General features: G+C 40.9%; 4 protein-coding genes across 10 annotated transcripts; 2 read left to right on the forward strand and 2 right to left on the reverse strand.

Moving 5' to 3' along the window:
* The first annotated feature begins 49,221 nt into the window (after nucleotides 1-49,221).
* Nucleotides 49,222-89,250, forward strand: myt1b (myelin transcription factor 1b). Of its 5 annotated transcripts, none has more exons than XM_057363322.1 (23): nucleotides 49,222-49,481; nucleotides 55,834-55,934; nucleotides 62,177-62,231; nucleotides 63,078-63,108; nucleotides 64,136-64,198; nucleotides 65,170-65,444; nucleotides 65,672-66,574; nucleotides 67,946-68,080; nucleotides 68,274-68,364; nucleotides 69,056-69,178; nucleotides 70,533-70,747; nucleotides 71,102-71,292; nucleotides 73,820-74,074; nucleotides 74,180-74,334; nucleotides 74,436-74,498; nucleotides 74,683-74,751; nucleotides 81,420-81,482; nucleotides 82,126-82,209; nucleotides 83,032-83,253; nucleotides 83,488-83,579; nucleotides 83,658-83,761; nucleotides 84,299-84,442; nucleotides 84,585-89,250. In XM_057363322.1, the coding sequence occupies exons 3-23, from the start codon at nucleotides 62,177-62,179 to the stop codon at nucleotides 84,726-84,728; spliced, it is 3,477 nt and encodes a 1,158-aa protein (XP_057219305.1). In that variant the 5' UTR covers nucleotides 49,222-49,481; nucleotides 55,834-55,934; the 3' UTR covers nucleotides 84,729-89,250. The 5 variants fall into 5 exon arrangements, with proteins under 5 accessions (XP_057219305.1, XP_057219306.1, XP_057219308.1 ...); XM_057363323.1 differs by having other exon boundaries at nucleotides 84,588-89,250; XM_057363325.1 differs by lacking the exon at nucleotides 82,126-82,209.
* A 741-nt stretch (nucleotides 89,251-89,991) lies between these two features.
* Nucleotides 89,992-101,658, forward strand: LOC130572093 (protein-L-isoaspartate O-methyltransferase domain-containing protein 2). Of its 2 annotated transcripts, XM_057363542.1 has the most exons (7): nucleotides 89,992-90,158; nucleotides 93,169-93,367; nucleotides 95,213-95,567; nucleotides 97,557-97,659; nucleotides 97,751-97,922; nucleotides 98,117-98,240; nucleotides 99,779-101,658. In XM_057363542.1, exons 3-7 carry the CDS (start codon nucleotides 95,261-95,263, stop codon nucleotides 100,264-100,266), a joined length of 1,194 nt encoding a protein of 397 aa, XP_057219525.1. In that variant the 5' UTR covers nucleotides 89,992-90,158; nucleotides 93,169-93,367; nucleotides 95,213-95,260; the 3' UTR covers nucleotides 100,267-101,658. The 2 variants fall into 2 exon arrangements, with proteins under 2 accessions (XP_057219525.1, XP_057219524.1); XM_057363541.1 differs by lacking the exon at nucleotides 93,169-93,367 and having other exon boundaries at nucleotides 99,779-101,657.
* Nucleotides 101,659-102,164: 506 nt separating this feature from the next.
* kif3b (kinesin family member 3B) lies at nucleotides 102,165-111,557 on the reverse strand. 2 transcript variants are annotated; one of them, XM_057363540.1, is made up of 9 exons: nucleotides 111,326-111,557; nucleotides 108,585-110,091; nucleotides 107,742-107,843; nucleotides 107,251-107,373; nucleotides 106,855-106,973; nucleotides 105,487-105,603; nucleotides 104,841-104,946; nucleotides 104,005-104,222; nucleotides 102,165-103,884 (listed from the first exon to the last, which is right to left on the reverse strand). In XM_057363540.1, the coding sequence occupies exons 2-9, from the start codon at nucleotides 110,013-110,015 to the stop codon at nucleotides 103,776-103,778; spliced, it is 2,325 nt and encodes a 774-aa protein (XP_057219523.1). In that variant the 5' UTR covers nucleotides 110,016-110,091; nucleotides 111,326-111,557; the 3' UTR covers nucleotides 102,165-103,775. The 2 variants fall into 2 exon arrangements, with proteins under 2 accessions (XP_057219523.1, XP_057219522.1); XM_057363539.1 differs by having other exon boundaries at nucleotides 102,170-103,884; nucleotides 111,312-111,557.
* Nucleotides 111,558-112,243: 686 nt separating this feature from the next.
* On the reverse strand, nucleotides 112,244-115,295 carry pofut1 (protein O-fucosyltransferase 1). Its single transcript, XM_057319457.1, has 7 exons — nucleotides 115,140-115,295; nucleotides 114,857-114,978; nucleotides 114,537-114,719; nucleotides 113,932-114,044; nucleotides 113,600-113,792; nucleotides 113,267-113,509; nucleotides 112,244-113,183 (listed from the first exon to the last, which is right to left on the reverse strand). The coding sequence occupies exons 1-7, from the start codon at nucleotides 115,276-115,278 to the stop codon at nucleotides 112,992-112,994; spliced, it is 1,185 nt and encodes a 394-aa protein (XP_057175440.1). The 5' UTR covers nucleotides 115,279-115,295; the 3' UTR covers nucleotides 112,244-112,991.
* Nucleotides 115,296-122,014: the final 6,719 nt, after the last annotated feature.

Below are 122,014 nucleotides of genomic sequence, written 5' to 3' on the forward strand. Positions count from 1 at the left end.
CGAATATATTAAAAATATAGATTATAATGAATTCAGGAAACTCCAAATAATACTGTACCTCAGCTGCTCTAAAATATCTCCTGCTTGTTTACATCTTTGTTTTCCGCCGGCTCTTGGCTTGGCAGCTAACCAGCTCTACACCATTTCTACTGTGCGGAGCGTCTTGTATTCGAAGTGGTTCTGTGTGATTTTGGCTGATTTTGGGACACTGCGGCTTTAAGGGCTGATGGTTCAATGTTTAAGGTTTAAAGAGATAAATTGGACACAGAAAGGTGTGTAAGATTTAGTTCCCTGCATCTATGGATGCACATAATAGACTGAAAGGCTGAATACAAGAGGTGAATCAGAAAAGATAGACTTTCTTAGCAAAAAAATGGTTAGGGTTTGCATACTAGCCCACCCCCTCAACATTTTATGATTACCTTCCAGTCTGATTTCATTATTTTTCTCAGAAAATAACTATCGGACGAGTTGGAAAAAAAGGTTATTTTTATCAAACGTAATTCAAGTGCATTCTGAAGACGGAAAAACGGTGATGGCAGAAAATAAAAAGAAATAATAAACCCCGGTGGTCTCCAAGCGCTCATACGGTGACCCTCATACGTTGACCGGTCACTGAATGTATAAGCTTGTCAGGTTGGCCGCATCAAAATGCCCTCATTGTACCACTCGTTTTCACAGCGGCCTTCTCTCGCAAACTCATTCTTGACATTTCGGTCCTGGCTCTTGATAGAGGCCAGATTGGCCCTTGCCAAGGGGTCCGGCACTAAGATTATCTCTCCATAATTACCTTGCAAAGATGAAAGCAAAGAACATGCTGTTTTGCCTGCCTGCCGACCAGCATCTTCCACCAAACGCTTAAAGGGGCGGGGTTTGCATGTATGTGTTAATGGTATCTTACTTGTGTATGTCTTTTCCTCTACCATGGTAAACTAAGACTGATACGCTAAAAGCCCCCTAGAGCCTCACGATGATCAGGAAGTACACTAACAAGCCATTCAAGAGCTCATCCTCCACACACGCCTCCCCCATCACACATGTGTGCCATGTAAACGGAACATGGGCCATTACGTTGATAGAACATGCATTATGTAGTTATACGGCGTGTGGATGCTGTGATTTGCAGAGCGTTTTGTGCTGCTTCGAATGGGCTGTAGAGAGTAAATAGAAGAGTTTCATTTCACCTTTCATAAGTGCAATTAAACTCCACTTCACCGTGTACCTGGTTTTTATTTTGCTCAAGGAACATTTTTATATATGTAATGTATGGATCGCGTCATTCTGCTAGCATTTGCTGTACATATAGGAGTGGGCATGTAATTTTCCATAGCATTCAAATAATGGATTCTCATCCCATTGAGTATGTTGAAAGGATTCTTTCGGGGTCTAAGAGCTCAGAAGAGACTGTAACATCTATCTACAGCGTTTATAGCTTCATGCAGTTGCTCCTCAAGGAAAGATTTTTCTCTACAACAGCTGTCTTCATTGTGTTTTTCATGTCGGTATGCCTTGTATATGTGTGCGTGAGCACAAGAACACTTGCGCACCTGCTCTGGAATGAAACAAATGTCCCATGTTTGCAATTTGCATGCAAATCAAAACACGTTCACTTTCCTGAGCTGCAGTGCATTCTGGGATTGTCGGTTTTTTCTTAGGTACAGTACAGGTCAAGCTGAAACTACCGTGATTCTTTGTTATGTTAAAGGGACCCTCCACCGAAAATGATGTCATGAATTACTCACAGTCAAGTCGTTCGTCAACCCTTGGACCTCCGTTTATCCTCAGAACGCAATTGGGGTATATGCACACGGGACGATGACGGACTTCCGCTAAAATCGTTGCCTGCTAGGTCACTTCCGCACTCATAGCACTAAGGGGATTTTTCACCAAGTGATAACGATGTGTTTAGTAAGAAAACTTTCACCATTCGGCGAACCGACAGCACTATGGGTGATCATGCCGGTAGTAAGTGCAAAAGTTCACTTTGCTTTTTTTCCATATTTGTTGATGTACCTTGAAACGGATAGCCTGAAGTGATTCTCCTTTTTGGTTATCGACGTATGACGAAGTGTTCGAATAATTAGACTCACGTTGTTGATCGTAATCTTATGTGCATCCTGAAGCGAAACGCCATTGTTCCCCACTCTGCCAGATGTAACAGAGATTTTAGCGGAAGTACGTCATCGACCCGTATGCATATACCCCATTAAGATAGTTTTCGGGGGAGGGTCCCTTTAAAGTAAACTTTCTTTCTTCCGCAGAACACAAAAGAAGATATATTGAAGAATGTTATTAACGGGCCCCCATTCACTTGCATTGATTTTGTGTCCATACAATAGAAGTGAATGGGGGCCAGTGCTGTTCGGTTACCAACTTTCTTCAAAATATCTTCTTTTGTGTTCTGCAGAAGAAAGAAAGTCATACAAGTTTGAAATGACAAGAGGGTGAGTAAATGATGACAGAATATTTATTTTTGGATGAACTATCACTTTAATATTAGCTGTTTAGTTGCGATTATTCTTATGCAAGTATGCATTCCTTTTTAAGGAAAGAAAAATAAATCACATGTGACTCGCTCCATCATGTTTAAACGCTTTGACCCAGAAACGCATTTTGATTTTCACGCACCCAAGTAAAAACGAAAAGTCTCTCAGCCGACATCTAAAGGATTATGTCTCAACTGAAGAAGCATTAGAATAGCATTGCTAGAAAGCTGAGGTGTTCCTTTTTACATAAAAGTCAAAGTTTCGGTGTCAAAGTGACTCAAAATGAATTAGGACGTCACACGTAAGTGATGAGTTTGGTCAGGCAGTGGTAGGCGTTCTCTAAAATGTATAGGATAAATCATTTAGTGTATATACACCAAGCCCAATGTAAAAGCTGTATGCTAGATGACCTTAGTAGCACCCACTCAGCGTTCCAGATTGTTCCACCTCCCTTTTCCTATTTAACCTGTATTGCTTTATTTATATATCTGTTTAACTCGCGGCCCGCTGTAATGATTTGATGGTTTTTGTGCACCCCCAGGCTCCAAATTACAGAATATCATTGAAAAAAACTAGTCTTTCATCTTTGTTGTGAGGCGATATTCTTTCCTCCTACAGTTCCACATCACTGCCTTTGATTGAACCAAAGAGAAGCATACTGTCAAACTATCATGGATCTCTCGCTCTTTATTTCCATTTTTTCCCTTTTAGTCGCTCGCTTTAATATAGTGTCTCTCTCATCCCTGTGCCCTCTCATTGCGCTTCTGTCGATTTCCCCAGTGTGCTCTTAAACTGCTAGTGTAATTTAAATACGGAGCTCTGTGTTAGCGGGAGGCACTCTCTGATGGGGGAGAGGACGGCAGAACAATAAGCAGGAGCGAGATATGGAGGGCGGAATGGGAATTGACTTACATTATCACACAGCATCTAAAACCAGAGAGCAGAGGGCTTCAAACACAATGCCCACTAACAGCCCTGCCCTAAAATGCTAAACAGACCTATATAAAGAGGCACAATGTGAGCAATTTGCGTCCTGTTTTGTTTAGCAGCAGTGTTTTTCTTTTAATTTCGCAAGTTTATTGTGGAACGAAAAAGAGATTTGAGAGCATGCGAGACAGAACACAGACAGTTCAGAGCAGAGATTGGCTGGGAGATGAGTAGCGGTCCGGCTCTCATGGGCCCTTAGTGGCACCTGTATGTGGAACGCACAAAAGCCGAAATGTTTTTTAGTGGAGTGCTGCGCTAGAAAGGTAACTGAAGTGTCGTCCCCGAGGATCTCAGCGATGAAGCCGCTCTTTTGGTTTTGTCTCCATGTGTGTTGTTGGACAGTTAAAGACTTTGACAGTACGTTTACACAACAACAGTGGAATAGAAAACAGACACGTTTTTCCTTTCTGTTTTTAAAAAGTTGTACATGCACATGACAATGGTGTCAAAATGATCTGCGTTTAGACGGATCGGCAAAAATGCTGTATTATGCATGCCAGGCCACTAGTTGGCGATGTCACTTTTAACACAAAAGTCCTTTTTAATACCCTTTGTTGGCGTATATGTGGGTTTAGAGTCTGGCAAATGTAAATAATGTGTCTCCTCTGGTTGTAGTGGTGCAGTAAATCTACTTTTTGCTGGAGAAACCTTAATAAGTAAGTATTTGGGTTGGGTATCGTTTGAATTTTATCAATTCCAAATTTGCTCGTCGATTTCGATTGTTATCAATTTCTAGTCTTCCAAAAGTTGTAAAAAATGAAGTAAAATATTTAAATATTAATCAATTTGGTAATTTAGCAGGCTTATTGACTGGTTTGCAAACAATATATGTATTTATGAGCACCGTTTTGTGTGTGTGTATATGGTTGTTAGTACACTTAGGGGCTGTCTCCACCGAGACGTTTCTGCCGGCATACGGTGTGTTTTTTTCAATTGTTTCCAAAGGAAACGCCGTGTTTTTTTGAATATGGCAGCAGCTGGCGTTCTTCTCCGCAGGCTCAGCGCCGGCGTTTAGCGTTTTTTTCATGCTCCGCATATCGTAGTAGACAACGCGCCTCTGCTTGAAAAAAAAAACACTGTTCAATTTTATTTATTTAGTGCTTTTCACAATGTGCATTGTTCCAAAGCAGCACAGCACAGTGCGCAGGATCATTCTAATAAATAATATCTAATATCAGCAATCTTCCGGTGAGCAAGCCAACACGGCCCTGTGACGAGGAACCCGAACTCCAATGTTAAATAAATGGGGAAAAAAACCTAGGGAGTACCAGTCTCAGTCGGGAGGGCCAGGTTTCCTCTGACGTGTCACAGCTGCACTCAGTGACTTTGATTAAAAGTAAATGTTTATGAATAATAGGGTGAGCTTATTAGTTGTGATTTAGGAAATACGTTCAAATCCCCGCAACCGGCGTTTTCAGCCAGCGCCTGGCATTTTCAGCCGCATAAAAGCACCTCAGTGGATCTGGAGCCTTATATATATACAGTATATGTATAACGTCGCTGTCGGGCAGAAACCTCCTATGTCCAAATTTGGTCAATTTCATATTTTTTCACAAATCGATGCTATTGGTCAGTCCCCATGTGGGTCTGTTATTTTTACAAATTATTAACCAATCTAAAGTGTTGAAAATAGCTTGAAAGCAAATTTCTTAACTCCATTGGACACTTCAACTGTCTGAGATGTCTCGTAACTCCACCTCTTCTTCACTCCGCGGAGCTTCTCGGCATTACGTCTCCTGATTGAAAGTTTTTTAGACAATAACGAGTGAAAATAGTTAGGTTAGATACATTTGAGTAGGTCTGTTTTGTTAAAAATCGATAGCTGTAATGCTTCGGTGCAGAAGGAAGCCCGTGAGCCACGAAGGTAAATTTGCGAGCAGATTCGGCTAATTTCCGCCTATTAGACAGCCTAGTCAGCTCATCGTTTTTTGTATTACGTCACTTATAGTTCTTAAACCTTTAAAATAGAGTTTAGGAAGATGTATGTAACCATAGTCGTTAGCTTTGGTTAACTATTGAAGCCTTTTCTCTTGTCAAGAGGCTCAACGCGACCGCCGACTTTATTTCCGTGCAGATTAATTTCCGCCTATATTAGACAGCCTGTTTAACGTTTTATTTTGGTATTGCATCACTCATAGCTCTATCGTTTAAAATAGAGTTTAGGAAGATGTATGTAACCACAATCATTAGCTTTCATTAGCTCTTAAAGCCTCGTCTCTTGTCAAAAGGCTCAACGCGACCGCAGACTTTGATGAACACTACTGGCAGCAGCGATGTCTGTGTCAATGACAGCGTAATCTCGTATCTCCCTGCTCCCAAGTTATAAACCTTGTATCTCTGATTAAACATGGTTTTGGGGAAATGTTGTGTTAATGTTGGTACACAACAGTATATGATAGCAATATAAGGTATAATACCAACTTTAACGATGCAATGTTTAATAATAACTTAACTTCCTGAAAAATAATGGTTTTGGAGATACGAGGATTTCGCCCGACAGCGACGATATATAGTAAGTGTTGCAACCATTTTATCCAATTTATTACCGTTTGTATTACATAAACATACAGTTTAACTACAAATATAATGGGTAAACTGTAGTTACTATAATGAAACTATGGTAAATTTGTGGTTACTGTTCTTTTCTACAAATATCATTGGTTACTATAGTAAAAATACGATGAATTTTTAAAGGACTTTTACTGAGATATCAACAGATCACAAGTTAACAAATAATTTTATAGACCATATATTACCTATATTATATATTTTATATAATTTTATATCAAGTATCTGATTCCTAACCTTTCGAGTCCGATTCCAGAATTGGAATTGATTTTCAATTCCCAATCCTGATAAGTATGTCACGTAGCACAAACACACACTCCTGTATGCTGCCATTATTTTGGGGGGGAATACTCGCACATGCCTACAGTCTGAACACTGTGCACTTAACATCAGCAGTGTTTATAATTTTGCGTTTTTACAGTTTAAACGAACAGCCAAGACGATTTTAGTTAAATACGTTGTCATATAAATGGCCCCTGAGAAAGACTTTGCTGTCACTCGTTTACATGACAACGATGTAAAAAATATAACATTTTTCCTTTGTGTTTTTGAAAAGTTTCATGTACTCGCATTGTCTGAATTCACACGGACCAGTGAAAGCACAAAACCGATAACAATATTGTTTTCACAAACATACATGTTGAAACTTGTTTTCAAAACAGACAAAACACATAAAAACTGCATTTTTAGTTGACATCATTCTCGTGTAAACTCAAACACTATTTCGGGCCATTAATAGTTGTGTCCCCTAGTACGGCTTATGATATCAAATTAAACAGTAATACCATCAACACTATTACCTTTCTGAAGTTATAATTATACCCTAAATTATGTATTATATATTTCAAATAAGACATCGATTTCACAGAGAACCTTACAAACATGAAAACTGTCTCTGATCCATGTCTCTTCTTCTGCTGTGGTCTTCCTTATCTTTCCTTCTGTCATTTTCTTCTTTTTTCTCTTCCTCCCCTCCCCCCGCTCTTCTGTGACTAGTATGGCATTATGACTAAGAGTCACTTTGAGATGCTGAGCTGCTCTGTATTGATTGGGGTTGAGCTGGCTGTATCTCTTTCCCAGTACCACTCAACCAGACTTCATCAATAAACACATCCTCAAAATGATGAAGACAGGGCATAGTTAGAGAGGTATTAGCATCTCCTCACCGTCATCTCCGTCACTGCATGGACATTGTTGTGGAATTCTTGGGATTATTTTCGTTCATTTCAAGGGTGTTTCTCGTGGCCCTCATAATTATTGATCTGGGAAATGTATTCTCTTCTGTCAAGCTTCCTGCTTGTTTTATCATTCTAGAGCTTCATGCAAGTCTATATGTCCCTTCTGTCTTAGTGATACTAATACTTCCTCTGAACGATCCAAAAGCTAAGATTCACTGTGAGGAAGAAATATAGTGTTACTAAGCACTCCGGTGTACTTTCAACCTCTTAACCTCTGTTATATACTCTATTCTTTTAAAGATAAGGTTCTGTTGTGTCGAAAACAGGGCATGGTACTCACCAAATGGTTTAATAATGGAAAAAGTGAATGTTTGAGTAATGTAAGAACGTTAAGATTGGTTTTTGTTGCTGTGGCACTTGAAACTATTTTTTCTGATTATTTTTAAAGTAGTTATAGTTGTTGTGTTATTTCAGTCTACTTTTTCATCATATGAATTAAAGGGTTAATTCATAAAAAAATTGTTTACCCTCATGCCATCCAAATCTGTATGACTTTCTTTCTTCTGCAGAACTCAAAAGAATATTTTGAAGAACATTGGTAACCAAACAACATTGGCACCCGTTGACTTCCATAATGAAACAAAAACACTGAGCCATTTCTCAAAATATCTTCTTTTGTGTTTCACAGAAGAAAGAGACATATACAGGTTTTGAACAACACGAGAATGAATAAATGAAAACACAATAATTATTTTTGGGTGAACTATCCTTGCAATATAAGTCTGTTTCACTCTGACTGAAATGGCTACTAATTTTAGTCGACAATAATGTGGGAAATGCTAAAAACTTTGACCAACCAAATTTAACAAGTGATTATTTTAAACAATGTTAATTTTCTAAACACTGAGATTTTTATAATACACGAAAGAAAGCCAGGGGTCCTAAAAGCCCATGAGCTTCTCCCCAGTCTCTGCTTTTAAGTAAAGCGTTTAATATATGGACACTCTCAGTGGTTTATTTGCATTCGATCTCTGAACAGGATGTGGACTGGATAAGGTCACTTCCCACACTTTTCAATCTGTGCATGATTACATTTCTCTGTATATGATATAAGGCATATGATCTCACTGACTCACCATATGGTGGGGAAGTAATAACTCTTTCTCCCTGCTGACTGACGAGAGGGAGACTTCTGTAATTAGATCAGATTAGAAGAGAGATGGGTGCTGTGTGTCTGCTGGTGTTCTTTTGATTTTTAACTAAAAGGTTTATTTGTGATATAGTATATAGCTTCTTCAGATGAGTAATAGATTAAAGTACAGTTATACCATGGTCTGTTTGAATACTTGATTCTGATTGGCTGGAAGGTTAGGTTAGCATTAAAGGGGTCATATGGCGCGAATACGTGTTTTTCTGTGTCTTTGGTGTGTTATAATTTTCCCATGCGTGTATTAGACACGTAAAATTGTAAAAATAAAGTGTTGGAACAAAAGATGCATTCTATCTAAAAGCGAATGCTCTCCCAGACCTGCCTGAAACACCTCGTGTAACCACACCCCCACAAATCTACGTCAGTTCATTGTATGATTTGACTAAGACCGCCCAAATGTATATGCAAGTAAGGTGGGCGTACCTGTCAGTGCAATTGCTTTGGAACCTGATGGTCCAAATATGGTAAGAGGCGTTACATTTCCATCACACGCTTGTAGTATTTTACCAATCACTACGCACTGGTTAACTGGCCAATCATAGCATATCTCGCTTTTCAGAGCCATGAGCTTTGTAAAAAATCTGCGTGTTTCAGAGAGGCGGGGCAAAGAGGAGATACAAACATGCACGGTATGTGGAAAATACAGCGTTTTTTAATCTTAAATCATGTATACACTAGGGCTGCAGCTATCGATTATTTTAGTAATCGAGTATTCTGTAATTAGATCATATGCTGATTTTCCATCGATTAATCGGGTATTCGGATAATAAGTACTTTTTCTTTATTAAAGAGCAATACTAAATATACAAGAGAAAATAAGACAGGTCTCTTAAAATGAACAACTAATTTGTTTCCTTTTTAGAAAAATTAACATATTTATTGCTGAAATTGCATACAATAATATCTGTGAAAACTAAACCCATTTAGTACATTCCATTGCCATATTACATTCAAAATGCAACATAGGCCTAATACAAATGAGAAACATTAATAAAAATAGAAAGAATAATTTCAAAGGTAAACAACTAACTTCAGCTTATGCATGATGCATTTAGTTTATCTAAATTAGTTTGTTTATTTGTTACTATTAAATAGTAATATATTTGTCCACATAAAAATACCACGTTAACCGGACTTTTATTTTGGCAGGTCGTCGGAAGACGCTTATTTTTTAGTGTGTTAGCTTCACTCAGTAAATTGTTCTGAAATCAACTCTCAGAGCAACTCTGGAGATGAAGTTCATGTGTTCATGTCCTCATAAAGTGCAGTTCATTCACTCAGACACGCAGAACAGTCAGATGACATGTGTAAATAACAGGATTCGGCATCCACTAACGTTAGTCCGAATCTAGTTTGATGGACTCAATGCAGCCGGAAAACAAGTTTCACTCGAAAAATAGACTAAAACTAAGTAAAATAGCAGTTCACCATTTCAATAAGCCATCAGTTAATTATCAGCATGATTAAAGTGCGTGTGTCTCACGGTGAATGCGGGAGACTTGAGAGCCCTGTAACATGAATAGAGTTTAGCGGGCTGTGCATCAGTAATAACGGTCCGTGGGGAAACGCAGTGCTCCGTGTGTACTGTAGTTAAATGGATTATACGAGGCTTCGAGGCAACAAAAATTGCCTCAATGATTTTTTGTATTCGAATTACTCGAGTTACTCGAGGAATCGTTTCAGGCCTAGTATACACATTGCATTACATCTAAAACAAACGATAATATTCGTTTCAGCTGTGTCATATCACACCTTTAAAACCAATTATACAAGAGTTCTTTCTGGTTCTCGAATCTGATTTGGCTGAGAGCCATGCGATATTCCACCAGGATCACCAGGGGAACTGACTGTTGAACCGCTTCACTGACTGTTTGTATCACTCCGCCACTAAACTAACTCGGACTATGCTGTCCTTCCACTCTTCTGTGATGCTTTCTAAACAAGATATGAAATTACAAACTGCACATTAATTCATTTGGTGTAAACGTGAGCACTGCAATCTGCAAATGCTGTACATGTGATGCAATAGGACTTTCTTTCATTATCATATTACTGTATATCGATCACAGTTTTACTTCCAAGAATCAATATTATGTTAACACAAAATAGGAATGCTTACAGATAGTAAAGAAACTTACAGGCATGTAATGGCCACTAGGTGGTAACTCCGGCCAAAAATGAAAATTCTGCAATTAATTACTCACCCTCAAGTAGTTTAACGTCTGTATGACCTCCATTTTCCCAAAAACACAAATTAAGGTAGTTTTGGAAGCTTTCTGACTCCTCAGATTGCAGAGCAACCAAACACACAAGCCACATGACAGTGCATCCGGTGTCAGCATCGCTCGACGCATGCGCGTTCTGACCACACAGGCTCTACATCAGAACACGCATGCGTCGAGCGATGCTGACACCGGATGCGGATCTTGTGACTCTCAAGAACGTGTGCTGGAAACTAACACTCAAATCAGGGAGTTTTTGAATATAGTTGTTAGTTTTGTTTGTTTGCGCACAAAAAGTATCATCATCGCATTATATTAATTTATACTGAACCACCAGAGTCACGTGGACAATTTTACGATGTCTTTAGGCACTTTCAGCGCTTTTCCTTAGATTGCAACGCAACCAATCTTCAGAGTGAGAAAGCTTCCAAAACTACCTTAATTTGTGTTTTTGGGGAAAATGGAGGTCATACAGATGTTAAACTACTTGAGGGTGAGTAATTAATGGCATTTTTTGCCGGAATTACCCTTTAAGTGAAACAAAACGTTGTCAGTGTCTCTAAGCTATTTATTCACAGCGCTCTGTGCTCATGTTTTTTTAAAAATTACAGCGCGGGATGCAAGGCTCTGGATCACGCGCTTAAAATAATAGAATTGGGATTAACACATTCTCGGTGAGTTTAAAGGTCTCTCTCTTTCATTCACACGCACATCCTGCCTCGTTATTTCTCACTAATAACTTCACTGAAGCAGCACACCGCACATTTAAAAGGAGTGACGGTTTGGAATTAGTAGCGGAGGTTTGTTTAACTGTTATGCTGGGCTGGAATTCGTGGCGGAAGAAAGTAGTTCCCAAGGCGGGCATTACATGGAGTGACGCAAATCCGACCCGGAACTGAAATTAGAATGACAGACGACTCGTTCGCGTGATTCAGAGTCTATTCATTTTTTCCCAAGCCAATAACTTTGTTATTCGTTCACTTTCGGCTTTACAACTAGGCAGACTGCTTACATTCACAGCAACGTTACACTCTGCCTGAAATGTAATTTTAAGGACATTGTAATATTTACTCTAACGCACTTCGCAGAGGTTTTTTGCCTCCAAGTCGTGCTTTAAAATCCTTTAATGCAGGGCTAGCCGTAGACTGTCCCTTACTTTATACAAAAACATTGTCTGTCCATACTAATGCAAGTGCTGTGCAGAACGATAACAGGCAAATATTGGTTATTTAATGTTTAGTGTATCGTTTTGACCCATGAGATTTCTGGGCTGGTCATGGCGAGGACTTTGATTTGCATAAGGAGAGTGGGGTGGTTGACAGGTTGCTATGCAGTTGCTAAGTTGTTCTGGGTGGTTTCTAAGGTACCGTATCGCTACAGTAAGTTCCCTACAGGTCAAGTCCCAGGTTGTCTCACATAGCCATACTTTAGACTGACGATAGAAGGTCTAGACTCCGTTGCAGTTTTCATTGGCCGAGGGAGTCCCAAGAGGCTGTCTGACTGTAAAGCAACCAATCACACGTTAGCTTTGTTTTCATGCATACTGTTAAAGAATGAGATGCACTCATCTACTAGAAATCCTGTTAAAGTCAACCAATCAGAGGGAATTTGGAAATTATTTACTGCTTCAAAAAGTAACAGCACAACTTTCATAATGAAGTTGCATGACTCATAGCACAAATGGAGAGGGAGGAGTTACACAAAAAAGTTTAACAAAGGGTTTAAAACAAGTATGGTTTAACAAAGGGTCAAAGAGTTTAAAAGAAGTATGGTTAGTAATAATGATGATGATGCTAACATGTACTGTACTGGCAGATGAAGTTTGAGTTATTTATTGAAATTCCAGGTGTTTGTTTCGTTTTTCGATTGTGAGAGTAAATAAATTTGTTGCATGGAGCTTAGAGTACTGCTTTCTTATTGGTAACTTTTAAAATGAGTAAACATATTTAATAAAAAACACAAACCCAAGACAGGGATGTGAAGATTTTGAGTTTTCCAAATCTATAAAGCTTTCTGTTAAATTTCTGATAAAAATATGTGTGATGTCTGGTTGTTTACTAATGTAATTTTTGTGCAAATTAAGCAAATGTACTGTGAAGTCTTGACAGCAGTTAATAATTCTCAATTATTCTTTTTATTTACTTTTTTATGCTCTGTGACTTGCATTTCTGTGTGTCTGTAGCATATGTCAGGGGATCTGGGGGTAATTAGGGACTTGTATTGTATTAGTCTTCCACTGCTGTTCAGCCTGACTGGGGGTTCTGTTGTCTCCAGCAGGACGTCTTTATTGCCTTCAACAGGGTTTATCCCAGTATTTCTCTCTGTCCATTCATCAAATATACTGTTCTACCCCCACCTCACGTCTCATTTCTCCTTTCATAAATTCCCTTCAAAATCAAAACATTCGTTTGTAGTATTTCTATACAAATAAATCACATTGCAATCACTTTTCCTTGCTATAAAAAGAGTTAAATGCACTGTGAAAACATACTGTAACTTTAAAAACTCAAAATGTCAAAAAGGCAGTTGAACATGTTTGTTTGAACATGTTTGTTCTGAAATATTTGGCTGTTAAACACGGAATAACCTGAAACTATTGCTGCACCACATTTACCTTAGTGAGACCTAATTATTCATATCATATATATAACTTGTCATATATTGTCATATTTGCTGTTATTGAACGCCAGATTCCTAAAGATAAAAGTAAAAATTCTTGCCAAAGTTAATGCTTTGCAGATACTTCCATGGACCCCACTTTCAGGAACACATGGCTAAAATTGATTTGCCTGACTGTTTCTGTTGTCTAATCTTGTTTCTGTGACATTTTGGTGCAAATGTGATTAACATGGCATTATATTTTACAGTTAAAAAATGTACACGTGTACACATTTGCATTATATAGCAAAATATCAAACTAAAATCTTAATTTTCAACTATTTATCTTGTTTTAGCTCTTTGGTTTTTAAAATTAGCTAAACATTTTTATAGTTACAAAATCATGTGAACTTTGACTAACAATGACAAAGAGTGCAGTGTTAAAGAAAAGTATTTTTGTACGTACCATGTTAAGTATTTTGTCTATTTGAAGAGTTTGGTTCCAAAATGAGATAACTCTGTTTTTAAAATTTTTCAAAAATCATGTTTTTTTTATGTTATCATGTTTCTATTGTGTTTTATTGTGTTAGGGTGTGTTCATATATGCCATGTTTGGTTCGATTAAAACGAACTCTGGTGCGATTGCTTTGTTTGTGCGGTTTATTTGTGTAAGTGTGAAAACTGCCACCCAAATCCTGGTGCGCACCAAACAAGCGGACCGAGATGGCTGAAAAGATGGGTCTCGGTCCACTTTCAAACGTACTCTGGCGCGGTTCAATTGAAATATGAACGCAACACGGACCAAAGGCATCGAACCGAACCAAAAACAGGAAGTGATAACAATATACGACCCGAAAATCAAGTGATTTGGTAATATAAAAGGAGTATTTATTAGATCTGTGCTTGCGCATGTTCGCAGGTTCGATATCTTTAGGTTCGCTGTTAAAATGCCAGTCTGAACACTAAGCGAACCAGGACTAAATTATTTTGTTTATTTTTGGTCCGGACCAAAATAACCAAAACAACCGAACTAGAAATATGAACGCACCCTTAGTTAGCTGTATTTTTTTTTAGTTATTATGGCTTAAATCAAAACAAACCAACTGCAGTTTGATTTATATTAATTGAAATGCACAATAAAAAAAACGTGATTTTTGAAAAAATTAAAAAATGCAGTTATCTCATTTTTGATCCAAACTCCTCATTTAGTCTTTTTAAATGGAATCCTATTTGAAGTGTATTTTAATTGTCAAACATTTCTTAATTTTTTGAGAGCATCACTGTATAAGCCTCAGTTGAACGGGTTGTTTTTTGCTGTTTTGCTTTAATGTCATTTTCTGCGTTACCTTAAGCTATTAAAATTAACAAAAAAAAAACATTTATAAGTGGATCCCGGTGGAATCTTTTTTTTTAAGGGTTTTACAGAAAACATTATTTTTATAAAGGGGCACTCCTCAGGTTTGACTCTGTGGAAGAGAGAGAGATAGAGGTGTGTCACTTCTGTCCCCACTGATTTAAACTCTGAGTCCGAGGGAAGATATGTGAGCACTCGTGTCAAAAGTCATCTCACCCAAGGGGCCTCACTTCTCCATGCCAAGCTGTGTGTCTCCTTTGACAATGGAGATGACTTTTGTCTTTTCAGTGTTGCATTAATTGCATTCCATCTTCACCCCACACACATACAAAGAGACAAAAGCACAAGCTTCTATCTTCGCCTCAATCTGTTAAGTCTCGCTGAAGCGCCACTATGTTTTTTTTCCATCTCATTTCTCATCTCGGTACATTTATATCCTCTTCTTAATGCGGGTCTGATCACCACCACAGCTGAACTATGACCTGCCTCCACACGCACGAGATCATCCTGTTTTTTATTTTCATCTCTGTGACCTCACATGACCCAAACCGTCTCATTTTCTCCTGCCGTATTGAGATACGTTGCAAATGTTCTTCACTCAGTAGAAATGTGCTTAAAGTATCCTGCATTTACTTGACAAGACAAATTGTGCGAGATAGCATGACTTTCTTACAGAACATATTCAGAATTACATTTATTGTTCTTACTCTGCTGGCAAATTGTTTTATTATTCTAGATTTATGCCTAACGATTTTTTTTACTTGTATGCACCAAAATACACAAGAAAGTCTCAGCTTTTTGTTATTAGATGTTATTATGCTTGTACTGCTACCCGTTGCCAAGAGATAATTGTTTAACTTTTATCATTTTAGTGTGTAAAACCCAGTATGTGTTTCTGGATCAAAGTGACTCAAATGATAAAGCAGGTCACATTTATTTAAAATTAGTTTTGAGAACATTCCCTGAAAGCATAATATTTCATGCAATTTTGCTTCTGAAGTAAATCCGTCTGTTGTAAGGATACTTTAATCTGTCTTGTTTTAAGGTATTTTGTGTGAGGAAGTGTTGTGCATGTAAGTGTGCTTGATCCACTTGATAAATGGCAACCAGATTAATTTTTTCATAGGCTGGTGAAGGCCAAATGTGTATCGATATTGATTTGGTTTGCTCAGCTGAAGACATATTTCAGTCCTTCCTCATCACAGATGAAATATAAGTAGTCCGTGCGTGGCTTTTAATGTGGGCCGCCAATCGAAGGCCCTAATATAGTATTCAACTTTAATCTTTATGAATTATGAATTTTGCTCTGTGGTCGAGAAACCCGAATTTACATAACCCGCTGACCGGCTCATGTTTTTTTTAAAAGATCAGGCTTTATTTTCTCCTTTTCTTTCTCTTCTGCTTTGACAATCAAAACCGTCGTTATAATATTAAACAAGGTCATTTACATTTCACTGCTGAATTTAATGGTGTTGTATTGATCTGCGGGTGACACACTATGCTCATTAAATCACAGAAGGGGATGAGGGGCTCTCACACACACACGTGTGGCTCTTCTGACTCCTTGATCCGGGCTGTATTTATGATGCGCTTGTAAGGGTATTTACAGATTCCTGGAAAGATGCATTTTAAAATTGAAATGAGACACACTCCTGAAGGAGGGAAAGCAGTGATGCAGCGCTCACACATAGGTGCTATCATGTCAACCTTTTCAAATAACAACTGACTCTCTTTGCGACTTGGTAGGCATGTTGTCATGTTGCTACGCTACCTGAATGTCAATATGCAGCCGGAGCGGAAGACTGATGGACGTCTGAGGGTGTGGGAATGCCAGTATTCCCCTTTTCCATTCAGCCTATACTCCGTACCTAAAGAAACAGTTCAAAAGAAAAGACTACAAATATTCAAGAAAAACTGTTATTTCATGCTAAATTACTAAATGTAATGTAAATGTACTTACGGATTATTTCTGGCGCCCCAGCTGCCAGAAAATTGTAGTTTTTATTCAGGATTTTTTTACAGTGTACAGTGTTTGCCAGTAATTTACTGTAGATTTGTTTTACAATTTTTTTTTAAACATAAACTTACCTAGTTCTTGTATTTTCTTTCATTGAACAAGACTAAATATCTTGGGTTACTTTTCTTGTTATGTAAATGTATCGTAATTTATGACTTTTTAAATATTTTACTAGAAGACAAAACAAAAATGCTCAGGAATAATGTAATTTATTGCAGTGTATTGCCAGTAAGAGACCAGATTGATAGTATTACTGGAGATTATAGCCTGGTTATTGGACTGTCAATATAGACCTATAACACATAAATCATATAAATACATAAATAAATATTATGTATGCATGAATTAAAAAAGATCTGCACAGAAAAATAAGGCATTATTAAAACGGCAATATTCCATTAAAATCAAAGGTTTTTATTTCACTTCAACAGGAAACATGGAGTTATCTTTGGAGGTCTCGGTTTTGTTTAGTTACCAACTTTGTCGAAGATATTTTTTCTTGAATTTCTTACAGTTGATTAAAGACACAGACACATTGTTGACATACAGTAAGAATACAAAGCTATAAAGTTAACTTAATTTGGTTTTAGAGGAATTTGTGAGAATTCACATTTTGAGACTTTGGTGTCTTGGCACAGCTTGAGACATTGTTCACATCTCACCTGAAACAATGAGCTAACACTCAGATTACTTATATTATGACACTACATGGTTATAAATAAAAAGGTTGTCATATTGACACTGTTAATGACTATTAATGCTATTGGCAGTAAATGTTGTGGGTACTTTAATCAAGATGATGATGTTGGCCCGGTCATGATCTACAGTATGACATTCTTGGTTAAACATATCCTAATGATGGACCATGGCGTGTTTCTGCACTTAACCAGGTCCCCTGTCATATCCACTTCTTTGGATTAATTAAAAAAATTACCATAAGCGGAATGTCATTAAAGTCATTACAGTTTGATGGGATGTAAACGGATTAACACCATTATAGGACATGAAGGAGGCATCTCAAGGTGAACAGAAGAACTTTTTCCACAACCCAGTGATAAACTGAAACATATGAATCAACATTCAATTAAAGAAAGCCAATTTATAGTGTGATCAATATCTTTTTTTGTCTAGATATCATAGTGTAAATATCATTGTTAAGTTCACAAAGCTTTGGTCAAATAACTGTAGCTGTCTTTCGTTTGTTTTGCTTGTTTTTTCTTGGCACAAAAATTCTAAAAAAATTGACAAGATAAATCCTCAGAACACACCAGTGTGTTCCTCACGTCTCTCTTTAGTCATCCCCTAGCTTTCGGAGTTGTTTTGCATCATGAATTCAATCTCATGTTATGCTCTAAATTATCAGTTAATGAATTTATGGCTTGGTTTTTGAGAACATTGGCTTCCTAATAAGATTGTTAGTCTGTCGAAAAGCATGCCACGCTCATTATGTTTCCCAATGCCGTGATTAAGTTGATTTGCAGGTTAAATCCATCAAAAGGGACGGCCGCATATACAAACCAATACACATAACATGCTATAACACGATTATATGATTTAATAAGTTATTAATGTAGTACACCGCCAAAGTAAAGTCACAAAGCTGAGCAGAAGAAACGCTAATGCAGGAGAGGCGATCGGCGAGCAGCCATGTAGAATGCATTTTATCATTTAGATATTTGCTTAATTCAGTTCATAAGCCTTTTGTGGGTTAATATGAACAAAATAAGCAAGTAATTGAAAAGTGAAATTGTTCAGTGGTGCTGCACCTAAACATAAAGTAACTCAAGGATGTGGAAACAGATCAGTCAGTAGTGCGTCTCCTATTAACCACAGATTGCCATTTGTTGTTCTGATAATGAATGCAGATTTCTTTCTATTGTTTATTTTTTTAATCTAAAGCACTTTTTATTTTTGGATGCATGCATTGTAAAGTTTTACACATTTTACACTTTAAACTACAGGCCTATTATTTATGGATGTCTTTGTTCTTTTCAAAGTTTGTTTGGATGCAAAACGAATTATTGTGCTAAGCCTTTGGCCTTCTGATTTTATGTTTGTGATCATCACATAACGGAGCCAAATACTCCGTCTATCTGCCCATAAATAATTCATGGCCCTCGTGGAGAAAGGTTCGATGGATGGCGTGTTGTTTACTGTCACCCATCCAGAAGTTAACTAAATTGACAGCTTAAAAGAATAATGAAAAGAAATGTCATTTCGAGCCAAAATGCCTTTCATTCTCTTTTTCTCTCTTTCTTTCTTTCTCTCTCGATATATGTCACTGGAAACAGCCCAAACGACATCTTAATGGTGTCAGTTCTGCCGTTATTGACCACTGCCACCTCCTCTTAGCGTCGAGTCTGTCACAAAAAATGTCACTGGCTTCCTTTGTCACGGTTGATTGTAAATAAAATAACGAAAACTCACATCTGCGAAGGATTAGGGGGGTCTGTAATGTCACACACTCATGCTTTAATCCACAGCTGTGTGATACTCAAATAAATTACCTTAAAGAGGACTCGAATTTTTGTGAAAGCAATGTTTACTAAACAGCTGCGTAGACCCTTTTAAATGTTCACAAGACCTTTTATAGACCTTTTAAACGCATTATAGTTCGATCAATGATTTTGAATTTTGCAAATTGCCTTTTGTAAAGATTCCTTAAATATTGGGTATGTAAAGTAGTTGATGTATTAAGAAATACCGGGGCTAGTTGTCACACAATTAACTCCAGTGAATATTTCTGAGAAGTTTATTTTCTGTGTAAACACAAGTTTACATTTTTTTTTTATCCTGAATTCATAACGCAGTTACCTTTTCCGACATGCATGTTGTGTTGTGACCTTCCACAGGATTATTATTTTAACATGTAAAAAGCTTATCAGAAATTGCGATTAATATATTGTATATAATTGCAACATGTAATAACTTACCCCATCTTGATATTTTTGAAAAACACCCTTGAGTTTACTGGTTTGATGTTTTATTATGGTGCATTCACAAAATCAAAACAAAATACATTTCATACAGTTATAAATTATGGACATACAAAACCTTCTAAAGAAAACTTCCTGTTTCAGTTTTTTAACACTACACAAGCGTAAAGATGTAAAACTAATATCTTTATAATTATGTATGTAAGATTAAAAAATACTACTAATAAATCAATAAAAATCTGAAAACCGGTGTGACCGAGTGCTTCTGGACCAGTGTTTACATCTTGCAAAGTGGTCTATAGTGTAATATAGGGACTAGTTTCTTTCTTTAAATCAACACTTTGTAGTTTTTCGACCTTAAAATAATGTCTCTAAAATTATTTCAGTGGTAGAACAACTCTTAACCGGATGAATTCTACTGCTGCTGCTACCTGAGCAACCTCATAGCGGCTACAACCACACTCTGTAAGTTCTGTGTTCGGGTTGGTACACACAGCCCCGCCCATCTGCCAAAGAGTGCTACATGGTTTCAAAACATTGTTTCTGCGTTCGCGGGTTCCATCAGCTTAGTAAACTAATTTGCGTGTATTGCGCTGCCCACCACGGGGAAGCTTATACAGCACCATTATTTACAACACTGGTAACAGATGATTGCGCTTATCAACCACATGGGGGAACCGTGAGCAAAAGTTCTATAGTGATGCTTTAAATATGTAACATTATTAAATTAATCTAAATATTAAACCTGGGTTGAGGTTCAGGAAAAACATGTATAATGCTTAGGCGCATGTGTTGCATTGATTCAGTAACAGTGAGGTAATAAGACATTTGTATTTTAAATTATTAGTTATTTGGCTTCTGATGTGTTTCACCTGTCATACTTACTAACAGATCAGTATTTGAATGCACAAGTCAGTTAAACAGTCAACTCGTATGTATCTGAATAAATATTATGCTAATATCATAAACTGCCCATTAAACTGTCATAAAACACAAGAAATGACCCTAACTGCTGTTAAAAGTTCTTTCTTTGTGTAAACAAAAGATTCATTTTTACATTCGTTTTTAATTACATTTCTCCTCTCCTCCAGTGTTCCCTATTAAAAGTGAAGGTCAGAATTGTGTATGAGACAGAGTGTTTAGGAGGAAAGTCTCTCTCTCTCTCTTTCTCTCTCTCTGCCTCCTTCACACACACACACACACACACACACACACACACACACACACAATAACACACAAATGAAAGTTAAATCTACGTGGTATGCTGTAGCTCTTTTCACCTGTCATCTCCCATTAAAGTGTGCAGCGAGTGACCTTGGGCCGTCTCCCGCCGCATTAGGACCGTAAGGGAGTGAACATTGTCTCAGTGTTGAGTTAACGTAATGATAACTCTGTGAAATCAGGCCCGCGCCCTGCACCGGCTTCTATTACGCCTCCCCAAATTAATTTGCAAGGTTGATTCTGCCTCGCTAATGCATATGGCGCATGCTAACCTGCCCACTTGCCGCGCCCGGCGCGCCGTCTTACGTCCACACAGGCATTCAAGGTTGGAGATATGCAGCGAATTTAAAGATACAGTGATTTAAAACCACATTTTTAACCCGAGCTTTTGTTATATAAGAGGGAATCATATTCACGCTAACATCATGTAAGTGTCAGAACTGAAAACGCCCTTGTTACTGAGATTACAACTGTTATTGACACCAGGCCCAGCGAACGCCAGGTTCTGGAATGCACCTATCTTTGACATCATTGATACGTTGAACACCGCCTCCACACAGAAAGAATATCAACGACTACTTCTCTAGCCCTGCCCACTGGTTCGCGCATTACAGAACTGAAGTAACACAATAGAGCTAGCAAGCAATAAACAAACATGCCGTTAAAGATAGCTAAATATTGTGCCATCCCTGGTTGTGGAAGAACACAGTCGCTGCATAACCTTCCTTCGGCTTCCTATATTAGGAATGCGTGGTTAAAGTTTATTTTTACTCATGTGGGAAAAACATGGAGCCTTTGATCGTTTCATTTCTCCGAGGATTCCTTCGTGAACAAGGCACAGGTCGACACTGGATTTGTGTAGAGACTAAAATTAAAAAGCAGTGCTGTGCCGTCAATATTGAATCCAATAGCAATGGCGCAGCAATCTATGTAAGTCATTTAAAAAATTAACATTTTTGTACTATGCGTCACTATTGCTTTATTAGAGATCGCTTGATATGCCCTGAGCACTATTCGCACAAGATTAGTATTACCTGGGGACCTCTAACATTAGTAATTTGTATTAATTGCAGAGGTTGTCTGTGATCTTAAGCCCGTGCGAATCGGGATCTCTGGGATTTGGCGGGCTCATATATAATTTTTCAAGGTTTTATCCACCGTTTGCGAATAATGGAGGCTGTTTTGGTATTATTTCGGGTGCTGGGTCATATCCATAAGTTACCGGGAGTCTCCCGTTTGTTTATTTATCATGGAAACTTTCGTAACATGTGAGACCCGCAATCGCGGTGATCTTCTGTCTGGTTCAAATGCTAACATGTACGGTCATATATCATTAAACGCAATGCAACTATAGGTTATACAAACTATACGCAAAGCCTTGCCATCACATCCGGGAAATAAGTCAGTAAATTTGAGTAAAATCATCCCGTGCGAATGCATCACATGAAATACTGATTTGGGGAGGTAATTTATAAATCACACGAGGTCCCCAAATAATGCTAATCTCGTGCGAATGGTGCTAATGTGTAACCTAACGTTACGTGTCTAACCAAATTCTCAGAAGGCTCCAACTAAGTTTACTACGCAAACTGCTATCCAATCATAGCAGTGGGTGTTTACTTCCAAGTCTTCATGGCGGAAGGCCCATTCAAACCGATCGTTTGTCAAGTCGGCCTCAAAACCCGGGTAGAAAATAGCCTATTACTTATTGATTTTGATGTTTTTAAATGTAAAAACCACGCAAACGTCATAAGTAGACCTCATACAACAGTATAAAACAATAAACAAGCCCAGTTCATCACACCTGTAATGTCAGTCACTGTCAGTCATGAGTCACGTCAATCAATATAAAAGAAAATGTTTACTTTTATAGAAAAAGAAAATACAGTTTCTCCAGGGGCAGACTGTCACGATCAAAGCGTACAGAAAGAGAACCCAATTGCAGGCAGCGGGGATTAAGGGGTTAACAGAGATTTTATTAAACAAAGAAACAAAACACAAAACAAAAACCCACGCGGGGGTAAAACACAGGAACAAGAAAACAATATACAAGAACAGAATGAGGACTCACTAAACACTAAACTGGACTAAACAACACTTGGCAAAAACTAGACTAAACACTTACTACAGGACTGGGGATACATAGCAAACAGGAACATGGAGTACATGGACCGCAATGCAGATATTAATACAGATAAGCACAACAAACGTAATCCAAGAGCACAAGACAAAGAAACATGAGGGCATTAAATAGGGAAGACAAATGAAGGATAACGACACAGGGCAGGTGAGGGTAATCAAACACGGCCGGGAAACAATACAGGAAACGAGAGGGGCGGGGCCAATGACGAGACACTGGAGAAAACACATATTATTGTCAAAAGGACAATAATATGTTTCTCTCCACACATAACCAAAGACTTTGTCATGGCTCTGCCTCAGGACCAGGAAATCCAAGACTAGGTGAGGCACAACCATGACACAGACTGGTCATCTGGCGTACCGGGCATTTTCCCGGTGGGCCGCTAACATACGGGGCCGTAACAGACGTGTTTGCGGCTAACGTATGGGGCCGTAACAGATGCTTTGGCCGCTTAGACGGACGTATGATAAATGCGAATGCACGCAACGTGAATGCAAAAGACACGTATGCATGCCCCCCCACCCCCGTCGACAGATTCAGTGGAGGGCCGATGCGGGCCTAAAAATGCCAGGGCCGATTTTTCTTCCCAGTCCAGCCCTGAGTGTCTCTAATAATAAATGCAAAACGCACCAGGGCTATCACAATCCAAAGCGACAGAACATCATAAAACTTATCATACTACTTTTTATTTGTTACATTCTAAGTCGTGTAAAAGCGTTATTTAAAAAAACAGACTTATATTTAACTAAATATGAAAAATGTTCAAGTCAGTGAGTAAACGATGAAAGAACTTTTATTTTATTTTTTGGGGTGTACTGTCTCTTTAAAAAAAAAAGTGGTAACAGAAGAAAGCGCAGAAGCATAGAGATTTGTTTCACTGTTAATGCAAGCTGACAGCTATAGTAGCTCTTTCCTCTGTGTGCGCGTTCTCTTCTTTCATACTAATCCAAATAAGTCACCAATCAGCACGTATTAGACTAGTTTAGCGTTACGTGCCTCTCTGACGGCCGGGCCAGTCAGCTTAATGATTGATTCGGTGGTTACGGGAGAAATGAGAATGAGAGATATGTTCGGGTGAGGGGGGAGGAAAGAGCGAGGGAGGGAACGGTCACATTAAAAGGCTTATTTACTCAGTCTTTTTTGGCTAAGAGGCTGATGGGATGTGACACGGTGATGTGAGTGTTTCGAGGGTGTTTGCGTCTTGGCCGTGGGACTGAATCTTTTATTCTGTAAACTTCTGTGAAGAACTAAGATGTTTTTTTTTTCTTTCGGAAATGCCCTTGCTGACTTTGTCTTGCAGTTTTAAGACATTTGACAATTGGCATAAAGTGTGATGGAAATTGTAGCTTATTTTAGGCCAAGAACTGCCCATTAGGACAGGAAAGGGGGTGTTTGTTTAGCGTGTCAAAGCACAAGCTATGCTAGGTTATGTTGTTATGTGTGGACTGGTAAATTGAAAATGAAGGCTATTCATGCTCGTTCTAGTATTAAATCAAAGTTCCCTTTCTGTCGGTCTCTCGATGTTGTGTCGAACCGACAGATTGGGGTTCGTCTTGAGAACCTATCATCTTCTGAGTATTTTGAAAAGGCCAATGAAAATTGGCGAATGAAATTTGCATGCCGGACTCCTCCCCGGATGTCCGGGTATAAGAGGGAAGCCGGCGTGCTCATTCATTCACCGTTTGTTCTTCAGAGCCTGTGCATCTGATGAGCGACACAGCGATCTTCAGTGATCAATATTCTGCTGGAATCTACGACGTGGTGCAGCGGACAGTCCCTTCCTGCAGTGACTCTCCCCTGGGCGTCTCGGCAGTTCCGGAGGTGTTCGAGCAAATTTCCTTTTCTAAAAGAGCAAATTTCTCCAGTGTGGCTTGTCCCGCTGTTCTCATGGGTGCAACACACTCATCAAGGAGGGGGACGGACACGATGCCTGCTTCCAGTACGCTGGGGCAGACGTTGTGGATGCGTTCTGTCCGCATTGCGGGTGGTGATGATTCAGACGTTGCGTCACGGGTGGCTGTGTTCCCACGGGACTCAGCCACCACCTCGTTTGCTCCCTGTTCCATGGCGGCAGGACTACGGCTCTGCCATCCGCTACGGCTAGCAGCGAGGGTGATATGAGGATTACTGTGAGCGATTATCCGCCAGCCGCTGGCTCACGGACCGTTCGCACCTCGTCTCGCTCTTCTGATCGCCCCCCAGGAGACGGTCCCACCGTCTTACTCCTCAATCACGTATTCGGACACGATGTGTGTAGATGAGGTCTTGCAGCATCGGGGGTGACGTACTGCCATCCGACTCCGACGATTCCTTGGGCTCCCTCCCTCGGGGGGGTCGAGCCCAGGAAGAAGCGGGCGTCGAAATGTCAGCCATGCTTTCCCGGGTTGCCGTGAGTGTTGGGTTGCAGTGCACGCACTGCCTCTCCCAGCACTCGCGGCTGGCTACATGGCACCTTGGGTCTGAGCACGGCTCCAAGCCGCGCCCGCCCCCAGTGCCGTGTTTACCGGAAGTGCATGAGGAACTTAGTAAGACCTGGAAACGCCCCCTTTCCGGCACTTTTCAAGTTCTGTCACCCTCTCTTCCCTTGAGGTTGAGACAGCTAGAGGATACGTCGATGTCCCCCAGGTGGAGTGTGCCGCCGCGGTGCACCAGTGCCCTCTCTGGTGTCGAGAGCTTACATTGCGGTGGACCAAGCTGTCTCCTCTCTCCACGCTATGGCTCCTGCTAGGCCAGGGCGTTGAGAGATCTCCACGGGGGTAAGACCGACCCAGCGCTTTTGCAGGAACTCCGTGCCGCCACTGACCTCGCTCTACGGGCGACCAAGGTGACCACGCAGGCCCTGGGTCGGACGATGTCCACACTTATGGTCCATGAGAAACTCCTCTGGCCGAACATTGTGCAGATGAGTACGCGGAGAAGGTCTGCTTTCTCGACACACCCGTCTCGCAAGGAGGGGGCTGGTTGGTGTTACTGTCAGGCCGCAGTTCTCAACAGTAAAGAAGCAGTCCTCCCGTGCCGTGACTCGGCTGCCTCGGCCGTCGAGTCCCGTGCACCATCTGCTTCCCAGCAGCCCTGGTCCTCTTCAACGCCCTCCAGTTCTGGCGCCCCCCCCCCCACTCAGGCGGCCCCCTGGAGGAGTCAGCTAAGAGGAGACCATCGCCCCATCAGCAGCAGCGGAAGTCGCCCTCATGGGAAGACCTCAGGGAGATTGAGGCTACCATTGGGCCCGACCCCAGCAACATCGCTGGGAAATCGGATACGGATGGATCCTGCCCCGTCTCACCATCTGCTGGCCCCCTCCGGGGGGCTAGCGCCCACTTACTCTCAAAAGAGCGTCTCCTCTCTCTCTGGGTTATCACAGCCGCTCCACCCTCGGCACGAGTTCCGCCCAAGTTCAGGGCATCGTATTTACCTCAGTCAGAGGCTAGGATGCTCCCGTACTTTGGGCCAAGGTCGCCACCCTTCTGGTGAAGGGAGCGATCGAGCCCGTCCACCAGCCGAGATGTTCAACGGGTGTTGCAGCCCGTACTTCATTGTCCCCAAGAAAGGCAGGGGGCTGCGCCCTATCTTGGATCTGTGTGTTCTGAACAGGCACCTACACAAGCTGCCTTTCAGGATGATCACGCAGAAGCGCATCCTGACGTCCGTCAGGTGTCAGGACTGGTTCATGGCAATCGACCTGAAGGACGCGTACTTTCATGTCTTGATCCTCCCTCGACATCGGCCGTTCCCACGGTTCGCATTCGAGGGACGGGCATATCAGTACAGGGTCCTCCCCTTCTGTCTGTCCCTGTCTCCACGAGTCTTTACGAAGGTCATGGAAGCCGCCCTCCTTCCCCTTAGGGAAGGAGGTGTGCGGTTACTAAACTATCTCGACAACTGGCTCAGCTTGGCGCACTCTCGAGATCTGTTGTGTACACATAGGGACCTGGTGCTCCGGCACCTAGATCGGTTGGGGCTACAGGTCAACTGAGAAGAGCAAGCTCTCCCCGGTGCAGAGCATCCTCTTTCTCAGTATGGAACTCGACTCTGTCCTCATAAGCGGCCCCGCTCACCCCCCGCGGGGGGCGCGAGACCCGCGAGGAGGAAGCCCGCGCCCTCGTGGCCTCCCGGAGGCAGCGATCAGTGTTGATCTGTCTGAAGCTCTCAGGCAGTCAGCGGTCCCCCTGAAACAATTTCAGAGGCTCCTGGGATACATGGCATCCTCGGCGGGGGTGGTCCCCCTCGGGTCGATGCACATACGACCGCTCCAACACTGGATACAGAGTCAGGTTCCTTGGAGAGCGTGGCACACCGGCAGCAGGCGTAAGGTCATCACTCTTTTCTGCCGACGCACCCTAACCCCTTGGTCTCCCATGACCTTCTTGCGGAAAAGGGTCCCCTTAGGGCAGGGGCCAGGCACGTCATGGTGCGACGGATGCCTCCCTGCAGGGTTGGGGTGCCGTGTGCAACGGGCACGCAGTGTCGGGGTGGTGGACGGGCCCCTGCCTGCGTTGGCATATCAACTGCCTAGAGTTGTTGGCTGTGCTACTTGCACTTAGGAGGCTACTACCTCTTGTGTATGGACAAGCACGTGCTGGTCCGGTCGGACAGCACAACTACCGTGGCGTATATCTATCGCGCTCACGGCAGCTACCATGACTCGCCCGACGCCTCCTTCTTTGGAGTCAGCAGGTGATCAGTCCCCTTTGAGCCACACACATCCCAGGCATCCTGAACCAGACAGCCGATGCGCTCTCTCGTCAGTTGACGCCTCGCGGAGAGACGCAACTCCATCCCTGCACAGTCCGGCTCATTTGCGAGCAGTTCGGCCAGGCACAGATGGTCCTGTTTGCCTCCCCGGACTCCACCCATTGTCTGCTTGGTACTCCCTGACCGAGGCACCCCTCGGCACGGATGCCCTTGCGCAAAGCTGGCCGTGGGACAAGCAGAAGTACGCCTTCCCCCCAGTGAGCCTCATTGCACATGTCCTGTGCAATGCCAGGGAAGAGGAGCATCAAGTGGTACTAGTGGTACTAGTCCAGTACCATCAAGTGGTACTGGACTCCATGTCTGGACGGGACGAGGAGATCCTGAGTGACCCACCCCCGGTCTGGTTGGGATGTCAGGCTAGGGCCTTGGCCACTGGGCGGCTATACGCCCATAAGTGGCGCCTCTTCTCGTCCTGGTGCTCTTCTCGGCGAGAAGACCCGCGGAGTTGTTCGATCGGGAACGGGCTGTCCCTTCCTCAAGAGAGACTGGGGAGTAATCTCTCCCCCTCCACACTGGGAGTGTATGTAGCCGCTACTGCCGCTCATCATGACCCAGTTGCTGGGTAGCCTCTGGGACGGCACGACCTGGTCATTAGGTTCCTGTCATTAGGTTCCCACCCCTTCGAGCCTCTCGGAGCTGCCGCTCTTTCTCACTCTCGATAAAGACGGCTCTCCTGATGGCGCTCACCTCCAAGAGGGTAGGGTCCTGCAAGCACCCTCCGTGTCCACAGATTGCCTAGAAGTCGGGCCCGGGGATTCTCACGTTATCTTGAGACCCCGCCCCGGCTACGTGCCCAAAGTTCCCACCACTCTCCCGAGAGACCAGGTGGTGAACCTGCAGGCGCTCCCCACCGGGGAGGAAGACCCAACCTATCCGTGTTGTGCCCAGTATGCGCACTGCGCCTCTACTTGGACCGCACGCAGAGCCCAGTAGCTCTGAGCAGCTCTTTGTCTGTTTCGGAGGTCAGCAGAAGGGAGGGCTGTCTCCAAACAGAGGCTGGCGCACTGGATCGTGGATGCCGTCCTTATGGCATACCAATCTCAATTCGCCCCTGCCCGTTGGGAGTGAGGCACACTCCTCATGGGCACTGGCTCAGGGCGCCTCTCTAGCAGACATCTGCAGAGCTGCGGGTTGGGCTATGCCCAACAACTCCGTGAGGTTCTAATACCTACGCGCGGAGCCGGTGTCAGCCCACGTCCTGCAGGGCAATGCGCCTGCGAAAGCCCTTCCCCCTTCCTCTAGGGGGATCAGCGGCTATTACGCCTCCCCTCTTTCCCCCACTGGGTAAAGAACAGGCATTTTATCCATCACTAGCACCTTCCTCGGGGCAGGCAGGGCAGAGCAGCCCTGCCTCCTTAGGCCGGGGAACAGTTGAGTTATCTCCCACATAGCTCTAACCGGACCTAGTGCTCCGGACGTGGTAACCCCCCCCCTCCGTGGGCTGTTCCGTCTGATGTATCCTCATGAATGGTTCCCACCTCGGCAACCCATGACCTCCCTGGGTGGACCTCCACCTTGCGGTTAACTCCTTCAGTCCGCACATTTTCCCATGAGTTCTCCCCTGATGGTGAGACCATGTGGTGTCTCCACTAATTCCTCCCTACGGTAGGTAGTGGTCTCTGCAGCGTTTTTCCCCCAGGGGGGAATAATGCTTACCCAGTGGCCCTTACGGTGCCGGGCGGCTTCTCGCTGGTTAGAGAACTAAGGCCTCCGCCCGTGACGGCCGGTGGCAGGGGCTTCCCATCTTTTCACAAAAGCGCTGGGACCCCCTACCTCTCCACTTGACGGTCACAATTTCGCGTTAGCGCCTAAGTCTCACTCGCCCAGGCCAGTCAACGTTGCTCCGCTAGAGATTGTGACGCGGCTCAGCGCTGTGGCGTCTTCCATAGAAACCCCAATCTGTCGGTTCGACCCAACGTCGAGAGACCGACAGAAAGGGAACGTCTTGGTTACGGGTGTAACCTCAGTTCCCTGATGGAGGGAACGAGACGTTGTGTCCTTTATGCCACAACACTGGCCGCCCGCCGCAGCGGTCGGGGGGATGCTCTCAGGCTCCTCAGACCAGACGGTGAATGAATGAGCACGCCGGCTTCCCCCTTATACCCGGACATCCGGGGAGGAGTCCGGCATGCAAATTTCATTCGCCAATTTTCATTGGCCTTTTCAAAATACTCAGAAGATGATAGGTTCTCAAGACGAACCCCAATCTGTCGGTTCGACACAACGTCTCGTTCCCTCCATCAGGGAACTGAGGTTACATCCGTAACCAAGACGTTTTTCCATAAAACAATTTACATGAAGAATGTGGTTTTGTTTACTGTATATAGTTAGGTCTGTGGGTGGCGTGTGGGCCTGTATTGCTCACCTACAGTAAGTACTTAAAGTTCACCCAAAAATAAAAATTGATTTAAAAAATGATTTATTCACCCTCATGTCATTCTTATGACTCTTTCTTCTGTGAAACATGAAAGAAGATATTTTGAGAAATGTCTCCGTGGTTTTGTGTCCATACTATAGAAGTCAATGGAGTCTAATGTTGTTAAGTTACCAAGATTCTTCAAAATATCTTCTTTTGTGTTCTACTGAAGAAAGAAAGCCATACAGGTTTGGAATGGCATGAGAGTGAGTAAAATGATGAAATAAGTTTCATTTTTAGATAACCTATCCCTTTAATCATTGTATCTTAATCATACACTTCCATATTTTGGAGTAAATTCTCCCCCCTCCACCATGTCCATTTACTAAATGTGTTTCAGAATATCTCTCATTATTTTTCTATTTTGTCTTGTCTTTTTTCCCATCATTCATCCATAAAACCCATCAGAAGAGAAAATCAGTATTCCGATCTCATCTTCGACCCTTTATGCTCTTTCTCTCTCTCGCTCCCCCACTTACACATAGATATAGTTTATGCCTCTGACAAGAAAATACTTCTAATCCTGTGGTTTGTTAGGGAGCAAACACGCGCAATTGGCCGGTTATTATTCAGCTTGGAATTTTCTTTGCGGGGTGTTTGTGGTTTCCATGGCAACTAAGTATAGTGCACAGACACCAGCGACAGCCTTATCCCCTCACGGTGCCATGCGGGGTAGTGAAAAATGGTAAACATTCAAAGGCCTGCACTTACTCGCACAAGCTCTAATCTGCCACTCATAGACAGATAAAGAGAGTTTTTATTATTCGTGTTTATTATTCGTGCTTTTCAATATGTTTGCATTGCATGTGCAATGGGAGTTGTGTGTATGTTTTGTGCATGCTTTCATGTGTGAAGGGTTTGGTGGAAATGTTGTTGTTTTGCATACAAGTCAATTCACGGTGAGATGTCTGTAATGTAATGTCTCGCATTATTTGTGGAAGAGCGTGCGCCTGGGCTTTATGTTTGTGTTCAATAAGGAGTCGGATAGAAAATCATCTGTTTATGTGCTCCTGCTGAGCTGTGTACAATGCAGATCGGTTTCATTTTATTTTGATGGCTTATATTTGCTTTGTGTAGCATTATAGTTTGTGTTCTTTTCACAATTCAGCCATGTTCCTCCATTGTAGGCAGTAATATAGAAAATAAATATTATGAATAGAATTATTTTCTGGTGTCACATTGTACACTTGTACACTTTTTATATTGATAGAAAATAATGACTTTTGTTTCAGTAAGTCAGAGGTTAATTCAGTTGGATTGATTCAGTGAGTGAGTCTGCTATTTTTAACTTTTTGTCTGTGACTCATTTGCGAGTTATTTTGACTGTTTCATTACAAAAATGGCATCATATATTAGTCATTCAGTCTATACTGGTTTTTACTGGGTGTTCTGTGTGTGTAGTCGTTGACGATAATACAGTATATACTGTGTGTTGTTTTCCTCTGTGTTTTGGAAAACTCTAATTTACAGACATTTTGTTGTGTGTTTATTAGGGCTGTGCAAAAATATCGATACATGTAACTATCACAATATTTTTTTTTCGATAGTGTATTGATAGTGATAGCTCTACTATCAATTTTTTTTAAATCATGTCATATACATACGGCCAGAAGTAAGTGGAAGAGAGCATGGCGAAAAATATAAGAACTCTTGGAGCTCTCAGAGCTGATGTGTGGGTGCGCTTTGGTTTTCAAAATAAGTCATGGAGTAATGAGTTATATAAAATAATGCTGTTTGTAGGCTTCTCAAGTCATGACACAAGTCACTTGGCTACTGCAGTGCATTAGACAAAAAGTTTATTAAGAAAAGTAACAATGTCATTTATTGTGCTTTCTCGTATGTGACACCAGCGCATTTAAAGCACGGATGAACCAGAGGTTTTATACTGCCCATGTTCAGTGTTTTAACTGTAATGCACCACAACAGCCAAGTGACTTGCGTGAGCCACCTTATTCCCCTGTGCTACCCACTCGAGGGGCGTAATCCAGTTTGAGAACCCAAACCTCTGATCTAATGGTCCATGAACATCGCACATCATGGCCACTCTGCAGAGGTAAGGGATGTTTTTACACTTATCCTTACAGAAAACCCCCGGTGGTGCACAGCATGTTGTATTTCTAGCTCTAATTTTTACACTTTATATTTAAAGTATTGCAATATATCGCAAATGTGCAGAGGTGGGTAGTAACGCGCTACATTTACTTCGTTACATTTACTTGAGTAACATTTTGGAAAATATGTACTTTTTAAGTAAAATTAAAAGTGTGTACTTTTACTCTTACTTGAGTAAATTTCTAATAGAAAATCTGTACTTTTACTTCGTTACATAACTTACATTGCGTGACGTTCCTTCGTTCCTTCATTTTAAAATATGCTTTTTAAAACGCGTTGTTTATTTCAAGGTTGTCGTCTCTTTTTACGGGCATTCCCGAGTGATCGATTCTTTTGAGTCGATTCTTTTGAAAGCATTAATTGAACAATGGGCAAAACCATTTGAATAGGCTAATGAATCAGTTCAAATGATTTGTTCAGTTCGCAGCACGATCTGAATCATCTGAAGCAGGATTACTCACTCCTCGTAGCGCGAAACTTAAGAACACGCAGAACACAAAGAGCGTTGGATGAAGTGGATATTAATCTATATCTATACAATCAAAACTGCAAATGTGTCATATTGTTTGCCAGCAATGATAAATGCCCGCCATATGCGCGCACCCGCGCGACCTGTTCGTCAGACACAGCAACATGCGCGTTACCTGTCAGACACAGAGACGTGGGCTTGCAGAAATATACATTTGAAGAACAGAAGGAAGAAAACTTGTTGATGGGCGTGTGGTTCACTGTTTACTGTTTGTTTACAAGTAAGAGCGTTTCACAACACACACGTGACACAACACGAGAAAACACGAGCTTTGTTCAAAAATGTGTATTTCATTTAAGAGAGCACTGCAGATGTTCTAGATCATCTTAGGAAATGCTCTGAGTTTAGTTCATGCTTTAGTTTGACATGGTCTATTATTCTAAATAAGTTGTGTAAACTACATTGACATCAGGACTAGATGAAATTTACAGAAATGCTTGTCTCTTCTGTGTTTGTCTATTCTTTAGTCTCTCTAGTATATTGCAAAGATATCCACTTATGATAATTAAAAATATTGATTAAAATGTAATATTAAAACATTGGCGTTAATATTAATTTTATGTAGTAGGCCTATATAATCAGATACAAAGTAACTAAGTAACTAGCTACTTGAGTAGTTTTTTCATTGCATACTTTTTTACTTTTACTCGAGTAAATTTTAAAATAGTGACTTTTACTTTTACTTGAGTAACAATTTCTCTAGTTACTTGTACTTTTACTTGATTAAAGAAGATTTTGGCTACTCTACCCACCTCTGCAAATGTGTATTGTATCGAAATACATAGCAATATATTGTATCGTATGTATCGTATCAGGAGGCACTTGCCAATACACAGCCCTAGTGTTTATGGCATACAATATAGATCAGCATATTCATTTCAAATATGCCGGCACGTCGATAACCTCAAAGCACGCATATGCCAACTAGTCACAAAAAGCAATAAGATTCGACTTATAAAAGTGCCGCCATATTTGAACTCACCATGCTGATTTGAATGTTGCCATTGAAAAGCGAGAAATTAATTGATAAATAAGCTCAAAATATTAAACATATTAAATAAGTTCAATGTTTTCTCTCACAAGTTTAAGTTTCGCTTCAGAAGTGACTGGAGTCATTTGGATTTCATAATGGATAGATGCACTTTTTGGAAGCATTTTAAAGGGACAGTTCACCCAAAAATAAAAATTCTGTCATTATTTTCTCACCCTTGAGTTGTTCAAAACCTGTATAAAACCTGTACCTTTTTTTCCCTACTGGTAGTCAATGTTCGCCAAGAACTGTAAGGTTAAAGTATGAATGTTAGTACATTTTTAAGATCATTTTATTTTTGGGTGAACTGTTCCTTTAACCGAACCAAATAAATGAAATCCATGTGCTTCCCATATTTCATTTTTTCATTTGGGTCATTTCTGAATGAGAATTGGTTTTTGAATTCCAACTCAAGGCTGTCATGGTTGGTGACCTTTCAAAGGTCAAAGGTCAGGATGATGGCTGTGACCCCTCTTTACCCATTAAACGGCGATTTAGCAGAGCTGTCATGTGACCAATTTTCATGCCACCAATTCATTTCAGACATCGCAGCTGTTTGCGTGTGCGCGTGTTTGTGCATGCGTTATCTTTGTTATGCCCCTGGAGACGCGAAGAAGAAAATCTTTAAAAACCACTACTTGTCTTCTCATCGAGGGAACCCCCTTTCATTTCATTTCACATTCCCTCTCAGTTTTACCTCAGAGGAGAAGAACAGACGGAGAAACCGGAGGATGTCTCTCTTTTAACATGCTCCTCTGTGCAACCTGTAACAAGAGCTCTGCCAATGAGAAAACACAGAGCCAAGATGACATTTTCTCTCAATTCCCTGCAGAGCTCTTTTCTGTTTCTGTTTCGTTTAGAGATGTTGGAAGCCCCTGATTGTTTGTTTGCTAGCTTGCTCATGCGGTCGATGAGCAGCGTTTGTGCAGGGATGACTCTGTTTTCCATCTGGAGGGGCATGTTTGCCCTACAAGCTCAGCAGGGGTGTGATGTCATATTAGTGTTTGTGTGTGCGCGTGTTCTGACTCAGTGGTTTTGATATGTGAGTGGAGCGTAAGGGAGGAATATGGGACAGAATAAAGGATTCTGATTGGATCAAATTTGCTACAGCTGCTCCCAAATTCACAACGCATTGATTTTCCATTGGCGCAGCGTCTAAACATTGCCCGCTTTGCCGTCTTGTCAATAATATCGCGCTGTAGCTATAGATGCCTTTTTTTTTTACAGTTGTATTGGATCTTTCTTGTAAATGTGAATTTTTCTTTCCTCTAAAGAAAAAAATGGAGTGAAGAGATTTATCATTAGCTTAAAAGGGGTCCACGAGCTGATCTAAATGGACTGTTTTGATTATAAATGTGCTGTTTTTTTAGCATTTCATATTAGCACGTATTTCCATTTATCTCTGTTTCATTTCGCCTTTCTTCAACAGTTACACAAACATCCATTTAAGCCGCATTGCAAAGCCTATGAGCTGCCTACCAGGAATTCCAAGTATCATAAGTTTGCTTCTGACGTGAAGGTTATTCCAAATAGCCAGCATTATTATGCTGCCTTCAAAGATCAAGATCAATGCCTTAGGTAGAACTGCATGTACACTTTTGTGGGGAGTGCCATCCCAGAATGCATTGCCGCAAGCTCACTGACTGCTGATTGCTAACATGTGTGCTTATTTTGTTAAATATTGAAACACATCGTTGTTTCATTAAAAATCAACTCAAGTTTGGATGTGTATTTTTGTGCTCATTAGAATTTATGACATGCAACATGCAAATGCAAAACCCTATTGAAATCAATTGTGAGTCAAGCTTTGTGTAAATCAGTCCCTTTTAGTGAAGTTGCTGCCTTAAATGTTTTTATGTACTGCAGACAGCAAGACAATTCACTTTATCATATTTTGGGCACAATAAGTGAGCAAAACCACTTTTTGCGATGTCCTTATTTATAGAGGTTTCAGCGGCAACAAGGTAAACAAACATTATGTGGCCCAAACTTAACTTCCGGTAGACCTCTGCAAAGAATCAATAACTGTTAAGTAGTTTTAATTTAATACAATTAAGATACAATAAAATATAAATTAAACAAAACATTTATTGTTGTTATATTATAACCAAACACAGACCGGAACATGCACAGGCCAGGCACGTGCGTTTGATGAAACTATAAAAATATATAGAATCATTTTTTATTGTAAAAATGCACGTTTTTAGGGCAAGGGTTAGAATGTGGGTTTAGGTCAAAGTGTTTATAACATTTACAACATTTATATTTATAGTATTTATAATATAGCTCTGTATAAAAGCAAAAAAAATCTTTTAGATGAATAAGTAAAACATGTGTGTGCGTGCATTCGTGCGTGCGTGTGTGTCAAACTGAAATGGGCAAATCCATAGAATGATAGAGAAAATAAATAAGATAATACCACTCTCTTCATTTGCATTCCACCTCTTAAACTTTTTTGACCTGACAGTCACAAATTGCACATTGACCAGAACACGGAATGCACATGTACGTTTACATTGCACACACACACAAATTAACATATTAAACATTTATAAATCAAACATAGCTCATTCATACATGCTCCCTCCCAGAATCCCCATAGTTGTGCATTAGCATTCATATAGATTCATTGCCTCAATCTCACACCCCAGCCATCCTCTGAAACAACACCTCCACAAACACCACACTACACACAAACCAAACGTCTATATAAACATAATCGCACCAAATCCAAAAACACTCACAAACACATGTAAATACAAGCCACAGTTCTGAGTACATGAACGGCCGGAGAGAACAATTTAGCAATTTAAATCTGATTCCAATTCAGAATCTACTCACACTCGTAGAGTCCATGTGAAAAATATATGAATGATTCATTCATGCACGCATGGGGCCGACACACGCTCATGTAAATCATACTTTCCTGTTTCATGAATTATATAGACGTCTCAAAGGTTCTTTAGCAATAGATGTAAGAATTTAAATAGAAATTACATTATTCATAGCCACACCTCTTTCTCTTTACTCATAATGTGTGTAAAAACACATGTCAGGGCCGGACGCTCATTAACACACCTGGGGATGCCACAACACCTGACGCACCCTCTCTCTCTTCTCTTAACCAGTGGTGATAGAGTTCCCTTCACTTGCACATGACTACAGCATTGTTCTATTTTCAGTTAAACAAATGATCTGTGGAAGGTGCCATTCAATTTGCACTGACCAAATTTAGACATGTGAATGTGTGATTTCAGATCAAATGCTACAGAAACAGCCACTTCAAGAGTTTTTATATGTTTGTAATATTTGTAGGAGTAGCCTGCAATGTAGTGACGTGCAGAATGATTTGACAGCACTAATTTGATCATTTCATCCTTGAAAACACATAAAAAGGAGCCTGGCTGTTATGGGTTATCGCTGTTTAAATGTGTGATTTAAACACATGACACAATGCAGAGACATTCAGTACAAAAATATCAGCACATCATCATGGTTTGGGTTTCATTGCTAGGGCCTAGCTTTTAGTGTTATGTTGTATTCAGTATATGCTGCTTTTTGGTGCCAACATATTAACTTTAGTTACCAAGGTTTTTATAATGGATGAATTAGACTCCTTAAAGGGATACTCCACCCGAAAATGAAAATTCTGTCACGAATTATGAATTACACCCCCCCCTTCTCAAATTGTTCCAAACCTGTATAAGTTTCTTTGCTCTGTTGAACACAAAGAAAGATATTTGGAAGAATGTTAGCAACTGACGTTTCCGGGACATCATTAACTACCATAATAGAACAAATTAAAATGGTAGCCGAATGTGCCCCAGAACTATTTGCTTTCCTCAATTATAATAATAAATATACAATGATTTTTTTCTACGGTAGTCAATGGTGCCTCAGAACTGTCAGTTTCATTGAACAAAAAACAAAGTTTGTAACAACTTGAGGGTGAGTAAATGAGGACAGCATTTTCATTTTTGGGTGAACTGTCCCTTTAAAAATAGTCTGAAGCATCTCAAGTTGAGACCACAAGAACCTGGTTGATAAATTGCGAAGAGAACCTCTCTGCAAATTCTAGGCGTTGGGTGACGACACTGAAGATGCTATAACATAATTTTGATTTATTGAGCAATGGTTTTAATTACAGTGTAATTCAGATTTGTGTTTTTTATATATATTTTTCATGAGTGTAGTATTATTATTAAAAAATATGGAATAAGAGTCAAAATTAAAAAAAGAATAAGCGACATTCACACGTCATCGTCTGCTCTCTGGTTCAGGTGTTTCGATGTTGCTTTTTGGTAAATATTGCCAGTATTTAACCGTCTGTTCACTTTTTTTAAATATACCGTAAACTAATGAACATTTGTAACATATTACCACAGCTGCCAGATTTTTTTTACTATAAATTGTACTGGATTTGGCATTTGGCACCCTTGGTAAAATGAAGAAAGCTGTAATCAAAAAAGCTGCATTGTTTTTCCTTTTAATGTTTGGAGTCCTGCTGTCTTCACTGAGAGAGAAAAAGAAAAAGTAACAACAACAAAAATACAAGACAAAGAAGTGAGCAAGGGTTAATGGTTTCAAAACAGGACTGTATTCTGTTGTGCAGCAGGTGCAGATTGTGTTCTTTGTCTTCTCCACGCGAGCACTATTTACTTGCACTCAACTCTTCAGCACAATAGCACGGAGAGGAAACGCAAACTTTCCCACACACAAAGGGAAGTTATAGCCTCAAATTACAGGTGCACCTCAATTCTGCACGTTCACCTGGCAGAGTGAATCGGGGGTAAAGGTCACATATTTTCTTTCGTAATGAGCTCTTATCTGCCAAAGACTAACAAAAAGTGACTCTGTTTGACATTGTTTGATGGTTTCTGTTCATTCAAAGGCAGTGATGTGAATCTACAGAAGGAACAACTTGACTCGTAAAATAAAAGAACGTGAGAGAAATAGAAGACAAATACTTTGATCATTCTCTTGTACTCCCATAAAAGTTTCACGTTCATACAAAAGACAAAACATCATCATTGCTAATGTAAAATGTATAATTGGCCTTTTAGAGAGTTGTGAGTGGAGCATTGTAATGATCTTTTGTCTTTGTACTATGCGCAGCATCAATAGAACAAATATTAGCCTTCTGAGGTGTGTGTGTGCTTACGTGTTGACCGCAGCGCCCGAACATCTGTTTGGTGTTCTAGGAAGGGATTAGTTTAGTTTGGAAGTCTCCACGCAATCTGCTGCCCCTTCGCTGATCAAACAAAGCTGTTATTTCAACCGGGAGGGTCATACCGGGGGATTTATAGCCTGCATTTTCCTGCCACTGATTTTCCGATACAGAAAAGGACATGCCAGCATGAAATCAAAATTGATTTCGCTATTTGTTTTCTTTATGTATTCATGGTTTTATTGTGCGTGATTTGATCGGTCCACATTATTCCATAAAAACGTTTCTATAATCTTTTATGAAAATATAATAACTTCTGCTTGTGAAACACTGTTTCTTATCTGCTGATATCTGCTTATCTCTCCAAACCATCTTATTTTTAAGGGGATAGTTCATGCAAAAATGAAACTATCCCTTCATTTACTCACCCTCTTGTCTCGTCAAACCTGTATGACTTTCTTTCTTCTGCAGAACACAAAAGAAGATATTTTGAAGAATGTTGGTAGCCGAACAACGACGGTACCCATTCACTTCTATTGTATGGACACAAAACCAGTGCAAGTCAATGGGTACCACCGTTGTTCGGTTACCAACATTCTTCAAAATATCTTCTTTTGTGTTCTGCAGAAGAAAGAAAGTCATACAGGTTTGAGGATGAGTAAATGATGGGAGAACTTTCATTTTTGTGTAAACTATGCCTTTAACCCTCCCCTTCCGTCACATAATTTTGATGCATAAGACTAACTTTTTAATCCAATCAATGGATCCATTTAAGTTAAGAAGTTTTTCCAATAAGTCCTTTTTTGACAGAATCACAGTAGCAAAATTGGATTCAATGGCACTGAATGTTGTTATCTCTACTGCAGGCTGCCAGGTTGCAGACACCCTCATGATCACAAACACAACTAATGTTTACGCAAACATGCACACGCAGAGAATGAATCGCAAAGATATGAACTCATAGCAGCTTGCGCACATGACACAGCGGCTGCAGGCCAGATGTGAACATTGACACTCAACCTGGAGTTCTTCTAATGACCCCCCCCCCCCCCCGCAGAACTCGCTCACGCACTTTCTCTGAATTACAATGACCGCCGTCACCTTCTCTCGCTCCTCATTTCTCATACACCCTGCCACCCTCTGCTCTTTTGCAGTGTTTGTTGTTTAAATGGCATTGAGAAAATTGCCCACTTTGGCCACTTCGAAACTCCAGCAGCTGTCGGTAATCGCCTTTGCCAATGTGTGTGTGTGTGAAAAGGGTCACAGCTAGCAGCCCAGAAAGTGCCATTAAGAGAAAATGATAGTTGTGTGTCTGAAACTCCATTACACACCAAACACTTTAAAGAGTGGACCACGCTTCATTATGAACTGCCATGAATTATTCAAAAGCCTCTCTCTCTTACTCTCTTTTTGACTCTATCTTTTTATGTCTTAAGACCTTAACCTGCTCAGAAGCTTTGATGGAGGAGAGAGAGAGACAGGGCATGACCATCCTTGCTATATCTGCATCTGGTCTCTGTTTTTTTTTGTAGAACAAAAAAGTGAGATGGGTTATTTTCATCGAGAACAGAACAAAGGATAAATGCAAAGAGTAGTATGTGTATGAAGAGTTGGGAACACGATAAGATGTGTTTTCCGAGTCTAGATTTTAATGATGTTGGCCGTTTGTTAAGGGGGAAATAGACATTCAAGTGTGTGTCAGCGCTTATTCATCTGTCCGCGAGTGTGTATGTGCGCTATCGTGCTTGAGGCCATGGTGACACTGCCCCCCATCTGTGTTGTGACTATTGTAATTACCCATCATGCACTGCCACTGAGTACATTAAGGGAGAGGAGAACATAAAAAACCTTCTGCTACGTCTCTGTCTCGCTCTTTCCGTAGAAATACATCTCTTTAAAGGATTTCATTAGAAGTGTGTGTAAAACTATTCACGTCAGCGCTTTTATTGCATACGGCTACTTTCTTTTCTGTTACTCGTAAGGAAAGAGAAAACCTTTTTCGACTGGCTGTCTTAAAATAGCTGGCGCGGATGTGAAAAGCTGTTAGATAATGACTCGCTCCGTCCTTTTAACAAAGAGTTAAAAGCTACTGCACATTAATGCATTTTTGGTCTGAAAAATATCATTGCTTAATGCGAAGCTGTATTATAAAATTGTGTATCGGTTGCATTACGTGTTTGTTAGTCTGCATTGGAAAATTACGTTAGTTTGGAGACAAAAAGTTGTAAATGGGATGGTGTTGATTTGATTTTGAGGATTTATAAATGTCGCACGATCATGTATAAAGTTACGTACAGAAAGAGAATATCATTCATGAATTCATGCAAAACAAATTTATGCACAGTCATAAATCCATTCTTATGTATGTAAAGTGTTGTTTTAAATTGAATGCGACCATTGAATGTTTTTTATGAATGATTCAAGCACAAATTTGTGCTCGTGTTTCATGAATGAGGCCAATTACGTTTTTAGTATCAATTCAAGCAAATGTGTCAGAACGACTTTACAAAATGCGTTTACTATATTCAGGACTTTACGGCACGTAAATGCACGTAAATCTCTTTATGAACATGTGCCTCAAAGGTAAATGCCGTTTTATAATGCTGGTTCATTAAAGTCAGATATTTTTTCAGATTCTTTTGTAATATAATACCGCATGTGCAAGAGGCCTTTTAAGTGAAGTGTCTTATTTTCTTGATGGATTTAGATTGAAACCAGCAGCATCGCTCGATGGAGTATTTCTGTAGATACCATCCGTCCTTCCATTCATCTCTCCAACCCCCCTTCTCTCAGTAGCCTCTCCAAACATCTCTATACCATAATGACATTTGCATACAGATGCTTTCCAAACAAGCACCCCCCTCCCAAACCCCATAACCCTACAATCAGCTGAGTCCCGCTGCCAAGGCAACTGCACACACGCACGCATGGCCCGGTCCTGTTATTAGTCTACAATGTGGAGCACTACAAGGGTCCCGCTCCAGGTGTCCCCCTTTCATTCACACTTTTGCTGCACTCTTGTCTTAATTCTTCCTCTGTTCTGTCTGAAGTAGTGCTGTGGGTGAAGGCGGAGGAGAGGGGAGGGGGTTTGAGAGGGTCTTGGAGGTGGAGAGTGAGTTTGGGGTGTTTAAAAGTTGAGAATTTGAGAAATTTGATTTTCTTTTGTTTCAAAAGCATTTGCACATTAGTAGAGAACTGTAAAGAAAATGTGCAAAATAAGAGCTATTATTGATGTATGAGGTAAAAATGAAATAATAAACAAATTTATTGAACAAAAATACATTAACACTGCAAAATTATGACAAACAAGGCATCAAGACATTTCGTCTCCTTGGAATTATTTGGAAGGTTTTATCTGACATTTTTGTCAAATTTGAGTTATTCAAATATTCTTATTCTGTGACAACTTATTTATGTGATGTTTTTTTCGTTACGTTGTGTACATTTTGGGACATTTTTTTAGAAGACAAAAAGCTTTTATCTACAAAGTCAAATGAAATCCAAAACGTATCTCAAAACTGCTTAGAACGCAGATAGAACCTTATACTTTTAATGAATGCGTGAACTTTTAGATTATATCAAAAAAGACTGTTAACAACATGAAAATAACGTTAAAAATATACAAATATTTATTAGGTTGTGGGAAGGTTTTGCACTAAAACTTCTACATGAATAAAAATAACTAAGCAACAACGTCACTTTTAAACTAAAAAAGTAAAAATCAATGCATTTTTTCAAGAAAAGAAATGGAAGCGAATAACTTTAAAACTTTGAAATAAGAGTGTTGAAACATAAAGAGTAACCATACATATACCAATAATATTGACAATGCACATAAGGATCTTTGTCTATCCATAATTACAGCTTATTTGTGTGTGGGTCTATGTGTGTCCGACCCTATGTACATCCTGGGGGTCCTCTGCGTAACACGGAGAGTGTCATCCACTGAGAATAATCTTTGATTCAGTGTCTGGACTCTCTCGCGGTGCTAAAGGAAGGCTGGTTTGGGAGGGGGGGTCTTTAAAAACAAGCCTCCTCCACGGCAGGACATGTGCTAAGCTGATTTAGCAAGGCTTAGCAGCAGCCCACCGCAATCACACAGATTATACAAACAACAGCACACATTTCTGACTATCACCACCTGCTTTGTGCAGCAGCTCGCGAGCGCAGACTTTTGTTTCCCAGCCTTTCTGAGGACTTACCGAGCATATGTACACCTAAATATGGGTTTCTCTGTCTGAGTGTGTCATTTGAGTTATAATAATGAACCTTATGTGCTGTGATTTGTGTTTTGGTATCATTTTTTTGCTAATTTAATAATGCAATTCGTGTTTTTAGACACTAGTAGTTAAATATTAAGTGGTTATTTTTAATTATGCATAACATGTCAATGGACTTGTTTTATCTATGTCATGACTTTAGACTGAAATGTATGTTTTATGTCCTGTTTTTGTATTAATTTTGATGAAACTTTTCACGGTTTTTAAATGAATTTTTGTCTTCACTAGTTAATTTCGAGAAATACAAAGGTTTTTTGCAGAAACAGCAACATGAGATTATAAAAATTGCATGTGTTATTTGTAAAATAATTTACTTTAATTCTGTTTAAATATGTGAACATAAAAAGTGCCAAATTTCCAACTTTTACTTAAAATCCGTAAAGTAAAACAAAACATTACTTTGGGTCTTTTTAATGCTCTTATTCCTTAGTCATGAATGAATGAAAAGCTTGTACTTCTGGGAGTTGTTCCGCTCAGCATTTTCTACCTCAGCTCCCTCTCTGATGTATAACATTACAAAATAGAACATTCAGTTAGGAGCATATTATTATACTGCTCACACAGCTCTTTTATGTTTGTTTGTGTGAGAAAGCACATATGTGTTCACATCTTTTATTTTCTCAGACACCTAGTTCCCTGTGCGTCTTAAACCTTACCTCAGCAAAAGAAGAAAAAAGCAATAGTAAAAAAAAACAGGAGGGGTGAGACAGTGGAAAAGTGTTTCTGTGGTCGACTGATATCTAGTGTGCCGTGACAGCTGGGCCTGCTCTCTTTCTTTCCCCTTTCACTCTCCTTTCTTCTGCTACACAAAGCCTATTAAGTATGCCACTCACTTAAAAGCCCCGGAGCCTCCCGCGGCCACAGGCTCCACCCAGAAGTGTGGCAGTGCTTTGTGATTGTAATGAGGCAGCAAGCCCGGCCTTGCGTGTGGAGTTCTGTGTGTTTACTCGTCACCCGGCCGTCCTGTGTGCGGCGGATGAGGGGGCAGAGGAGCGGAGGAGAAGTGGTTTTAGTGTTGGTAGGGAAAGACTTGTCTTGGCGAGAAAGAGGGGAAAGGGGGAGGGGCACAGACAGACTCTGGCTTTGTGCCCTCTGGCACCTCTGACCCTTCTCTGACTGGCGGTGCATGGGGTAACAAACCCAATACTGTACACAGGCAGAAATTATGATGCTCATGTAGGTTGGCACCCAGACTAAACCAGTTTGTAAGAGTGTGTATAAATATGAAGGGGGGGACTCTGTAAAGCTTGGGGCAAAAAGTTGTTTTTCGTTTTAAGCATTTTATATAATATATTAAATACTTATCACACAAAAAAAAGATTAAAAGATTAAAAGGAATGTAGCAATTAAAAATACTTTACAATAAGGTTGTATTTGTTAACATTAGTTAATATAACATGAACTAACAATGAATACTACTTCAACAGCATTTATTAGTCTTAGTTTATGTTATTTTCAGCATTTACTAAATTCAATTTTAACACGAGTTAATACACAATGAACAAACATGAACAATTGTATTGACTTAAACTAACATTGAAAAAGATTAATAAATGCCGGAAAACTATATTGTTCATTGTTAGTTCAGTTTAGCTAATGTATTTACTAAAGTTAACAAATACAACCTTATATGTTTTCAAAATTCATTGTTAGACATCTGGTGGGCTACTAAAGCAATAAGCTAAAAGAGGTTATTATAGTTTACTAAAATGTAAACTTTGATAACGTTTCTGTTTATTGAAATCAAATAAAATATTAGCCAAAAAGTTATTGGAAAATAATAAAAGAAACAAAACATTTAAATCTTGCCTCAGAAATGAACTGAAAAAAGTTTAAGACACTAAAATTATAATAATAAACAAAAAACAAAATTAATTTATTAATCAAATATAGAAACATAAACAGTAAATCATTAATTGCTAAAGAAATGGTTAAAATTAACAAGTTAAAGTCAAAGTTCTTTTCCAGTTCTACTCCCAGGCGCTCCATACTTTGTCATACTCATACACTTTTCTCTTTGTGTGACGCAGACAGCTGTAGGGAAGGTCACGGTTCAGCGGAGACCTCTCCAACTCTCTCTCATGCGCAGCAATGATGTCGACAGGTCGGGGAGGGGGGGGTTGGGGGGGTTACGGGCGAAGGGGCGCAGCCCTTACTCTGCGGAGGGTGCAATACAGACCCTCGTTTGGCATAAGCGAGGGGGGAGGAGGCAGTCGTAAAGTTAATAGGTCAATGAGTGTATGCCGTAGTGGAAGAATACAGTGGGGCGTCTGGTAGGCTGTGATAAAGAGAATCGGGCCTGCTCGTCTTCATCCAGGCCTGCTCTCGTTTTTAACTGAGAGCCTCTCTTTGTCAGAAGGCAAATTTAATAAGCGACAAATGCATTACATGTTTTCCGCCTGCCCCCTCACCATGGCAACGCGGAGTTGGGGCATGGAGATGGGCCTGGAGAGGACAGGAGTATCAGAGGAGCCATCTGCTGAAAGAGAGACCAGATCTTGCCAAACCCATCGGGGGAGATCCACACCCTTAACACGCTGCTCATTTCCCTCGAGTTCATTTCAGACATTTATTTCTCCCGAGTTTGTTTGTTTTGGGTGAGCGGATGCTTCAGATTGGAAAGAGGTTGAAGGAGAGGTATGTGATGATGATGATGTAATGGGGTGCAAGGCAGAGTGAGTGAATTAGGAAGGCAAAAGCGAGAGAGAAACTGTAAATGTTGCCCAGAGGAAGAGCCGTGATGCCAGTAAAAACAGGGTAGAAATAATCCTGGCTCCTGGGCTACTTTATTTTTCAAGCAGTTTTGTTGCTGTTTAAAGCATTATTGTGAACTGGCACACATACTGTAGATTTAATTCCTCTTAATGCCCCATAAAAACGAAATGAACACTTTAAAAGAATTTCTGAAAGGACCACAGACAAAGTTTGTCTCCCATGGTGTGTATCAATCACTGTAATTTTTCTTTAAACTGAGTTTTTACTGCAATAAACATGCAGTGTTTACATTTGTTTTATTTTGTCTTTATTGTTGTTCTCTTATAAACCAACCAACCAGATAAAGTTGTTGACTTAATGTTTTATGTATATTCTAAAATTAAAGAATAAGTGGGATTCCATTTTTAATCCATTCATGTTGTGAAGGATACAATTTATTTATGTTTTTTGTTGAGTGAGAGTCTATGTATGTGTGAATAACACATCTGTTTAAATCATATCTGTATTTTTAATACTGTTTTGACATACTATATATACAGAAGAAAGAAAGAAAGAAAGAAAGAAAGAAAGAAAGAAAGAAAGAAAGAAAGAAAGAAAGAAAGAAAGAAAGAAAGAAAGAATTATGACTTAATGCGCCTAAGCTTAAACTGGACAATTATATGTGCTCAAACCCAACCGAAAAAATATACATTAAATGTAAGTTTCAATAAAAAAACATTATTTGTAAAGATTTCCATGTCTATACTGGGATTTTTTCCTCCTTATGTGTTCAAGCATTGTTGGAAAACTTTCTAAGCTGAAAGCGCCCAGCTGCCGGTGTGCCTTCTGTTGGCATTCTACAGGCTTTGTTGCTGAGAACTGAAGACAATTGTTTTGATTGGCTGAGAGTTTTCCGGCGGTGGTATACAATTACCCACATGCTTGTATCTGATTGGTTACACCCAACCCCGACGTCGACTCGCTCGCACCCACCAACAACCCCCCCCCCCCATCCGCTCCTCTGAAAGAGAAGTTGCAGTAAATTCATCCACAACTTTTGCACTTAAGTTTACTTTCTAAGGACTTGACAGACGCTTGTGGGAAACTCGCGGCAGCAACCATGAAGCTGTGTGAAACGTTTTTAGGTCAGTTAACTAACTTCTAACTGCTTCCTGTTTGGCAAATATAGTTTTATACGACTTTATTCCTTTAAGACAGATGTGTAAAAGGTTGTGAAGAGATATGCGATTTGTCAGTGTGCATATTTAATTTTGTGACGCTAGCAAAGTTTTTTAGTAATCGCTAATAACAGTCGTCTTTCAGTGCGTTTTGCGTTTTTAGTAAACATAAATAAATAAAGCGACGAAAAACTATAGAACACAGCTGAACGTCTTCATCTTTATAATGTATTTAATGATAAAAACACTAACAAAGCCGCCTTGGTATAGTTTCAAAGTGAATATAGACATATTTTCTATAGACTTGTTTTTTTATCGGAATATTGAATTAGATTTAATAGTTCTCTGTTTCTATTGTAAGGTTTTATACCGCATCTCTACAAATGATAACGTTCAGGGACCTCGTCTAGACCTTTGCTAAGCTTCAGAGTTGTTGGGTTGTCAGACAAAGAGCGGTTTGTTTCCCGAGGGACCGTGGCGGACACAATACCAGCCCGGAGGCGCATTCAAACTTTCTCTCTGTTGTTGTCTGTCAGATTGTTCCATCTGTCAAGGCCATTCGTGGAGTTTGGGGCCCCTCCAGCCCGCTCTCTCAGCTGACTCCCTTATGCAATATTTATACAGACACTATATTCCCAGTGTTCTCCGGGGTGACACAGAAGTTATTTCTGTGAAAATGAAAACGTGTTTTGTTTTCTGTGCAGTTGAAAAGCGATGAGAGTGCGTAAATAGTAATGTTATAAGAAATCTGCACGTGTTATTAGGGCAGTGTTGTTCTTTTTAACATGAAGGAAATGAGCGAGGCGATTTTAAACATCATGTAGGGTGCACCCCATCAATGATCACTTTTGCTACTAACCCTTTTTTTTGTACAGCTTCTCGTAATTGCGCCACCATTTAACTCTTATTTGGGAGCATTTAACTAACATTACACACTGCAAAACAGCAAACAAGGTTTCCGACTCGCAGGCAGCCGAGCGTCTTTTCGTGACCGGGCCGCTGTCCGTGGTGCTGGGCCAAAGCGCTGTCTGGGGTCCTGAACGCGCCAGCCGAGCGCAGATTCTGTGCTTGTATTCCTTCTGTTTTCTCTTATATATGTTCATCAAGTTTATAAAGAGAAAATACTGTACGGATCAATTCGATCAGACCCAAACTCGCTACTCCAAGCCTCAGTCTGTGTACATAGGACAGGAAAGTGTTACTTGTTTTCAGGTGTATACTGTTTTCTTTTTGTCTTTTGTTTATTGCATTGTGTCATGGTTAGAGAGGCAACTGAAATCATATTGATGCGGCGTAGACTATCCGTGATTGATTTCAGCTCCAATGCATAACAATGGGACAGCAAAAAAAGAGCCTGCCGCAAAGAGATAAGAACTTAATAGAATTTCTGAAAGGCGAAGGTTGGCTTTTTGAAAATTCCCATCGTGTGCAGCGTGGAGACAGCAGATAAAGAGTGGCATTTGTGGAGAATATTCTCAAATGGCTTGTAATGAATGGTTGTCATTTTCACTAATGGTTACAAAACAACAAAGCAAAACAGCGGTGTGTGTAACATTTAGGAGTCGTTCCAAGTTACATTCGTCTGTTTCGAGAAGTCTGTCCTGTGGTAAAATCCTTTTATTTGTTGCCTCTCACTCTTTGGACAGGGATCTGAGATTACTTTTAAATCTTTCAAAAACGTATACGATTAAATAAATAAACCAATAAACAAATACATTTGTGCACCATACATTTGCTATATGTACTGTATTTTCCGTTATTTCTAAAACTATATTTATAGATTTTCGAAAGGCGGTCAAATTTAATCTGATCTTAATATATTGCTGACTTTAATAGTGGAGCATTGCCAAACAAAAGTGCTGTATATTGTGTGTGAATCACTGGACAGTACCATTTGGGAAAGGGGGAGGGTTCAGATAACCAGCGATGCATGCTTTTGTGGAATATTAAAGATTAATCACCGGTAAAAAAAAATAATAATAAGCAGCTACGCTATTAGAATTTTAAACCAACAGTGAAAGCGTAATTGATGATTTCTTTACTGTATTACTAAGCTGTCTGTATTCGGGCAGTTTCATGATTATCTTGTTTTGGCGCAAAAGAGAACTTCTACTCGAACAAATCCCCTGTAGTGGGTGCGTGGGTGTGGGTGCAAGATGGAGAAGGAGAGAGGGAGAAAAGGATCGTGTGTGTGTCTGTGTGTGTGTGTGTGTGTGTGTGTCCTGCACTGAGAAAGACAGAGTATGAAATAGAGTGTGCATGGCTGTACACATGCCCGCTGAGTTATTGCGAGGGGATAGTCAAAGCCCAGCCCATCGATGTTGTAGGTTTTACTACAGCTTTCGTGATGTCATGGCAAAGGGCGGAGGGAGGAGGTGGGGGACAATGGCTCATGAGGGAAAGGTAAGTCAATATTACGTTTTCTCGCTGACAAAGGCAAATGAAGCCATGTTTTTGCTTACAAACAAGTAGCGTTCATACCGCCCCGTTCTGTATCCTCGCTCGTCCGTAGCAGCACCAGAGAAGAGCCGATCCTCTACTCTGCTCTCGGCGAACCTTTCGGGATACTAGCAAAGAAGTAGAGTTTAGTTTTCTTGTTTAGAATAATCTATAAATTGGATATTTTACCCCGAACTGTGTCACAGCCTACTGAATATACGACGAAGACGAGGGAAGCACCCGTCGTATTACGAAGCTTTCGTGATTATTCTTTTTCACTCAGGTAATGATGATGTTATTTGGTTTTATATGACTGATATCCTAATACTTTTTCTTAGTTAACATAAAAGCCAATTCTCTAAAATGTTTGGTGTCAAAATATCTGCGGAGGAGCTTTCACAAATTTAGTTAACCTTAGGCTTGGAGTCGTGGGTTGAGTTGTTAGTAGATATTATAAATGTTTTACGCTTTATCATTATACCATTTGCCATCCAGCGATGTACACTACATATCTAGAACATCCCAGACAGAGATGCCCTACAGATCAAGGTTAATGGTTTTTACGAAAGATGAGAAAATGTCATCGTTGGATGTTTAATATTTCATACTGATCACACTTAAAGCGCAAAACCTTTCCGTTAGTTGATCGTTGATTGATCTTTTAGTCTTTGAACTGAGACGTTTGCTGGCTGGATTTAGTCTGTAAAAGCGCATCGGAGAGGGTATGTCCATGCCTCTCTATTTGAAGATGCTCCAGCGGAGTGTGTGGAGTTGACATAGAAAAAGTGATGGAGGAACACTCAGCCATGGCGCTCTAACGCAGCGATGCTTATTTGTTTGCCCACTTTGGCACAGAAACCTTGTGCGCGTTTGATCTTTCCTTCATGTTGAGATGGATTGGGAATGACATGTCGTTATTCCTTATCTGCCTTTATGTTCTCTTACATTGATGCTGACTAATGGTGAGATTTGTAAAAGTACATTTATGTTTCAATTGCGCTTTGGTTTTCGTGTATTATTCGTTTACGATTGTCATGTCGGTATGTATTTATATGCATCTCTTTGCTGGGACCACAAACACATCGCCTGTTTTCGGAGTGATCGCACTTGTAGTGTTTACTGTTATGTAGTTGTATAAAAATCTTGATCTTTTGGAATACATACGGAGTTAGTTCCATATGGCTCTGTGTAATTAAGGTCGAACAATGGGCGTAGCGCAGGACTCCCGGCCGAGTACGCGAATGAAGAAGAAGGAGGGGTGGCCATTTGATTTTCTGCTGCAGAAAACAGAGTGGAGCGATGCTCTCTTTAAATGTCAACCGCCCCTGGTGAGATGCGCAGAAAAGTCATGAGAGTTGAAGCAATAACGCCCATCCTCTGCAACCACCCCCCGCCCCTGTTCATTTCTAATGAGTGATTAGGCTTTCGCACGGTGCGTGCGCGTCTCGTATTGCTCAGTATTCCGGGGCTAATGTGTAACACATTCGGCATTGTATGAAGTATAATATCAAAGCACCTGCAAACAAGATGGTGGACGAAGTGCACGGCTCAACGTGAATGTGTTTGATCTGAGAATCAGTTATGTGATACTGGAATCACACCGAGCCTTTATACTATATTATGATATTATGCATATTTAAGTGATAGCTTTCGTTTAATTATTATCACATCATCGCGTAAAAGCACCCCACAAAACTGTTGGATTTATTTCTTTTTAGGGACTAATGTCTGGTTATACAGCCCTAAGCATCAGACTGTGAGAAAAGTAACTGGAGTCGGAGCGATTTAAGTGTGAGTTCTTCTAACTTCTATCAGTCTGAGCTCTAGGCTTCTGGCGCTACAACACACAGCGCTGAGAGTAAAACTGCATTTCCTTACAAACATCTCTGCTAAGGTTGCTACCGTAATTTTAACGACTCCCGCTTGTCAAGGTTTTCAATGTTGCGTGTAATAAAGGTCACCAGAACGCAACGTCGATTCGTGTAGTCTCGCTTTATCTCATTCGCATACAAACTGGTTTTGGTAATAACTTTTGCGAGATCCTATCTGTCGTTTTGCGGAAATTGCGCAGAATTTTGAATAGTCAGGATGCACCGAGTTTGATAAAAGGGAAATCTACTATCTTTGTGGTTTGAAGGTTTTCGGTCGGGGGGGGTGGGGGGGGAATCCTTGCAAAGTTTCCCAATTATTTTCTTTTTCTCTCCGACGTTAGTGTATTACATTGTACTCATGCTTATACAAATGAGAGTGTAGCGGATCATCTGACGCATACAGACGCTCTTTTCCCTCGAATTGTGAAATCTGGGTCTTCACAGATCACTTAATCTTATCCACGGATTAGTTCCCAATATCATATTCAAGCAGAGTTGGTTGCAATATGCGAACATCGGTGCTTACTCAAGCGATGGTGTCCAAAGGCTCAAAACAGATCATTTAGTCCGTATAACTGCAGATGTAAAAATGTGAGATAAATAACAGTAAAGATGCGGTGCCGCAGCAGGTGCCGCGGGACTGTCGGAAAGGACAGAGTAATAAACATGTGGAATAGAGCAGCTGGGCCAAATTGCGCTCATTCAGGGCGCAGCAGAAGCCACGACACCAGGGCCGAGGGTCAGGGTCGTCCCTATCATTAGCGAAGAAAGGTGCCATTTAGAGCAGTCTTGAAACTGCGTACAGTTGAATTGATCGGTGATTTAAAAAGCATCTACGCGGAATGTTGCTCGTGCATCACAACAGCGTCATTGTTTATACTAGTTGGAGATCTCGCGCCGCGGAACAGGTGTCCGCACGCCGAGACTGGAAGCGGAATTGCTAACACTGTTCTACTTATAACTCATTCGTAATCTTGAGAGCTTCTGTTATTTAAGATGCACTAACAAAAGCGAATTTTGCCATTGCTCCTTTAACGCGGAGTCGCTCTCTCTTTCTGCTGCCCGCCGTTGTCATGGTGTTTTCTTTGCTGCGTCATGAGGGGAAAGAGTGCTCGTGGCTCTCAAAGGCACTTTGACGTGAAGGAAAGCATGATTTTATTACGTTTCTCCTGACAGGAAAACAAATAGGCCTACGTTTCGGTGGTATATTGTTTTTGCTGTAATATAGCTCGGGTTGACATAATGCTTTCACCTTTGCTTTTGTGCTTAATCTCTAATCGCAAAATTGAAGTTAAATCCCGTTTAACTGGAGCAGAGAGTGCAGATGTCTCACCCGTGGATTATGTGAAGGCATCCATCCCTATTTAATCTAAACTATGGATTTGTGTCTGTCTCAAAGAACCCTGCATCACTTTGATGGGATTCAGAAAGGTGAAGTCTGCATCTCTAACCCTTTGTCTATTTTGTAATAGCACGACTACAATATCTGCCGATCACAGATCATTTATTAATCCCATGTTCCTCTTTGAGTGCAATACTCTGTAGTGAACACTCACGGGCCAATCAGCTAAAAGCGGGTCCTCCTAAGCCATCTGTAAACGGTGAACTGTTTAGCTTTATTAATGTTTCCATTCTCTTTAAAATAAGTGGCACCTGAGCTATCAAGGTTATAGAGAGGCCCGAGGGCGGATTATTGGGGCCGTGCCATTTCAGAGGACCTGAAAAGTGTGGAGTCTGCAATACAGCCGGGTTTATGGTGAGATTTTAAAGAGCCGGTGCGCTTCGCTGTTCTGTTTATGTGGCTTGAAATTTGTAGAACGAGAACGAGAGGGGGAAGGATGCACAGTACTGCTGTTGTAGTCACTTTTTTGCGAAGAGGGCTGAAAGTTGATAAATAAGCGTTTTGTTCCGTGCCGGCGTGGGAGTGTGTGTGTAAGGGGCATTGGAAATGCTTTTACTGACAATGCCCTACAGCTTTTTAACTCTGATGACTGGCATCCTGCCTGTCTTTTCTGGGTTATTGCTGCTGCACGGAGTTTTAGGAGACAAATCAGATCTGCCTGCTTTGTTTATTTTGTGCTTGCTAAGAGAGAAGGGCAGATGTTAAGAGAGAAGTGAAAGAGAGAGAGAGTTCTGAAAAAGAGACAGACGCAAAACATGCTTAAAGGCTTCTCTTTACTGACAGCAAACTCTTTCTCTTGCACTCTCTTGCTCTTTTACTTTCTCTCTTCCTCTCAGAGGTGAGTTTTTTGAGTACCGTATAAGACAGCCTATTTGAAACTCCTTCTTAAGGTAAAAAATGAACTTAGATAAAGGCAAAGAAAGGAAATTAGAAAAGAATGTAATGAGACAGAAGGCAAAGTGAGAAAGGCAGATGCTGATGATCTCTTATACCGTTATTAGCTCAATTACACATAAAAACAGTGATTCTTCCTGAGATGAATAAAGACTTTTAATAATAGAGCCAAACTTTGTAATGACTTTTGTATCTTGAGTTGGAAAATTGCTCTGAAAATATTTTGATGTTGAAGTACATTAAATTGCCCCATTAGCCTTCTTTTCTGTCCTTTTATCCTCCTCTGTACTAAAGGCTGTTTCAGATATCAAACGCATCCTCACCTGAACACAGACAAAACTTAATTCATTTAACCTTTCAGAATTGACTTTCATAGAGAGATCTGACATCTTACAGCGACACAACAAAAATGCTAAGTTTTGGTCTCCTCTGAGACGTGCATTCACGAAGCTTGACTTGTTATTGTAGGTTTTGTTCGCATGTTGAATGACTTTTAGATTTGTGAGGTTTATAGCCTGAGGTGTCACTAAACTATGAGTCTATGAACTACATTCCCAGTTTTGAGACTGTATGAGACTTCATGAACACAGACTGATCTGTGCCTATTCATTTTAAGATCATTTTAATGCTCTTTGATAGCGCAAGCATGTTAGCGGAGGGGATTCTGGGGGATTTTTTTCGCCTCAGGTTCTATCATTTTAAAACGCATGTCTATCATGTGTGTGCAGTGGGTGGTGTCGGTGGGGTGGGCAGCGGGTTTATGGAGAGATGGACTATTACTATGATGAAATAAAGAAAGGTGGAAAAAAAGATCTGATTTATGGTTGATTCATTATTTACTGACCAAATTCCCTCCCCCAGCCTGGTTTTGTCTCAGTGACCCCTCCCCTCTCTGACACTCCTGCCTGCTAAAAGCTCAATAAAATGCACAAATGTGATTGATTCTAATAGCAGACTGACAGAGCTTCCAGCTGGGGGTGTTTTACCATGCATATATATGCGCGTGTGTGCACGTTTGAGTTTTTTGTGAGTTCTCGCCTCACTTTAATTAGAAGTGCATAGGTCACAGGCATAAAAAGCCCAGCCCCCACTACGACCTGTCAAATTGTCACTCTATGGATGGGACATTACTCACCTTTCAGTCAACACACGGCACACACATATAAATGCACCGTATACAGTATGTGCTGTCAGTGTGTTATATTAGTTAATGCATATACATACGGAGATAAATGTCATGATTCGTTCTTCTATTGACCTTTAGCTGTGTGTGTGTGTGTGTGTGCGTGCGTGCGTGCGTGCGTGCGTGCGTGCGTGCGTGCGTGCGTGCGTGTGTGTGTGCTTGTGTAGTCATGCATTTGTGGGTTCCAATATGAAATAAAAATCACAGTTTAAAGGGATAGTGGTTTTACAGTGGAAGTCAGTGCATTGGGTCCAATGTTGTTTGGTCACAAACATTCTTCAAAATACCTTCTTTTGTGATTTGAAGAAGAAAGTCATTCAGGTTTTGAATGACATAAGGGGGAGTAAAAAATGACAGAATTTATATTTTTGCGTTAACTATCCCTTTATTTTGAACTATTTCTTACACAAAACTATACGATTAAATGGGACTTTTAAAAAAATTAATGAAAAAAGGTATTCTCTAGAGTTTCAGAATAGTCTCAACAAACTCTTAAACTCAGATGCTCAGATATAAAAAGATTTTAAAAAATTATATTTGAATATTTTAAGTTTAAACATTTAATTAAGTCATATAATTCTGAGCATTGTTATCCACAAAATCCATCTCACATTAATATTTTCTAAGACTAAACTAAACATAACTGAGAACTTAAACCTCCAACCGACTCAAAGTCTTTTGAGCAATAAAATCACGTCCTCTGGCCTGGTGTCCTGATGTTAGGATGTAGCTTTTGTTGTGTTCTGTGGGTTTGTGTTTTCTGTGCTGAGGCTGCTTGTTTCAGATGCAGGTGGACAGGTGATGAGATGATCCGGCCGTTTCACTGCTGAATCAGTCCATTACAGAGTCCACACCGAGCAAAACTCTTGCAACTGCCAGCTCTACTTGCTGATGTACATGTCTTTGCCTTTTCTCATTTTCATGTTTACATTTCCACTCATGTTTTTTTCTTCATCTCTTAAACAGAAAATGAGTACCGGGGGAAACTCCTGAACCAGCGCTGGACGCGTGGAGACAAGATCAGCCGCTGCCGGCCCTCTCTCAGACTGCAGAGCCGACCAATCAAAGTGAGTCGCACCTGCCCGCCCAGCCAATCACAATGCAGAATCAGACTTCTTGCAAAGTTTGCACAATTATGGATGAATGTGTGTCGTGTACATTGATGACATTCATCAGCTCTGTCAGTCAGCAGGCAATGAAAGGAAGTCAGCATTGTATTACCGCACTGTGCGCTGTTCATACCAGTTTGACCTAGAATGGTTTTGGCAGAGCAACCTAACCCCCCCACCTCTCTAAATTAACTGAGATTTTAAAATATCCCGCATCCCATAATTATGAACAATTGGGATTTTCTGCTCACCCCAATTTTGTTTTCAGACCTTTCTGGCATTATTTAGGAAAACTGGAGAGGGTTAAAAGCATCCTTGAGCAGCTTTTGTTTGCTATCTTTCATCAACATAAAAGAAAGTCTCTCCCTCTCTCTCTTACTCTGAACTACCCCCCTTTTGCTTTTCTGCTTAGGTGTATATTTTTCCCTTTTAGTGGATGCATCCCCATTTCCTTTTCAGTTTTTCATGGGTTTTTTTTGGAGCGGGCCACATTTTCATCTCTCTCTTTTACTTTGGGAACTGCACTGGGAAATTTATAAGAATATAGGGGGGGCGATAAACCGATAGAAAGAGATAGTGAAGCTTTTCTCTCCCTTGCGCCTGTAAATGTTTAATTTTTTTCCTCAGTGATGGGAAAAATTCATCTGAAGTGATTGATTTATCGATCTCATTTGAAATGTTTAAAGGCTTGCGCGAGCAGGCAGTGCTTTTAAGAGCATCCAATTAGATAATACCAATCTCTGACTGATCAGCATCATCCGACTGTGCACGAAGGAATCGGGGCCAAGTTGATTTTCGTGCTCTCGCGTGAGAGAGCAAAGTGACAGAACATTTGATCCACGAGCGTGCGTTTATGCACACGCACAAACACATAAACCTACTTTAGTTGTCAGTCAGCCTGTCGAGGGAGCCCGTTAACTCTGCTTCTCTGATAGATAGCTCACATCTCCTTGGCGACCGTATCTGCCTCCTTTAATTGGCCGATGCTTTCCGCAGTTCATTTTGGAGATGTCAGTAGTCCTGTCACTCTAGTGATGGTTGCCACGCCAGGCCCGGTTTGCTGTCCTCTTCTTGTAAATGCAAAAATGAATAAAAGGCTCATTTATGCGCGCCGCGGGAGGAGGGGTGACCTTCTTTGTGAAGTCATTGCCCCCAGCCAGTCATTTACATAGAGCTGTCAGAAGAGCACGAAGGAACGACTCCGTCCGCTTGTATGGAGAAGAGAGGAACGCGATTAATAATGTAGCACGCGGACATCCTCATACAATAACCAATAAAAACCAACAGCTATTATTATGCGATTATCTTTTGCTTTTATATTTTGTTTATATATATATATATATATATATATACACTCACCTAAAGGATTATTAGGAACACCTGTTCAATTTCTCATTAATGCAATTATCTAATCAACCAATCACATGGCAGTTGCTTCAATGCATTTAGGGGTGTGGTCCTGGTCAAGACAATCTCCTGAACTCCAAACTGAATGTCAGAATGGGAAAGAAAGGTGATTTAAGCAATTTTGAGCGTGGCATGGTTGTTGGTGCCAGACGGGCCGGTCTGAGTATTTCACAATCTGCTCAGTTACTGGGATTTTCACGCACAACCATTTCTAGGGTTTACAAAGAATGGTGTGAAAAGGGAAAAACATCCAGTATGCGGCAGTCCTGTGGGCGAAAATGCCTTGTTGATGCTAGAGGTCAGAGGAGAATGGGCCGACTGATTCAAGCTGATAGAAGAGCAACTTTGACTGAAATAACCACTCGTTACAACCGAGGTATGCAGCAAAGCATTTGTGAAGCCACAACACGCACAACCTTGAGGCAGATGGGCTACAACAGCAGAAGACCCCACCGGGTACCACTCATCTCCACTACAAATAGGAAAAAGAGGCTACAATTTGCACGAGCTCACCAAAATTGGACAGTTGAAGACTGGAAAAATGTTGCCTGGTCTGATGAGTCTCGATTTCTGTTGAGACATTCAAATGGTAGAGTCAGAATTTGGCGTAAACAGAATGAGAACATGGATCCATCATGCCTTGTTACCACTGTGCAGGCTGGTGGTGGTGGTGTAATGGTGTGGGGGATGTTTTCTTGGCACACTTTAGGCCCCTTAGTGCCAATTGGGCATCGTTTAAATGCCACGGCCTACCTGAGCATTGTTTCTGACCATGTCCATCCCTTTATGACCACCATGTACCCATCCTCTAATGGCTACTTCCAGCAGGATAATGCACCATGTCACAAAGCTCGAATCATTTCAAATTGGTTTCTTGAACATGACAATGAGTTCACTGTACTAGAATGGCCCCCACAGTCACCAGATCTCAACCCGATAGAACATCTTTGGGATGTGGTGGAACGGGAGCTTCGTGCCCTGGATGTGCATCCCACAAATCTCCATCAACTGCAAGATGCTATCCTATCAATATGGGCCAACATTTCTAAAGAATGCTTTCAGCACCTTGTTGAATCAATGCCACGTAGAATTAAGGCAGTTCTGAAGGCGAAAGGGGGTCAAACACCGTATTAGTATGGTGTTCCTAATAATCCTTTAGGTGAGTGTATATATATATGAGAACATTCTTCTACAAAGATTTCATGAAACGATTTTCTAACAATTACTTGTTTTGCGTTTCTTGCATTTTTCTGTCAATGGTTGTTATTAAAAAAGCTGAGAAGGACAGGTTTGAAAACATCATTAAAAGCCTTTGAAAAGTATTACGAAAGGTGAATGATGCCATCGCGCTTGTCACAATCCGTCACGACTGACTTTGTGAACGCGTCGATTTAATGAGCTGGAATTCATAATAAAAAAGGAATGCAAACTCGAATGCGCTTATTTGAAAAAGATGCGTAGCTATGGTTACACAAACATGAAAGCCGGGCTGCGTTGACACTAGAAGGACATAGAAAGAGAGAATTTGAAAGTGTTAAGGAAGCGACACTAGCAGAATAAAACGACACGCATCTGCCCCTGGCTTTTGTGTTCGGGGTCAAAGTGGTCGCAAAGCACGCATCGGAGATACAGAGAGGGCATAGAAGCGCCGCAGATGGGTGACTTGCAACACAACGCTCAGTGTTTGTGCGTCCCGGCGGCCCCCGGTCTATTTGATCATCTATGTGAGAAAACTTTTCTCCCAGTCCTGCGAGTTGAGCTCCGAGTGTGTGAACCTCTTAAGAAGTATCAGTGCGCATAAAGCATGCTTGTTAATCGAGCGCGCATTCACCGATCAAAACACCCCGAGAGTCTTTTTGGGAGAGGAAGACTGCACCCTGCACCTGTCTGCCCGGATACACCCCTCCTTACGCGCGCGCACACACACACACACACACACACACACGCACACACACACACACACACACAGCCAACTTTTCATTGCCCCATACACAAACTCTCTCAAATCAAACACAACACACTCATTATCCGCCCGTGCTGAAAAGTCAGCTATCAACAGGAAGTGCCACTGCCAGAGAAAGAAAGAGAAAGAAAGCGTGAAAGAGAAATTCCTCTGTGAAAGTGCAGTGTGCTCTTGCCAGCTCTCGCGCTGCGTTCAAGGCAGCAGCTGGGAGCGGGGAGAGCGGCGCTTCTCCGAGGGTCAAAAGGAGAGAGTTGCGTGGATTTTCAAGGATTCCTCTCCATTTAAATCTCAGCAAAGTAATCAAAGCTAATGGCGCCATTGTGCTGGCGGAAAACATCCAATGGTTTTACAGTGAGCGGAGCTCCCTGCGTCTGTGCGTGTGCGAGACTGAGAGCGATTGACACCTGCTCCTTTTGTGCCAGAAAACGCAGCGAGTCTAGCGATCGGGGGGCTCTGTGCGATAGGAATTACAGTGATTTGGAGTGCCCATGTTTGTATTATTTCTATTGCTGCGGTTAATATTGCTATTGTAATTACCACTCGAGCTTGCCATGGGGCCGCGAACGCAAATGGCCTCCTGGCAGATGCCACGATCTGACGTCACTCTCCGTGGACCGGCCAATCAGGTTGATTGTTCAAGTGCAGGGCTTTAAAGACTGATGAAGGGCACATAAAAGTAAATTAGCATGCCAGATGTTTTTATGTTTATTAAAGGCGGGATAACATGCTATGTCATGCATTCTGACTTCTTTACACTGTTGAATGTGCTGGCTTCTCTGGCTTAAAGGTACAGTTTGTAACAATTTTGTCGTATGTCTGTGTTTTGTTGGCAATCGGCGCATACGTGCATAATGTAACAACACGAAGGGATAATGCGATGATGTATTGTGTGCTCGTGCTGCCTCCAGCAGCTCATCTTTTTCCAGAAATTATCGTACAGCTGTATCTCTCTTTTATAAATTTGATCAAACTAAATACTTCAAGAAAATACGAAGTATGCAATACTACTGTATAGGCACTCAAGATTAATATGAGATTGGCAGAAACTGCGTGTGTTACTCCATCTTTAAAATAATATGCTTACTCTTAAAATGGAACTGTCAGTTTTTGCTGCTGTCCCTTTAAGAAACATCCATACATCATGCACATCTATATACTTTAGATTAGGAAACATTTGATCACTCATAATATATTTTTTCATTGCTCTGATGTGAGACCTTTCCAGGGTTGCCAGGTCCAAGAAATATTTCCAGCCCAATGACCCCTCAAAACCCGCCCAAAAGGAATTAAAAACTAGCTATTAACTAGCTAAACTAATTATTTTCCGGTGTCAAATCAAAGTTAACAACTGCCAAAAGACGTTTCTATTGCTATATTTACTTATCTGAATGGTTTACTATGTATTGTATATATTTTTTGTTCTGTTGAACTCAAAGGATTTTTTTGAGGGATTTAGGAAAGCAAACAATTCTGGGTCACCTTTGACATTGTATTTTTTTCTGCTATGGCAGTCAATGATGGCAAAGAATTTTCAGTTGCTAGCATTCTACCAAATATCTTTGTGTTCAACCGAACAAAGAAATGTATACAGGTTTGGAGCAACTAGAGGGTGAGTAATTCGTAACAGAAATTTTGGGTGGAGTGTCTCTTTAAAAAAGATCCCATGTGTGCTCGAGGCCACGCACGGAAATGGACGAGAAAGGTGTTTTCTCTTTGTAAGACATGCAAAAACTTGCTGAAGAAATAAGCATGGTTAAATATATTGCATATGTATAATGCGTATAGCGCTGCTCAAACGTGATATTTGGCAGCCGGAAGAATCACTCACGTGTGATTTGTGCAACGTGACATGCACCTTAGTACGAAACATTGGTAAAAACATCATTCGGATGCATTGTCTAATACCACCGATATATTTTCCTCTTTGGTTGAGCTGAGCTCCCGCGTCCCTCCCTGTACTGTAGCCTGCCTGTCAGACGCTCGTTCCCCACACTTTCGAGAATGGGTCCGGTGCTGGAGTTGCCAGGTATTCATCTGAGTATGAATGAATACACATTAAGAAACTCATCAATTAACATTTATCCTTAGAATATAAATAAACATTTTAGCGGCCGCAGTACATTATGAAAGTAGCAAAAACCCGCAGCCCCGCGGCTCCATAATTTTTCCGCAACTACATTTTCAAAAAAGCCCAATTGTGCAGAAAAAACGTGACCTTGGCAACACTGCACCTTTCCCTCTCTTTCTATTTATTGGCCTCTAAGTTACGTTCTTGTACAAGCTGATGTTAATATTTAAGCTTATGAAGAAAAAATGTAATGAAAGGGATAGTTCTCCCAAAAATGAACAATTCTTTCATCACTTAACGTCTTTCCAAATCTGTAATACTTTCTTTCTCCTGCAAAACACAAAAGAAGATATATTGGCCCAAATTGACTTTCATTGAATGAACACAAAACCACTAAGACATTTCACAAAATATTTTCTTTTGTGTTTCAGCCATATACAGGTTTTGAACAACACAAGGGTGAACAACATTTTTATTTTTGGGTGAACTGTCCCTTTAAAATAAAAAAATCAATGAAAAATAAAGTTAAAAAGTAACATTATTATATACAGTATATATACTGTAAATATATAAAAAATTAAATATATGTATTAAAAAATATATATATGAACACAAATTCCATTTAAAATATGTACGTACAGTATATACACATGGAGTCAATGATTTTATATGCATGACATCAGTGATGGTAACATGACTGTGTGTGTGTTAGCTCGTATTTCTGTTTTCTCCTTCATCTAATGCTGTGTCTCTCTCTGACAGATGAGTTTGGATACTGACGACAAGCGTGCTCGCACACGGTCCAAAGCAGGAAGAGGTCAGTGAACCCACTCTAGTTTTCCATCTTCTTTTCTCTCTCTGAAACTCATTGCTTTTACTGGTCAGCTGAGCATATCTTATATGTTCGTTCTGGCTATCTAATATTGTAGCTCTCTCAAATAATCCTGCTCTCAGGTCTCTAGAGACCCGCTAGAAAGAGAATCCTGTTCTCTAGTTTTCATTCAGACAGGCTTTGTGAGAGTCTTCAAAATGTTTTTGCAAGGCTGAAATTATATATGCATTTTTGTCTAGACTTAATTATTCTAATGCAAAATTACAAATGCGCATTATCTGCTGCTGGTTTATTTCAGCAAGAAACACTGTTCTGTATAAATACAATTTATGGTCATGGAGTTTGTTCTGTGTAAACAGAACTATAGATCCCATTTTAGATGTGTGTGTCATACAAAAAGTACCCTTTCTTTGTCTTTATTGCTTTAATCGAAATTGATTAGAGAGGAGCCGTTTTCTTTTTTTAACCAATGTTGGCAATTTTGCTCTGGTTTCACCACTAAACCAACAACTGGGACAATTAATCATGTTTTTATGCTGAAGTATGCATATAGCTGCACATTTTTTTCCATCATCAAGTCTTGATGTTTTGGCTGACTCTGGCATTCTGTACTTTTGTGTGTATGCATATAAATGCACTGTGTGTGTGTGTGTGTGTGTGTGTGTGCGTGTGTGTGTGTTGTCTCCTGATAATGCAGTCATGAACACTTCTGCACACGGCCTCTTGGAGTCTGTATGCATTTGTGATTTATTGATTGTGGTACTTGGCAATTATTAAATTGTGGCTTTAGATTTTTCTGCTTATTGTTCCCTTCCTTGGCTTTCTCTGCAGTTCCCTCTGAGATCGCTGGACAGGACCTGAGGTAAGAGAGAGTCAATGTGTAAAATGACACATCTGCCAGCAGATTTTTTTCTTTGCATTTTGTAAATCCATGTTTGATCATGTTTTAACATTATTTGGATTTCATGGCACGCCACTTCGAAAAAACATTTGAATTGATGCATGTAACGAATAAACTCATCTTTAATAATACATCACTAAAATGATTGACACCAGTGGAAATCAAAGAAATGAGAGGAGTGTACAGGTTATTTACGCTTGGCCATGCATCTGTCTGGACAAGCATTTGTTTCAGATAGCCGGTGTCTTGTTGTGCATATCTGAGATGTAAAAGCATACGCATCTTGCTTTCACGGTCAAGTGCACTCTGAAGTTTACAAGATCAAAATTTAACAGCATCAGACACACTCACTGGCTATCATGGTCGATTTCTGTCAAAAAGACGACAATGAAAGATACTTTTAATCTGCACTAGAACAGATATAGAATTGCTTCAGGACATAGTTTGCGGCTAATAATGGGAATACTATTATTTAATTTTGTTTTAAATTCATATAATTTAGCCGCTAATGAATCAATTACAAGACCCTTGATTCTATTTTTATCTGATTGATAAAACATAACCAGTTCTCCAAAACGTTCAACAAACATGCAGGTTGTATGGTTTGTAATTGAAAAGCAGAACCCAGATCAGGATGAAATCCCCGTGAGAGTGAAAATGTAGGGTCTCAGCTGCTTTTGTTGGTTAATAAACAAGAATGTCAATACAACAAATTGACAAAATCATTGGGATTACTGGAAAAAAGGCAGGATTTCATTGAGATAAAAGAAAGCCCGCCGCAGGGTGAGGATATACAAACCTGATCGATCACAGTCCCATCCTATTGACAAACCAATTATTTCACTAAATTTGAAAACCGATGTTTGTTTGTTCGTTTGCCGGCCGTGGATTTGTGGCCATGTTTTCTCGTGATGAATTTAGCGCAGAACAACCATTAAATAATAAAACCCATTCTAATTTAAAGTCTTCTATCTCTAACCCTGTTCAGCTGCCCCACGCCAGGATGCAATAGCTCGGGCCATATCAGTGGCAAATATGCCCGACACAGAAGGTATGGCAGATGATATACCCATCCGGTTCTCTGTAGCCCCCACTCACCTCCCTCTGTGGTCACGTATAGCCTTTCCTGATTCCAAACACTGTTCAACTTCTCGATCTGTATCTCTTCCTCTACTAGTGATAGTATCTCTCCCTCTCTTTCTGTAGTAAAGGTCTTTAAGCAGGGTATTGATTATTGGAAAGATATTACAGTTATGCTTATTTACACGTGTACGTATTCAGGAAGTCATTTGTTTATAGATTCATTTCTTCCGCCTGCCCGATAGCCAAGCTTTCTAGGTGAAGGCTTTATTGAATTCCATCCTCCGTTGCTTCTCTCTCTCTCTCTCTCTCTCTTTCTTTCTCTCTCCCTCTCGCTCTCTCTCTCTTTCTCTCGCTCTGTGCTTTTATTTTATTGTGGTATAATTAAATGTTCCAGTCAACTGGCTGTGATTTATATAGGTTTTTAGAACAGTGCCCCCTTCAGGTCCATATCCAACATTGTTCCATCATATGAGTTTTCATGCACTCTTTTGCATGTGCGCATTGCTTGGCTTGCATGTATGAGTATGCATTTATTGTTTTTTACAATTATTGAATTGAATGTACTGTACCTAGTGGCTCTCAACTGGTGGTTTGTTGTGACAGGGTAGCGGACAGCAAGGAACCAAAACTTTCCCAAATCTTTTGCAGTTGACATCACTCATTATGTTGAAACTGTCAAAACAGTTTTTTGGCACATTTGCTTGTCTTTCTGTGTTATTGCTAATGTTATGTTTGACATAATGTTGCATTTAATGGAAATGTTAATAGGGCCTACATTTTTAGTATTTGACTTTAGTTCATTTTTGTCCGCTAAACAATTTTGCTTCTACGCTGGGTCAACGCATGATGTAAAACTCCACTAGTTGAGAACTGCCCTAATACGAAATCCTTCCCTCATCTCGCCATTTTCTTACTTTTAAATTTTCTCCTGTCCTGCAGTGCTCTGAGTTGCCCATTGGCCAGGAAAAGGCGGCTACAGGAGGCGGAATCAGAGCAGCCCGTCTCCAAGAGGAAGTCCCACCCCCTGAAGCTGGCCATGGATGAGGGCTTTAATGCAGAGAGTGACTGTAGTGGAGAGGAAGCAGAAGTGAGGGAGGAAGAGGTGGATGAAGAACGCCCACAGCAGAGGAATAGCGACGAAGAGTGTGAGGAAGAAGAACAAATAAACAAGAACACAGAGAGCACCATTGCCGAGGGAGATGAGGGTGATGAAGGTGGGTTATAAAAGTTGAGAAGATGATTCTGAAATCACAACCAAATGTTGAGAAAGTTATGCTGTGGGAACAGAACTAGTTCACTAGTTCCCTATATTTAGTTGGTTATTTTCTTATTTTTTAAGAGTCACATCTGCTTTTGAAAGCTACACTTTTTAACATTTGTGTCTTTTGATGTGCCATCATAAAAGCAGCTCATTTTCCATCTTTCCTTCCGTCTCACACAGAGGAGTGCATCATCATCGAGGCGTCCAGCACAGAGAAGCCTAAACTCACAGCTTCTGAAGATCTCTCCCAATATCAGCACATAGTGGCCAACTCAATGGCAAACCTCTCCAACCACAACAGCTGTGCCACGTCGCCCCAGCAACAACAACCTGACACCTTGGAAGCAGAACACGGCAGCCCTTCTAGTGAGCTGGAAGAGAAGAAAACAGGAAATGACAAAGAGGAAACAGGAAACCAATTTGGAGTTTTTGCATCTAAGGAGAATGTAATGATGTGTAACACAGGTGAGACTGACGATGAAGACGATGACATGCACACCGAGAACCACAAAGAATCAGACCACCAGTATTTTAATGAGGACATGCACACACAACAGGAAGTGGATGAGGAAGATAATGATGAGGATGATGAAGGGCTGCGGTCTGAGTTGCACAAAGAGGAGCTACACAAAGAGGAGTATGATGATGTGAAGTCAGAGGAGGGAGGGGAAAGAGACTCCGCCCCCTCGGTTATCACTGCCACTCAGGGATCCTGTGTAAGGGAAGACTATATTTCCCACATGCCCACGTTGCCAGCAAACTATAGCTGTAGTAAGCCCCCCACGGCCTTCCCGATGGTCATCGATGTGCAATCCGAGGGGTCTGAGAGAGACATGGATGGGAATGATGAAGACGGGGACGACGACAGCCTGTCTCAGCGTTCCACGGTGGCGGACGAGACGGAGATGTTCGACGTAATGCGGGGGAATCTGGGCTTGCTGGAGCAGGCCATTGCTTTGAAAGCCCAGCAGGTGAAAGCTCACCGCGAGCTCAGCCGCATTCCCGAACACCATCGCTTTTTTCCTCTGGACGACCGGCCCAGCAAACACATGGAACATCTCCGCAAGAGCTGCTTTGGAAAAGGTCTGAGCTTCTTATCTATCCACCTCTTTTTTTCAACATATTAACATGCACATAATCGTCACGTTATCTGCATGCGAAACCGTTGTGATGTCAATTATTGCATTCAGCTTACATAGAAACGTTTTAGCAACATTGTAGCAATATTTTTAGGGAAAAATCTTTACATAGTAGCCCATTCTCACAGAAATTGCCACAATAATGTGAACATGTGCATAAGAATGGCTGTGTATTTCTACACAGACATTAGTTCCGCTTCTTATTCATGAATTTAGCCTAAAATATAGAATCAAACTCTAACCCCTCAGTGTGCTATTTAAACAACGCACATATGCATTTTTCAACACGCCCCCGCAAGTTCACAAATATCAACAAATTCTCATAAATAAACACCCACACACGATTAATCAGAAAGGAGATTAAATGGCAAGCTCTCGCTCAGCAAAGAACCGCGAGATTAATAATGGGGGAAGCAATCTGGAGAGTATAAATGGGTCAAATGAATTGGTTTCCATAGATAAACTCGAGCCTTAGTCTATAATTACTGAAGCACTTAGAAAGAGAGAGAGAGGGCGAGCGAGATGAAGGAGAGAGAGAGGCCGTGTGTAATTAGATTGGTTTGGCACGTGTTTATTTGTTTACTGGTTTTGTTTGCCTTGTTGTTCTGCTCTCGGTTGGCACCGTGCCCAGTCCGAACGTCGCCCGATTCAGCCGAGTGCTCGGTAGGGCTCCACACCCCCTCCATAACTGCCCTCCTCATGCCTCCACCGGTTTTAATTAGGAGGTGCATGTCTAGTTAACATTTCAACATTTAATTAAGGAGCCGCTGGAGCGCACACGCAAGCTCTTTCTCTCTCTCTCTCTCGCTCTCTTTTTTTCTTTTTCTTTCCCACTCTTTTCCTATTTCTATATGGTCAGTTTCACTTTGTCTTCGCATCTTCGTTCTTTACCAAAGACACCACAGATTCTTTTTCTTGCTCCGTAACTTGGAGACACACTCGCCAATGGTGAGGTCTGTTTAATGAGCACCATTTTTCAGTAGATAGTCCAATAAAACCTTTTGTACCATATTGTTCCCATTAATACCATATCGCCTAGGATAATAATCCAGAGTGAAACCTCCACCTGCCTCGCGCACGTAATGACCATAATTATCACTGTACAGTAAATGTGCCCTCTTGTGGGTCCAGAATTTCAACGTTGTTGAATTTAAAAATTCTGGACATTAAATTAAAATTTAAACTTTAAAACTTTAAATTAAAATTAAAACTTCTTGCATGTTTCTGTGGCCATCTTTTGCACATCTCTGTCTTGACAAAGCGATGATAATGTCTTCAGATAAGCTTTGACTGACAGGTGTTCCGCTGCCCACAGAGAGTTCAAGATCAGAGAAGCGCGAGATCAAATGCCCGACCCCCGGGTGTGATGGGACGGGTCACGTGACTGGACTTTATCCACACCACCGCAGTCTGTCAGGCTGCCCACATAAAGATCGGATCCCTCCGGAGAGTGAGTCAACATCAGACTACAGCATCCGTCTCTCTGACTCAAACACATCTTGTGTTATAACGTGCTTCTTTAGTCGTGTGATCTTTCCTTAATTTACCATTTTTTTGTTAAAAAATCCATGCTGTTAAATCTTTAATGCATTTAAGCTTGACTTCTGTTGGCTGACTTCTGTGCTGTGATTGGTTGTTCTTAGTTTTGGCCATGCATGAGAATGTCTTGAAGTGCCCAACGCCAGGCTGCACCGGTCAGGGACATGTCAATAGTAACCGCAACACACACCGCAGGTAAAGAGTTACACACGTTTGTTTTTATATCATGGTGTGGATACCTTTAGTTGACTTGTATTGTTTAAGAGCTAGTTCTAACAACAAATTTTATTTGTCTATCAATTTTTTATGCTATGAAATGTAATAATAAATATTAAATGTAATAATAAATAATAATAATAATAATAATAAATATTCTAAAATAATTTGATCAAATACTAAAATATGTATAACAATAATAACAATCATTTTGTTTTAGAAATCAATATGTTCATTTATAATCAAATATTTTTATAAATGTATTAAAATTTTGTGTAAAATAAGACATTTTATTTTATGTGTGTCTTTGCCATTCTTTTTGGGTACAAGTGGTACACACGAGAGCTATTCATCAATTAATTTCATCCAGAATAAAAGTTTGTGTTTATAATAATAATATGTCTTTTTATCTATTTATGAACACACACACACACATGTATACTGTATATTTAAGAGTGATAATGATAAAAATAAATAATAAGATAAAAATAAATATATATATATAATTGTAATATAAATAATTATGTGTACGTGTTTATAAATACAAATTAAATATGCACAGTGCACAGATATTTATAGTATGTAAACACAAACTTTTATTCTAGATGTGATTAAAAGTTTCACAAACATAGCCCACACATATTTTACTTTTTAATTTCTCCATTATCAGTTTGTCAGGGTGTCCCATCGCTGCTGCCGAAAAGCTGACCAAAACCCAGGACAAGCCGCACCTGCCCCAGCCCATGGGCGAGCACATGAAAGCAGGCAGCCCCAACTCTGACCGCGTTCTCAGGTGAGCCCCAAACCCCGACCAACACCCCCCCACCATCATTTCTCCGCATTCCACTTACCCCACATTCAGTGTCTGTCCGTCCTTTAAAGCCGCTGTCTCGGCAGTATGTGTCTATCAAACGCTCCTGCTGTGGTTGGTTAACGCTGATGTCAATCACCGAGTCACCGAACCCGCTTAGCGCAGTGTGATTGGTCGGGTGTTTCGGAACAAGAGCCCTCCCTTTTTCTTTGCCCTTCTAATGGACCACAGCCTGTCATTGCATGCTACACTCGGGCCTCAGAACCTGCTAGTCTAATTATGCCACTGATAAGCTAATTATGAGCCTTCCAGGGCACGGAGTATTGGAAAAATAATTACTTTGCTTCAGGAAAGCATGTCTGTGGTCAGACAAAGCGATGCGGATTATGAAAATAATAAGCGGTCCTCTCTTATTAGTGTTATTCTGATTTAAATGAGCGTCAGTGTACTGAGAAAGCCCATTAGGGGAGGATGCCAACAATGAGAAGTCACCAGAGAGACTTCTGACGGCTTCGCATGCCACCCTGACTAATGGGATGCGCCGACTAATGAAGAGACAGGAAACAGAGGCTAATATACTTTACATGCCGTTGTCACACAGACGGTAACCGACGTAGGTGTGTGTGTGTGAGGCCTTATCCTTTAAACCGTGCCTGGTTTACGAGCGCAATCCGGTAATGATGTTAAAGACAGAACACGGTGTCACGGTCCACAATGACACGCGCGCTCCCACACGCAAGCATTGTTTGTCTTTTCAGAGTTTCACAGGTTTCTAGGAAAATGAGTTTTAAAGGAACAGTACACCGGAATACAAAATGCTATTATTTATACATCCTTCTGTGGAATGAGAAGTTGCACAGTTGCCTCCTTTTGTGTAAAAAGAAAGCCTTTCGGATTTGGAACGAGTGAATGATGACAGAATTTGCGTTTTTGGGTGAGCTATCCCTTTAAGGCTTCAATTCCATGCTATACGATATGCTAATGTGCTCAGCGCTGATAAGACACCATTTAATCCTGCCCCTCTTCTCCTTCAGTCGCGCAGATTAAAAACCCCTCTCTCTCTCTTTCTCGCCCACTCACTCTTGAATTGACTCTTTTACAGACTATTTATCTATGGGACTCTTCCTTCCTTTTTTCTCGGCATCTCGGGCTCATTGTCAGTCTTTTAATTCTGCTTCTCTTCTGCACTCTAATTCCAGCCCACTCTTTCATTCCCGATCTTTTATGCTCACTTACACTTTGCTTTTATGCCTTTTTCTTCACTCCAGGGATATCGATTCTTTTGTTGTGAAGTGATGGAGCTCTCTCTCTCTCTCTCTCTCTCTCTCTCTCTCAGGCCCATGTGTTTTGTGAAGCAGTTGGAGATTCCTCCGCACGGCAGCTACAGGCCCAGCCTCGTCCCCGCCACGCCACGCGCTAATCTGGCCAAGGAGTTGGAGAAGTACTCCAAGGTGTCCTTCGATTATACAAGCTTCGACGTGCAGGTGTTCGGCAAGCGCATGCTCGCCCCAAAGATGCACACCAGCGAAACTTCACCCAAAGCCTTCAAATGTGAGCGGGATTAGTCACGGTTTATGAACGTTATGTATATCGCACCCTTTGCGGCGCAAAGATGTGTGTAAATGGTCTGTTATGTGAATAATACTTATAGGTTCAAGGTGATTTATTGCCGTAGCGTCAGGTTAGAGGTAATTGAGTTCGGTAGAGCGCACTTCAATAGAAGCATCGCCATTGCTGTCGACAAAAAGCAGAAGATTGAAAATTAAGTCAGTGTCGGAGATGCGGGTGGTTAGGTCTTGTCCGGTATAAGTCGGTCCCAGTATAAGTCAGACTCTTCTGTGTTATTTCTTAGAGCCTTTACACTGAAACATTAAGTAAAAAAGCTACATATTATTTTGCCCACAGCCAAACCTCCATTTCCCAGAGCATCTCCCCCAAGTCCCAGCATGCACAGTGGTTTTGGAAAGAGCTCCTCCAGAGGTTACGATTATTCCCATGATGCCGAAGCCGCCCACATGGCTGCCACCGCGATCCTCAACCTGTCCACACGCTGCTGGGAAAGACCAGAGAACCTCAGCATCAGACACCAAGATAAGGTACAGACAACATTTCTGTGTCATGTAGTGGATACCACAGTATTGGGCCAATTTTTGGTGTTTTGTATAAACACAACTTTGTTTACAGACGAATTGATGAATGTGTGCACCCTGATCCCGGTAATGCATAAAGCCTACCAATCAGATGAGAGCTTGCCAGATTGTGAAAGTGCCACTTTTCTGTACATTATCAATCATACACTCAGTGACTTTAGTTATCGGAAGTTGCAATCATTTTTAGTTCCGTATTCTGGCACATTTCCGAGTGAAAAGGAATTTCAAAGGAGAAAATTAGTGGCCGTGGCTTGCGTTTTTCACTGCGAATTGATTGGATGTATAGATGCTGTTGCATTTTGAAATGAAACTGGCAGCAGACTGACAGTTGAAGGGGAGGAGTTAACGGATGCTCCGTCCAAGCCGTCTTATTTACGTCATTTGAAATGGATAGTCATTTCAGGGCGGAAGTGGATTTTCAGATTTTAACTGAAGATTATGAGGGTACATGAATTTTAAAAAGAAAATGACCCACATTGATAAGATATTTACTATAAACGCAACAATAGTTCATGAAAAAACAAGAATTGTCATTTTTTATTTCACCGGGACTTTAAATCAATTTAAACAGCAGGACAGTGAACATCAGCCAGAACTTGGACATTGAAGATATTTAAACACCAGTTTTGGGAAGTAACAAACTAAAAAGTGAACTGAATTGTGTCTTTTTTGCCAGTAAATGATAAGGATGATAAAGATAACTATTAGGATTAAGTTTTGAAAATCATTCAAGTCCACATCACACTTATAACGATAATTATATTTAATTATAACTATATAAAGGAAAGATATTGTTTGGATCATTTTTAGAGCTATTCTTCCCAGCTGATGAATGTTCAAAAATTCAAAAAATTGAAATTTATTTAGCATTTATAATGTGAAACATAAGCGCAAGAGCCGTAATATTATCGTAATATATCATTGTTTTTTCTGTTGTTGTTCTTCCTTAAAGGGACAGTTCACCCCAAAATAAAAAGTCTGTCATCATTTACTCACCCTCGAAATCTGTATAAATGTCTTTGTTCTGAACACAGAGACAGATATTTGGAAGAATGCTTGTAACCAAACAGTTCTTGGCCACCATTAACTACCATAGTGGGAAAATTTCTTTATGCATTTATTTGTTCTGTTGAACACAAAAGGAGATATTTTGAAGAATGTAGGAAAGAAAACTGTTCTGGGGCACTTTTGACTACCAATGTCATTTTTCCTACTATGGTAGTGACAAATTACAGAATTTTCATTTTTGGGTGTAAATCATTTTAGTGATACAGTTTATTTGTTTGGTTTGTTAAAAAAACATTCTCAAAAAACAACTCTCAGATTTATTTCTTTGATCAACAGTCTTTGATGAGGCTTTGATCATGAGTTTTCTCGGAGGACGTGGAAGTGTATGTTTTATTTATCCGTATAGTGATATAACATTTTGTTACATCAAATTGAGTTAGAATACGAAAGTTTATAAATATTTGTTATTATATTATTTCTATCCAGATCATTTTTGTCTCACTAATGACATTTAGTTGTATGTGGTCGAGTTTAATGTTGTCACTGTAATAATCATTGTGTAATCACTATTGTAAATGATTTATTATAGATATCTAAACTGCTTTATAAGCAGCGTGTGTCTTCCCACAAAGGACACACGCCACATATAAGTGTCTAGTATTAAAAACAGTTCATATTTTTTCATGCAAATGGAATCTGTTAATTGAAGAAAGTGTGCGTCTGATTGAACTCAGCAGCGTTTGTATCAGACAGTCTGATGAATGCGTTTTCATGCCCGCTCGCTGTTGAGACCCTATTGCGTCATCTCCCTTCTCTTTCATCTGCACCTCCATTAGTTTCATCCCTATCTCCTCTTCATGTTGTTATTGCATTAAGTTGATAGTGAGCTCCCCGGATCGGCAGGACCAGGTGCTCTATATTCTTTTATTCAGTATTTCCATGACTAATGCTAATGAGAGCGTCTCTCTCCCGTTCCCACTATTATCTCTCGCTTTTATTTCTTTTCCTCCTCGTCCCTGTTTACGTCCAATAACATCATCTATCAGGTCCTCATCCGTCTGCCGCTGATGGAGAATGGTGGGATCTGGACTGTAATTGGAGAAGGTCCGTCCTCGATACTGTGATATAAAAAAGGCTTTCTCCTCGGCCCAGAGAGTGACTTCTTCATCATTTTTCGATTTCCTGACATGTTTTTAGCAGAAGGGGATAAAAGGGGAAGATTAATGGGCAGAAAGGCCCAGTGGCTCAACGCTAATCATACTGGGATTGCTCTGGGATCAGTGCCTGATGTGTGCACACATCTTCATCTCTATGTACCATCCAGATCCAGTGTCAGGAATTAACTTGTGTCCAGTGTCAGGAATTAACTTGATTTTTCTTCAGCGTTATTTCCGTGTGCCATTCATTTACATCCTCAAAATACTCAATGGCAACTACCTACATATTTTATCTCTCTCTTTTGCAGAGTATGGAAATAGAAGTTGACGAAAACGGCACTCTGGACTTGAGCATGAAGAAACCTATAAAAAAGGAAGCCGGCATGTCTTGCGCCAGTCCAGTGCGCTCCCCCGATCTGTCTTCATCATCCTCGTCCTCATCTCTTCACCATGGCAACAGCAGCATCTCTCCCCACTCTTTACACGCCTACAAACAGGAAGAGTGGGAGGGGCCTCTGGACTACACCAAACCCAATCGGCAGAGAGAGGAGGAGCTAGAAGAGGTAGATTTTCTGTTTATTTACACGATTGATACACAAGTATCATTTAACCATCAGACGCACTTTAGTCACCGCGTGTGTAATGTATGCTTGCTTATCTTTACACAGATGGACCACAGCGCTCACTCATTCGCCTCGTCCGACCCAGAGGACTGCGACATGATGCAGGACATCCTCGAAGACAGGAAGTACCCCGGAGAGGTCACGACCCCTAGCTTCAAGGTCAGGTTCCAGCCCAAGGACACCAAGAAGGAACTCTTGATGTAAGTGGTGGTGGTGAAAAATGTTTGTGCACACATAAAAAAAATCAGCAGAATGTTTCACTTAGTCAGGCTTTAATTTTGCATTTTGTCTCCTGGTGCAGATGTCCCACTCCTGGCTGTGACGGCAGCGGCCACATCACAGGAAACTACGCATCCCATCGCAGGTACAGAATGCACACGTTTCCTTTGAGCTTTTTGTGCCCTGTGCAGGACATATTATGTAGATTTTCTCTCTCTCTTTTGCTTAACTCTGGCCTGCTCTTCTGCTTTACTGACTCGGGATGTTCTGGGTTCTTTTTACTTCATCCTCTCTCTTTTCTCTTTCGTATCCCTCTTCTGTGTTTTTAGCCTGTCTGGTTGTCCTCTCGCTGATAAGAGTCTGCGGTCCCTCATGGCAGCACACACAGCCGATCTCAAGTATGTGTGCTTTACTTCTGCTCTCGCTCTTTTCGTTCACGTTCACTTGGGTATGCTTGGCGGAATTCTGCTTTTTACTCTCTTTGTTGTTTGTTTCTTATGAAACAGTATCATGAGCATTCAACATGTTGATGATGTAATAGGTTACTTAAAGGAGTCTTAAAGGTCCAGTGTATGAAATTAAGCGGCATCTAGTGGTGAGGTTGCGAATTGCAACCAACGGCTCACTCCACTGCTCCACCCTCCCTTTCGAAGCACTACGGTGGCTGACACAGAACTAAGATGTTGTTACGTTTTCGTGTCTTTGCTTGAGGAGATAACGTATTTGCGAAACCCGCTCTGTAGAGCAGTTTGTCCATTCAGGGCGACTGTAGAAACAACATGGCGAATTCCGTGTAAGGGGACCCGCGGTGTATATAGATAGAAATAGCTCATTCTAAAGTAATAAAAACATAACGCTTCATTATGTAAGGTCTTTATACCCCTCTGAAGACATAGTTCCCTTTCTGTCGGTCTCTCGACGTTGTGTCGAGCCGACAGATGGGGTTCGCTCTTGAGAACCTATCATCTTCTGACCAGTTTAGAAAAGGCCAATGAAATTGGCGAATGAAATTTGCACGCCGGACTCCGCCCCCGGATATCCGGGTATAAAAGGGAGACGGCGTGCTGCATTCATTCACCTTTTGTTCTTCTGAGCCTTCACACTGATCGACTTCAAGACTTCAATCTCTACGCCGAATTACTGCTGGAATCTTATGACGTGGTGCAGCAGACTGTCCCTTCCTGCAGCGACTTCCCCTGGGCGTCTCGGCAGTGCCAGAAGTGTTCAAGTTTTTTTCAAAAGAGCAAATTTCTCCAGCGTGGCATGTCCCTCTGTTCTCATGGGTGCAACACACTCATCGAGGAGGGGGACGGACACAATGTCTGCTTCCAGTACGCTGGGGCAGACGTTGTGGATACGTCCTGCTAGCACTGCGGGCGGTTGACGATTTAGATGTTGCGTCACAGGCGGCTGTGTTCCCACGGGACTGTGACGGCAGGACTACGGCCCTGCCACCCGCTACGGCAAGCAGCGAGGGTGATATGAGGATTACTGTGAGTGCTTATCCGCCAGCCACTGGCTCACGGACCGTTCGCACCTCGTCTCGCTCGTCTGACCGTTCCCCAGGAGACGGTCCCACCGTCTTGTTCCTCAACCACGTATTCGGACACGATGCGTGATGATGAGATGTTGTAGCATCGGAGGGTGACGTACTGCTATCCGACTCCGACGATTCCTCGGGCTCCCTCCCTCGGGGGGACGAGCCCAGGAAGAAGTGGACGTCGAAATGTCAGCCATGCTTTCCCGGGCCGCCGTGAGTGTTGGGTTGCAGTGCCCGCACTGCCTCTCCCAGTGCTCGTGGCTGGCTACATGGCGCCTCGGGGTTGAACGCTGCTCCAAGCCGCGCCTGCCCCAGTGCCGTGTTTACCGGAAGTGCATGAGGAACTTAGTAAGACCTGCAACGCCCCTTTCCGGCACGTTCACTTCTCTTCCCTCGTGGGTGAGGCAGCTAGGGGATACGTCGATGTCCCCCAGGTGGAGTGTGCCGCCTCGGTGCACTCGTGTCTGCAGGTGGCGGCCATCTGGGGGGCTCGACCTAGACTCCCATCCAAAGCATCCTCCTGCTCTCTGGTGTCGAGAGCTCACATTGCGGTGGACCAAGCTGCCTCCTCTCTCCTTGCTATGGCTCCTGCCAGGCCAAGGCGTTGAGAGAGCTTCACGTGGGTAAGACCGACCCAGCGCTTATGCAGGAACTCCGCGCCGCCACCGACCTCGCTCTATGGGCGACCAAGGTGACCGCGCAGGCCCTGGGTCGGGCGATGTCCACACTTGTGGTCCATTAGAGACACCTCTGGCCGAACCTTGCACAGTTGAGTAACACCGAGAAGGTCCGCTTTCTCGACGCACCCATCTCGCAAGGGGGGGGGGCTGTTTGGTGATACTGTCGAGCCACAGTTCTCGACAGTAAAGAAGCAGACAGAGTATATCAAGCATATCCTCCCCCGCCGTGACTCGGCTGCCCTCGGCCGTCGATTCCCCAGCAACGTCTGCTTCCCAGCAGTCCTGGTCCTCTTCAACGCCCTCCGGCTCTGGCGCCCCCCCCCACTCAGGTGGTCCCCCCGGAAGAAACATCGAAGAGGAGACCATCGCCCCATCAGCAGCCACGGCGAAAGCGGCCCTCATGGGAAGACCCCAGGGAGATTGAGAATACCATCGGGCCCGACCCCAGCCACTCCATCGCTGGGGGATCGGAGAGGGACTGTTCCTGCCCCGTCTCACCACCTGCTGGCCCCCTCCGGGGGGCTAGCGCCCACTTACTCACATAAAAGGAGTTTCCTCTCTCTCTGGGTCATTACAGCTGCTCCCACCCTTGGCACGACGGTGGACGGCAACTCGACGTTGCGCCATGGCGAAGCACAACGTTGAGTATAAACACCAGCCCTCAGCACTCTCAGTCAGACAGTGCGTTGAGCTGCGTAATCGCCAGGCAGGAAAAACAGCAGAGCCGATCTCCTCCCCGGGGGCCCTCCCCCAGCAAGGGATCCGTATTGCTGGCCATCGAACCACCCCCGCGGGGGCGATGAAGCAGATCAAACCCCTAGTCCCCCTGTCTCGGTTCCTGGGAGCTTGGCTTCAGCTTCCCAGGCCATCAGGCTGGCTAGGGAGGACGATCCGTCTTGGCTACGCGATCCAGTTCGCCAGATGCCTTCCCAAGTTTTGGGGCATCTTCTCTACCTCAGTCAGAGGTGGGGATGCGCCTGTGCTTCGGGCCATGTTTGCCACCCTTCTGGCGAAGGGAGCGATCGAGCCCTTCCTACCAGCCTAGATGTTCAACGGGTTTTACAGCCCGTACTTCATTGTCCCAAAGAAAGGCGGGGGGCTGCGCCCCATCCTAGATCTGCGTGCCCTGAACAAGCACCTACACAAGCTGCCGTTCAGTATGATCACGCAGAAGCGCATCCTGTCGTCTGTCAGATGTCAGGATTGGTTCATGGCAGTCGTCCTGAAGGACGCGTACTTTCATGTCTCGATCCTCCCTCGACATCGGCCGTTCCTACGGTTCGCTTTCGAGGGGCGGGCATATCAGTACAGGGTCCTCCCCTTCGGTCTGTCCCTGTCTCCACGTGTCTTCACAAAGATCGTGGAAGCCGCCCTCCTTCAGGGAAGGAGGTGTGCAGGTACTGAACTATCTCGACGACTGGCTAGTCTTGGCACACTCGCGAGATCTGTTGTGTACACACAGGGACCTGGTGCTCCGGCACCTAGATCAGTTGGGGCTACAGGTCAACTGGGAATAGAGCAAGCTCTCCCCTGTGCAGAGCATCCTCTTTCTCGGTATGGAACTCGACTCGGTCTCCATGACAGCACGGTTAACTACCGAGCGTGCACAGTCAGTGTTGAACTGCCTGAAGGTTTTCAGGCAGTCAGCGGTCCCCCTGAAACAATTTTAGAGGCTCCTGGGTTACATGGCATCCTCGGTGGGGGTGGTCCCCCTCGGGTTGATGCACATGCGACCGCTCCAACAATGGCTACAGAGCCGGATTCCTTGGAGAGCGTGGCACACCGGCAGCAGGCGTATGGTCATCACGCCTTTCTGCCGACGCACCCTGACCCCCTGGTCGTCCATGACCTTCTTGCAGACAGGAGTCCCCCTAGGGCAGGTGTCAAGGCACGTCGTAGTGACGACGGATGCCTCCCTGCAGGGTTGGGGTGCCGTGTGCAACGGGCATGCAGTGTCGGGGCGGTGGACGGGCCCCTGCCTGCGTTGGCACATCAACTGCCTAGAGTTGTGGGCTGTGCTACTTGCACTGAGGAGGTTACAACCTCTCGTGCAGGGCAAGCACGTGCTGTCCGGATGGAAAGCACAGCTGCCGTGGCGTATACCAATCGTCAGGGTGGCGTTCGCTCACGGCAGCTAACACGACTCGCCCGGCGCCTCCTCCTTTGGAGTCCGCAGGTGATCTGCTCCCTGCGAGCCACACACATCCCAGGCGCCCTGAACCAGACAGCCGACGCGCTCTCTCGTCAGTGGACGCCTCGTGGAGAGTGGCGAGTCATCCCCGCGCAGTCCAGCTCATTTGAGAGCAGTTCGGCCAGTCACAGGTGGACCTGTTTGCCGCCCGGTCTCCACCCATTGTCCGCTTTGGTACTCCCTGACCAAGGCACCCCTCGGGACAAGCGGAAGTACGCCTTTCCCCCAGTGAGCCGCATTGCACAGACCCTGTGCAAGGTCAGGGAAGAGGAGCATCAAGTGGTACTAGTTGCGCCCTACTGGCCCAACCGGACTTGGTTCTCAGAGCTGGTGTTTCTGATAACAACTCCCCCCTGGCCGATTCCCCTGACAGAGGACCTTCTGTCACAGGGGAAGGGCACGTAATGGCATCCCAGGCAGACCCCTGGAACTTCCATGTCTGGACGGGACGAGAAGATCCTGAGTGGCCCACCCCCTGCGATGGTTGGGACATCACTCAGGCTGGGGCCTCGGCCACTAGGCTGCTATATGCCCATAAGTGGTGCCTCTTCTCGTCCTGGTGCTCTTCTCGAAGAAAAGTCCCGCGGAGTTGCTCGATCGGGAATGTGCTGTCCCTTCCTCAAGAGAGACTGGAGAGTAACCTCTCCCCCCTCCACACTGGGAGTGTATGTAGCCGCTACGGCCGCTCATCACGACCCAGTTGCTGGGAAGCCTCTGGGACAGCATGACCTGGTCATTAGGTTCCTAAGGGGCGCGAGAAGGCGATCGCCTCATCTGCGCTCCGTACCCTCTTGCGACCTAGGTGGCGGGCCTCAAGAGGCCCCCCCCCTTTGAGCCCCTCGGAGCTGCCGCTCTTTCTCACCTCACGATAAAGATGGCTCTCCTGATGGCGCTCACCTCCAAGAGGGTAGGGGACCTACAAGCACCCTCCGTGTCCACAGATTTCCTAGAACTCGGGCCCGGTGACTCTCACGTTATCCTGAGACCCCGGCCCGGCTACGTGCCCAAAGTTCCCACCACTCCCCCTAGAGACCAGGTTGTGAACCTGCAGGCGCTCCCCACTGGGGAGGAAGACCCAACCCTTTCCGCGTTGTGTCCAGTACGCGCACTGCGCCTCTGCTTGGACCGCACGCAGAGCTTCAGAAGCTCTGAGCAGCTCTTTGTCTGTTTTGGAGGTCAGCAGAAGGGGAGGGCTGTCTCCAAACAGAGGCTGGCGCACTGGATCGTGAATGCCGTCACTACGGCATACCGATCTCAAGATCGCCCCTGCCCGTTAGAGGTGAGGCACACTCCTCATGGGCACTGGCTCAGGGCGCCTCTCTGGCAGACATCTGCAGAGCTGCAGGGTTGGGCTACGCCCATCACCTTCGCAAGGTTCTACAACCTACGCGTGGAACCGGTGTCAGCCCGCATCCTGCAAGGCAACATGTAGGACCGGCAGCCGGTAGGGCGTATGCCTGCGAAAGCCCTTCCCCCCCTTCCTTAGGTGGGTCAGCTGCTATTTCCGCCTCCCTTCTTTCCCCACTGGGTAAAGTACAGGCATTACATCCATCACTAAGCACCTTCCTGGGGGGCAGGCTGGGCAGAGCAGCCCTGCCCCCTTAGGCCGGGGAACAGTTGAGTTACCTACCACATAGCTCTAACCGGACCTAGTGCTCCAGACGTGGTAACCCCCCCCCAGTGGGTGGTTCTGTCTGATGTATCCTCATGATTGGTCCCACCTCGGTAACCCATGACCTCCTTAGGTGGACTCCCACCTTGCGGTTAACTGCTTCAGTCCGCACATTTTCCCATGAGTTCTCCCCTGATGGTGAGACCTTGTTGGTGTCTCTACTAAATCCTCCCTACGGAGGTAGTGGTCTCTGTAGCGTTTTTCCCCCAGGGGGGAATAATGCTTACCCAGTGGCCCTTACGGTGCCGGGCGGCTTCTCGCTGTTAGAGAATCAAGGCCTCCGCCCGTGACGGCCGGTGGCAGGGGCTTCCCACCTTTTCTTCAAAAGCTCTGGGACCCCCTACCTCTCCACTGGACAATTACAATTTCGCTCTAGCACTCGTCTGACTCGCCCAGGTCAGTCAGCGTCGCTCCGCTGGAGATTGTGACGCTGCACAGCGCTGTGGCGTTTTCCATAGGAACCCCATCTGTCGGCTCGACACAACGTCGAGAGACCGACAGAAAGGGAACGTCTTGGTTACGGATGTAACCTCAGTTCCCTGATTGAGGGAACGAGACGTTGTGTCCTTCTTGCCACAATGCTGGCCGCCCGCCGCAGCGGTCGAGGGATGCTCAGGCTCCTCAGACCAAAAGGTGAATGAATGCAGCACGTCGTCTCCCTTTTATACCCGGATATCCGGGGGCGGAGTCCGGCATGCAAATTTCATTCGCCAACTTCATTGGCCTTTTCTAAACTAGTCAGAAGTTGATAGGTTCTCAAGAGCGAACCCCATCTGTCGGCTCGACACAACTTCTCGTTCCCTCCATCAGGGAACTGATGTTACATCCGTAACCAAGATGTTATGTATTATATTGCATTTCTGTCAATAGATCCCACTAAAAATGACACACTGGACACATAGTACTTCTACGGTATTTCTACATGAATAAAAGTTAACCCCTGTCCCAAACTCTCCATCTTTAACCTTTGACTTCACTTTTAGATGTCCAACTCCAGGATGCGATGGCTCAGGACATATCACCGGCAACTACGCGTCTCACAGAAGGTATGACACATTCAGCAATCCCTCCAACGTACACACAAATACAAACACAGGACAGAGAAGTTTAGCGCTAGTTGTATTTTAGACACTTTTCGATTGGTGAGTAGGATATAGGGAACATACCCCTGTTTTTATACTCTTTTGTTAAGTAACTCAACAGAAGCGTCTTTACCGCTCTAACACCGTGTCCCACCTGGGTGTGCATCAAAAAGTCTCATAGTAATCTAAATATGTTTTCTCAAAAAATGCTCGATTTCTATTTTTGTCACTGAGTAGCAACACCTGCAGCGAACTTTCACTAGTCCAAAATCCCTCTTTACCTAGCTTCAAGATGAACTGATGCACAGAATCCTTGTATTTAACATCACATTTCCGATTGGCTGTAACACATCACAGAGCACTTCACTGTCACTGAGGACAGAAAGTTGCTTAACGTTTGAAACCCGTTGCATCACCCGGCTCGGACACGGCGTATCGCTTACCTTCTGTTGCGTCTTTATCAAAAGTACTTCAATTTGGTTTCTTCTGCTTTGTTTTGGGTCACTAAACTCTTCAGTTACCGCGGACTGACTGACGTAGTTCTCGACCCATGTTGTTCTGAGTTTCTGGCTCCTCTGATCACGAGCTGCGTACTCTCTGTTTTCAGTTTGTCTGGGTGTCCACGGGCCAAGAAAAGTGGGATAAAAACAACACCCCTCAAGGACGACAAGGAGGACTCGGAGCTCGTAAAGTTCGTACTTCCTAGAAAGTCTTTCCCCTTTCTTTAATGCTACTCATACGGTAACAAATATTGTTTTAGCTGTTTGCTGTCAGGTAATGGTGAAATCATTTTACAATAGTGTAATGCAGCTTAGAAAACCCCTCTCCTACAAGAACCAAGTTCTGATTTAAGAAACCTTTTGACCAATCATTTGAGATGTCAGAGCACCACATCCCAAAATAATACAGCTTTGTTAAATATCACCTTGGCAACCTTCTGAATACCTTGCTCGTATGCCCGCTGTGAGCTTACGAATCAATTGTGTAGTTCCCCACGTGGGGAACTAGTTCAAATTTATTTTCGCCTTTTTATTTTATTTTCACAAGCAAGAAGACAAAGTGCTAACAGAATATTACAGCACAGATGGCTCACGAGCCATTGAAATGTTGTGCGCCTTTTTGTTAGTTAGTCTTTAGTCTGCTTTTTTGACTGCCAAGTGTAGAAGCTTTTCATCCACATGAATTCACACAAGTCAATGAGCAGCCGCATATGGTGCCACTCAAGCTTCCAGTGTGTAAAAATGCCTTTTTCCGTTTTTTTTCAATGTTGTAGTATTCACAGTCACTGTTGGGCAAAGTATGTAGCTAAATATAGCTGACTTTACAAAAAACGGCACTTGAGCGAGAGAGCAGAAAAAGATGACTAAAGTACATAGCAAGGTGATATTCGCATTGCTTTTACAATCAGATCTGTCAGTTGTTTTACACTTTCCAAACTGTGTTTTTCTGTTTTATACATTGTCTTCTATCTGTCATACCCATCTGTTTGTGTCCACCTCTTTTTGTCTCACAGGTGTCCAGTGCCGGGGTGCGACAGCCTGGGTCACATCAGCGGGAAGTACGCCACTCACCGGAGCGCTTATGGATGCCCGCTGGCAGCCAGGTGGCAGAAGGAGGGTTTGCTGAACGGGTCTCCGTTCTCATGGAAGGCGTTTAAGACCGAAGGCCCCACGTGCCCTACGCCTGGATGCGACGGATCGGGACATGCCAACGGCAGCTTCCTCACCCACCGCAGGTACTTGAGAGAAGAAAATAAGAGGGTTTCAATGGCACTTGAAGAAAATTGTTAGGGGAGGTGTGTAATTTAAAAACGTATTGCGTGGGGATGACCTTAAGCTAATTGTGGGTTGGATTTGAAAAAATATATTGTGCATTATTTTGGTGCCACTTGTAGGGCAAAACGGTGTATAGTTTTTGATAATGATGAAGATGATGATGACGGTAATGATGATGGTGTGTTTGGTTTCAGTCTCTCGGGCTGCCCAAGAGCCTCCCTCAATAAAAAGAAAACCAAGTTCCCTGGAGATGAGTATCTCAGCACTAAATTCAGAGCCAGTGACGGTGAGACTCTCCATCCATTTGAGAACGTCTTCAATATAATTAAATCAATTTAATGAAGACTCGTTCCTCTCTTTGCAGTGTTAGACAATGATGAAGACATCAAGCAACTCAATAAAGAAATTAATGAGCTCAATGAATCTAACAATGAGATGGAGGCAGATATGGTCAACCTTCAAACACAGGTTAGACATGCAACTTTGATATAATATAACGCTGTCAGGGCAGAGTTATTATATTTTAGTTTTTAGTTTTATTCATATTTAAAATTAGCTTTTTATTTTTATATTTCTATTTTTTATGTACATTTTTGTTACATTTTTAGGAATTTTTGTTATATGCCTTTGTCATTTTATTATTTTGTTTCTATATAAGATCATTTTTTTTGTTTTATTTTAGTTTTTGTTTATTATTATAATTTTAGTACCTTAAACTTCATTCAGTTTATTTCTGAGGCAACATTTCAATTTTTCGTTTTGTTTTTCCAATAATGTTAAGATCAATATTTTAGTTGATTTCAATAAACAGAAATTTAATTTTACTAATCTAAAATAACCTTTGTTTTTAATGTATTCATACATTTATAAATATGTATAAATCTATAATTTTTTTCTATTTAAAACTTGAACTTGCAATGTAAGTTTGAACATTGCAACATGGGATAGTGGAGAAAGTGGTCGAGTTTAATCCGATTAAAAAATCATCTCTTTCTTATGCTGTAGATCACATCCATGGAGAACAACCTGAAAAACATCGAGGAGGAGAATAAGATCATTGAGGAACAGAACGAAGCTTTGTTCATGGAGCTGTCTGGACTCAGTCAAGCTCTTATACGCAGTCTGGCCAACATACGCCTGCCTCAGATGGTAAGTTATTGCACACACACACACATACAAAGACACAAGCAAAAACATTGGAGCTCATAAAAGCATTCCTATTCTAGAAATCCACTTAATTTAGATGCATTTATATCCATCTCACAAACTGGGGCTCCGATTTGCATTCCAGCAGGAGCCAATCACAGAGCAGAATTTCGAGAGCTACGTGAGCACCCTGACTGACATGTACACCAATAAGGACTGCTACCAGAATCCGGAAAACAAGGCCCTTCTGGAGACCATCAACAAGGCGGTAAAAGGCATTAAGGTGTAAAGAGGCTTGATGCGAAGAGCATATTAATGACACAAAAAGGGCATTCAGGTTTTTTTGAACAACACTCTAAACCTTCAACCCAGGGAGCATTCTGTGACGAGATATAAAAGAGGTATATAATATATATTACTACGGACCAAAATCCACAAAAGCTGCTGGATTGGAAGGGGAGGAGAGAAAGAACGGAACCAAATCCTTCAGTTTATTTACAAAGACAAGGAGAGACACAAATCAAATATTCGTTAGAGCTTTGTTTTACATTCATCTGGTGAAAAAAGTGATTGAAGATGTTTTTGAAGAAGAAGGGCAGGAAGGAGCTCCAAAGCCTCAGTATGCAGAGTATACAGGTTTTGGATGAAATTTGGGAGGACACTGCTCTTAAACAGCAAATGTGACGTCTGAAATGATATGTGGTCCTGGATTCACGCAAGGCCAGACGGGACACACATATGCAGTATTTCCTCATCCATCCTTCCTTTTCTTCTTGTTGAAGGCAACGGTTATGGATGAAAGGTTGTGGGAATGAAGAGAATGTCATGTTAACATTCTCTCTGCTTTTTGAGTCATGCCATGTGGCTCTGTAAATTTCACTTGTTAAAACACTATTTTATAAGGTTTTTTATTTATTTATTGCCATTTTAGAGCTACATGCAGGTGCACTGATTTAATCTCCTTTATTTGTAGTACTTACACTGTAGGACCCAATGTAGTCATATCTTTTTCATATGAACAATGAGTTGCACTTCATTTCAGTAAATTCAACATCCAACAAGATGAGGGATTGTTACTGATACATAAATTATACTAAATTTGTCCAGACACTTATTTATGTTTCGTTATAATTTATTTTTCCCTGTGTTATTTATTTTAATGTACTTATTTAAAAATCCACAGTGGAAAAAACAACACTTCTTATAAAATGTGACTCGCCACATGTTTGGAAAGAGAAAAACATACTACTAATTTTTATAACTCCTTTCGTTTGACTAAAGAGTTTTTAAACAGTTTTTAAGTGCAAATATTTTTAGCCGATAATGTTTTGATAATTTTGTATTTCTCTCTCTCTCTCTCTCTCTCTCGCTCTCTCTCTCTCTCTCTCTCTGCAAATCTGCATTTTATTTTGACCCAAATTTCCAAACCCGAGGGAGAAGTATCATCTCTATTTATTATTTATTTAATATTTATGAAATTATAAAATGTGATTGTTGTAATGTATATTTATTTTGTAAACGTCTCTGTGTGTTTGTGAAGTCTTAGTAGTCTTGAAGAACTTTTGGCGATTGAAAAATAAAGACAAAAAACATGTTTGGACAAGAGAATTACAAATTATGATTATCTAAGGTTTTCCTTATACCAGCATTACTTCTTGTAGGAATGTAAAGAGAAAAAAAGCAATTCCAAAACTGTGGAACCTACAGCTTTGTCTCTTACCCCGTCAATTTCAACAGGAAGAAGTTCACAGGAGGAAACGGTGAATCCTCTTTCGCTGTTTTTTATCTCTTCAAGCTCTCTGTAGTGGCCAAATACTGTCGCCCCTGAATGACCCTACGAATCGCAAATGGATTATTTTTGCTCTTGGCTAAAATGATTATCTTTAGAGACTTTTTGGACCGTGGGAAGTGGGTGGGCATTTGTGCCACGTGGGGAACGGGAGGTGAATACCAACCGTCTCAAAGGAAACTCTGGAACCACGATGTCCTTACTCAGCTAGTGTCACACCCGTGTAGCCTTATACTAGAATTTTATTTCTTCAATGCACAAAGTGCCACTGACCAGTGCTTTCGTTAACGACGCCGCCCATTCAGCGACCTCACTTCCCTCGGGTCATGTGACCCCGTGGCATAAGTGGGGGTTGTGACAGATGCCTTTCTTCCTTTGCCATGATGGCCATATCTACACAATATATTCATTCTGTATTTAAAAGAAAAAAGAAGACAAAAAAAGCTATATATAGTATATAAACATACATATATTTTTTCAGTGTAGTTGTTAACTCTTTTTCTCTTATAATAGCTAAACAAAAACAATATCTTTCCAAAAGCTGTGAGTACTACTATCGATAGATAACTAAATATGAAAAAAGACCCAGTTTACTGTGGTTGCGAGGAACCGTGTGTTTTATAAAATGTAAACGTACCTATTTCTAAAGCAAAGGATAAGAGGATGTTTGTAGAGTTTCCTATTTTTCAGCCGTTTTCTGGTCTCACTGGGCCTCTGTGTGTATGTCAGTCACATTAATGGGACAATGGTTTAAAGGTTAGTCATAGTGTTCAATGAGACTGTAATTGTAGTGTGCTGATCTGTTTTTAGTGTGGTGTTGTACGGTGTCGTGCAGTTCCGTTGGGACAAACCACGCTGGACAAGTGTGTAAAATGACATCATCACAACAGCGCCTCTATTTTGCCAATAGAGCGCGTGTTTCATTTTGCTAAAATGGTACTCGCCAACCATATCGTTCATTTGCTATGATAGCAGCAATTGTGATAGACAGGACACGTGTGCACTATTCCAAATCTCAAAATCTTGAATGCCAACTAATGACCTTTCAGACAAGTTTTCTGTGTATGTGTGTGTGTGTTTATTTATTTGATTTATTTTAGAAAGAGAACAAACGGCTGTTGGCTAACAGAAAACTGTTCATTGCACCAAACAAATTGCGTCACATTTGCAAATGTCTTTTGCTTGTCTTGTTGTTGTTTCATGTGATTCTGTATGCTGTCTGAAATGTCAAATGCCCTTTGATGCAGAGACCACGGGGGTTGATTCAACCATGTTCAATTTAACATCAAGAGCCCCCTTATTAAGGCTTGCCTTATCTGACTGAAGTTTCTGGACGTATTGTTGCCTTTTCACCTCAACAAAACCCTGTATAGTACGAACTATCAGATTTGTTCAGAAGCTTAGTTTGGATAAACTGAAAAGATGCGAGACGTTTAGTTTTTAGTCCGAGATTGTCATTGGTTTGCCCTCACACCAGAGAATGAAGCGGACGCTTGTTGCATAAATCTTTGTCCATTTTCATAGAATGTCAAATCCTCTCCTGGCCTCATTCGCCTCGTTCTCTGTAACCTTTCCACAGGAAAGATGTGAGTTGCATTTCAATCCAAAACCACTTCTTTAGCTGAAATAAGCATAACAGCAGAATCTTCTTCCTTCTATTAAATATTATAGAGGTATAGAGAGAATATTCAGCGCAAATGTCACTACTGTTCTCTAAAGAGGCTTTATGTTGGAAAAGAAACATTTATATCTGCTTATTACTTCTGACGTGAGATCCTTTAAGCATGTGTGAATTATTCCTCCTGATGCATGCTTTTTAAACGCTCGCTGTCAGAGAAGATGAGCAGCTATGAATGTTATAGTGAGATGTAGATTCAGCCTAATAATGTAGCATGTTCTCTGGAGCAGTGTAGCAAGTTTGTATTATATGTATCCACTACCCATCACACCAAGTATTATCTTCATCAGTCACTTTTCCGTACGTTACCACAACAAGAATATCTTCATATGTATTATACTGAAAGTACAGCCTTTCCAAGAGTGACCTTGACTTGACAGGTCAAATAAAATGGGTTCCTATGTCATCTATATTTTTATGAGAGGAACTGTAATGGCATCCAAGTCGGAAGCCTTGTTGAAATGACACTGTTTGTCCCATTAAGCTGATATAACCAAAAGGCCCTCGTTCTCTGTGTACTGTAGCTTACAGCTCTGTGGTTTCTCATGTGTGCCTTTTCTCGCTTCTGTTCACTGCAGGAAAGGGTGTGTTTACATTTAAGGTCTGGGTTCAAATCCCACTCAGGACGGCGAATCTTTTTCTTTCCTTCTTTTGACGACAAAAAAAACAAAACAGTAAAGCAGTGAACATGATAGGCAGAAATTGATATTCAAAAAATCGATCACAATACATAAACTTCCCAAACACTTTGTGACAAACTGTGATTTTGATTCAGGTTGCACGATGGGTCATTTCATTGAATCTGAAATCAAACGTATACCGGATGAAGCATTTATGCGCAGGGCATTATTCTGACAACAATGGGATTCTGTACATTTGTAATAAAGACGTGTTGTTGTATGAAAGAATCTTTCCAAGTAAATGACAAAAAAATATGTATTTTCACCCACGGCCAAGGCTTGTCCTCTTGAGTCCTTTTTACAGAGATCAGCTATTTTTACTGGTGATTTTGTAGCCACGTTATTCTCCTTTAGAAAATGACAAAAAATGGTACTTCCAAAAAATAAGCACTTCCACAGCGATACATGTTTTTTGTCACTTTTGTAGCATTTCCGTAGGTTTTTATTTCTTGTAGAGCAGGACAAGCTATGGCTGTGCGTGATTCCGGGTAACTTTGGAAATGAAGTGTGTAGCTGGTTTTGGATTGTGACCGTGTTTGTGTACCCTTGTACCTGTGCTCATTGATATCAGTGTTAAAAAAGAACAACAATGTCTGTTTTGTGGAAGTATCGTTCATTTCAGTGTTATATATGGGAAACATTAATAAAGAGTTCATAATGGTGATCTTTTTGAGTATACAGTTACTGTATGATGTGTCTGTTTATATGTACTTTGTTTGTACAAGTTTGCACACACCTGACTGAATATTTTGGATAGAAAGGTTTGCACTTCAATTTTGTTTTATAGGCTGGTAAGACAAACTGACAAACAAAAATGTAACTACTTGGAAAAGGAACCCAGGTTGTGATAGTATTAGAATAGTGGTAAACAACGAGTTAACGTTAGTTTTATTTTTCATTAGACTAAGAAATGAATCTTTTTAGAGATTTACAGGAGTATGAACGTCATCCAGGTGTATTAAGCCTTTAATATTCTGCCCCCTGCTGGAGGCATGAGAGCACTGCCATACAAAACAAATCCTAGCGACATAACAAACTTCGACCTTAGAACAGGGACCTACTTTTTAATGGTTAACAGTTTATTGCTTTATTTTATATATCAAGAAACAACCAACAACGTAAGACCAGAATGAACACAAAAATAAGTAAGTTAAGTTACATAAATACTTCAGTAAATAAAAGCGTCCAATGATCAAGGTTCAATAAACAATTTGCAGGTCAATACTCCAAACGAGAATACACATTAAAACAACTTTGTTTTTAACACATTTAGGAGACATATTTACAAACGCGCACAAAAATAGATTAAGTATAGAAATGTTAAAAATAATATAATATGTCAACTCTGTGCTTACATGGCAATTTGGAGACGGCGTGCGTTTGACGTCGTGCGTGTGACGTCAATACGTCAGCTGGTTTATGTTTACATCGCGTCAGTTTTTCGCAGGCGAGCTAGGCGTTATTGTGGCCGTATCCAAACAGGTCCCTGGGAAATTCACAACATACGTGTTCATGTAATCGATAGACGTCGTAGGTTTGTACGACACAACCGCCGTGGTCCGTATTCACACGGTAAGGACAGATGTAACGTTAGACTGCGCAGCAAGATGCGTTTCAGTGCCAATGTGGCAGAGTGACTCTTTTGTTTACGTCGCTGGTTGCAAAGGGCTTCTCCTCGTGTTAAACTGTTGACACATGTTTTAATGCAGGCGTGGCCTGTATGTGAATGCTAGCGTTATTGTGTTGAACATGCTAATGATGTCAGCGGTATGTTTAGATGTTGTTTGAGTCTATGCGTAACGTTTCCCCGCTGTTTTGTTTTCGATAAGCGCTGTATAATGACGTGGTTTGGTATGTGTTGCTATTGTGTATTAATAAATGTATATTATTCAGCTTCGACTGACAGGTTGTGTGAGTCTTTGTGTTGTGGTGTCACATGCTTAACGTTTGTTCGTTAAGAATAGGCGAAGGACCACACGACCCCTATAGCCCATCTGCTAGATTCGGACAGACGTACATTTTCTACTGTGTTTATATAAGTGCACCATATTTGAGTTTTTGCAAGGTGCTAAAGTTGACCTACAGTAAGTCAGACAATGTTCTGTCTGTCTGCTTGCCAAAAGACAAACAAACAATACTGGCTGCTCTACACGGAGCTTCCGCCAAGGGTTCGAGTTGGAGCGACACAACAGCTTGCCACTTTTTACTTGGTATTGTCTGACCTCTAAAAATAGAGTGAAAGAGAAATAGCTTTTGAGGTCAAGTTGCACAAACTGTGAGTTTACAGTCTTGTGGGGTTTGCTGACATGCTGTGAGTCATGAATGATTTAACTGTCTTAATTATTCCCTTCTCGTGGTTATCTGTTGGGGGTGTCATTTAAATAAAACATGGTCTTTTAACCACTAGAATTCATGCTGGTGCTGAATTAAGAATGTTGTTTTAGATAACATTAATATGGAGCACAGTAATAATCCTTCAATGTACATAAGAGTTAGAGGAAACATTAAAGACATAACAAAACATTCAACACTGAACCGTGTAGCACTGAAAAAACACACTAGATAAGTATAGCTTCTCTCATTGGTGGATGAATTTTGCCCTAGTCTTGCTCACAAGAGATGATTATTTAGGACTGTAACTGTAAAGTGTTTTTAACCATACTAGCTTGTTTTAATTTTAATGACATCACTATATGTATCCAACTAAACATTGTACCATGCTTTTGGCCTGCACTGGCCAATTATTATTGTTTTGTAAGGTTGAATTTTGTAATTCTAACTGTTGGCAGATTTTTAGTTATAGTGAAATTTTGCTCTCCAGATTGCTCTGTGCTTTGTTTATGCAAATAAGCCATGCTTAAAACGAACTTGAATAAACGCGTTAGAATATAAATAAGGGATGGAAATAAAATGGTGCGAAAGTTTGCATAAACATGTTGGAGTTTGAAGTAATTCCAGTGTAGTGCAAGTCCATGCAAATTCCAACCTTACCATGAAAAAAATAGTTTTTACCAAAGGAGGTCACCATAGTGATAGTACAGATATCAGCATTTGATGGTTTACATACCCATGTGAAGTCTCAAAGTTTTTAAAGCATTTTGTCTATAGTCAGGTAAGTGATGCTTTCAGAATTGTCACATCCATAAGTAAATATTCTTCATAAATGGGCACATGAAAATGAAAAAATAAAGTAACTATTTTATGTTTTATGAAGAGCCATCCCTTCTCCATTTGGTGGGTATTATTGCTTCTGATTTATGCATTTTAATTCACAGAAATCCTACAAAGTATGTTTTGTCATAACGCATGTATATTTCCCTTTTTAAATAGAAAACTCAAGCATAGACTGAAATTTTTCTTTTAGTAAAATATAAACAGATGTTCAATATATTGGTAACAAAACATTCTCTTAGAGTTTATATGTCACATCCATAATGGAATTGCCCATTATCTTCTCTACAGATTTTTAGGCCATCCCACATTTATTTTACAGCATCATAAACATTTTTTCTGAAGAAAATATAGATAGTGCTTGACCAATGTTGGGCAAGTTACTCTGAAAAAGTAATTAGTTACTAATTACATATTCAATAGTGTAATTAGATTACTGTACAAATTACTCTCTCCAAAAAGTATTTAATTACTTATTACTAATTACTTTCTATATTCTATATCAACCTTGATTATTTAAGTGATGCAAGGATAGACATGAAAGGGCTCTTTTAATTCATTCAAATAAATAATATTAAACTACATAAAGTAGTATTATTAACTGACCAAAGTATTACAAATGTGAGAATTATACATTAAAGCACGGATTTTAAAGTTAGACTTTGAATTTTGATGTCAATTCCACTATTGCACACACATACTGTATTTAGTTTAAAGGGGTCATTTTACACGGCTAAAACGAATATTATTGTTTGCTTTAGATGTAATGCAATGTGTATACACGATTTAAGGTTAAAAAACGCTGTATTTTCCACATACCGTGCATGTTTGTATCTCCTCTTAGCCCCGCCTCTCTGAAACGCGCAGATTTTTTACAAAGCTCATCGCTCTGAAAAGCGAGGTGTGCTATGATTGGCCAGTTCACTACTGCGTAGTGATTGGTGGAATACTGCAATTGTGTGACGGAAATGTAACGCCTCTTACCATATTCGGAACATCAGGTTTCAAAGCTAATGACAGGTGATAAAATGGCATCGATACTTCCCTATCAATTCGAGCCCGAATCTGATCCGGAGAATGAAGATCATGCCGATACATTAACTTTGCCAGCGCGACTCGAGCAGGATGTAAAGGATTGTTAAGTTTTTATTAAAAAACTACTTTAAATAGTTTAATATTTAATATTATATTATAGCTAACTGTTTTACCTTTTATATACGACGTTATAAAGATTTGGCGTCAGTGTAATGAAATCATAACGAATTATAACAAAATTTAAAAACATATTTTTATTATTTAAATCGTCGTTAAAATGCTCTGCACAAACTAGCACTTTTTCATTGTACTTCTCTGGAACAGTGTTGAAAATAAAATGTAACCATTCGTTTTTTGTTGCCTCATCTTTTGGCAGAGAAAACAAAGAGGCTTTCTTTTGGCAACGGAACACACAGCGTCTCCACGACATGGCTGCTCCGGCGGCGGTACAATGAGATTTACAAGACCTCCCACATTACTTGCTTGTAGATTTGGGCGGTTTTAGTCAAATCACTCCACGAGCTGACGTCAAGTTGTGGGGGTGTGGTTACACGAGGCGTTTCAGGCAGGTCTGGGTGAGCATTCACTTCTGTATAAAATACATCTTTTGTTCCGACACTTAAATTTTTGCAATTTCACGTGTCTAATTCATGCATGGGCAACTTATAACACACAAAAGACAAAGAAAAACACGTACTTCCGGCGAATGACTCCTTTAATTACATCAGAAGTAACTAATTAAATTACAGAAAAAATAGAGTAATCCACTACTTTACTTTTTCAAGGGAAAAGTAATTAATTAAATTACAGTAACTAATTACTTAGTAACTAGTTACACCCAACACTGTGCTTGACCATACAAAACTCATCTTGAGTGGTTGCTAGGCAGTTGCTAAGATGTTTGATTTGATTGCTCACTGTAATAAAGCCCAATTTATGGTTCTGCGTCGTAGCCTGATGTGCACCTCTCCAAAAATGTAACAACGCATCAACTCTATGCGGACCGCAAGCGTTGTGATTGGTCTGTTTGGACCCCTCCCTCTGGTCAAAAAACTCTGCGATAGAGTCATGTTTACTCAAACGCATTCCCTTATGAATTATCTAAGTAAATTATTCGTGCTTCTGTATTTAACATCTTAAACCTGCAACAAAAGTGACTGTTTACTTGCCGCTATCACTGCTAATGCTTCTCAAACGAGCTGCTTCTTCGGCTCTTGTCTTGGTTACACAAGCAACATGCGCGTGGACATTGACGCCTAGTGGTCATTGCCTGTCGACGCGGACAACGACGGTAGAGGTATAAATGAAAACCGACACCGTAGGTCCGATGCAGAAGTAAAAATCAGGCTTAATATGTCTGGTGTCTAGGGATGCACCGAAACGAAAATTCTTGGCCGAAGCCGAACATGATGTGAAACACTTGGCCGAAGGCCGAATAATACCGAACACCGAACATGGTTTTTTGCATTTCTTCTATTTATTAAGCAATTTTTTTCACTATTGCACAAACTGAATAGTCAAAATGTGCTTTTTATAATTTGTCTTGCTTTTCAATAAAATACAATACAACTAAAACTGTTGGATTATGATAGGCTACATTGCAAAAACATCCATTGCAAGCAATTCGGACTGATGCTGACTGACAACCATTTGAGTTCACGTCTCTCCTCCAAACTCCGCCCACAAAAGCTGACTGTTCTCTCAGAAGGTGCACTTGCACTTGCCGGGATGCACAGAACATACTTTAACAAGTTGTTTAGTACAGGGAACTGTGTGCACGCGACCACTGTATGATGTCAAAGGATGTCGCGAGCGGCGGGCTACTATCAGACAGCCCGCTTCCGTCTGAAGTAAAGTTACCGACCGGTAAAGACGCTTTCATTCGGAAATGTACTTCCGTGCGGCAAGTCCCGTGCTGTGTCTTTCTCTGACACTTTAAAATGCTCCACACACACACACGCACTGCCAAAATGTTTGCGGCAGTAATAAAGCGCACGCGTCTCTCTCTCTCTCTCTCTCTCTCTCTCTCTCTCTTTCTCTGCGCTGGTTGCTGCTTGATCGTATCACGAGTCATGTTCGGTAAAATTTATTCGGCCATTTCACATATTCGGCTGAACACCAAACTTGCGTTTTTTGCTATTTTCGGCCCAACATTTTCGGTGGCGGAACATTCGGTGCATCCCTACTGGTGTCCATGTCCCTAGCAAAGGCTAGGCACTGTTTATCAGTGTTTTTATCTGTTTTATCTGTTTGTTTTATCGTCAATCTGGAAAAATGGTTAGGTCAAATTAGGAATGAACAAAACCCAAATTTTCAATATAAGCATTAATAATAGTGATGTGTGCCATAGCACCAACTATGTACGCAAAAAAAAGTCTGACCTTATTTACATTTTTGAATCTTTGTGTTTCTTCAAACAGTGAAAGGTACACCTCAGGTCTGTCTCTAGAAGCTCTTCTCCGGTCACCATGGGCGGAGCCGTCAGTGCGGGAGAGGACAACGATGAATTGATTGACAACCTTAAGGAAGCCCACTATATCCGTTCAGATCTGGTGGAAAGAGCCTTCAGAGCCATCGACAGAGCTGACTATTATCTGGAGGAGTTTCGTGACAATGCTTATAAAGATCTGGCTTGGAGGCATGGAAACCTCCATCTGTCTGCTCCGTGTATTTACTCTGAGGTGATGGAGGCCTTGGACCTGCAGCCTTGCCTGTCTTTTCTTAACCTGGGCAGTGGAACGGGGTATCTCAGCACCATGGTGGGCCTTATACTAGGTGATGATTTTTTTTCTTTAATATTTTTTTATTATTTAAAGGGACAGTTCACCAAAAATGAAAATTCTGTCATCATTTACTCACCCTCAGGTTATTTCTAACCTGTATACATTTGTTTGTTCTGATAAACACAGAGAAAGATATTTAGAAGAATGTTAGCAATTTTCAGTTCTGAGACATCATCCACTACCATAGTAGGGAAATATATATATATATTTTTTCTGTTGAACACAGGTTAGATATTTTGAAGAATTTAGGAAAACAATCAGTTCTGGGGCACCTTTGACAACCATTAAATGTTTCCTACTATGGTAGTCAATGATGTTCTGGAACTGAAAATTACTAACATTCTTTCAAGTTTCTTTCTCAGTGTTCATCAGAACAAAGTAATTTATACAGGTATGAAAGTACATGAGGGTGAGCAAATGATGACAGAATGTTCATTTTGAGTGAACTGTCCCTTTAAGCTTAAACCTCACAAAATAGTGGTTGCTTCAATCAAAATTTACCAATGTGGTAAAAAATACAAAATCTTGATTTGACAATGGTTGTTATTGGTACTTGATGAAAAGCACAATGAAGGATTTGAAACGTTTGTAAAGTCTGCTGATAACTTGGATTAAAGTTCTCCGTCACTACGACGGATTTCCGTCAATTGCAGTGTTCCAGCCTGTCCTTAATGTCTTAAATTCACTTTTCATCATGTTGTTAACCCTTTGACGCGTACGATCACACCGGTGTGATTACAACGTTATGCGCTTTAGCTGGCACTGAGCCAGAGACAGACTCAGTCACATATCACAACTACGCAGTGCTTTCAACCACATAATGTTTCATTTAGCCTTCAGACATATACACGTGCCTACAAGCACAAAATACATTTAGAGATTGTCTATATAGCGGCAATAACAATCTACTCAAATGTAAGTTCACGGATATGTTTTATTCACATCAGACACAGTATCTGCAATGTAAGCAATTGTTAAGATCACTCAATTCTTCTACCAGTTCACCAGACACTTACGTTTGTGTTTTTAAGAGAAGTGGATGAATTCACGTGATGTAAATCTGACAGATCTCAGACCTCGGCAGAAACAAACATGGCGGCGCCCGCTTATAGCTCACCTAACGCGATCATTATAAAAGTGTTTAAACAACAAAACACATTCACATGCACATATTTGACAATCGGAATGTCAGATATTTCATGACATAGTTAACAGTTTGTGAATTTTTTTGAGTAAAAGAATGTAAAAGCAATGCATCAGTCATACAGCTGCTGTGGCTCTGCGGTGTGTCACGTGATAAGCAGTGCCGCGTCGCCATGGAAATGTTAAAGTGATAGGCGACCCTCTTAACAGTCGCCTTGGAAAAGCTACTCAAACACTCTTAACTAGTCACTGTAGCTTGTCAAACACTCTTAACTAGTCACTGTAGCTTGTCAAACACTGAAACGGGTGTCAGGTGTAGCCAAGCTTCAGGAATATGGTTTATGAAGGCAGAAAAAGTGAAAACCACTCTGGAGACAAATACAAACAAAATGTTTGGTCTTAAGTGGTGCTTTTATTTTGTTCTTTTTTCTGTTAATTATTAAGAGGTTCAGAAAACATGGTTTGGTCTTATAAGATAAAAAAAAATGCACTGACAAGTTATAGATGGTTGATTATTTGTCTAGGTAAGTATACTTTTTTCATAGATTAAAAATAGATTTTAAAATACGCAAACTGTCAATACTACGTAAAGGGGTTCAAAACATCTCCCTTTAAAACGCTATTGGTTTCGACTGCTTAGATAAAGTGTCTGTTAAAGGAATATGACTTGTCCTGAAAAAAAATCAGTCAGAAGATTTTTTTTCACTTTAATCCATGTGATAAAAGGCTTATTAGTGTCTTTTCTTGGTGTGTTTTTGTGAATTTGGTAAGTTTGGTTTGCCATAAACTGTAGCTGTGGTGACATGACATGAATAAATCATATGGTTGATTCCTGCAGGTCCATTTGGTGTAAATCATGGCGTTGAACTTCACGCTGATGTGGTTGAATATGCCTATCAGAAACTTGACTTCTTCATCAAAAACAGTGACAGCTTTGACAAGTGAGCTATTATTCGTGTTAGAACTTGGACATGGTCTAATTGTCAATGAATTGCGTTTCTCAATGTGTCAGGTTTGTTTTAATGGCTGTAGGTTCGAGTTTTGTGAGCCCACGTTTGTGGTGGGGAACTGTCTGGAGATCCCACCAGAGAGCAGACAGTACGACAGGGTTTACTGTGGTGCTGGAGTCCAGAAAGAGTATGAGAACTACATGAAGAACCTGTTGAAGGTTGGCGGGATCTTGGTTCTTCCCCTTGAGGAAAAGGTTGGTACATGTTTATTTATACATTAATATGTGTGCATTGCAGTTTTTAATGTATTTGAATTTATTTAAACTCAAAATCAATGTACACACACGAACACACACACACATGAAGAATTATTTACATAGGACAATTTGTAAATAGTGTAGTTATTAGTGACCCGAGGGCTTATTATCTAAGCTACTCTCTCTTGCAGTTAACCAGGATCACCCGCACAGGTCAAAGCTCCTGGGAGACCAAGAAAATCATTGCTGTGACTTTCGCCCCACTGGTTCAGCCCAAGCAGAATGTCAATGGCAGACCTAAAAGCGTCCCCTTACGTAAGCACACTAAAAGTCTTCCGTCTATGATAATTGCAAATGAGTTTTCACACCAAACTGTTCCCATCAAGTGTCTGATGTGAAGTTGACACTTTCTGTTAAACATTTGCATGCTTGAAAGCAAAATGTTCTCTCATATCATTTACATTTTGTAATGCGAAATACAATCCAGCGTAAATGATAGTCTGTTATACACCTGAAATGTGATAATAAGTATGATGATAGTGTGATGTAACATTATTGCGCTAGTTAGACGTAGTACATTTATAATAAACTGATTCCCATTTTGTCTGCACTTGCTTGCCATATAACACTTGTTATAAAGTTCTTGGTATTCAGAGGTCTGAGATGCTATTCTGGACACATGACCCAAATGTCTTATTTGTCAGCGAGCTGTTTCCAAAAAAATAAAACTATTAACACACGTGATCATTGGAGTACATATGTTTGCATTCGGTGCGAATGGGTTGTTTTAAAAATTTGGTTTGTTTAAAAATCTTGCCATATCAAAAACACAGTGCGAAACATAGTGCAAACAAAAAGGCATTTATTCTCATCCAAGTGTGACTGAAATTTCTAATGAATGTATTTATTCATCTCATCTGTATATAAACTGTATATAGTTCTTGTTATAGCGGCCCTAACACACGCGGTTTCTGCCAATCTCATATTAATCTTCAGTACCTATAGAGTAGTATTGCATACTTCGTATCTTCGAAGAGTATTTAGTTTGATCACAATTATAAAAGATAGATACAGCTGTATGATTATTTCCGAAAGCATGGGGGGGGGGGGTGAGTGTTGGGTGGGTAGGCTGAACTAAAGCACGTGCGCACCCATTGCCAACAAAACACAGACATCAGTTTCACTCACCGCATGCGGTTCATGTCCGGCATCTTTTAGGGCTGGGACGGCTCCATATACTGTATCAGTTTCAAACGATCTCCAAATCCAGCGTTATATCCACCGTTTATATAACATTCATCACCCAAATGCAGTGAACAAACAAACACCTGAACTTCGCGAAAGTGTGCTCTCTCTCTCTCTCCTGCACACATGCACACTGACGTCTGTGCATGCTCCTTCTCCTGCTCTCCTTGCTGCCGCGTGGGCGTGCTGTGTGCTTTTCCGGGAGAATTGTCCAGTAAGGGACTAAGAAAAATTGTTATGAAACTGTTTTATATGTTCGAAAAAAACTTTCCGAAACCTGTACGATTGCTGGGGGAGTGTATCGAGCACAGAAATACTACTTAATACGCCCAACTCGTTTTTTGACAAGTTGACCATGTTAAGCATGAGAAGACAGCACGTTTAACATTGTAAAGAAGTCAGAATGCATGACACACCTTTGCACCACCTTTTTAAAGCCACACTATAGAATTTTTGCTGACAGCTCTCTCATGTGGTTCATAAGCGCAATTGTCTGTTACCAGTGTCGTAAATGATTTATAAGCTTCCCCGTGGGCATTGCAAAAAAATTACAAAGTGTTGCTTTAAAACATACACATTCACAAAATGTTTTTCCATTTTTCTTCCAGCCATTTTTGATGTGCGGACTTTGCAGGACCTGTGCCGGATCGCTATCCGACACACTCTGCGTCAGCCTATAGCCATGGGGGAAGGACTTACGAAGAGACGCGTGTCTTTCCCGGGGGCTCGGGCCATGCACCGCTACGGCCCCCGTTTTGAACGTCGCCGTTTCTGTCGCCGATTCTACAGGCAGTGCGTCAACTCCGTGGTCCTCCACGACTCCATGATTCCCACTGCAATGGACGACTGCAACTACCCCGGCGGAGTGGAGGAGGAAGAAGAGGAGGTGGAGGAGGAAGAGGAAAGAAGTTGTCGCAGAGTGAGAGAAGACCTCCCCGAGGAAGACGAGGAGGGAGGCGTTTGTACCGAAGATGATAAAAGCGCAGGCGGGGTGGCCTGTGCCGAGCCTCCTGTTAACATTCTGAGGGAGAGGATTCTGAGACTCCCATTACCTGAGCCACTGAAGATGTATCTGCTGTATTACAGAGAGAAATGAAGCATAATGAGACGTAATGAGACATAATAGGAGCGGTGTAGCGCTAAGGCGATTAGGCATAGAGAAAAGGTTTCCTCTTCCTCCCCTACAAACCTCTCGAACTGGATTAGCATGACAATGAAGTCCTCCGTTAATGACATCATGATATCCATATCCCTTTGACAAGCAAAGCAACTGGATTGGGAATGTACAGAAATGGAAGTGAAGGACCGAGCTAGATTTCCTGAACAATCTCCCAAGCAAATTTGAGGCTGTATAATTTCAGCGTTCCACTCAGTTGAGATGATCCACCGTGCCGTCCCTGTGGGCATTGCGTGAGTTTGGGTGGGCTTGTTGCGTCAAGCTCTTTTAGAGGAGCATCATTTTGAGATGTTGTATAGATTGATATAATGGACCCAAGACTTGAATATTTTTCTATAGCTTTACACAAGACCCCAAAGTTGGCCCTTTACTGTTGAGCTCTTACCCTCACTCTTCTAAAGTAACTAACAGTGTCTGCATGTCAGTATTCAGATTTGTGGTAGAGCGTGCATCGTATCACATCATGTAGATTTGATTACTGTTGCCGGTTGTTCTATTTGACACGGGCAATGTAATGTCATCTTGCCTTATTTCATACTCGGCGGATGTCATTTTCCATTTCATCGTATCCCAAGCAATTTCATTGTAAAGATCACATGGAATACAGTGAAACATTTTTAGTGAAATTCTATTTATTAGTAATCACAAATGTTTAATTGTTGTCGTCAGATATATAAAGCACTTTGATAGGGCTGTTAAAGGATTAATGTTTTTATAAACACAAAATAAATATGCACAGTACACAGACATATATTATGTAAACACAAACTTTTATTCTGGATTTGATTAATCGCGATTAATCATTTGACAGCCCAACACTATTGTTCACCTACGTGCTACAAATTTCAATTCAATTCAATTACGAAAATGTCATTCGGTGTGCTTAAAATCCATGATCCTGCTCAGGATGATATTTTAGTATTTTTTCTTTTTCAGACAGAAAAAGATGAAAATGTTACCTTTATTTTTTGACCAAAAATATGAAAAGAAATCGGCTTTCTGTACATGGCCGTGGTTATGAAAATCCCTCCGTTTAGTTGGAGCACTCTGACATACTGTAGTTGGATCTGGCAACCCCAGGACTGGATTTCTACACTGAGTTTTGGGTGCAACTGCTTTTCTTTATTTGTCCTTGATGAGACCAATGGTTAAGTAGCCCTTTAATCTTGGATATTATCATCGTAATCAGCTAATTCTTTTGCTCATTTGAAATACATGCATATCAACCAGGTTTTTCGTCAAAAGACTGTGCGCTTGTAGGTAATAAATCATTCAATAAAGTTTGAGTTTGCACACTTGAAAAACTGAATGGTTAATTTTTCATCATATACTACTTTTATATATTGAATTGTTTTACCATTATATTATGTAACATACATGATAGGATATTACATGTAGCAATTAACAGTACTTGTGTGTGGGGGGGTATATGTGTTATATATCATGAATGATTGCAAAGTTATAGCTGCATTTCTTAACTTCTGCCTCTCTATCGCCATCTCTGTTTAAAATATAAAATTGCAGGTTACTTTATGTACTTTAGGAAGTGTAATGACATCAAACTTATTATATAAATTATTATAAGCTTACAGTTGTGAATCAGGGTAAGGTAAGACAGATTTGAACCTTGATTTTTGTTTATTTTTAACCCAAAAAAGTTATGGGTTGCAGCTTTAAAACTCAGTATTACATTATAACTATAACTCTGTAAGCCAATCCAGGATTTAGTAGCCCAGGTCTAAAATACCTGGGTTTTTAGTAAAAGAGAGAAATTAGTAAATAGTCCACCAAACATCATCCTTTAATTACAAAATGATTTTGGGTATTGCATTCTAAACTGAAATAACTAGTTTTTATTCAAAAACATTTTGGTAGAAAAAAAGTGCAAAAATGTTTTCCGAGTGGTTGCTTATAAAGCCTTAATCTTTGAACTCATGCTTTACTGGATATAATGGACAAACGTTAAGAATGTTTTGAATATTGGACTGCTAACATGCAATTTCATTCAGCCTGTAATGTTTTTGATGTATTTTTAAGTCACGCTCATCAATATTTTACCTTTATATAACAACAACAACGAATAATCTACAATATCAGTACAGTCTGGAGGAGTCGAATATAAATATTACATAGTTCAATTATAAAATTCAAAATTTATTATTATAAATGTTTAAAGCGTAGGGCCAATTTACTGACCAAATATTATACTGTATACTAGCTTCAGGATTTGAAATACAGATTCTTACAAGCTGTGTGTTTAATATTTGATGATGCAGCAGAAATGACTCGAAGCTAGTTAAAATGAAACTTAAATCTTGTATGCAAAAAATAAATTTGTACAGAACTTTAAATAATTCATTCAAAAATAAACAATACTGTACAAATCTAAACAAAGAAAATAAGACCATTATAAACGTATCTTCAATTTTGCTTAGAAAACTGTGCTGCTGTAATAAATTAGCCTTTTACATGTTACTCTAAGAATGCATTTATTCTTTTAAGACAGCTGCAAATGATAATGCAGAAATATTGACCTACACGTCTTAATATACATAAACTGTATGTTTGTCACAAGGGGTAAAAGAACCCTACAGTAGCAGCAGGCAATGGTATTACCATCAAGGGAAAGTTAAAGGAGGGACAATCCACGTATTACTTTTAAGACTTATTTTCTTAAGATTGTGAAACCAAGTCTATTGTTTGTTTGCAAACAATGTGTAAAAATGGATATTAAATACAAACCCGCTAAATACAACAAAAAAAGTTTGAAGGAGGCATGTCACGAACTGGGCTTTTCACTTGAAATATTCAGCGATCAGGTCAAGGGACTCTCAGTTCAATTGACTTTCATATTAAATGAGAATCTAAGGCACCTTAGAACCCTGATATGCTTGGAGCACAATAACCTTTAACCTCACCTCTCCCAAAGAAAAAACACAGTATCTACTGGATACAGCGCTGACTGCAACAGCAGCCTATTGAAGAACATCTCTCCGACCTCTTCTCACAGCCTTGCGCCTTTCAAATAGTTTTGGAGATTGTTTTGGGACCTGGCCAATGACGTAACACCCTTACTCTCTTGTCAGATAACAATACAGTGCTTGTGTGGACAAAACCAGCATAAATATCCAGAACCAAATTACAACTAGGCATTCTTGCACCCACATAAAACATTTCCCACAAACGACAGGTATATAACACACATGGGCACAATGTCTGGACCATTTGTTGTCTCAACCTTTCTAATCGCCTCATTACAAAACACATTACATTTTGCTTAAGTGCATACTACATCCATTTCATTTCATTTAACTTCCCTTCAAACTTTCCCGTTGCAGTTTGTGACTCTTTTGGTCCCCAGAATAGAGAACACTGTTGCAATCAACCGGCATCGGGGGACGGGTGGAGGGTTTCACAGACAAGCGGTTTCACTTGGGCACAAGCCCGCGGGACTGCGGGTACAGAGGGGACCCCGAGCCAGACGACGGGCTGTGAGCTGATGTGGGGGTGCTCGCCTTCTTGCCAGTTTTGGGGCGGCTGTGAGAGGATTGTGGGAAAAGTCATATGCACATTAAAGAAGAACAAACAAAAGGATGGTGAAAAATAACTATGGGCAAAGAAAACAACAGCAAGCAGTAGGATATAATAAGTTCTTACCCAGACTTTGGTTTCTTGGAGAACCCAGCTGCAGAAGCACACAGGCCGGGACCTGAACCCAGGCTGGAATGGAAGCCGGAGGCGTCCACCTGGATCTCGTCTTCCTCCCTCAGAGCATCTTCCAGAGCTGCAGCGACTGTAGGCGCTATAACCGGCCCCTCGTAGTCTTTAGTGGTTCGTGTGGGCAGGTCCAGCTCCAACAGCAAGATATTTTCAGCCTGGAACATAGACAGAATGAAGATTAACTATGAAAGCAATATATATAGCACTTTTCGTAATGTGCATTGTTGCAAAGCAGCCAAGATCCAATGTGTTATTTTTAGGAGGATCTATTGACAGAAATGCCATATATTATACATAACTATGTCTTCAGAAGTGTATAAAGAACTTACGAATGAAGTGTTTTTATTACCTTAGAATGAGCTATTTTTATCTACATATACCGCGGGTCCTCTTGCATGGAATTCTCCATGTACAGTAGCTCTAAATGGACAAACTGCTAACGGTAGATGCCGCTAAAATTCATACACTCGACCTTTAAGCACAAACCGTAGAAACAGGAAGATAACATATTTAAAGAACTAGAAATGTCGACCCACCCAAGTCTTCTCCAACAGCCTAGGACTTAAATACACTGCATATACACTTACTGAATATAAACCTGACAGACTACTTAGTTCACTTGTTTTCAAACTGACTTGATCCTAAAGCACTTTCAATTACATTTGTGTACATGATGTGCTATACTGCATCACTAAACTAGAATGAGGAAGCTGGAACTAAAGCTTTTGTGTTGTGCTGTGCAGGGGATTATGGGAACTGTGTCAGCAGCACACCTTGTATCTGACATCAGGTCGCATCAACATGGCCATGCGGGCATGCTGACTCAGAGGCCTGCTGTACCCGACTGCAGAAACCGGCCTTTCCATCATCTGCTGATCACTAGTAAAGAAACAGACAGAGATAAAACAACAATGAATATTTTTGCACCGCATTTCTGCAATGAGCCTTCCGAAAAGTCACTTCATTTAAAATTGAACACTAAAGTGACAGTTCACCTTCAAAATGAAAATTCCGTCATCATTTACTCACCCCGTTGTCATTTTAAACCTGTATGACTGCCTTTCTTCTGCAGAACACAAAAGACGATATTTTGAAAAATGTTGGTAACCAAAAACCGTTGGTCCCCATTGACTTTTATTTTTTGTTTTTTTTTCTTTTAATTTAAGTCAATGGGGACCAACGGTTTTTGGTTACCAACATTTTTCAAAATATCGTCTTTTGTGTTCTGCAGAAGAAAGGCAGTCATACAGGTTTAAAATGACAAGAGGGCATGTAAATAATGACAGAATTTTCATTTTGAAGTGGAACTATACCTTTAAGAGTTTCAGTGAAGAATCGCTTCAGTGGATTCTTCATTACACTTAATGACACTGACTCATTGGCTGATTCATTTCCCAACCATACTGATACACATCATACTTCTGAATCCGAGTGATGGGCGTCATCTTCCAGATGTCGTCTTCCTCATCAAAAACGGCCCTCGTCAAAATCTTGTTTTTCTCTTCCAGTGGGATGAAGTTCTCTATGATCAGATGTCTGGTGGGTGGGTAGAAGACAAATGTTACACACAAAATCTGTTTATGGCACTCAAACCCAGCCTGTCAAATAAATCCTCTCCCAAATGGACACTCTACCTCAATACATTAAAGTCTCAGTGTGTGTGAAGTATTAAACTGTTGACATCTGTAATGTAGTAGCTGCTTAGTCCAGGTTTTCAGGCATTGTGTCTCATCAGCAAGTCTCAGACCTGAGTGCTCGCTTAAAATTCAGCCTGTACATCTTAACCAGACACGAACTGCTGCATCCTCACGACAAATGATAATTCTACAACTATTTTAATTAACTGCTCCTCATGTCATCCCGGTCAAGATTTCCTTTTATCAGCTAAACACAAACAAACAATTGTGTATTAAAATGCTGTTATTTTATCTTTGTAGATGGGACTCAAAACAAAGTTCCAAAAAGCACATCCACCCATCGCTAAAACGAGGTCTAAAGCAGGGGTTTTCAAACTTTATGATGCCAAGGACCCCCAAATAAAATGAATCTTTTGTGAGGGACCCCCTTTCTAAAATACATATCCAACTATAATGTTTTAAGTGCATAAACTTAGATAAATAGTAAATGTGATATTATCAAGACAACATATTGTTTCCAAATGTAAATAGTTGGCTACACATGTTGGATGTATACTGTAAACCCTGAAGAGACATTTTCAATTCAAATGTATTTACGTAATGTAGCAACTTTCACTTTGAGTGCTAAAAAAAATTTACCATAGTAAAAAGTCACTAGAAAGAACAATAAAGTTTTGTAGACTAACAAATTGTGCTTGATCTTTTTTCCTTTAAACTTTTCTGGGGACCCCTTGTAACCTTTTGTAGGCCCCCTGGGGGTCCCCGGATTCCCGTTTGAAAACCTCTGGTCTAAAGGACTCCAGTGGGTTAACAAATGTCTTTTAAAGCGAAACGATACATTTATGAAAGAAAATGATTATGTTTTGAATGATCTTATTTAATTTAAAACCAAAACAAGCGAAGCGCATAATATTGCTAAATTCAAACGTGACTAGTTATCATATTATACTTTAAAATGGAACTTTGCGACCGGTAATGAGAGTAGAAGCTGTTCATTAAGGCTAAAGCAAAGAAAGCAAACGAAGAGAGTTAGTGTTATGCAATAAAGATGGAGGAGAGGAACTCCATTGAGACATAATGTGTAGGAGTTGTTTGTATAAACAGAACAGCGAGGCGATATGGAATAAACGCTGATAATGCATTTACATACTTGAGTTTGAGTTCTCTGGTCAGCTCATTCTGCGTCTGCTCCAGCTCCTGTCTGTATTTAACATGCTCATCCTGAGCGTCCTGAATCTCCGCCTTCACTGACTGCAGCTTTGAAAACAGCTAGAAGAGAGAAAAACACAGAAAGGTGAATGCGAGAGGCTCGCAGGAGTATGATTTAACCCAGCAATGTCCTGCTCATGATTCTGAAAGGACAATGATGCGAGTTGTGAAATGAGAAACGTCCTACTAGTAATACAGCTGGAGCCAAAAATACATCGGATCACATGCACCAGCACCAAACACTTTTCAAGCATTGTTTAATATTTCTATATTACAAGAATATTTCCAAACCATGTTCAGAATTTCTGCGCTTCAGACCGTCTGCACACACGCGTACCTTTTTAAGTTTCTTGGTTTTGATGTCCACCTCCTGCTGCAGTGAGCTGTATGTCTCTTTCAACTCAAGCGTCTCTTCATCACGACAGTCCATCTCCTGCTGCATCTCCCTTTCACGCCTTTTCTGCTCATACACACATTATACAAGTATGAATAATGACCAATCATACTAGGAAAATGATTTTACCAGAGCATGTTAACACGCAACGTGTCAAATATAAAATGAATCTTGACCTTGAAACACAACAAACTGCAAACTGCATCAGAGTTATTTTTAAGTTGTCTGAAAACAATCTGGCTAAATGTGGATCAGACTGCTGTGTGGGGAAAATATAGGAATGAATGCTTTGATCAGCAAGTCAAGTTTCCAAGAATATCCACATTTCAAACTATAAAGCGGCTCAAATAGCCGTGTACTTTGAAACAACCTTGTAACACAGTCCAGCCCAATCATTATACAGCACATCTACGGTCCGTCATTGGAAACTTGACCTGTTCTGCTATCTCCCGTCTCTTCAGCTCCAGGATCTTTTGTTGCTCATTGGTGTGGTCCACGATGTTCTTTCCTCCAACCAGCAGCTTGCTCTCCATGGCCTGAAAGGGACAAAAATAAGATAAGCCAGATGCATCCTGATAACATGATATTAGCCAAGCCAAGATAAGTGTTGTTAGTGTACAGTATGTGTTCACGAATTAAAGGGATACTTCACCCAAAAATGAAAATTCTGTCATCATTTACTCACCCTCAGATTGTTCCAAACCTTTATAAACGTCTTTGTTTTGCAGAACAGACAGGAAGATATTTAGAAGAATGTCTGATTCTGACATCGCCCCCCATTGACTCCCATAGTATTTATTTTCCCTACTATGGGAGTCAATGGGGGGCAAGATCTGAAATTGTTTTGCTGAACATACGGGAAGAAATTTGAAACGAAGAAATTCATACAGGTTTGGAACAATCTGAGGGTGAGTAAATGATGACAGAATTTTCATTTTTGGGAGAAGTATCCCTTAAAAGGGAAGGTTTACCCTAAAATGAAAATTCGTAAAGTAAATTCATCATTCTTTTGATCTTCTGCAAAACACAAAAGAATATATTTTGAAGAATGCTGGTAACCAAACAACGGCAGTAGCCATTCTCTTATATTGTATGGACACAAAACCAATGCAAGTCAATGGGCACCGCCATTGTTCGGTTACCAACATTCTTCAAAATATCTTCTTTTGTGTTCTGCAGAAGAAAGAAAGTCATACGGGTTTGTAATGACAAGAGGGTGAGTAAATGATGACAGAATTTTTATTTTTGGTTGAACTACCCCTAAGATAATGGCTTACTTTAACTTTGGCTGACAGCATCTCGGAAGCCTCCTTTTCCTTACGAAGATCATTCATCTTCTTCTCCTTCTCCCTAAGCAGCCTTTGTTTCTCCTCGGCGACCAGGCTGTGATCCTCCATGATGGCTCTCCTCTCCTTTTCTAGCTTGTCCTGCTGCTCCCTCCAATAATCCGTAATGCTCTTATCCCCATCCATTCCTTCATCATCATCATCCTCCTCCTCCTCCTCATCATCATCATCCTCCCCATCATCCAACTCTTCTCCTCCCTCTCCGACCCTCATTCTCCTCCTCTTTCTCCTCTTCTTGCCAGATCTTTTCTCCAGCTGTTCTTTCAAGCGGGCGATCTCCTCCTGAAACTCTCGAAGAAGAGCGTCCTTTGGGTCTTCGTTGACCCGGGGCTTATTCTTAATGTTTTTAGCACGGTTGGCATAGCGGAGCGTTGTCAAAGTCTCATCTAGGTTGTAGGAGGCTGGTCCAATATTGGCAACCATGACCGTACGGGCATTTCCGCCCAAGGAATCTTGTAAAAGTCTTGTGAGTTTGGAGTCACGGTACGGGATGTGGGTGCTTCTTCCTTCCACCAGGGCTGAGATGACATTACCCAAAGCGGACAAGGAGAGGTTGATTTTGGTGGCTTCTTTTAAGCGCTCACCCTGTGCACCGGTCTTGGTCTGCCTTTCACTTCCAGCCAGGTCGACAAGGTTGAGCTTCCCGACCCGGATGTGGTTCTCCCCATCGGGACCCAGTTCGCTACACTCAATAGTGATGACAAAGATGGCGTGAGAGCGGGAGCTGTGCTCGTTCATGTTGGTGGAACCAACGGAGCGGTTCTGGTTGCCCACATTCATGACATGCTCAATCTCACGGACACTTTTGGTGACAAATGAAGAGAGGTCTTTAACGTACACGCCCGTATCGGGCCTCTCTTTGAGCTCCAGACGACGCAATTGGTCCTTTGATAAAAGGTCCCTGATCTCTTCTTGATAAATCTCCAGGTAAGAAGCCCTAACCAAGTATTGCTGGTTCTGCGAGCGGGAGATGTGCGTGAAAATGTGTTCAAAGGAGTTGGGAATGACTCCTCTTCTATTGGGGTCATTTCGTACCCCTTCCATCGTGTAGGTTTTTCCAGTACCGGTCTGTCCATATGCAAAAATGGTCCCATTGAAGCCATTCAGTACGGAGTCTACTAATGGACGGAAGGTCTCGTCATAGAGCTCCATCTGTTTGGAGTTCCAGTCGTAGACAGAATCGAACGTGAAGACTTTGGGGTGGTCGTGGGAGGACGCACCCCGAGGGTTGCGCACAGCCACCTGCCCCAACTTGACATCCACGGTGACCACCCTCTCAAAGTTGGCAACTTGCTCTTTATCATTCATGGGGCGACAGCGCACCACCACCTTCACTGATTCTGAACTCTTGCTTTTGGACATTTTGACAGCTTCTGGATTACTTTGGTGCAATATGTCGGGTATTAGTTCACAGTGATGGTACTGCCTGCATCAGAGCCTGCAAAACAAACAAATATGTAAATAAAAATGAAATGAAATTCAGTCTACTGTAAAATGTGTACAGTGCCAACAGGTTGCAATGAAATTGTGTTATGGGTTACAGTAAGCATACACATAATGTTATGTTATGTTTTCAGGCATGTCAAGTTACATTTAAAATATACATTTAACATTTTATAATAATATAATGTAATAAATATGGTTACAGGCGTCGATAAATAAGCAGGGGGCTGACCAGTCACTGAATGTATAACATGCCTTCAGTAACTATTTAAGATTTAGATTTAGATTTTTTTTTAGATTTTAAGGGATAATGTAGCCCAAAATAAAAATTCTTTCATCATTTATTTACCCTTATTTCAAGCCTGTATGACTTTCTTTCTTCTGCAGAAGACAATAGAAGATATTTTGAAGAATGTTGGTAACCAAACAACATTCGCCCCCATTGATTTCCATTGTATAGACACAAAACCACGGAGACATTTCACAAAATATATTCTTTTGAATATTGAATATTCTACATGAGGATGATGACAAAAATTGGCAAACTATCCGTTTAATGCCATGGTATATCATGTAACTTACAATGAAACATCGTCATAACGAAACAGTATGAGTTTAATGGCGACCTGCAAAAATGTTACACTATATTATTACTGTACGTTCTTTACAAGCAGCCAACGTATAGATTTAAAACAAATAAAAGGTATTTGCTTAATTTTGGGTTGCTGTGATATATGTATGCAATTCATCTTAATATCCTAATATCCTTGTATTAGCAAATAGCAAGCTTGTCCTTTATGTAAAATAAAACAATCCATCAGCTAACGTTACATTAGCTGTAGCAGCAGTGCTAAGAGCTAACGTTACTAAACTAATAGATCATTCACCTCCGAACCTATCCCATAATTTAATCTTGGATATCTGTCTTTAATTCTGTAAATCTGGATTTATTACAGTCATTCTCGGTTGTCATGCACGAAACACAGCGATAAACAAATCACTGAAGACACATATTGTTGGCATACATTTTAATTTGGATTCATAACATGTAAAGACGTTTTAATTTTAAAATCGCTTCAATTCTTGCCGCTTGAAGAAAATAAACGGGTCAATGAGAAAGGAATTCCTCGGAGACTCCAAACAAGCGGCCTGGCAACGGCAAACAAACCGCTTCATTTACAAGACGCCGTGCATATACATAAAAACCCCGCTCACCTCTGCCAACTTGCCTTATCTTGCAAATCACCGTCGCCTTCATATCCATCGGATGCATAAATCTGTCAAATCTACCAGGCGTTACAGATATACGAAATTACCCGTATCTCAGCGTACAGACTCCGTCAGCCATCTCTGCCTCTAATATATCTGTATGGAAGCAGGGTTGCCAGATCTGCGGACCTGGCAACACTGATGGAATGGAACGAGAGAAAGGAAAAGAGGGCGCTTAGCTGCTGGTCCCCCTGCAGGCCGGGATGCATCTACCGTTTACTGCCGCCGCAGTGTCTCTCCTATTACGCTCGTGCTAATTGCCAATGAAGAGCCACCCTTAAAATAAGAGAGAAAGAAAGAGAGAGTTCTCTTAAAGCAAAAGTAGTTTGCTGATTAATTTACTACGATCATATGTGTAGATCAATACAATATCAATCATGTTTTTTTAAATATCAATATTGGTTTATTGTGACACATCTCAATGCTTTGTGTCATTTCTAATTACTTTTATCAACATCTGCTTGGCAAATGTTTGGTGTTTTACAATCTTATGGTGTTTGCATTAAGTTTTTGCTTGCTTTTTTGCTCTACTATTGCATTTTAGAAGAGACTGAGATAAATGTTTGTGAAGGTTGTAAACATGTTAATCCCATGCAGATGCCAAAAGCCCTGAAACAAGCCTGAAATAAGAAAAATTGCAATTTCATATGTACCCTGTTCACAGTTAAACGTACTACTGTATACTGCATGAAAAATCAAATGTGTATACTGATTGTGATGTTAAATTGGATTACACAAAATAAACTCCTATAATAATAACATGTCACATCAATTACATTTTTATTTTTTAATTTTCATAATTGTTTTTTTTTCTGAAAAATATTAGAAAATATGCATTATTGATTCCTTTTCAATTCAAATAAAAGTATAAACCTAAAGAAAGTTCATGCGTGCAGTCAGAATACTGCCCATTTTATTTTTTTTCCCATGGAAAATATATAACTAATTTCAGGAATGAACCATTAAGCATCTTAAAACACGTATAAAAAAACAGTTCTGCAATTTTCATTTTACACCGACTTTGGAAAGAATCTACCGCAGATGCATTGCTACAAGATATCAGAAGGTCTGTAAGACATTCAACATTATTTTCAACATTCATTTTCGTACATAATTAAAACTGTAGGAATTTAACATTATTTTACACTCAGGCATATTAATATTCGGAAATATGAGGACTGCCACATCGCCTGGTGCCTCTGGGAGCCTTAAATGACCTTCACCTTAAAAGTGCAAATAATCCCATATACCCGTTACTTATTCTGACCCACCCTCACGAAGTTAAGTTTACTATCACCATAAAATGCAAATAAGTCAATGACACAAACATCTTACTGGTAATGTACTGCACAATCAATATACCATTACAAACATTTGGTGGGTCACAGTAAAAGGTTGTAGTAAGACAGAGTGTGACAAAAACAGACATTAACCAGCATGGGAAGTTGTGAATGTTAACTTGTTTTATAGTGATATGCATTGTCCAATGAAGTCCACTTTATTCCCACTTCAAATCCGGTTTGGTTTCAAAAACTTCCTAAACCCAATTTTCAAATTCTAATTCTAATCAAACACCCCGAAATATCATCTGCACCTGTTCTTCACAGTATCAACTCTTGATTTAAGTTAGAGTTCCTCTTTTCTTTTCCTTCCTGGGTAGTCCATTCCAAAGAATGATGAGGGTCTCCCATGTATATCTCTCTCCCTTTTAACAAAAGCTGTGAAGGAGGACACACAGTTTCCAATGAAGTGATCGGCCTGGCCGAGGATGTACAGGTCAACTTGAGCAGTGTCTGGACGCAAACTGACCACTTTCACCTACAAACAGCAAAACAACATATTTTATTAACATTGTGTTAAGCATTATGTTCTGTTCTCAAAATAAGGAGTTTGAGCCTCACCTTTCCCTTGAAGAGTTCCTGAATCTCTGCACTGTGCGATTCTGAGTCTGTGGCTATGTATACTGACTGAGCATTGGTCTTTTTTGCCCAAAGTTTGACTGCACGCTGAATTTCAGACAGATCCGGCAAACACATGGTCATGGTCAGCTCCAAAGCGGTCTGACGGTCGTACCCAACGCACTGCGGAGACGCCATGAAGTGAGGCCCAGTGTCCCCTGTGTGTAACATCTTACATGCATTTACCTGTGTGGAAAAGCAAAAACAAGGAATGGAAAAAGACCTAGTCACACAATCTGTATGGCAGAAAATGTTACAATCACACACAAAACTTACCCAGTCAGAACCAATTCTCAAATGGATCCCCACAAAAGGTCTGGTCAGTAGGGTGTTGATTTGATACTCTCCTTCCTGTACCATTCTGTCAGACCACACCACATACTCCTGCAGACCTATATGCTCCTCCAGTACCGGGAACTGTGCTGGGGCTCCTGGAAGAGCCATAACCGGATGCTCCAGTGGAGGAAACCTGCCACAAAAAGAGAAATGAATGGTATAATTTGAACGATTAGCAGTTCAGACTGTTTAATTTATATTTATATGAACATTCAAAAAACATGAACATTTATTTATGAACATTCAAAAAAGATGTTTCGCTTCAAGCATACCTTTTTATCCAGTGGGGTAGGTAGTAGGAGCTGAATGACAAACCTCCAAACAGTTCGGATCGATCAAAGTCCACTTCAATATGGTCCCAGAAGGGGCCGAATGGATTCCCATCCTGTACCAGAAAAAATGGGCTGTGTTATTGTGTATCACAGTGATGAAGGAATACATGCATTTATTGTGGCGTGAAGGAAAATGCAGTTCTAGTAAGACTCCAGTAGATGGCAGTGCGTCTGTAGAATGGGATATAATTTGGTTTGACAATTAAGTAGCTCACAGCTTTTGTTTATAAAAACAATATTCTCAGGGGTGACTTTTACACATTAAATCATACACGTGATTCCATCACCTCTGACAACATATTTTAATATTTAGTAATACAGTTACAAATTCTGTGATTCTAAAAGAGAGTAAATTATAACATTATAACAGTGTCAATGATAGAACAAACTTAGCAAGGAAATGACATAGAAACATAAAACAAGCGTTTAATCAATGTTGCATCTGTTTTCCAGATCAAGATCAGTCAACATTTTTCTTACTGCTGTCTTAGTTCTGTATTCAGAAACTATTCCGCACTCTATACTGTATAATAAACACCTGTTACCTTCATTGGACAAGTCTTCTTGTCAGCGCTCCTGTAAGCAGCAGACTCAAAGCAATAGGCATCTCTCTGGCCCTGGGGCCAATGTTTGGGGGCCAGATGCGTCATGAAGTCCTCAAGACTGATCACTCGGTGGTATTTCTTCAGGGGCTCCAACTGAAAATACTCACTATAAGGGACATGCACCTGTTTTAGAGGGACAGAGAACCATACCATCTTTACTTTGTAGCTTTTCCAAATGATCTACTTAATGACAGAACAGAAATGACTAAAGAAATGGGTGTATGAAATGTGCTTGTCCCGTATATGTGCGTTGTGTTTACGTTTGTAAAAGGATGTGAATGATGTTGGTAAACAATCCAAGGCGGGACAGCCAGTGTTCGGTTTAGCATTTTGGCAAAAGCCAAAGAGCCGAGAAAATGATCCACTTGATTTCCAAAACGACCTGAAGAACAAAACATCGCATAAATGCATTTATTCCAACACAACATTGAATTGAATCGTGGATCTATGCATTAAACATTGCTGTATGCTTGCTTTAAACTGATCATGTATCCATTAAGATCCACTCCTGCATCTAAACATCTCAGATGTGTTTCTGCTCACCCATGCATGGACAATAGAGAATATATCCATTCTCATCCCATGTCACGTCTGTCGCGTTGATAAACGTGCTCGTTGAAAACAACGCCACATGTAAATAAGTTACAATGAAAAGTTTCAAGTTCTTTGGCGTCGCCGCCATCGTGAAGCATCCGCTCTCCCACAATGCACTGCGAGAATGTAGTTAACCCTTCACGTGCCTGAGAGTTCTGGAACCGATTATTCACGATGGAAGAAACTTGATTACAAATAAACATTTACGAAGTAAGAGATAAAAAGGTGAGGTAAAATTAAGCAGATTTGTTATACTAAAATATTTTCTCAAGTTGAGTTGGTCAGTTAAGTGACTGTACTTTATTTCCATGTTTTGACACGAAGTAGCGCTGAAATAATTGTACATTTTTCTTGAGGACATTTTCTTTAAAATATGTTTTTGTTAAATAACTATTTCCTCGGACGCACGTGCCTGTCCCGAAGTTAACTTCCGGTCTGTGTTTGGCTATAATATAACAAGTTATTGTGTATTTATTTATATTAATATTGATTTATATAAATATTTGATTGTATATTAATTGGATTAAATTAAACTACTCAACAGTTATTGATTCTTTACAGTGTACCGGAAGTTAAGTATGGGCCACATTTGTTTATGTTTATGTTGCTGCTGAAACCACCTTGAGCTTCCTGCTGCATTGTACTGAAATTGTGGGATTGTTTATTGCTGGTTCTTTGATTTAACACTAAAAACAACTCGGATAACTATAACTTAAATGTTTAACCACATTTAGATGACCAATTAAGTGTTTGTTTTGCTGTTCAGAGAATGCTTTTGTATTCTCACAATGGGCTTATAGTCACCGTAAGTAAACATTCATTTCTATCTGAAGAGTCTGTTACAGTGCTTCATAATGCGAGTCATGATTGGATAGAATGGATGTCACATGTTGCATATTTTAGTCTGAATGAGAATGTAACGCCTTCACTGCTGCAATGCATCTGAATCCATATTATTGAAAAGACATTAAATGTATCATTAAAACAGAATAAATGTACATGTTTCCCCTACAGACCATTTCACATGTAGTATACACACAGTGTCAAGAGGTGTTGGCCTCTTAGTTCATTTTCAGGGGGTTGAACAGCATAGTTTAAAGCCTTTAAAATGTATGTATGTCATTTGTAAGTGGTGGTATTTTTATGTTTAGCTGGATAAAGCCAGGGTGGTGTTCCAAACCTAGATGACTTTCTTTTGTGGAACCCAGAAGATGTTCTGAGGAATGTTGACTGACAGACATCAGTCCCCCATTCACTTCTCATTGTATGGAAAAAAGAGCACAGTCCGCATACAAAATGTTAATTGTCATAGAAAAAAGAACAACCCAGGGAAAATGCCAAGAGAATTTTATTTTTATGTGACCACAGTGCTCTGTAACATATACACATCCATTCACTCGTCATATCTCTTAGCGTTTCCTTCTGCACTCTGTCATCATGTTTCTTTTTTTCCTGTGTCTACCGCCATCCATTTATCCCTGCTGTCTAATGACCTGACCCAACCCCCATTCATTGAAAAGTTCACATGTGCTCACACACACACATACGCTCACACACCAGACATTGTTTTTCATTGTTAGAGATGACTGTGATTATAATACACCAGAGCGAGACTGCCCTTGCTTTCTAACTGTGCAGTTCTGAAACTAACTTCAGGTGAGGAAGCGAATCAAATCTTCAAAGGCCATGAGATAGAGTTTAAAACAGTCGCTTCTCATTGTGTGCTCAAGAACTGTCTGCGCTAAGCTTTTATGATGAGAGAGAGGAACAGCAACTTGGAGAGAACTGATGTTTCCTCTAAATGAGAATCTGTTTGGTAAAGACTAGCTTTAGATTAAGAACATTCATTTTACTTGTTCAGTCTGGCCCATTATAATTCTGCTAGTCAGGTGATCTAATATTACTAATATTACTAATATTATATTGATTATGAAATTTGGCTGACGATTAATTGTCTAATAAATCATTGCGATTATGACGATTAATTGTCTGTTTTAGAGCTTTGACTTTTAATTCTCATGCATTTTTTATTCAGCTTTGAAACGACCATATTGTTCTGAATATAAAGACTATGTTCTTTTTCTTGGAAATAAAAAATCGGGTCATCATCATACCTAAGGTTTAGGCTTTTACCTGTCAATAATACAACCGCCAAATACTTGTAAATTAAGTAAATTGATGTGTTTTGAGTAAATTAAGTAAATTGAGTGAATTGAAGCCACCATTAAAATGCTATCAGTCATAGAAAAGCTTCTAGTCTGTTTTTTATCACTTGCAAGACTACAATAAAAGTTTACTATATGTTAATGAGATTTTGGTAGATTGGTTTTCACACTGAAATAATATTAAATTGTACTGCAGGTTATTTTTATGGTATATGCTTTAGTTTTTTAAAAAGTGACTGTGTTGTGGTGGTACATTTTACAAGTGTTACCATGTTTTAGTTACAATGTATACAATAAAATATGCAATGTGCAGATGCACTACAGCTCTCCCTAGTGTCTTCTATAGAGATGTGCAATAATTGCGATGATCTGAAACCATCTCGATGAGGTCAAACAATCGCGATGAGACGATTATTTAATAATCGTGACAGTTCGCGCATATAAAGCTCACAAATAATGCAGCATGGCACAAATCTCTTAAAATGTAAATGCGGATTCATTCATGGAGTAATTACTTACCAGGGTTCACATTTTTAATAAAGTTTGAAAGAGTTGTCGGAGGCTTGGTAGTGGTGACGTTGATATCTAGCGACCTTAAGCGTAGTCTGTTTATAGCATCGTGTTATTATATATATATATATGTTGTGTTATAGCTTTTTACTTCTGCCAATTGTATCTTGGCTTCAAAAGTAACAAATGTTGTGCTCATTCGTAAAGATTGTCTTGATAGGCAAAACGTGTAAACATCATAAACCTTTGTTAATCACAGAGCTTATTTTTTGCGATCTTCCAAAAGTCTAATGCGAAAAATGCATAGACTTTTGGTTGAAGGAACCAGCGCGGCGTTAGCCTACAAAAATACGTCATCTCTGAGGTACTGGATTCTGGGGACCAGCATTGTGTTTTGGATGCTGGTCCCCAGAATCCAGTACCTCAGAGATGACGTATTTTTGTAGGCTACAGTGGTTTAAAAAAAACAAAAAACAATTGTAATGAATTATGATTTGCTCATTTCTTCCTCTGTAAGACATTTTAGTGATGATTTTTATGCCTTTGAAAATCTAATCACACGTGAAAGATTAAAGACTCGTCATATCAAATAAATGTCACATTATCTGTTTCTAAATATTATTGGGAAGGAGTGGTGGAGAATTATATGTGCGTATGCAGAGCATTGCAGGATACACCCAAGTGTCTTATCAGCCTTGACCAGAGCCACCGCACTGATGGTCTGCCGGGTGATACTGCTGGCTATTGCTCTTACCTTAAAGTTCAGAGTTTCCTACCTTCCCACACACACTCTCTTCCTCCCCCATCTTAAAAATAAAGGTGCTACAAAAGCAATACCATTAAGTCACAGATTCCCCCAATTTTTTTTAGTCTAAAGAATGTTTTTCCACTGCAATGCCATTTTGTGAAACAAAAGGGTTCTTCAACTCAACTCACTTTTATTGTCACATCACCACGTGTGGTGAGTGAAAGTCTTGGGTGCATACTCCATACAAAGTAGAATGCAGTTAAAGGGGTGATTTAACGGTGTGTCATGCATTCTGACTTCTTTACAATGTTAAACGTGCTGTCTTATCATGCTTGACATGGTCAACTTGTCAAAAAACGAGTTGGATGTATTACGTAGTATTTCTGTGCTTGATACACTCCCCCAAGGTTCGTATAGGTTTCGTAAAGTTTTTTTCAAACATGAAAAACCATTGCGTAACAACTTTTCTTAGTCCCTTATTGGGCAATTCTCCCAGAAAAGCACGCCCCCGGCAAGGTGAAAGAAATAGCCCACCCACGCGTCAACCGACGAGCGAGACCCGCTTACCATCAAGATTGGCTGCGATTGGCTGTGGGCCTGCAGCTGCAGCTCGTTACTCATGCTATACTGAGAGAAGTTGAGGTGTTTGTTTGTTCACTGCATTTCAGTGATGGATGTAATATAAACGGTGGATATAACGCTGGATTTGCAGATCGTTTGAAACTGATAGATGGATGGAACCGCATGCGGTAAGTGAAACTAAGTCAGATGTCTGTGTTTTGTTGGCAATTGGCTCGTACATTCATAATGTAACGTTAAACAACACAAACTTATAGTGAATCAGCAGTTATGCAGGCATAATGCGATGATGTTTGCACGTGATTTAGTTCCTCCCCCCGCACACCCCCAGGAGGTTGTATTTTTCCAGAAATAATCCTACAGCTGTATCTATCTTTTATAAATGATCCAACTAAATACTCTTAGAAGATACAACATATGCGATACTACTCTAGGTACTCAAGAGTAATATGTGATTGGCAGAAACTGCACATTCAACAGGACCTTTAAAGATCGTTTATGAAACCATACAGCCAAAAATGGTATGGCATCTTTAGCTCCTTTATTTTTAAGGATGTTGCTGTCTGTTCTTCTTATTTTAGAGCAGTGCTTCTCAAATCTTTTCAGATACTGGTTCACAAGGTCGATAAAAAATCGTCCACAGCTTTAATAATGCATCAAATTATAAACCCTATGTTAAAGTAGCCTTTAACTTTATTTCAATGTTAATACTTTTTTAGTATTTTATTCATTCATGTATTTCCCATTTTTGCAAAAGACACACAGTGGACAAAAAAAAAACATTAGCCTTCTCTAATGAATCATCCAAATACTCTTTTTGTAAAGATGCTTCAAAGTTTCAATGTTCGCTTTGGGTTTTGATAGTACGTCTAAGCTGTTTATCACCTTCCTGGGTTAACATAAACCAACCATCTGCTTTTCACCAAACACATAAAAAAACATGCTCCCCTTAACCCGCTGCAGTCCCCAATTGAACAGCGTTGGGGGGAGAAGGCAACCGAAAAGCTCATTTTGTGCGCCAAGGACTGAAATCCACTCCAGATGTGTACAAATCGCCTCGTGCTTAATTGCCATTGTTGTCATCAATGACTTTTTTGAGGCGCTGTTTATGATTTTGCTGGGGAATGACAGGGTTAACTGAGAGGACATGTTAAAGTTCATTAAAAAAATGAAGAGAAGGATTGCGGAGAGGCAAGAGACAAAATGAGAGAAGAGGAGAAATCAGGATGACACCCAAACCTGTTAGAGATTTGACTACCGGCTACTTACTTGTAAACAGCCACAGATGTTCCCCCGATGCCCTTCAAACACTCTTTCGGGTTTATTTTAGCGTGCATGTGTGTGTTTCTCCTGTTTCTGGTTCCTGTCATCATGGCATTCGTGTAAAGAGGCAAATATCGGCTTTGTGGGTCCCATGGTTAATCAGAGAGTAATTAGGAGCTGGTCGAGAAGGAATGGTGGGCCGACTTTGCTTTGAAACTCACTCTCCCCTTGTTCCCCATAATAGGTTTTTTACAAGCACTTTTGAGGTGGAGAGAGGAGAGGTTTTACTGGTGTGCGGCGTTTCACAGAGCACTTTAACATCGATCTGGAGCGACTAAATGACAGACCACCTCTCCACCGTAATCAACCTGAGTGAAGCACAGCCACAAAGTACAAAACAAACCCTAAATAAATAAATAAACAAACAATCAGATAACATATTTTAGCCAGGGCTGGGAAATAGCTCTTCCTTTCAAATTGGCGTGTAGTCTTTGTTTTTGCTTTATTTAGAGCTAAAAAGAAAAGTTCTGTCGAAAAAGTGTAGAAATGCTTAACAGTAGTACCGTGCCTACGTTTGTTGTGTGTGATGGAGAGTGAGAGAGACTCAATTTTAGTGGGCACTGCCCAAATTAAATGAGCTCTTTGATTTTTGAACGACATCCTTCTGGACTTAATCAAGTCGGGTCATGTTCTGCATGTGGCTTTATTAAGTGTTTTCAAACTGCGATGCTAGTGGAAAATGTTTAGTTTTCCTTAAGTAATTGTAATTTCAATGTACAAAAGAAGCCATTACATCTTAGCATACAGGGAAATAGAGGTGCATAAATGGAAACTCAACTCTTTTGAATCTACATAAAAACACATGTTGGACCAACAATTCATCCCCAAATATTGTCTCAGTTAGCCTAACAGAGATGTCTGAACAAACCATTGTATGTTGCTTATTTGATGGCTCCCTCAAGTTGCAACATAAGTAACAGATGCTGTTACTTTTTTGTTTTGCTGTTAGTTTTTGGTGATGTTGAGAAATCATCTGTTCATTTACTAATGTTGTATGTAACACTGTAATTGCGGTTGTTGTGTTATTGTTGAGGTGCATGCTTCTATATTACATGTTCATAACACCTTTGCTTTGCAAGACACATTCTGTCTCAGAACACGATGAAATGAAGAACAATAGACATTTCTTGTATTCTTAAGTGTGGAAAAAGAATCTGTCTTTGCCTTGATAAATGACTCATTACACATTAAATAAAGGACGTCAAACTGGTCAGACACAATTGAACTCAAATCATTATGTTGCCTTTGTTTTTTTATCTCACCAGTCTATTTTGTAGGAATTTAATATCACATTTTAAATGACAGTTCAAATGATTATTTGTTATTAGACCAATAAGATACACAAGGTTTCTTTGAACTAGTGCTTTATATATTCTTAAAAATATATGCATTTTCTGTGTGCATTAAAAGCTCACAATATATTTATCATGGCATGTCATAATAGTGAAATGATGAATCAATTCTCATGGCAGCTAAATGTTTTCCTGCAGGACAAGATA

The sequence above is a fragment of the Triplophysa rosa genome, linkage group LG21 (assembly GCF_024868665.1).
Source record: "Triplophysa rosa linkage group LG21, Trosa_1v2, whole genome shotgun sequence".
Taxonomy (NCBI): Eukaryota; Metazoa; Chordata; class Actinopteri; order Cypriniformes; family Nemacheilidae; genus Triplophysa; species Triplophysa rosa.

Bases quoted from the DNA above. Each gene is read 5' to 3' on its own strand.
- myt1b (XM_057363322.1), top strand. From the start codon at position 62,177: ATGAGTTTGGATACTGACGACAAGCGTGCTCGCACACGGTCCAAAGCA. The intron at 69,179-70,532 runs GTGAGCCCCAAA...TCTCTCTCTCAG, and splicing joins AACTCTGACCGCGTTCTCAG to GCCCATGTGTTTTGTGAAGC. The intron at 74,075-74,179 runs GTAGATTTTCTG...ATCTTTACACAG, and splicing joins GAGAGGAGGAGCTAGAAGAG to ATGGACCACAGCGCTCACTC.
- LOC130572093 (XM_057363542.1), top strand. From the start codon at position 95,261: ATGGGCGGAGCCGTCAGTGCGGGAGAGGACAACGATGAATTGATTGAC. The intron at 95,568-97,556 runs GTGATGATTTTT...TGATTCCTGCAG, and splicing joins CATGGTGGGCCTTATACTAG to GTCCATTTGGTGTAAATCAT. The intron at 97,923-98,116 runs GTTGGTACATGT...TCTCTCTTGCAG, and splicing joins TTCTTCCCCTTGAGGAAAAG to TTAACCAGGATCACCCGCAC.
- kif3b (XM_057363540.1), bottom strand. From the start codon at position 110,015: ATGTCCAAAAGCAAGAGTTCAGAATCAGTGAAGGTGGTGGTGCGCTGT. The intron at 105,604-106,854 runs GTATGTAAATGC...CCCACCCACCAG, and splicing joins ACCAGAGAACTCAAACTCAA to ACATCTGATCATAGAGAACT. The intron at 104,947-105,486 runs GTATGATGTGTA...TTTCTTTACTAG, and splicing joins CCCATCACTCGGATTCAGAA to TGATCAGCAGATGATGGAAA.
- pofut1 (XM_057319457.1), bottom strand. From the start codon at position 115,278: ATGGCGGCGACGCCAAAGAACTTGAAACTTTTCATTGTAACTTATTTA. The intron at 114,979-115,139 runs GTGAGCAGAAAC...TTTGTTCTTCAG, and splicing joins TCTCTATTGTCCATGCATGG to GTCGTTTTGGAAATCAAGTG. The intron at 113,793-113,931 runs GTATGCTTGAAG...TTTTTGTGGCAG, and splicing joins CTACCCCACTGGATAAAAAG to GTTTCCTCCACTGGAGCATC.